Raw genomic sequence first — 144179 nt, forward strand, 5'->3', positions numbered from 1 at the left:
TTGCCTAGGGACTTCATTTGGACAACATTTGGCAATTTTCACAATATTTTCAGATTTTCAAATAGTTGTATCTTGGCCAGATATCCTAACAAACCATACATCAATGGAAAACTTATTTACTCCGCTTTCAGGTGATGATGCATCTCGATAAAATAAAAATGACCTATATGACTGGTTTTGTTGTCCAGAGTCACTTTTATTGTGTCCTCACACACGCACACACACACTCAGCATTTCTAATATTGTACTCCGATCATAAATTGGTGCTAGATAAAACAAGTCATTTTGGTTATTGATTTATACACGTTTTCTATTTGACATGCTCCAGTTTCTGCTGGATTTGTCATGTCAGTGTTTACAAGCAGCAGTTCCAAAAAGCTCCACCAGAGGTGATCAAATATCAGAGGCACCGACGGTAACTTCCCCCTCTTATCTCCTCCCACTGCTTCCACCACCACAGGCTGATTCACAGTCGATGTAAAACCCTCGCTGATTGGCTGACGCCCGGCACGGCCATCTTGTTTGATGAGCTCTCTAACTTCACGTTTTGCGTTCAGTACGCTCGTGTTACAGTTCACGAGTAACATTTTAAGGACCTGACATGGATCTTTGCTAAAAAGTCAACTTGAGGACCCAAAACGGGCGTCCAAGTTAGTCCAAACCTGTGAATTCAACTTCGTCCAATCACAGAGGACGTAACACATATGCAAACTTACGTTTATCATTATCCTACGTCAGCAGCGCTGGAACCGCTGAGGTCGCCCAGCCGCGATATTAACTACGCCAAAAACTTCGCTATTGTATCTCTCCGTAAATGATCGCGCTGTCAACGCGGGATTTGACTTCGTTTGGGTAAGTTCGTTTATTTGTTTCCTCTCCTAGTCTAAAGATAATGTAGATGGTTACAGAGTGCGACAGTGCTGAAACTCGGGTGGCTGTCAGTCCTGATGAGAGAGAGAGAGAGCGAGAGAGCGAGAGAGAGAGAGAGAGAGACTGAAGGGAATCCCAGTCTGGATGAAACAAACACTCGTAGCACCTGAGCTCAGGTAGACTGTCACGACATGAGCTCCACGTGAAAGGTACGACATGGACAGCACCGTGTTTCCAGCAAACGGTGGTTCTGAACTAACAGCAACCGAGCGCACCTCAGAAAGTAGAGCCAATGCCGTCTCCGGACGAACGTGACAGGAAAATAACAGTTTGTATCTCAAGGATTATCATGTTCCTTCGCTGTCGTGACCGAACATGAAGAGGACGCGCGTTTAAAGTTGGAAATGCTGTGCTCGCAGGGCTGAAGCGCTCGTGCCTGGTGATGTTCTGGAAGGTACAGCTGAAGGATATTTCATCTATACATTACTGGAGTGTAGTTTTAAACCGGTAAGCTATGGAGACTGGTAGGATTACACTCTTGATCACTGGAAGATGGTATTAAGTAATATTAAGTCATAGACATGCTGAGGTTTCTGACCCACACATAGTTAGCCACTTTAACTACTTTGAGAGCTTGTAAAGTGAAAAAATTCAAATAATGACATGTCATTGACTCTCAGATCAGGATGGAAAAATGTGTATGTTAAAAAAATAATATATATAATAATAATAATAATAATAATAATAATAATAATTTGCTTTCAGCCTGATGGTAATTTTTTCTTTGATATTCTTTTATGAAAAAATACACTTAAATAACATGCATTTAATTCATTAAAAAGTTTTGTAGGAAAATGTGCAAAGTAGTTTTTTATTTCTTTTTAAAGAGAGGTTGAAGAGTCTTGATGGGCAACAGGTCCAAAATGGTAAACAATTTTATTATATAAAATTATTATGTTTAAAACCTAATAATACATCATCAAAATAAATCATTGGACTTTTTTTTCTTCTCCAGTATAAACCTAGGTGACAAAGAAAAAAACCCTTCTAAATGTGAAATAACCCCGTATGTATTTGTGTTGAATATGACCATTTTCATGTCCATTTACAGAAAATCTGCTAGTAACACTGTACTTTATCGTTTGTGGGACCTGCAGAACTCAGTTAGCTGATCTTCTGTTCAACAGTGTGTTTGTTTCTGCCATGTGTAGCCTAGGTAAACCTACACATGGCAAACCTATCTATATACAGCTCTCAGTAGTTATATAGACTGCAGCGATCATTTGCCCTAATGCTCTGCTTTCCTGGGGAACCCAACAGGTTTTCTTCAGAAACGCATGGCATCTGTTTCACTGGACCTCTAGTTTATAATCTGCAAACACACATTGTTAGTTTCAGCTCTGTATACAGATCTGTATGTGATAGACTGTGTGCAGGTGTGTACGACACCAGACTGTGTGTATATTAGTTCTGCCCATAGATTCAGACTACAGTTTGAGGATGTAAAGTCTGGCCAGGGAAGATGCTGGGACTCCAGAGAATGGTACTTGCATTTAGCTTTCAAAATGTGCCTTGAGTGCATTGAAACGGGCTGTTCACACAGAACGTGTACAACAACTTTTTTTTTACGTTTCTACTTTTGTCTTGACACGGCGAGTCAAATGTAGTGCCTGTGACGTCTGTCTATTGCGGTTTACATAAAAACAATAAAAAAAAAACAGATGGAAACAAAAAAAAAAGCATCCTGTGTGAATGACCCCTAAGTCACTTTGGATGAAAGTGTATGTAAGTGCATTGCTCACATGAAAGGGAACATTCAATGCTGAATTTTATGTAAATGGTGTGTTTTTTTGTAATTAAGTGCAAGGCGTGATGTGCAATGAACCAGAATCAAATTCTGTGAGCAGGAAGTGTTGGAGTTAGAGATGCACTTCGGCTCCAAAAACAATAAATACCTCAACACCCATCTCTATCTAAAGTGCTGTTGAACTTCTATTAGGAAGCAAAATGTCGCTCCGTGATGAGTCAATGGAAGCTCCAGCAGGGACAGGATCATTTGAGCCCACATACATTTTCCTCTGCTTGAAAAATCATCTGTGAGCATCATGAGTCATGATGAAATAGAAGATAAATGAAGTACTTTTCCATTAGATCAAGAGAAAATCTTGTTCAGGCAGCTTTACATTAATTCATTTATACATATCATCTGAGAACTGTAACTGGTATATTGCGGGTGGCTTTTACAGAATGTTTATTTAATGTAATTTCGGACTATTTTTATTATCGTGGTATTCCCTGCGTCTTTTTGTGCAGCAGCAAGCAGTGGTTTCTTTCGGCTTCTCTTTGTAAGGAGTGGCTTTCATCATTCCTCAATGGAAGCAGGTTCATTATTTGTCCACTGTTATGTAAGATCTTATGTTTGGTCCAGCTTTATATTTAGAAGCATGCTAAAAATAGATAAAGGTTTGTTGAAAAAGACCACGATCATCTTGAATTGCATCTACAAGACCTGAATGGCTATGAACTGTAATTGCCATCATCAATTTGTTTTGCATGCAGATTAAGGTTAATCCTTAATAAAAGTAGTTTTAGGAGTAGACTCGTTCTTATGCTGGAAGATATATATTTTTTATTATTGTCGGGGATGGGTTGTTTCTTCAAATATATATATTTATATTTAGCCAATATTGGGTATTTAATGGACTCTTTTTAATTTTAATTTAAGCTTTTAGTGTGTTATTTTTTAATTCATGTAAACATTGCAATTCATCGTTTGTAAGCCATAGGGGGGAAAATAGCAGCTTAATCATATTAGTCAATAATTGTAATGAACAGACCAATCGTGTACTGTTTTTAAAGAGTCCTCATGGCACAAGATGTTAAAGCTTGCTGTTGTTCCACTTTAGACGTGGAAGACGTTGAAACTTCACTCGCCACCTGTTGTGTTGGTTAAAGCATGGCTGTGCTGTGGGAAAATGAATCTCTTAAAAAAAAAAGAGCCTACTTAATTAGGGGTGGTCCAGGATCAGCTTTACTCGTCCAGAAAAAACCCTGACCCTAGTCAAAACCAGCTCTGAAACTGGTCTTGGGTCTCTGGCACCTGGCAACCCCTACCTGCTCTTTAGATGAGTCACATTCTAGCATATATGACTTGGCTTCTGTCACAGGGTAGTTTCACAAAGGAAATACGTTGCAGTCCAAGACAAGCAGCACTGACACCCAACTATGCCTCATCTTGTTGAAGTCATGCACTCTCATTTGCACGAAAAAAAGCAAGCGGATTAGATTTGTAAATCACATCATTGACTCATATTAGTGACTCTTTCATTAACCAGGCATGTAAGACTTGTTGCAGAAATGCAGATCAGATTGGATATTTCAGTTTACTCTTTGAAAGAGGCTTGTGTAAGATCGAATCTGTGAAGAGTGTGTGTTGGGGGAGGGGTCGCAGTGTTGTTCAGTAGTAGGAAGTTGCACGTGTTTTTGCTTGTATAGATGGTGCATGGCTAATGGCCTGAGACGGTAGGAATCTTATCAGCGTGTCTTTCAGCTGTGGACTGATGCAGTTTCTGGAAGACACCCCTGGCGTCTCTTCTCAAGAGAAATGTTTTTGGCCTGATGCTTATCCTTGGAAGCCAGTTGATATAATCCTCACAGCCAAACAGGATGATCAAAACTGGTAGGCTATCTGGGCTTGGATAGGTTGGCAATGAGTGTTTACATAAATCTGTTTTGGGTCTGTCGTGTCTGTGCTGCAATGTTTCATGAGAGCCACCGGTAAACCATTGCTGAAGCTGTAGGGCTGCCTTATTATTAGTATTATTATTATTTTTAAATCATTTATTTTTCATTGATATTGTTATGACAGATGTGAATCCCGATCAATAAAATGTATATTAAAATACCTATGTTTTATGTCATTGCATACAGTTTTCTTAATGTAGTGTATGCACCCAAAATGAAATGAGAACTGTATTGTTTTGCAATTTTATACAGTATACCATTTAAAGTATTGGGCTTTAAAAAAAAGTCTTATTCTATACCAATATCAAGGCTGCATTATTTGATAAAAAAAAAATATATTTAACAGTGATATTACGAATAATTATGCACCACTCTCCATCCAAATAGAAAAGCTGCTGTTGGTTAATGCTAAGTTGACGAAAGCACTTGTGGCTTGATTGGACCCTTGTCGTGTCAGAAATTGATAAGACCTTCAGTTTCATGGACGTCACCATCTTTGATTTTACTTTGGTCACTGTCACTATGGTTACTAGTAAGGAATACAGGCTTGACTCCCATTGCACGTTCATACAGACAGTATTCTGAACACAACTGTAAGCTGCCGTGCGAACGGGAGATTTCCAGACTCACACCTGTAAAGAAAGTGCGGTTGTCAATCCCAGAAACTGGCAGTGTGAACATAGTCCTAGAAATCCTATTATAATAACTGAGGCTGACACTCACTGCATGTTTACACAGTCTCATTGTTTGAGCCCTGCAGTTCAGCGCAAGTCAGCCTACTGTCCACACGCACTGAATATTAGGCTTTACTCTATGTATGTTACAAAGTGGTGAATTCTAGCTAATTCTAAATGATCACTGATCATTTTCACTTTGGTTTGAAACATTGTAAATTTAAAACCACAGTCGAATGCAGTAAATGGAATCAACATTTCAGAATTGCTTAAAGCAGCTGGGATCATACTGTATTTTTTTTTTTTCAGTTAATTATGCAGCCCTTATACTTAAGACTTCAAAAATCTTAAAGGAACAGTGAAACGCAGAAAGCTGGTCCCACTTAGAGTATAGTCTGATATCATATCAGCTACATCGAGATGAGTTAACATGACCGTAAGCCTTAATTACATTGTGCCTGCCCAAATGCTTCCTGGTTTGAGACAGGTGTACAACTTGCAAAACAGTACACTAAAGCCAGGCCTAGATAATGGGAGGTGCCCTGTAATTTTGAACACTGGTGACAGATGCAGTTATGGCTGCGTATGATTCAAAATCCTCACAGAGCTGTTAGTTTGCTGTTGATATGAGATAAGGCTCATGTTGGAGTTGTTTTTCTTCTTTGAATGCTACAGCCTTCATGTGTGTTCTTTATTAAAGTTAAGTTAAAATCAATATAAATACAGTCCATTTCAAATGATCTTGTAGTCTAGATGTGGAGCAACAACTTTAGTTTAAGTGTTCTGCTTCTGGTTCTGCTTCTGTCTCTAGTGATTCAATAGGTAGGCCTAGTCTTTGTTAGTGTGTTAGTTGAAATAATTGTAGGTTTAATAGAAGTAGAAAAGGTTGAAACCACAGAGTGGTATTATAGTAATGGACTGTGTCTACTAGGTTTCTGTTCACTGCCATTTTGTTTATCAGTGTGTGTTGTGAGTCATCAGGTCGTGACTGACCTCCTCTACAGCCGGTGTTGGTCAGGACAGCCTGTTTCTCTCTCACCCTTTCTGTCCGGCTGTGTGTGTGTGCGTGCATGCGTGCGTGAAATGGAATGAGCTGTATGTGTGTCCCACACAGCTCGAGTCGCTCCTGTCGCTGTCCTCCTGACCAGGCTTTGGCAAAGAATAATGCGGTTCCCACTGACTCTCTCTTATCCATAGCTGAGGGAAGTCTGAGGGGAGTGTGAAGCACCTGGTTTTTGTCTGGTGCTGATAGCTCTTCAGCTGCTGTGCTTGTAGTAATGCCTGTTTTTGAGCTCCACTAATGGTGGCAAATGTTCCCCAGACATTCCTTCCCTTTCACCTCTCTCAAGCCTCAGGGTGTTCTGGAAGAGTTTATTGCCAGAGTCTGACTTAAGGAGATGGGCATGTTAGAGGAGCATCAATGCGTTATTGTATTTGGTAATGGAGTGATGTAACATCGGGTTTGTATGTATGACATCACATCCTCAGCGCTCCTCCTTTTCACTGTGCTGCTGAGTTTATCCTGCATGCAATTATATTTTGGCAAGTTATTCTCAGCTTCTTATAAGGAAAGGTTAAAGGTCCCCTGGAGTGCCTTGAAACAAGCAGCATTATTCTGGTGACATAATTTCAACTGAAACAGGAAGAGAGGGCAGGACATATCGAGCTGCCCCTCTCCCTTTTTTAAGTAGCCAATAGTGTTTTGATGTCTGCTCGGACCAGATACGTTGAGCTCGGTAAAGCCGCAATTGACAGCCACAGTCTCATAGAACATCCCGTAGATTCAATATGAAACTCTTAATAAAACTTAATAGTAGGGCTGCACGATATTTGGAAAAAATGACATTACGATGACATTGTAATATTTTATTTTTCTGCGATGTATATTGCGATATGAAATCTAATAATTTTTTTTTCTTACAAAAAAAATGGGGTGAGCACACTTACATTCTCTTTTTAAATGATTTAAACATCGATACCATCGTGTCAATTGATTAATTTGCGTGAGGGAGAGAGACCAAGACAGCGCTCGTGTTGTTTGAAGACGGTGAGCCTGCCGCGTGCTCTCTCTCTCTCTCTCTCTCTCTCTCTCTCTCTCTCTCTCTCTCTCTCTCTCTCTCTCTCTCTCTCTCACGCGCGCACTCTCTCTCGCGCTCTCTTTCTCTCTGCCCTGTCAAAACTTTCACTCTATGATGGTTAAGCAGTGCAATTAATCTGTGAATCACATTCGTCAAGGGCCGGGGAGCTGCTGGCCCATACAGTTAATGAATAACTGATCAACTACGACAGCCTACATCACACATCCTTCGATGTGACTATCGTGGATTCGTACATCGCAATATCTATGCTTAAATGACACATCGTGCAGTGTTCATAATCATGCTGAGGTGGTGTAGTTGTAAAAGTTTTTATTAAATGCTGACTTGCGCAAATGATCCGCTCCGTGTGATCGCGTCTCTGGACCGGAACCAAAGTTTGGATGTGCGCTGCTGCAGTTTGTATGAGACCACATGAAACCAGACCTCATTTGCACCAATCTAAAGCATATTTACACTCTCTGAATCGTTCCCTATCGCCTACACTGTGCACTATGAGGCATTCACTGTACTACAAAATACTACACTGTGAACAAGTGAATGATCTCAGCCAGCGCTTCAGCATCCATAGTTATAGTAAAAGGGGCGGGCGCTTGGGATTATAGTGAACATTTGATTGGTCGGAAGATTTGATGAGAAGATGAAGTATGATGTGATGTCAAAAAAATAAAAAAAATAACCGTTTTGGCAGAAGAGATGAACTGCAAACTTTGAATGCTTACATCTTCTATATTGAATTTTGTCACTGTTTTGGGGCATACTGCCCTATACTGTATATAACCTTAAGACTAACATATTGATGTTAGTCTTGAACACCCAACAAACTTTACTTTTGATTTCATGGGGACTTTAAATAGAACACCATTTGAAACAATCAATCGTCCTACTTGGAAACTCTGACTTTGCTAAGATGTGGGCGTATGACGTATGATTGTTGTGAAACCTAAGGAGAAAAAAAAAAAACGATAACATTGGCAATTTGTTTCTGCGTATGTCATCTAATGAAATGCCAATATGTTGTTTGATTCTTTGAAGATGTCAGATATCAATTTGACTTTGCTTAGAATTGTGATATTTCACTTATACACATTTAAACAAGCTTATTTTAATGTGTTGAAAACAGGGTTGTACATAGTTGAGGTACTAACAGGATCAAGCCTACTAAATTTTAAGAAAGGCTTGTTTTGAAAGTCTTGAGGTTTTATAGGCCATTTACACAGTCCGACTTATTGACAAGGGTAGAACAACACTTAATTTTTCCAGAATGTAGGTGTTGCCAATTGAATGTAAATTCACACTTGAAATTGATTTGAAGCCATTTCTCAAATACTGAATTGTGCCAGTCCTGCTTGATACTGAACTCCATGTTCTATATTAAAGAGATAATTCGCCCCAAAAAAGAAAAGTCTATCATTAATCACTCACATTCATGTCGTTCCAAACCTGTAAGACTTCATCTTCAGAACACAAATTAAGATATGTTTGAAATCCCAAAACTTTCTGACCCTGCATAGTACGTAATGCAACTACCACGTTCAAGGCCCAGAAAGGTAGTAAGGACAAGTAGTACATAGAACAGCATGCATTGTGGTACTCTTGTGAACGCGTGTTACAAAAATAACAAAAAAGTTATTTTTGTTTTCTTTGAGCACAAAATGTATTCTTATAGCTTCATAACATTACAGTTGAACTACTGATGTCCTTACTACCTTTCAGGGCCTTGAACATATCCATTGCATTGCTGCTTATGCAGGGTCAAAAAGCTTTCAGATTTTACCAAAAAAACATTGTTTTTAGATTCGTAAAACATGTTTTGCATATCTAAAGTAATGTGTTATTTTGTTTCTCTTTTTCTAGACTGTATGCCTTCTTGGTGATGGACACACAGCGGTTCAACAAACTGTGACCGTCTCTAGCTCCCTATTGCTTTCAGCAGTCCTGTCATAGGGGCCGCTGAGGGGGCAGATACCTTATGCACTGAACTCAAACAATGACCGACCCCATCATGGACTTCTTTGATGACTCTAGCATATTTGGGGGAGGGCTTGACAGCTTAGTCCAGGATGATCCAGGGTTTACTCCTGGTTCTGTGTCCTTGGATGATGAACTTCACCTGGGTCCTAGTTTGGAGCCTCTTCAGGTGGATGCAGGGTCCAGATCTACTACCATCCAACATGGGATACCCTACAACCAACCTGTGAGGCATTTTGACACTATGAAGGCACAGACCTCAATGGAACAGTCCTTTCCTGGTCCAGAAGGTGGCAACAACGGAAGAACATTTTTGCCACAGCAGCAATCATTTCAAGGGCATACTATGAACCAAGTGCCCCAGACCAATGGACTGTTTCTTCACAACAGCCCCATGTGGGGAAACCATGATCAAAAAGGGAATAACTACCATCAGCACAATCAAAACCATCAACAAATTCATCATCAACATCTTCAACACAAACAATTTCAGCAGCAACAACAGTTTCAGCAACATCAAGCTCAGCATCAGCAGTACAGTCATCAACATCTTCAGCATAGACCGCACAGCCTCAATCAACACCCAGTTTCAAACCAGCTGCAGGTCCCTCACCAACAAATAGCCCATCAAAGCTTGCATCATGTTGTCAAGACCTATCAGGAACCTACTGGTTTTTACTATGAGAGCAACGTCCCTCAAAATCATTCCCAGCACGGCCACCATAACTCGCTCAGTGTAGAGGGTAGTCCCTTTCACTCTACGGTTGAGGCCTCAATTATGCCTGTGTCTTCTCAACTACACAGTGGCTTTCAAATAGCCCAGGGGGTCCAAGATTTTACTACAGGTCCGAGGTTGGAAGATAATGGACTGGCCTTTCCTGTCCAGTCTTCCCCTGCAACCCATTCTTTCCCAGCTGACTCAGTTAGCCATGCTTCATCCTATCCTACTGCCCATTATACTCTGACTGATCAGCCTCCCCCTATAGCTAATTCAACCCAGTCTTACTCCTCTGCCCCAGTCTCTATGACAACCTCTTCAATGGCCATCCCATCGTCAGCTTCAGACCTTCTGGATACTGGTTGTCCTTTCCTGTCTAATTCTGGAATGGAACATCAGCAGCAACGAGTCCAAATACCAGGCAGTACGGCACAACGGTGTCCCTTAAATAGTTCCAAATCAAACCAGGATACCTTCAGCTCTTCTAAGGTGTTCCCAGATGGTCTAAACTCATTCACTGCAGACTTTCCATTCTCTACGGCAGAGCGAAGGAACCATGTTGCGGCTGGACCTTTGGTTACAAACCAGAGCAGCAGTAATGGGTTTCAGGCACTGGAGGAGGTCTTGCTTGGAGAGCAACACAGTCACAGACTTGACCTGGGTGATGCTCCTGACCTTTTAGCGGATGAGCTGTTGCCTCAGTTGGAGGCACTAGACCAAGACGAGAACTCCAATCACTCTTGGGTAAATATAGAACTAGAGTATGAACAAGAAGAGGATGTCAAGTACGATAAAGGCATGGAGGATGTGCAAATGGTTTACAATGCACAGGTGAGGAAATCTGTTCTCAGATCTTTTCCAAAGGTGTCTTATATTGTTTGATGGCATTAAAAGTTCAGTTCTGGGATGTTGGAGTGAGTCAGAGATGTTGTTGGGCATTGTCTTCCAAAATTGTCATCGGACGATGTCTACATTGAAACATCATGATGGATGGAGACATTAGGGGCAGGAGGGGGTGGGGTTAGTGGTGTGCCCATGAAACAAATAAAGGGTTCTACGGAGCCACTAAAAGGTTAGCCTATGTTAGCGGTACTCTGCTGCATTACAGTACATGAAAGTTCACTTAACACATACACAGAGTAAGGAGAAATGTCTGATAGGACGATGGCGAATGATTTGCAGATCCTGAGTACCAATGACAAACATCTATTCCTATCAAATGTGTGGTAAGTACTGACGCTCCATAGTATAGAGTCCTTGTGATTGTGAATCACGAAAGTGAAAGTAAAATCAGAGCGCGCAATCGAAAGCGGTTTCAATAGCGTGATGTCTGTCAGCCATCGGCATCGTCTATTGGCCCAACCCTAGTCAGAGATTACAGCTTTGAGCCCATAGTTTCAGTGATCAGCTCCGAAGAGCTTATTTTGAAGGGAAGTGAATGCTCTGCAACAGAGTTTTTGTGGTTTTTGTTGGTTTATCTTCATTGGGAAATATACAAGTTCATGACATGGATGAGAGATAAATGAAATGACCGCTGGAATGTGGCCAAGCAGACAACAGACTACTTTGACAACAGGATTTATTGTAGTCTTCAACTGTACTGAAAGAGAAAGGACAAGACAGACAGGCTCCATTAAATTATTCACAGCTCCTCCTGTCCAAGGCATGCAGACAGGTACTGTAGCAGCTGATTAGGAGTTGCAATAGTGTCTAGGACTTACTGGGGCTAAGCGTACTTAAGGCTATAACAGGATGTGGGTCAGGCCAATCGTGGGATAGCGGGAGGTGCACTCCGGCTGGCTAGAGTGGGTCTGGCTTGTGGTTTTTCTGTCTGCGTGTGTTGATGTGAGATTAGTGTTTGTGTGTGAGTGCAGGCAGAAGGGAGATGTTGATAATAAGGTTTCCTGAGGGAAATGGAGAACCAGAGAGAGAAAGAGAGAAAAGAGCGGGAGTGCTGTCTAGTCTGTGATTGCAAGCAGCAGGCAGTGCTTTCAGCAGTACAGCCTGAGAGTGTCAACTCTTTCTCTTTCGCTCTCTGTCTCTCTCTCTCTTGTGATTCAGAAGCATCAGTCTTTCCCCTCAGCTCTTTGCTGCTGACACAGGGAGATGAGGCTCAGTGATTCAGCTGCCACACACACACACACACACACACACACACACAAACATGCATATTGTAAACTTTTTCCACTAGATCTGCAGGGCACATGGAGTGCTCTCGTTGTAAGACATGTGTGCACAAATACACCTAACCAAATACAGATTCTGATTTGCCAGTGCTCCTGTTTTTCCACAAGGAAAAATGCAAACGAGAGTCTCCTCTTTGTTTGTCAATAGAGAGTTTAGTTGTAGTATATTTTACCAAATTGATTGTTGGCCGATAGGATAATTATTTTGCTGTATTGTCAATGTTGGATATATGTAGAGACTAGTATTGTATGTTTAATTGTGCATAAACATTTCCCATTTTAAGTTAGATTCCCTTTGCCCTCAACCCTTACTTAAAGTAATCTTTAAAAAGGTTAATAACACAATTACATGAGATCTTTAACAGAAAGATGAATATTGAGTTGTGATTTATATTTTATGTTTTAATTTATTTATTTAGATAAAATATTATTGACTTTGGCCATTTATTGGTTATTGCTCAATGCTCACAACATGAAAATAAATATCGGATTGGCCCCGAATTGAAGTAGCCTTTTGGTGCATCAATCTATTGGTGTAGATTATAATACAAGCCAACGAGGCTTTGTGCAGATATTGAAAGCCAAATCAGATGAGATGGATTGTTATGTTTTCCTTCAGCCAATCTGTCTGTCCTCACAGATCCTTAATTAAAGCAGAGGCAGGATGTGGATCAGAGTTCATATCGTGTGACTTCCTGTAGTGAGTGTGTTTGTGTTGCAGTGTCTGTCTGCATTTATGTGTGTGTGTGTGTGTGTCAGAGAGAGAGAGAGAGAGGAGCCATTCATGTGCACTGGGCTGTGGAAAGCCAACAGATGTATAATGCGAGGCAGTCCCAGGGTAAAAGGGAGAGATGCACTCGACCTTCTCTCTCCCTGAGGGTCACGTGGGCGAGTTTGTGCTTTAATGTTCTGAGTCTTTCTAAGCCTCTAGACCATGAGAGGTTGGTGTTTCAATACTGGAGCTTGAGTACACATATAGTTCACTTTAGCTGCAGTAGAGTGCAATGGCTTTTTTGTATGGTTTACTTGGGTTAAATGTTTATAGAAAGTACAAGATCATGGTAGAACGTGTTTAGACGGAAAGTTCCCAAGTATGTAACTTTATTCAGTCACGCTACTGCAAAGATATCACTCCGTCATGTAGCCTAATGCATGTAAAGGCCAAATCACTGAGGGTTTATGAGGCGGGTGGAGCCCCCGGTTATAGAATAAAACCCGTTAGACTCATTCAATGACAACAAAACCTACACGTGTCTGTACTTTTACACAGGTATTTTCCTTAGGTTACGTCTGTTATGTTAGAAAAAGGGGCATTTGGAAATGTCATATCATATTTTCTCATTCTGATGAAGCCTTCTTGTGATATAAATCAATATGAAATAATTTTGTGTAAGCTGCTCTGTCGATCGTTAAAGAAATAAACTGCCATTTGATATGACCGTTTAAGAATCAGTGTAGTTAATATGTGAAAAAAGGTTTGGAATGAGTGGCAGGGGAGAGCAGCGGTGGTCACAGTGTTACAGCGTGGTGTGATAGCGTGAGGGCCCAAGAGAGCGAGCGAGACCGGCTGACGGCATGAACAGAGCCCCTTTGTGCTGCTGCTTTGTGCAGAATGAACATTCAGCAACATAGATGCAAATACCAATCCACATCACTCACATTCACACACAAACCCCCTAACCTACTGTCTGGATGGGATCCATATAATAGATCTGTTTTTAAAGGGGTTATAACATTTCATATATTTTTTTTTTATAGGCTACATTTTCTGTCTTCTTTCACACTCTTTTTTTATGCGGTACTTTTATCATGTATCTAAATAGCTTCTTTACATGTGAAATGAGTAATAACTTCTAAGAATTGCAGGTTTGTTGTTGTCCAATCAAGGTTTAGCAGGTTAGCATAGCCCATTTAGCCCCTGCTGGTAGCTACACAGTATGGCTGCGTAGAGTATCTTTCTCCACTGATGGCAAAAAATAAAAAAAAAATAGTTTATTTCCAGTGCAGAATGATTCAAGCTGTTGTGATGCTGCTTAGTTTTCTGTTTTTCAGCTATATTCACTGTTTGCGTCTGTGTGGAGAGAAACAATTGTTTTAATGCAAGAGTGAAAATGGTGAAAAGTTTTTATTCGTATTTTTTATAGCACCTTTAACAACACAGATTGTGTGAAAGCAGCTTTACAGTATCAAAATAGGAAAATAGCTTGTCAAAGCAAAAGGACAATAGTCTGATCATAAATAGACAATAGTAAACACTCAATTTTCATTTAAAGGCAGTTCATCATTGAATTCAGTGATGTCATCGCCCAGGTCATGCCGCGTTTCCACCGCAGGAACTCTGCCCAGGAACTAGGGACTTTGGCCTGGTACTCGGTGTTTTTCCACCGGAGGAACCAGGAACTAAATAAAGTTCCGGGTAAAAAAAATGCCCCTCAGAAAATTCCTGCTGGCGAGGTGGTACTTTTTCAAAGCTCCGGAACTTTCGGGGGTGGAACTTGGGCATTAAAAATTCTGATTGGTTAAGTTCATGCAGCATTGTGATTTCCACCACCATTTATTCGTATCATTTTCAAAATATTACTGTTATTGTGTCATGAAATGTAATTTTAAAAGTATTTCAGGCGAGAATGTAGTTGTTTAAAACTCAAATCTGTGGTTTATTTATAAAGACAGCGCTTATTCAAAAATGTGTTTCGCAGATCTCAGAGACGGCGAGCTCCACGCGATCAGAGCGAGTGCAGTCCTCATGTATCCGCCGAGAGCAGCCTCACCTCGGCTAGACCTTCTGATAGGTGCTGCTGGCTTTGATGTCTCTTTAGTGGTTAAACATAAAATACAATTTGTTTTGGGTAAATCTAACATGTTATCTTTGGTCTGTATTCAATTTATCTATGTTAAAATGAAAATAAAAAAGGCAATTTTATATAATATTTTGTTTCATTGTAATGGCTGTATATATACACATATCCCTGAACTAAGTACATTTCTGCAGCTGTTATTATGTTTAGATGAAAACGAAAGGAGGCAGTGGTATTTGATATCCTATTTCTTTTTATTGTAAATATACAGAGAGGAAAATTGAAGTAGTCAAGGCGAGCTGACTGAAGTTATAATGTACGCTGCTGTTTGCAGATTTACCGGATTCGCATCATCGCGGACATCACACTCCCGATTCGAATGCACAAAGTCTGAACTACCGAGGATGCACGTCCAAAATCAGCGTACTTTGTATTGAGAAACGCGCGCAGACCTACGTCACCAGTCTATTCGCATAATCTTCCCAGTACTTTACAACGCGGTGGAAATGCAGAAAGCAACAGGTCTGGGGGGAAAAAGTTTCTGGGGAAAAATGTTCCTGGTACAAATGTTCAGGGGAATTTCGGTGGAAACGTGGCATCAGTTCAGTTTAAATAGTGTCTGTGCAATCAAGACGATGATATAGCTGAAAATGAAGTGTCCCCAACTAAACAAGCCAGAGGCAACAGCTGCAGGGAACCAAAACTCCAACGGTGACACAATGAAAGAAAAAACCTTGGTAAAACCCAGGCTCAGTCGGGGGTCCAGTTCTCCTCCAGCCAGGTGAAACCAGCAATTCAAGCAATCCTGGTCTCTGCTGACATTCAGGGGTGTAGAGATCCTCTCTAGGTGCTGATCCACCATCTGGTCTGGATGCGTACTGGATCTGGTGGCTAAGGTGACCTCTGAATAAAAACAAAACAGACTAATATTAGCGTAGATGAAATTCTTCTTGTGTGATATTGGAAGTGTTCCCAGTTCTGGTTGACCTAATTATTGCAGCCTAATAATCCTTCAAGAGATATGAATATTATAAATGTGTTAGTGTGTTATGTGTAAACCAGGTTAAAGAGACGTGTCTGTAATCTAGATTTATACTGACAGAGTTTGTCTGCCTCCCAAACAACACTAGGTAGATTATTCCAGAGTTTGGGGCTAAATAAGAAAAGGATCTGCCACCACAGTTGATTTTGATGTTCTAGGTGTTATCAAATTGCAAAGAGTTTTGAGAGTGCAGCGGAAGTGGAGAACTATAATAAGATAGTTGCTTGCTCAAGTACTGAGGTGCTAAACCATTCCGGGCTTTATAAATAATAAGCAATATTATAAAATCTATACAGTGTTTAATAGGGAGCCAGTGCAGTGTTGACAGAACCGGGCTAATATGGTCATACTTCCTGGTTCTAATAAGAATTTTGGATCGGCTGGAGTTTGTTTATTAAATGTTCCGAATAACCAGGTAGACACGTTTGTCTCCCCCTCCCCAATAACCGATGTTGCGTGAAGTATGTGAATATATCTGTGTGCATGTGTTTGTGCTTTTGCTTGCAGGCTTCCTACCATGTGCCGCGTGAATGCACTGTATGAGTAAAACCGGTCTGTGTGTGTGTGTGCGCATCTCCCTCTTTGTGTGAGTGCATGCCTGTGTGTGGCCAACTTGCTTTGTTGCTTCCTGACCCTGCATCTGTGAGGTTTATATAACTGGGCCGGTCTGTCAGGCAGAGCCTCCAACCAGCAATGTAACCTGACACCTGATCACCTCCCGCTGTACGTCTGCGTCTGAGTGCTTGTGCCCCCCATCTGTGTGTAGAAGTGTCTCGTACCCATTTTCCTCCACCTAATTCAGTTCGGTAAACGTGCATTTGTTTAAATTGTCTGCCACTAGCTGACTTTGAAAGACGGACATTCCCTTATTGAACCAGTCTGACAGCTCTGTTTCTCCCTAGAGCACTGATCTAAGGTCAGCATCGAATGACGGGTGACGTCAGATTCACTGATCTGGGGAGGGACATGAGGGGTTAAAGGTAAACAGGAAGTGTTTCTGGTAGCATTTCTATAGATAGGCGGTCTTTGCTGTGCAGCGGAAGGGGAGGGAGGACAGGAAAGGAAGAGGGAGGACATTGAGAGAGGGAGGGGTTAGTCAAGTTATAAGAAAAAAAAAAGCATGTGGGAAGTTTGCCAGGCCAAACTACACAGTAGGTCTCAATCTCAAGCCCTCTTTTACTTTGTTGTTCTCACTTTGCATGTGCTTGTAAGTGTGTGGACCTTGGACTTTGGGATCAGAAACTGTGTGTGTGAGAGTGTGTGTTTGTCTGAGCTAGCCGGCCATTTTCTCAGCTCACGCGAGGGTGGGGGGTTTAGAGGAATGTCAGGAGTTCAGGGCGATGACACTGTCTGATCGTCTGTTGGATCTTTTTAACCCTTTACACGCACGCACAGCACACGCAAGGAGATTCACAGGTGTGGGATGTCATCTTTGAGCTGGAAAATGCTTGTCTAGAGCTTTAGTGGTTGCAATTTAGAGGAGAAGAGTTTGATTTGGTTACTGTTTGTTTATTAGTTTTTGGCCTGGAGATGGTCGTTGGCTTCTGATTGGCTGGAGGTCAGGGCTGCAGGTTTCTGATTGGTCAGTAGATAAACAGGAGCCTCAGGTAAATGTCATGGCTGTTCATCTGTTGAGCGACCGTTGCCTGGTTTGTTTACTGAAAGAAAATATCTTTTGTTTCACAACCTTGTTCTCATTAAACATCCAAATTTCTGATGTATCTGAGAGAAATTAAATGCATTTCTTTTAATCATTTACACATTTTTTGCTCACTTTCATTAAATTACTGTAAAAAAAAAAAAAAAAAAAAAACAAAGCTTAACAGTATAAGCGGTATATCATGAAATTTTGGATGAATAAATCAAAAGTCAGGCTACACAATATGATCAAATCGCAATTTATGGACTGGTGTCTATTTTTGCACTTTTGTGCAAAAAGACTTCTGTTTAATTATGGAATTATTAATTTATGGATCATCGTTTTCATTTGATTACATTTTAAAAGATTGATCGGATTGTTGTATGTCTTTATTTGGTTACCTCTGTTTCAGAAAACCCCCCACAATTTCTGAAAAAAAAAAAATTTAAACATTTCATAGGCTCTACTATTGTAAAAATCGTAATAGATAATTTAATGTTAATGTTTTATGAATTCACTATATTAGACACTCGTTTGATATGCTTTTATTAAAATAAAATTTGAGGGAAAATAAAATTGTATGCATGTTTTAGATACATGGGGGGGGGGTTCCTTGGTCACATGCAAGAGTGCCAAGCGTACAGGTTTCTCCTCTGTATTTGTGTGTGTGTAATGTGATTTGCATTTTTGTGAATGGTGTTCAGTGTATTTGAGCGATGTTTGCATGTGTGTCTGACGGCATGTTTTGTGTTCTCGGTCACTCCTGTCTGTCCCTTTTGCCCTAAATAATGAAAGAAGCATAAAGGTCTAGTGGAGGTTTCCCGCTGTGTGCTCGTTTTCTCTTTCCCCTGCATACAGTATCTCTCTCTTCCTTGGTTCCTCATGGCCTCATAGCTGTCTGTCTGTCTGTCTGTTGTTCTATCTGTCATTCTGTTTATCATTATCTAATATTTTGAACACACACTGAAGGAAATTGTCTGCTATTGTCAGATATTGATCATAAAATAGTTCAACATTGTGCAATAAATTGGTGATTTCTTTTCTGGCATAACCCTGGAGTGAGCATAGAGTGGAGTAGACTGAGACTGGGGGTTGATGGTAATCCTCTGAGACAGATTAGGTCACCCAATCAAACTGTGAACCTGTACAACCCACACACATGAGCACTGGATTCCAGTGTACGTTATGTTGCAGTCTTCAGCTGATGTTATAATTAGTGTAACCTTAAAAGGATGGTTAACCCAAAAGTGAAAATTCCATCATTTACTCACCCTTGTGTTGTTACTAATGAATATAGATATACATATACTGTATGTGTTTGCACATGCCTGCATCATTGTACCACAATACTGAATTTATATGCTCATTTGTGAGTGTGTGTGCATTGTGTTTTGTGGTGTATGTGTGTGTTTTAGAAGAGTTTGGTGTGTTCTGTATGGGTCATTAATAGCCGTCGTGTTTAATGGGTTCAGGAAACCAATGCTACACATCAGGCCTTCCCTCATTAATCCTCTCTCTCTCCTTCTATCCCTCTAGCTCTATCTGCTGTACTCCACATTAGTCTGCAGTCTAGTCCTAATTATGGACTCTAAACTCTCTCTCTGGTCCTGACAGTGTAATTCATTTTCACCTAAGCAGGACACAGATTTTAGGTTGTGGGCAGGGATATCATTACAGTGTTCGACTGTAAGATCTCTAGATGAAAGTGAGAAAACTTGTGTGTGTGAAAGTGTGAGATTTAATAAGGTTTTGAAGAAAGCGAGTTTTTGTTGAGAAACTGTTAAACATGCAGAGGGTGTTCATTATCAATAGCTAAAGGAACTGGCTGTAAATCTGTACGTTTTTCTTGACTGTGAAAGTTGTCTCCGGGACGCTGGGGTTTTGTGGGTGTTTGTTAGGGTGTTGTTATGTAAATGCCAAGGTGTTCGGAGTATTTTTAGCATATTATTGCTACCTGTGTTTGAGGTAATAATGGGTACCAAAACCCCATATTAAATGGTCCCCGGGGCTAAATTATGAAATGATTGGATGAACATTATATGGTCCTGAGACTTTCACAGAAGATAGACCACTTTAATTATTGACTGCTATCAGGATGTGACGAAACCTTAGCTTAAATTAGTGACGGTCGTGGTGAGAAATTAGTAAGTCCTACAAATAAATAAAATAATGTAGGGCTGGATGATTATTTGAAAATAAATTGAAACTGAAATTAAGAACCTCTATCAAAGGTAGTTTTAATTCTATTAATACTTGCCTGTTAAAAAACATACTACCGTGTGTGTAGTCGGCGCTATACGGACGTGACTGTTGCACTCGCGTGTTTTGCAGTGTCTCGCGCTTTTGATTACACTAGCAGGTTTGCATTGTAACCTTTGTGTTTGACGGCACCTTATTGGAGTAGCTCTGCGCTGCACTTCATTTTTTTATAAAACCATTACTGTGCGTCTTGCAGTTTTAAACACAAAGACGTTTTCTGTGTGAATGGCCAGGAATAACCTAAAGTAAATATCCATGTTGAGGCACGTATAGAATCAAAATGCATCCGCCATAAATCAATAAACGGCAATAGCCACTGGATGGAAAATAATGAAATGATTTTAATAACTAAACCATATTGTGGATGAAAATAATAAGAGAAAAATAAAATTGGTGGTTATAATGGTGTTTAATAATGAATCAATGATTTTGAAAAGGTAACAAATGAATAATGCCTCTGTTTTATATGGCCGCATTGCTGTTGGAGCTGCATGCGCTGTAGCTGTTTTTATAAAGATATTTATATGACCGTCTCAGTTATAGTTATTAATGTAGTGCATTGCTGTTCAAGCTGCGCTCTGAAGCTGAAGAGCTGAATGAACACCGGTTAACTGTAGTGCTTAGAATCTATCAACATATTGTTTTTGTGTTGTTTTTTAGGGAAAAAAATACAAATGTTTATTAATAACAGCAATCTGTTGAGCTGTTTGCACCTTTCTGCATGCACTGATTAGATAATGAAATTGGAGTCTTCATGTGACTGCTTGGATATCTGGAATAGTTACAGGCACTAAGGACTAAGGAATTGGGATGCTGTAGCTCATACCTTTTTACAAGGAGCACAATTTGTAAAGATTGCACTGTACAGATCAAGAAGTTCACATTCATTTCAGTGTGTTTCTTACATGGTGGCTTAAGCATTTGCCACACACAGGCTTGAAATATCCTTGAAAATATCCACCTAATATAGGAGGTCTGAAAGTGGGCGGGTTTGGAGGAATAGAGCGCTCTCTCTCTCTCTCTCTTTCTCTCTCTCTCTCTCATGCAGAGCTGAACTCCTCCCAATATCTTGGTGCTGCTATTTCATCTTATTTACATATTAACCGTTTGGTTGCCATAGTGTAGAGGTGGTTTGTGCCATGTTTCCTCCTTACAGTATACAAGCACACTTTTATTTGCTTTCTCGTCACTCATAATGTTCTTCATCTTCTAGGTTATTCTCTCGTGAAGGTATATTCATGTACAAATATGAGTGACACAGACAAAACTAGTAACAAATGAAAAAAAAAAAATCGATATAACCTTGTCAGAAAGCTTTTACAAATGTAGAAATATCGTTTTGATACTACAACCTCTTTTTCACAACTTGCGAGCATATTTAAAGTGTGTGTGTATTTGGTATTCCCTACATTTTGGGGACCCCTCAAGTCTAGTTATACTAGTAAATTTTGACATTTTTTGGTCCCCGCGAGGAAACATAAATCATACAGAACATAAATCATACAGAATGATTTTATTTTCTTAATTTTCTTTAATTTAAATATCTAAAATAGCAGAACGTTTTGTGTGACGGGGCAGATTTAGGGGTAGGGGTAGGATAAGGGGATATAAGGATATAAGGAGATGATCATATAAAGTGTGTATTGAGGTTTTTGAGTTGTTTCCACCAGTCCAAACTTCAAGGCCTTGTTATCTCTGTCTTTTTCCCCCCTCTGTCTCTTTTGTTATCTCTCTCTCTCGGTCACACTTAGCCTGTTTGTACTGCGCAAACCATTTTATTGTTGCTAGCATACTCCCGGAAGAGGAACGTGCACATGCACCAACAGACACAGCTACACTATGTGCCATCTAGTGAGAAGAGTGTTTTAGTTGACTTTCAGTTCACATGTATTGTCTTGCCTTATTTTAACCAAAAGTGCAAAAGTTGCTCTTACTCCAGTCTCCAGGCTTGGTCGAACCACAGCTAATCTCTCTGCTACTCCGTAAAATTCTTAAGCTAAGATGTTTTAATGCGTGATTTCAGTAGCTAGTCATAACACCCAAGTGGTTCTATGCCTGACGTATTATTTGGGGTGTCATAAATGCACGTTTTTCCTCTGTGTTTTTTCCTCTCCTCTGACACTTGTTTTCATTTTTGCTGCATGTGTATGTGTGGGCTCAAGAGGTTTGTTGCAGTGCACGTGCACAGTTGCACATGGCCAATGTGTCACACTTAGGGAAAGTCAGGGCATGACCTCATTTCCCCTTGAGTATCTGTTGTCACTTCCTGTGAGTCTATCCAGGCAGCAGCACATGCCACCTGCCCCCTCTTCTGTATGTGTGTTTATGTGCGAACCTGAAAATTGAATTGCTGACATGATTCTGAAATATTTCAAATTAGAATTGTGATTTATTTTACTTGTTTAGGTCAAAACAATGCTGTTTTGACACAAAATAGCTGTTGAATATATGTGTAGGTGTATTCGTTTCCTTAAACACTAGCTGTTGTGCATTTTGTGCCTGGCAAGTAGAGAAATTCAGTATTTTTGGGGTTAAGTTGTGAAAGTTAATGTAATAACAGCTAGCACCCTCTGCTGGACCTCCTGCTTCACAATGAGCTAAAGAGAGAGCGAGAGAGTGAGTGAGCAAGGGAGAGAGAGAGAGAGAAAAACGAGTCCGGATTTTAACGACATCTCTAATATTCATGCTGATGCGTTTTGCTGCTTTGTGCTTTCATTTCTCTCCGCTTCGTCCGTGTCTCCTGCTCGCCGCACACACCCCAGCCTGAGAGAGGGGAGGGGAATGAGGGAAAAGGAAGGAAAAAAAAACAAGTGGAAATAAGGAAAACAAGCTACAGAGTGTCCAACTTAGCCAGTACAAAAAACCTTTTGTGTTAGCAATCCTACCTTCGTCTGGGATGTGAAAGGAGGAAGAGGAACGAGAAGTCTTGACGGTCTGTACGCACTTGTGTGTGTACACAGAAGAGACAAGAAAACGACGGCCGGGAGAGATCGAGCACAGTTGTTCTCGGACGAACGGACGGTCGGAGGGAATCGATGAGAACGAGTCAGTGAGAGAGGGAGGGAAAAGAATAGACGAGCTCAGCTGAGTGCAGCAGAATGAGAGAATCCCGGACCAGCGTGGCTGCTTCGTCTGTCTCTTCCTCATTCCCTCGTTTTCCGTGAAGTGCAGCTCCATGCAGCCCGGCCAGGGGAGGAGGTGAACAGGGCTTCTTCAGCCACGGACTTGCCGGGGCAGGGAGGGAGAGAGGGAAAGTGAGCGAGCAAGAGAGAGAGAGAGAGAGAAGGGAGGAGGGAGGGAGCAAGCAAGAGAGAGAGAGAGAGAGAGAGAGAAAAAAACGGCGAAAGGGCTTTTGTTGGCGGTTGGAGAGAGGGAAGAGGGGGGAAAGAAGAAAAGAAAAAACATGTCTACGGTGAACAGGCCGAGAGGACGGGTGAGTGAGTGAGTGAGCGAGCAAGCGCGTGTGTGTTTGTGTGTGGGGGGTGGAGAGAGGTGGAGGTGGAGGAGGAGGAGGGAAGGGTGGGGGAGGGGGCCGGCAGGAACTGAACAGCTACAGGCTCATGCGGCAGGCTACACAATCGCCGCCATCTTGTGCTAACTGCTTTTCTCCATTTCTTATTCTTTCGCTTGTGTGCTACCAGGGAGAGTGCTGTGTTATCTAGCTCTTGACTGGGTGTCCTCTGTCTCTGTCGGTTCTTCTTCCTGTTTCATTGCTTTCATTCACCGAGGCGCAGTAAAATGTGCCACATGTGTGCAGGAGGCATTGTGTTGCAGTGCCGCGTGCACGTTTCTGCTTCAACATAGTTTTATTCTAAGCAGAGACGGTGATGACCTGAGCGTGGAGAGGGATTGAAATCGCTGTGGCGCTGGCAGCCTGTAATTTCAGTTATTTATAGATGTGTTACATAGCTGCAGTGCTCACGGCTTGCTGCATTTTCCCCTCTCTCTCTCTCTCTCCCGCTCACGTCATATTCTCTCTATTACTCATTTTCTCACATATGCTCTCCCGCCTTCCCCCTATAGCTTTTCTCCATTTCTCCATTCCTGCTGATTTACCCTTTCACGCCTCGAATGGATTAGTGTGAATATTTCACGAGAGCTCGCTCTGCTCTCCGGCTCATGTTTAGCCACCAAACGAGTTAGTGTTTATAACCCACCCCCACTCTCTTTTCTTTTGTTTCACTCTTTCCAGATAATTCCTTTTATTTAGCCGTCAGGAAAGCGCAGGCCGGTTGATCCGATTTTATGTCTCTCTCTTTTTTTTTTTGAGTCAACAAAGCTTTATTGGCAAGACTGGAACATTGCTCTGGCCATGTGTCATATTTATAACGAGCGAGCGTGCAACGTAAAACCCAATAAAGTAAAAGATAAGATCTCTTTGTTCTTCTTTATGGGTTTAAACTCACTTTAGCTGCTTTCCGAGTGAAAAAGAGAGCAAGAAATGGAGAAAACCGGGAGATTGCATGTCAGCGAAACAGGCATGAATAATAAAAGTTGGCATGTCTCGGCCTGCTATATGATCGTGCTGTGAATTATACATGACTGTCTTTTTATTTCATGGGGTGAGGGGTGGATAATGTGAATAGACAGGCTCTCAGGTTGAAGATTTTATCTCTTGAACTTTAATCAGTGTGTGATGTCATTCTGATGAACTGTGACTTATTAACGCCCCATACCTTGTTTACTAATGGTATCTCTGATGTTTAGAGGATTAAACCAGTAATAAAATGATGAATACATGTGTGTGCAACCCCAGTGGTGTGCAGCTTTTCCCTGTACAGTAAGCCAAACCATTCCTTTATCTTCCCCTATAGCTGGTTGGCCACGTGAATGGATAGCAGAGAGTATTATGAAACCCAGCATTAGGAACATTGATGATGCAGCAGTTCAAAGATGGAGGATTTCCCATGTTGTCATCCAGTATGTGTGGGTGGACTCAGGCATACCGTGCTGCACTGCTTGAGCAACAATCAGATGAGATGTGATCTCCGAGGATTTTTATCTTGGACCTCTTACATTTAGTCTGCTGGCGAGGTCATGCAGTAACTAGTGTGCTCATTAAATTTTCAACCAGTAGAGTTGAGCTGGGTAAAGAATGGACCATAACACTTGAGCGGAGTTGATGTAAGCAAAATTATCTCTACAACCTGACAGGCTTCATTGAAATAGGTGTCATGAGAAATCACATCTGTCTCGGTATCAGCCCTAGACTACTTACTGTAACTGCAAAAAAGAATCATGGGAGTAAAATGTTTAAGACAATCAGTAAGCTAGCTAGTTAGAAATGTTCTTTGCTTGTCAACAAAATACGTAATACATTTTTTTCCCACCGGGCAAAATGGTTGGCAAAATTCCTAATTTAACCTGCCACTCAAATTTTTTCCCCATTTCAAATAAATTGTATAATTGACTGTGATTTGGGGGGAAAAAAATGCACAAAGACCGATTTAAATGGAGCCAAAAAGCATTTATTTTTGCACGAACAGAATCTCTGGTCTCTTTTGTTCAGCTGTAATTAAAATCAGCATGAAATGAAAATCAATTTTTTGAATGAACGTAGTGATCTTATTATATTAACCATTCATCCATGCAGAAATTGTTCTTTTAATAATTTGATCTTCCGGTGTAAAGACAGACTTCTCCCGGCATATATATATATATATATATATATATATATATATATATATATATATATATATATATATATATATATATATATATATATATATATCGGTAACCATGTGTGAATGCTTATTTGTGCTTTTAACTGAACTTATGACTGGGGGTGATGCTTAAGATATAGTTGGCCATTCAGGGTTTCTTAAAAAAAAAAAAAAAAAAAAAAAAATATTAGTAATACATAATAGTAATTATTATTAAAAGATAAAACCACTGCCAATTCTGCTACAGTACTAACAATATACAATGCACTAGAATTGATGAGATGCTAGGATCATGGATATTAAACACATTGTCAGCATTGCCTCAAACTGATTTGTTGAAATCAAAACAGGGATGGTGATAGATGAGCTTCAGCCCACGATATTGCCATTTGCTCATAAGCTCCACCTATCTTCTGCTTGTTTTTAAAAGCTGAATAATTCCAAATGAACTCCGTTATTTTGACAGGGAGGTACAACAAAGAATATAGTTTACATGTATCATGTCGATTCAGCGTGCTATGCAAGACTCTCGCTCTTTATGTGTTAGAAACACAGCGCTCTCAGCAAAGCAGTGGCATCCATTGAGATTAACAGAAAAAAACTCAGTCAGTGTCCAGCAAGTGAAAATATATATGTAACGATATGTAACATCATTTAGTCGCCCAGAGTAAAATTTTGTTGCGTATGCGAGTGATTTACTTCGCAGTGTAGGGTTGTCCCTGTTGATGCATGATGGACTCCTCTGAACATTTAATCCACCTAAATGGAGTCCCTTTTCTTAAAATCAATTGCAAGCTCACATTCCTGTATTTAATTATCAAAACAAATTAATAACTCCAAGTCCTCGCACCTGTTTAAAAAAAAATAAAAAATTGATAATTAATTTCACTTGAATGTGCATCACAAAACAGAAAAAAATAACAATCTGCATGTATCAGTCTATACTTGCATTACATTATGAATTTAACATGTTAAATTTCCCTTTACACCGTTGTCTTTTTTTAAAGCGTTAGTTCACCCCCCCCCCCCCCCCCAAAAAAAAATGTAACAAAAATTGCCTGTTATTTACTCGAGCCATAGGTGTATATGATTTTCTTCTTTCAGATGAATCTGATCTGAATTATATAAAAAATTGTCCTGGCTGTTCCAAGCTCTATCATTGCAGTGGGTGGGTGTTTCTGTTCAACAGTCCAAAAAACGTTAAATAAAGTGTATGCATCCATAATAAAATTTGCCTCACACGGCTCCGGAGCGTGAATAAAGGCTTCCTGTAGCAAAAAACTGCCAATATTTTTTGTAAGAAAAATATCTATATTTCAAACATAATAAACGCTTATTTTCTTTTCGCAATTTGTCATATGCAGAAGCAGTTCTGGAAGATGCAGAAGATGTCGGCATTGCATGATTAGTGACAAACGCAGAGGGAAAACTAAACAAAATGGCGGTCACGAATTAGAAGTACAAATCGAGGATTTGTAAAGAAAAATGTCAGAGGATTTTGATATAAGCCAAGAGGAGACTGGTTTTCCCTTACTAAAGTAAGGAAACTTTGCTTCTTTTGCGCCTGTAAACAAGGCATATCTCAGAGGCGTGCGTGCAGCACATACTGTACATATGTCATCCGCCAGAACAGCTTCTGCATACGACAATCAGTAAAAATGAGAGAAAAGTGATTATTACGTTTGAAATATGGAAGGTTTTTCTTACAAAAACACATGCAATCGCTACAGGTGGCCTTCATTCACACCCCAGAGCTATGTGGGGCCTGTTTTATTATGGATGTGTGTGCTTTATTTAACGTGTTTTGGACTGTTAAAGAGAAACACCCACCCACTGCAATAGTAATGCTTGGAATAGCCAGGACAATTTTTAAACTAACTCCGATTGGATTCATCTAAAAGGTGAAAGTCATATACACCTAGGATTCCTTGAGGGTGAGTAAAACAGGCTAATTTTCATTTTTGGGTGAACTAACTCTTTTAGCCCAGTTTAGATTGGACTCTAATGATAACAACAAATAGTAGGCACATTTTCTTAAAAATTTTGACAAAAACTTTGCTTTTGCAATGCACATTATAAGCGAACCACCATAGATGAGCAAAATTAGTCGCCACTGTGTATGAAACTACCAGCATTTGGCTGGGAGAGTCTGCTAACTTCATACCCCGCCTGTGAATGATTTTGCACATTCTGGGTTGTTGGCATCTCTTTGGAGGTCTGTGTGTTAGAGTGAGGTTTTAGTGCATGAAGTTAGCTTACAGATCCTTTTTACTAATATGTGCAGGGTAACTGTTTCACTGTACTGACTTTGTCCCCCTTAAAAAGAAGCCTATTAAAGTATTTACATCCACTTGAGTCCAAGTTTTCTAGGTCATGACTAGAGGAGTAATTGCTGTTGAATTGAAGCTCATCGTTATTTTTCTTGTCCAATAGCGCTCTTACATTGACCATCAGACTAGTCTACATGGCGTCATGGTATCTTAAATAGTGTATTGTTCATCATGGGTTCAGCATATGGAATTACCGAATCCTGAAATAGAAGCCTGTTTATTGGCTTCCTGTACAGTCCTGGCTACACAACAACTGTAGATGAAGCCGGTCCTATGGAGAACATTGATATCTTGTTTGGGTGTTAATATCTTTCTTTTTCTCTTTTCTCACAGCCTCCTAAGAACACTAATGGTCCCAGCAGCCAACCGCGGGTACTCAGCCCACCAGTGAAGAGCAGCTCCTCTTCTTCCTCTTCATCATCCTCATACATATCCGTGTCAGAGAAGCGGGCACAGAAGCGACAGCAGCAGCAGCAGCAACAGCAGATGGAGGCGTCCCTTTCGGACGATAAACAACAGAAGGCCAATCTAATCATCTCAGAGGCCATCGCCAAAGCACGAGAGAGGGGAGAGAAAAATATTCCACGCGTCATGAGTCCAGAAAGCTTCCCGTCTTCTTCGTCGCAACACCGCAGTCACAGGGCCCGTTCTTCCAAGTCCAGAGGCAAGGATAAGAGTTCCAAGAAGGCCCGGATTGTGACGTCATCCAAGTCCAAACAAAAGGCTCAAATTGGGTAAGACCGCTGTAGCATTCTTAGGAAAAGTGTTGTACAGCTGTTTCTGTCCTGATCCGTGATGACATCTGTTTATCCAAGAGCTTCTCTGTGACTTCACCTGCATATTGTTAGCCATGCAGCTAATCATGCAGCCATGCAGCTAGACTTAACATGTGTTTGTCTATTAAGTTTAAATCTGATGATGGGTTCTCATAGATCGTGAGGATCATTGACTGCTATGGTAAGCTGCTACTTCCAGCTAAAAGCATTTAAAGAAACAATAAGCTAGAAGAGACAATATTGTGATAATATTCAAGAGTAAAGGCCATCATTAGAAATGAAGTTTCACATTTTTAAGAGTAAATGTGGACATTCAAGTATAGCAGAAATGCATCAACTTTTCACTATAAGGAGCCTTAAATGATAGAGAATATATTTCCGTGCAAAAATTTGATCTCAGCCAATTCTTTTTCCTTATTTCACTTTAATGCACATTGTGACTTATGTAAAAGAATAGCAAATTCACCTTAGGCTAGCACATGAACTTGTATGCAAATGTTGAGAGTTTATGTGCATATCAAGCGTTTCCTGTCAGGTTTTCTTAAGTGCAACTTTTGCCAACAATAGTCTCTGACAAGTAAAAAAATAACTTTTTTTTTTGTTTGAGTTTTTTATAAGAAACTGTAGCACTGCAAATATGGCAAGCACAGCAAAATGCTCTGTAAAACAGTAACTCCATTCAGGAAGTATTAAGGTGTCAGCGTTTTTTTTATTTTTATATTTACAGATACATTTTCAATCATTCACATCCGGATGATTCTGTCGTCCACTGTTAGGAAGTCTTTGGATCTAGAAATGTGCTCAGAGTATGCAGGAAGTGTTCACTTTTTAACAAGTTACAGAACATTTTAGCAAACATTTTGAACCAAGGACCACTTTTAATAACCCCAAACGGTTTGCTGTTGTGAAAAACTCTGCCCTAGCAGTTCTCTCCAGGAACATTGGAGATTTGAGTACTGAAGAGTAATATGGGGACAATTTTACAGTCATATTTTTGATGATCCAATTTTTTTACGCCAAATCACCTCAATATAATGCAAAGAACTACCTTTCTATACAAGGTTTTCGAAAAATAAGTGTTAATACGTTTTTCTTTTTTTTTTTTTTTCTTTTTTTTTTCTTATCTGAAAAGTAATATTCAAAATGATTTCAATAATAAATACTGATCAAAAACATTTTTTTTTTCTCTGAGAATTAAAATACCCCCTGAGACCTTCTGGGGGTCCCTGGACCTTAGTTTGAAAATTAAGTTTGAAAGGGAAAATGATCAGCCTTTTTTGTAATCCACAAACATGGCAAAGGAACAAACGTACACTAAACAGTAATCTGGTGTTCTCCCATTTTTGTTGTGGTTAATGATTACTTCATGTGCTTTATGTGCCTTCATATGACGTCTAACAGCAGTGCTCACATGGAGAGGCTATTCTGGCGAAGGTGAATAGATCAGAAGTTTGAATCAAACGTGCAGAGCTTTATGACATCATGACGTCATCTGATCTGCATTAATGGAGGACAGAATGGGAGATTGTGATATGAGATTTCTAGGTCATGTGTAGGCCTCTGCAAACTTTATGCCACTAAATATTATCTCAAGCTCTACGATTCCGTCTAGATGCTGCTTTTTTTCTTAGTAAGGCTGTGTGCTCTCTTATGGTCCATTGGTGAGATTACGAAGCTAGCATGAAAATGTTTAACATTCCCTCTGTGCTTGTAAAAGCAGTGTGTTGAATTTCTTCAGTAACTTGTTCGTGGTGCTTAATGGATTAGCAGTCTGACTGACCCAAATACTTCAGCAGTAAAGGCAAGACAAACAGGACATGTGTATGTTCAGACTCAATTCCTCACTGGGTGATTTCTTTTCTTGTTTAACACCGTTTATTGTCTCATGTTGTATGGATTGCAAAATTTACCACATCTGACAAGGAAGCAGACGTTGATGGCTTTCAAATGTTGGTCTGCAGATAGTCCAGAATGAGAAGGACATGTTTGCATATTGATATGGTAATAGGCTAAGTGGTCTCCTTCCCCCTGTAAAGTACTCAAAGTTACCTGTCTGGTTTGGCAAGCTTTTATTGAGGGCGTTTTGCTGTGTTAGTGTTGCATTACTCTGCTGACCCTCTAATGTACTGTACGCTGTCGCCGCTCTGCTATAAGAGGCTGGTATTTATTAACGGTTGAGTGTTTTGTTATAGCTAGTGGTTTCATGACCAAACGCAAAGACCATGAATGAAACCATGTTGGGAATAACAAGTTTTGTTAGTGTTGTTGTTGATGATAAGTTGTTATTTGACTATCAGGAAGACGTATAAACCTTATCCCAAATGCTGGATTAGGGGCTTCTTAAAATATTAGAATTTTTGCTCAATAAACTGCTAATTTGCTGCTTATTTATAGTTAGTAAGGTAGTTGTTAAGTTTAGGTATTGATTAGGGAGGTAGAATACGGTCATGCAGAATATGTGCTTTATTCGTACTAATAAACAGCCAATATGTTTATAATAGCCATGCTAATAAGCAACTAGGTAATAGTGCGTACTGGTCCCTATACTAAAGTGTAACCGCAAGGTCATAGCTTGCAGAATTATTTATATGCTCAGTGCTTCTGTGCTGTAAGACTGAAAATTGCTTTTTAATTAAAAATAAGTAGGCCTACTTTTGCAAGATATGACATTGTACAGGAAAGCGTTCTGTCCTTTTCTTCTTTTTGTTTTTACATTTTATTATAGAAAATTATTCTAAATATCTTTAAATAAAGGTTCAGTGTGACAGCATCCAGCTTTAATGATGGCAATTCAAAACCTTATCAAGAAAAAATATTAAATAAAAACAATTAGTTTCTGGAAACTTGGATTAAAGAAAAAGATGTTTTCCAATTATAAATATCATATATTAGTGCTAAATTTTATACACTTTATACTGTGGTGATAGCAGTCATATTTTAATAAATGTCAATCACAGCAAAAAAATATTAACATAATATTTATTATTATTATATATGTTAATAATGAGTTCGAGAATCATTAAAATGGCTTAAAAATAAAGGGAGAGTATATCAGTATTGCTTTGTCCTGTTGTGGGACACTTCAAGATTAGTTTTGTACTTCATTTTCTCACAATTTCCTTACACTATGCTGCACAGGGATCAAAATCAAATTCTCCCTTGAATATTTTCTCTGCCATATTTTTTTCTTTTTATCCACCACATAGCTCCTGCCTGCTCTCTCTGGTGAAGATGAAACATTATGTTGCATGTATCGTGGTGTAGTAGACTGATGCTGAGATCGCTTCAATTCAGATGTCACAAAGAATAGGACTGCCACCAAAAATTTTAGAATCCCTAAAATGACAATGGGACACTCTACTGTCTCTTGGACTTCTTGAACAAGCCACAAGATCACAAGTCCACATCAAGTGTGTAATTTGGGACATGGCCATTGGAAATTGGCTAATCTGCAGTGAGCTGTTTGCTTAACTGCTGCCTCACAAGTCTCAAATGTCACTCAAGTCACGTGTAATGTGGAAAGTTTGAGGTTATAGTTAAGGTAGCAAATATATAAAAAAGTGTGTATGCGATGCACTCAAGTAGTCTATGAGAGACTCCCTTCTTGATAATCAGTGGACAGTTGCAACAACCCCCCCCCCAAGTCAGGAAATTCCTTATCGAGAATAACAAGGATGTACCGATACCACTTTTTTTTTTTCAGAACTAGAACGATACCAATACTTTCATTTTTGGTACTCGCCAATACCGGTACCTTTATTTTCACAGCTTTTGTCTTATTTTTTATTTATTAATTTTTTATACAAATATTGAGTACGGAGACAAAATGAGGAGAAGAAGAATCATCATGTTAGTTGGTTTCATTTAGCAAACAGTTATTTCCACACTTAATTATACCTGTTAAAATGTATTGTTTAAGCATTTATTACTTTCACTATTCATTTTAATCGCTTCATTGCAGCAGCTCAATACTGTAATCATTAAACATTTTTTTTCTAATATAATACAGGAAACTACTCGTTATACAAGTGCGCAAATACTAATTTGGTGATGTCATTTGTGTCACGCACACTGTACTCGGACCCTCGTGTATAAATAAAAAACCATAACTCCTAAAGTGAGCTAAACATGCGCAGCGCGTACACATTTGCATTGGTGCAGAATGAGAGAGACACTTATAGCCTAGTGCATTTCACACAGTCTAGTTTCACTTTTGCTTTAATCATTTATGCTTGACATTTAAAATAAATGTTGTTTATGGTGAATGCCCCTATATTTTTTTTGTATGTTTTATATTTATTTTCGATTTGGTTTTAAATAGGGATGCACGATAATATCGGCACAATATCGGTATCGGCCGATAAAAGCTTAAAATGACCATTATCGGTATCGGCCGATATGAATATTTCTGCCGATGAGCCAAACCGATATTCTCCAAGTGAAATAATTGACCTGTTTTTCAGATGTGAATGTCTGTCTACATTTGTAAAATAATAAATTTATGGTAGAATCAGTACAGAAGAGATACATGGATTTCTCTTCAGTAAAATTAAAGTTTAAATATATCAGTATATATTTGTATATATATCGATATCGGTATCGGCATCGGCCAAAATTATTTTGAAAATATCGGCATATCGAATATCGGCCAAAATCCAATATCGTGCATCCCTAGTTTTAAACCAAATGCATGCGCTAATGGAGCGAACACAGCAATCAAGGTCATGCAACAGAAGTGTGTGCTCGCTCTCTCTCTCTCTCTCTCTCGCTCTCCTTACTGTCAAATAATTTTAGTAACTTGTGCACTCTTTTGCTTGCTTGCTTTTGACACATCCGTCCGAACTACAAACTTTCCAGTGATGTCTGTGAGATATTCACTCGACAAGCTTGTTCAGCTATATGTATTGTTACATATACTTACATGTATGGAGCATTTTTACGAGAACAAGTATAGGAGCGCAACATGGTGCCCGATTCTGATACCAGTGTCAGTATTGGTGCATCCCTAGAGAATAACCATACCTGTTACTACTATGGGTTTTCCTCATAGGTTTTCTTATCTGAAAAGATTTGTTGTAACTGGGGGCTGGATATTGATTTTCAAATCACTGTAGAGACATGGAGGCAGAGGTGGGCCTTTAGATCTTGCTTTCATAAATAGCAGGGATGGTGTCTTTGAGTCTGCAGTGGAGAGCAAAGCCAAAAACCTACTGACCCGCTTTGCACCAAACTGCACACTACAGCCAACAGCTGCCATTAAAGCAGACCATGTGATCTCAGAGATTGAGATAGAGACTGCAGCCAGTCACACACACTCATATTTATAACAGTACAGTCTGCCAGGCACGTTATGGCTGTGTTGATACAGCCATGTATCAGACTTTCCCCTTTCCTGCTATTGATATTTTTTATGTATTTGTGTGACCATTCATTAAGTACAGAAGAATCAGGTTGTTAAAAGTACAAACTTATTTTCCTTAGTGCGGTCAGAGATGCAGTGCTGGGCAAAAGTGAAGCAGAGCATGCAAGACGGATTGAGATTATGTTATGTATATGAAAAGTGTTGTGTTGTGAGGTGCAAAGCGTGTGATGGATACTGGATGTTTATTTAGACATTATATTGAACATAAAATAAATGGTGGGTTTCTCATCGCAGGGCTGATTTTAAACTAATTTTGTGTGTGTGTATGTACAACCATGTGTTTGTAGGAGCTTTTATGGAAAAGACTGAGTATGTGCGTATATGTAGCCTAGGTTACAGCCCTGAAATATTAATGCAGCCTTCTGCGTCTGCCTCCAAAGACTTTCCACACTCATCCATTGAGCATGTGTGCATGCATTTAAATGTGTTTGCCTCTGATTCATACAGCCTTTAAATACTGATGCATGATAAAGTAAGAGAAACAAACACACACACACACACAGTCTCCAGTTGTCAAACATACAGCGGCAACTACAGTCAATAAGATGATATATGTAATATATTATACATAATATATAAATGCATATTTATTTTTTGCTATTTTGTATGTGTTTTGATGGTTTTTGTTTGTTGGTGAGTTGACTTTGAGCCGTTATAAAACCTTTTAAACAACATGATTTAAATTCACGATCAATTCCTAAACATTGACCAGGTGGGATTTGTGATTGTTGGTTTTGGTTAGGAGCGTAACGATTCACTTGTTTTCTCGATGCATTGATAACAAACCCTGACGATTCATATGCATCAATCTTGAAACATGATTTTTGAATTTTTTGAATTTGTGAATCGCCAACCTCGGACAATGATCGTTTCAAAACACTAAGAATCGAATAAATCGCGATTTCTATAGCGATTCAATGCTTTCAAAATATATACACATTAAATTACTACACGCACAAATTAATGGAGACCTTGAACCGTGTTCGTGCCTCTAATCTGTCCTACACGTGCTCCACTGTTTACCACCCGAGACTTTCACTCTGCATCTCACCGACGGCGTTACCGGAGCAGTCGAAAGCTGTGTATTTATTGCATGGACGGGGGATAAAACGTAAGTGTCTAAATCATACGCACAGTTCCATTGAATGATAAATGTGTCTAAACAATGCGGATCAACCGAATGTGCAAAGGAAACTGTTAAAATAACCACAGCATTACTGATGACCTTGAAATAATAGCACAATGTTTAGCATGTGTGTTGCGTGTGTTGCTTTAGCAAACAGACATCTGGAGCGTTTTCTTTCAGAATCATCATTCGCTGATGGAGAAGAAAAGTTAAATAACTAGCCTACTATAGCATTTTATTTTGTGAAAATGAGATAAAGAAGTTCACACTGAAAGAGAAGCGATCTCGCTCTCTTAGACGTGCCAGGCTTTATCTGCAGCTAAACTGAATAAAAGTGGAATGAAGTGATGAAACGTAAAAAAAAACAAAAAAAACACAATAAATAAAATCTATGAATGATGCCGTGCTAATTGACATATCATTTATTATAGTACAGAAACTATATTTTCTAGTAACAGTATATTTTTCTACCTTACTCTGTGCAGAAAATTAAAAGAATTGCTAATTAAATGTATCCTAGTATATAAAACAATCATAAAATTGCCATTAGGAAAAAAATATCGATTGCGAATGAGTGATTATTGTCCAGCAGTGAATTAGATCTCTTACAGCTAATTAAAAGTAATCAAAAAAAGAGAATTCCTTGTAAAAAAAACATAAAATAAAAATTATGATAATACATAGGCTACATACATAAAATGATTGTATTGTACACTGAAATGATGCTACGCCCCTGGTGTGACAAAATGTTAGCTTTCACTTTTCAAAAAACAACTAGATAAGTGCATTGTCTTATAGAAAATCTACCTGTCTGTCTGTCTTTATATTTTTTTTATGTTATCATACTTATTTTATAAAATGACAAAGTTTGTGGTTGATTGTGGACCCTGTGTGTGTGCTTGTGTGTGTGTTTGTGTTGTTGGGTCCCTTGAAAGAGGAGAGCAAAAGAAAGATGTTTAGTGTGTTAAACTGGCTTAGCTCACATGCTTTCACAGGTTAGCTCAGTCCAGCTCTGTCCGTACACACACCCCGCACAGTAAAGACCAGCTCTCAGTCTCATTTCACAGCTGCTGAGTGGAGCTGGTGTGTCACTCACAGGATACAACATCACTGCTTCCACCCACGCCACCAGCTCCACTCTGATCAGGTCGCTAGGCAACCAGGAAGTCACGTTGTCCCGGAGACTAGTGAAGTGTAACATCATCCACAGAGCGAGAGTGAAAGAGCGAGTGATGCACACAGCTGATGTCCTGACGATCATTTCCTCTTTATGTGTGTCTGCCACTGAGGAGATGGCAAACGTCTGACTGTTTTAAGTGTCCAGCGTGAAAGATGGAATTTTGTGAAATCGTTTGACTGTTTATTGTTTGCACTGGATATTTTCATGTGTGCTGAAGATTTGGTTTTATTACATGACATTTACAATGGAGTTAAGAGAAACCAGTGTTTGGTTTTATTTATATACTAAGATTATTTATTATTTAATTTAATTTAATTGAGCTTTTATTTTTATATTTTCAGGTTTTATATAATCATCAATATCATATATATATTTTAGTTTTCTACATAGATTTTATTTTTCAGTTTTAGTGATTTACTTAATCACCAAAATAACTTTAACAGAACTTTCAAACCTATCTAGCCTATAACAGCACTGCTCCCCCATCCCCCCCCCCTCGACATACACATGACCGGAAGGAGCCAAAGCGGTCGACTGTGGCATAATAAAAGCTCCGCTGCTTTTGAGCCGTGTGTCATGCTGGTTCAGCGGCCTCGTTTCACTTCGGCGTGTTTCAGCCTCACTGTGATTCATTCTACTACGTTAATAAATCATTTGCTCATCCATGAACATGATTTTTTCCTGGGTCCCATTGGATTGATGAAGAGAACTCCCATGATTCCACACTCAGCCACGGTGTCATCAAACCTCTTTGTTTGTATCGAATATGTGCCCTCTAGTGGCAAACAATTTACATTTTGTGCCATTAAATGTTAGTAAATCATTAGTAAATCGATTCTTTTGATCTATCGGTTGGATTGATCCAATCAACAAAGTGGTCATTTGGTTTGTTTCCATAAAATGTTTTGAATAATACTGGTTTCTTCGGATTGAAATCCAGTGGGTACCGGTGTTAAAATAAGTCTCTCTGTTTGTTCTTCTCTTTGACAGGAAAATCATTATAAAGCTTGGAAAGAAGAAGCGAAAGAAGACTGATTCCTCTGAAGAGCTTTCTGATGATGACAGACCAACTCGACGATCCTCTAAAGATGATGATTCGGTGAGCTTTGGGTTTTTTATCTATTCTTGATATGTCTGCATGAACCTTTCGTGCTGTTTTATATAATCATCAAGCAAGAAAAGCATTTGAAAGTAATCATTTCTGGAGCAGGTGGTACAAATTGTATGCACTTTGTTGCTGGCTATTCTTTAAACTGCATAATGCCATAGTGATTCCTGCAGCATGTGTTCAGTATGTTAAGTCCAAGAGCTAAAGAGACTGAGATGACTGCTGTTCCCTCAAATGAATTCCATCTCTTTCTTCTGAAATGACTAACCTCTCATTCCCCCATCCATGATATACCCCGCTCTACCCTTCCAGATATAATTATCCTCTTTAAATACCCCTGTGTTAATTAAAGCACTGTTCTTTTGATGACTCAGTTGGGCTGTCGGAGCTTTTTTTGGGAAACACTGGGGTCTTGTGGCAGGGCGGGTGGGTCTTTATTTGGTCATCCTGAGATATTCTCATCCTCTCCATTTACTTTAACTCCTACACATTTAGGTCATGTTATATTTGGGAGGACAGACAGCCTCTCTCTCTTTCTCTTCTCTCTCTCTCTCTCTCTCTCTCTCTCTCTCTCTCTCTCTCTCTCTCTCTGTGTGCTGTACTAATTTATTAAAGGCCCCCTGATAGGCACCTCTGATTTGCTGAGTGAATAATAAAATTGTGCATGTGCAGGGGTTCTCCTCCTCTCTTGGTCATCTAAAGTGACATTTACATGGCTCAAGAAGCCCCCTGGAGTAAATTTATGACAACTGTAATATGGTTTTTGCTAATTATTTAAAATTCAGTTGATAATTTCTTTATTTATTTGGAAATGCTGTCATTTGTGTAAAATGTATGCATTTATATATACATTCCTGAATGCATATATATTATACACACTATTCAAAAGAGGGGAATGACTTGAAAAAAAAACAACAACTTCAATTTATTCAGCATTAATGCATGCATACTTTACAATAAACCTGCATCTGTTTTATCAAATAAAGGGGCTTAAATGAGCATTAGAGACTTGAAAAAAAGTTCAAACATATGCTCACTTTTGTTTGTGCGTCTACAGAAGCGTCGTTCGAACCGGAAGGTCAAGAGGAAGAAGTATGAGGATGATGGTGAGGCTCGATTTTCTGATGAAGAGATGAAGGTCATCGTAAAAGCCAAGAAGACCAACTCCAGTGCTCAAAAACAGCCTTCGGTGCAACTGTTTGTGGTGTGTACATTAAATCTCACTGCAGTTAGCAGCACACATAATTGTTTCTTATGATGTGTCCCAGCATGCTCGAGCAGCTCTCTGATCTGGATTATAATGTGCTATGTTTAGAATCCTTTTATGTGTGTGTGAGAGAGAGAGAAGTTGTGTGTGCATTTAAGTATATGTTGTGGTAGGAAGAGTCTCTGATCTGGTTTATGTTGGTTTATAGGAGAACCCGACTGAGGAAGATGCTGCTGTGGTTGATAAAATCATGGCATCTCGTGTGGTGAAAAACGAGGTAAGAATCTCTGTGTTTTATCTTTAGATCTCATTCAGTTTTATTCTGGAAATTATAGCCATGTCTGAACTTCTTGTGAAGTTTTGTGATCACATTTTGTCAAGTAGGAGAAAAACAGCAGACATTTTAGTCGTTCTGAAATACGCTGGAATTTGAATCTTGAAACAAATGTGACATTTCTAGCAAAATGCTCATAGTTTTCATCTGTATTAAACTTTAATATGTGTGCTAATCTGTTTTTTAATTTAGCAAATGCTTCTATCCCAAACGAGTTATTTGTGTAAATGTGTAAAAATGTTGCTTTTATTGGGAAAAATGTATTATTTAATCATGCTACTTTTGAATTTTTTTTATTATTATTATTTTTTTAATTCAACAGGTTTCTCCTGGGGTGATGGTAGAAACTGAAGAGTATTTTGTCAAGTACAAAAACTAGTAAGTCAATTAGGCAAGGGTTTTATCAGCTTTAACAGTTTTCTTTCTTCGATTTCAAGCTGTAAAAAATTCTGTTTTTCATATTGCTAATAACCAGGAGCAGCTCAGAGAGCAATTTAGCGTGTGTAAGGAGCATTCAGTAATTATGTAAATGTATGTGTGTTTGTGTGTGTGTGTGTGTGTTGTAGCTCGTATCTTCACTGTGAGTGGGCGACAGAGCAGCATTTAGAGAAAGACAAGAGGATCCAGCAGAAAATCAAGCGCTTCAAGATCAAACAGGCGCAGAGAGCACACTTCTTTGCTGATGTAAGAGTGCCCATGTTTGTTTGTAACTTGAGTCTTTTCACAAAAAAAAAAAGAAAAAAGAAAGAAAGAAAATAGTAGGACGCTTTTCAGGTGAAATGTGTGATTTTATTTATTCATAATAATCACTTGGGAGATTCATTTTAAATTATTAGTTATGTGTATGTGTGTGTTTAAGATGGAGGAGGAACCGTTCAATCCCGACTATGTAGAAGTGGACCGAGTTCTTGAGGTCTCGTACTGTGAGGACAAGGACTCCGGAGAGGTAGCCATTGCTCTGAATTGTGTGTTTGTGTGTGCGGTTAGCAGTCTGTGTAGTTCATGAAGGGATGCTCTCTCTTTGTTTATTATTTTGTGCAAGTCTTAAAACCTTCTTTTTGTGTGCACGTGTAGCCGGTGGTGTATTACCTGGTGAAGTGGTGCTCATTGCCATATGAGGACAGCACATGGGAGCTGAATGAAGATGTAGACCAGACAAAGATTGAAGAGTTCAAAAAGCTGCAGGCAGCGAAACCACACACCAACAGAGTGGTGAGACCATCTCCCTCATGCTCCCTCTTATACCAGTTTATTTTAGTTTGGTTTACTTTAGTTTGGTTTACTTTAGTTTACTACCATTCAAACATGTTCTTTTCAATTAATAATTTCATCTAACTAGTATCCATTAGCATTTATATTCTAAATAAATGCTGTTCTTCTTAACTTCCTTTTCATCAAATATATTAATCATACTAAAAAATCATTACGGTTTCCACAAAAATGTTAAGCAACACAGTTGTTTCAACATTGATAAAAACAAAGAATGAAACGACATAAACAGCAGGTCAGAATATAAGAATACTGAAGGACTGGAGTAATGTTTGCATTTTAAAATACATTAAAGTAGCAATATTACTGTACTTTTGATCAAATAAATGTAGTCCTGGAGAGCATAGGATAATATTATTTAAATGATGTATTCACCATATATTCCTCTTTCTCAATGTAATTGCCTCTGAGCTTCAGGGACCTGAAACGGCTCTTTAACATGTGCCAAAACTGGATATATAATACTCACTTCTCCATCATTTCATGAATTCCTGTTGCTATAATCACTAGAAATTGTACACAAACTTCCCTTATAGGAAGTGTCTATAATTTATATAGAAAAAAAGATGTTTGCGCTACAAAGTATTTAAATACGCATGCCGAATTGATTCAACAAAGCAAACAGTGGCTAACCATATTGCAGTTTGCAAGTTTTTCTACTTGAATACCATTTTCTGAATTTGGTGTGCTCTCTCTTAGGAGCGTCCACCGGCGAGTCACTGGAAGAAGCGGGAGCAATCCCGAGAGTATTGTAATGGAAACTGTCTCAGGGATTACCAGCTAGAGGGGGTCAACTGGCTTCTCTTCAACTGGTATAACAGGTCAGTAAACATTCAGCCCTGACACCTTCCTCTTTATCCTTCCTCATATATGTCTGTAAAACTACTGAGTGGAATCTGTGAGCTAATGTCCGCATGGCTTTTCTTACATACTTTGCGTCCTTGTTCTTTTGCTTGCTTTTTTATGTATAGATACTATAGATAGTTGAATGGCAGATAGACGAGAGAGAGAGAGCTGTGTGTGTGTTGAGTGTTGTGGAAATCTCATTTTCTATTCAGACTTCAGGCAGCATTGAGAGCATCAATGAGATAATGAATGAATGAATGAAATAACTTTAAATTCCAGCGGCTCAATCTGGCTGATGCTTTTGTACAAAAGCAACTTACAAACCTAATTTGAACGTCGTTTAAGTGTTACTATAAAATATTAGCTCAATTTGCAGGCATTTCTGTGATTTGTCCTTGCTCTGGTTATGCTGGCGCTCATATATTGTGTGTGGCTGTGTGTGCAGTAGCACTACATTTCAACAGGCATTGTGTCAAGAAGGACTAACTTTGTGATTTTTGCTATTTTATTTCCATTTAGGTTTAGTCTTGTGTGTGCGATTATCAAAATAACAAACTCTGATGTCCCTCCGTCTCAATTTGCAGGCGTAACTGTATTCTGGCGGATGAGATGGGTCTGGGAAAGACCATCCAGTCCATCACGTTTCTGGATGAGATCTGTCGCACAGGGATCAAGGGGCCTTTCCTCATCATCGCCCCTCTCTCTACCATCGCTAACTGGGAGAGAGAATTCAGAACCTGGACGAAACTCAATGTCATCGTGTACCATGGCAGTGTGGTCAGCCGACAGATGCTCCAGCAGTATGAGATGTACTTCAGAGACGCTCAGGTGAGATTTCACACACACACACACACACACACACACAGCAGAGGAAGGTCAGCCTCGCATTGATCTAGACCTCTTAACTGTAATTCAAGGCTGTTGAATTGGTTACCTTTTAGTATCATGTTTTGTAAAGGAGAAAGTTAGAAGGAAAAAAGCAAGCCACAACTCAATTATGGTTATTTCCTTTTCAAAGCTAAATGTAATTGTAAAGTTGGCAGAGGGTATCTCTGAGAAAGTCCATAAAGCGAAGCGTGAAATGCAAGAAATCTAACATCACTGTTATGGCTGGGTGGTTTTTCAGCATATGCAGTACCTTGTAATGGTAGACAATCATAGACTGTATAAAAACATGGACATAGTGTCCGTGACGTCACCTGTAGACTCCTGACGTGTGTTTTTGAAGCCTAAAGTGAGCAGAGCAGGCGGTCTTCATCTTGGCAGCGCGTCATCGTGCGACTCTCCCGGACAATCAAAAATGGCGGGAGCTAGTTGCTGAAGCCACGCCCCCCAGCGCGACAGCGGTGACAGCAGTGGCCATGCCCTTAATTATGCAGAACTTTAAGTCTTAATATAATTTAAACGGATGAGTTATAAAAAATTTCACCCCCCTCACAGTTGTCATAAAGGGCAAAATTAGCTATTTAGACCAAAGTCATTTTTTGCACCAGGCTGTAAACATGTTTTTTTCTGCTGTAAAGTTGGGCATTTTAACATGGGGAGTCTATGGGACTGACTCTCTTCTGCAGCCAGCCTCAAGTGGCCAGTCGATTTATTGCAGTTTTAGTCACTTCCTTATTGGCCTCACGAGAGAGAGCGGGAGGTTGGTGCTCGTAGACAATGTGTGAACTGGTATGAAATCTGATATCCCCTCTGCCACAGTACCCGCTAATGCCACAGTGGATATATTTGCATAACTACCAGTGAAGATTGAGTAATATGATGAAGAAATAATAGATGGAGAAAAACAGCATTGCAACATGTTGCATATAGAATTCAATTGTTGTGTCAGCTTTCTTTATATTGGCATTTTCATAACTGATACTGATATTCAAAAAATAATAATAACATTTAGTTTTAATTTAAGTTGTAATGCATAGTATTTTTTTTTTTTAGTTTGCATCATTCCATTTTATAAAATCAGTTTTACCAAGTGATTTGCAATCCTACATGTTCTGAAAAAAAGAGGAGCAAAAAATTACCTTTCGTTTATTGAAAGGTTATTTTTATAGTCAGTGTATGGTTTTTAATTCATTGTATTATCAAAAAAATAGGCATAATTAATATAATTTAGGATTTTTTTAATGTATAAAATGTGTGAAATGCATTTTTGTTGAATTTCCTGCAAAAATACCCATATCATTTTATATACTGTTATGATGAAATAAAAATTCCCATGCTGTTATATATATTTTTGTCAAAGCACTTAAACCTAAAGACTGTATAATGGTGTACCATGCAAAACTGCAGGGAACACACAAAAACTGTAAAATGTTTGCACTTGGCACTTATTATCTCTCTTTCTCTCTTACAGGGTCGTGTGATAAGAGGTGCTTACCGGTTTCAGGCGGTCATTACAACATTTGAGATGATATTGGGAGGCTGTCCAGAACTTAACGCAATAGACTGGCGCTGTGTCATCATTGATGAAGCCCATCGGCTTAAAAATAAGAACTGCAAGCTACTGGAGGGCTTCAAACTTATGAGTCTGGTATAAATAAGACATTGTTATAGTTCTATTAAAAACTTATCACAGTTGTCTTTTCTTTTCCTATGTTTTTAACTTGATATCTGTTGACATCTTAGGAACATAAGGTTTTGTTGACGGGCACTCCACTACAAAACACAGTAGAGGAACTCTTTAGTCTGCTGCACTTCCTGGAGCCGAACCGCTTCCCTTCTGAAAGCACCTTCATGCAGGAATTCGGAGACCTCAAGACTGAGGAGCAGGTGCTGTATTTGGATATACGAACTGTTTAAATTCATATATGTTCTGAATATATTAACTCTTCTTCATATGAATATTTTTGTGCGTGTAGGTCCAGAAACTCCAGGCCATCCTGAAACCGATGATGCTGCGTCGTCTAAAGGAAGACGTGGAGAAGAAGTTGGCTCCTAAAGAGGAGACCATCATTGAAGTGGAGCTCACCAACATCCAGAAGAAGTACTACCGCGCCATCCTGGAGAAGAACTTCTCATTCCTGGCTAAGGGAGCTGGCCAAGCCAACGTCCCAAACCTGCTCAACACCATGATGGAACTGCGGAAATGCTGCAACCATCCCTACCTCATCAAAGGTACAACCATTCAAACCCCAGCTGCTGCCGAAACCAACGAGCCCACATCAGACAAGGTCCTAAGAAGTCTGTCGCTTTCTCTTCTCTTCTAGGGGCTGAAGAGAAGATCTTAGAGGACTTCAAGGAGGTGTATAGCCCCGCAGCCGTAGATTTCCACCTGCAGGCTATGATTCAGTCTGCAGGTAAACTCGTTCTCATTGACAAGCTGCTTCCCAAGATGAAGGCCGGTGGACACAAAGTGCTCATCTTTTCTCAGATGGTGCGCTGCCTGGACATCCTGGAAGACTACCTCATCCAGAGAAGGTGAGAATCGAGAACAGCAACATCCTAAAGGTGTATTTCATTGCTGTAATACAGCTCTCGCCATGTTCCTGCTGAGTTCATGGGGTTTAACTGCAAACTGTGATGTCCCGCTCTACTATATTTGTTTAAGATACATTACAGTGTATATATGCCGTTTTAACAAGCAATCTAATCTGCTTTTTTGGCAGAAGTTCAATGCCACATTTTGTGTTCGCATGTTCCTTATCTCTCTGACCCTTTATACAGAGCTCTGCTGTTGATCCCCATTGCATCACCGATATCACATGATCGTTTTATGCAGTGGCTAGGAGTAGTTTCTTTCCTAAGAAAAAAAAAAGAAGTCTCATTCATGTTTCTCTCGTCTAGCAGTGTGTACAGTGTAGTGTTTGTTAAGTAAGTGGTGTGTATGTTGGCTGATGCAGTTAGGGTGCTGCAGGACACAGACACTCCAGGGAACTCACATCAGGCACACAGTCCCAGAGGCACAGCTCTGCCCTAAGTGGGTCAGAGAAAGCAGGAAGTAACATGGAAAAATATGTGACTAAAAAAAGAGAGGAAGAGATAAAAGACATGAGTGAAAAACGAAACAGAAAAAATGAGTGAAACGATGATAGAAAGAGTTTTAGGAGTGAGCTAGGGATGTACTAATGCAGCATTGCCCTTGGGTAATCGACATTATGCCACAGATGCTGATTCAGCTTTATTTGCTTTACATGTAACCGTCTTTGATTTTTCCGTACATTTTTGCCATATGTTCATAAACTGACAGTCACAACTGATAAGCTACTACTAAATACTGTAGAAACTTAATTTTCTGTAAAGTTGCTTTGCAACGATTTCTATCGTAAAAAGCGCTGCACAAATAAAATTGACTTGAATGTAACCCAGAAAATTCTCATTTAGTTGAATGAATGATATTAAAACAATGTATTGTAATGTAAATTTGTATAGGTGAAACTGTTTTGATGGTAGATTATATGCATATACAGTACTTCCATTCAGAAGTCAATACGATTTTTATTTATTTATTTTTTTCTAGAAAGAAAGAAATTAATACTTCAGCAAGGATGCATTAAATTGATCCATAATGGCAGTAGAGATATTTATGGTTATGTTACAAAAGATTTATGTTTCAAATAAAAAAAAATAAAAAAAAAAATATATATATATAGCATTTTTTTTTATTCTATTTTTGATCAAATAAATGCAACCTCGTTGACCATAAGAGATTTTTTTTAAAACATTAAAAACTGACCACAAACTGGTGAGTAGTAGTGTATGTGTGATGTCTGTTCACTGACTGTGTGGAAGTGCTCGATAAAGTACATCGATCTGTAGTTTCTAAGTCAAACTGACCTTTTTCAGATACCTCTATGAGCGGATAGACGGCCGTGTACGTGGGAACCTCCGTCAAGCAGCGATAGACCGTTTCAGTAAACCAGACTCGGATCGATTCGTCTTCCTGCTGTGTACTCGAGCAGGTGGGCTCGGTATTAACCTCACAGCTGCTGACACCTGTATCATCTTTGACTCTGACTGGAACCCTCAGAACGACCTGCAGGTACACACACACACACACACATAAACGTCATAGTCAAATTGTAGAAGTTCCAATTGGCTTATTTTCCTTTTTTCTTCTTGTTTTATCCACAGGCTCAGGCTCGCTGCCACAGGATTGGTCAGAATAAAGCAGTAAAAGTATATCGACTAATCACACGTAACTCATATGAGCGAGAGATGTTCGATAGAGCCAGTCTAAAGCTGGGACTGGATAAAGCTGTGCTTCAGAGCATGAGCGGGCGAGACAACAGTCTAGGAGGAGGAGGGGTAAGTCATCGAATGTTACCTATTAACCAGGGTTCTTTTTCTCCAGCTCTCAGTACATTGTTGTTCTCTACATGGAGATTTGTGTGGTGTTGATGGATATTTCTTTGTACTGGTGTAATGTATTTTGTCTGGTTTCATTCACTGTCCCTCTCTCTCGGTCTTGTTTAGCAGATGCAGCAGCAGCTCTCTAAGAAGGAGATTGAAGATCTTCTGCGGCGTGGAGCTTATGGTGCCATCATGGATGAGGAAGATGAGGGGGCTAAATTTTGTGAAGAAGACATTGACCAAATCCTGCAACGCAGAACCAAGACCATCACTATTGAATCTGAGGGTCGGGGCTCCACCTTCGCCAAGGTCAGCTTCTCTCTTTCATCTTGTATTTATTGTATCTGCTCCCTGTGGTTTCTGTCAAAATATCCACCTGAAAATGCTTGAAAATGAAGAAACTAAGAAATTAGCATTATAATTCTACAGTTTTTATAATTAAATACTATATTTTATAGTGCAAAAGTATTATTGCAATAGTAATATATCTAAATAAAATGGAATAACAAAAAGAAGCTTTAAGGGGTTCCTTGTAGTTTGTAGTTGTAGTTTTGGAATGATGTTTGAAAATTAAGGAATTAAGCAATATTAGTACTATAATTTTACAGTTGTGGAAATATATTTTTGAAAGTGTTTACTTTGTTTACTGAAAAAGGTTTGGCTCAGCCAATTTTTTCAATAATTGCAGCCATGATTCTTCTGTGTATTTGTGCTTATGCCTTATGTATCTGACATGCAAGGGTCATTTTAGAGACATTACATTATTTAACGTTGTTCTCATTTTTTTATTTTTTATTTTTTGCTGTGTTCACAGGCCAGTTTTGTTGCTTCAGGGAACAGAACAGACATCTCTCTGGATGACCCCAACTTCTGGGACAAGTGGGCTAAGAAAGCAGAGATTGACATGGATACAGTCAATGGCAGAGTAAGTTATTCACAAACTCTGCCATCAAAGTTTAACAGTGTAGCAGAGAAGCCCACATCCTCCTGACTGACTCTCCTGTGCCAGGATGACTTTGAGAACTGCCTAGACATCTGTGTTAATAAAAAAAAAAAAGTTATCATCTCCTTTGTCTTTCAGTGGCTGATGGGAAAACCCCCATAAATTAGATTTTAAGGAGAGAGGCATTGCTGTAAGAGATGACAGGATGCTTGCTAACATGATTGTATTTACTGTAATGTACTCTCTGAAATAACTCAATCAGTGTTTTCTGTGGGCTTCTTCTGTATTTTAGTTGTAAGAGCTGCACTTGAAAGCAAACATCAGTTTTAGTGAATGCGGTTGGCCTTATTTAAATGCATAGCACTGCTCTCAGTAAAGGTGGGTCAGTGGTTCTGTTTTAACTGTTGTTATTTGATGTGGTTTTTCTACAGAACAGTCTGGTGATCGACACCCCTCGTGTCAGGAAACAGACCCGGCCGTTCAGCGCTACTAAGGACGAGCTGGCCGAGCTCTCTGAAGGGGAGAGTAGTGGAGATGACAAACCCAAACTCCGGCGGCCGCATGACCGCCTCAACAGCTATGGCCGCACAGAGTGCTTCCGAGTGGAGAAAAATCTGTTGGTGTACGGGTGAGTGATGGCTAGTGCTCTACCAATATAGGTTTTGTTATATGCTAGCATATACACTACTATTTAAAAGTTTGGAGTTAGTTAGTAAGATGTTTATTTTTGAAAGATGTTTCTTGACCAAACGCTTGTGCAGCCTAATATTTTTTTTTTTTTTTTCAGGATTCTTTGCTAAATGAAATGTTTAAAAGAACAGCATTCATTTGAAATAGTAACATTTTAAATGACTTCACTATCACTTTTGTTCAATTGAATATGTCTAAAAGTTAATTCTATTGTGCATATATATACATATAATACACTATATAAACCTTATACCAAGGGCCAGTTTAACTCAACAGGGCAAATTAGCGCAAGAGCGCAATTTCAAAACAGCGCTGATGGGAGGGGATTTTTCTGCCAGTTATTTACTAACAATGTGCAAATTAAAGAACATATGCGCAACATATCATTTACATATCGACCAACGCAATATACCAAGCACAGTGTAAATTAGCCACTAATAGTAGTTGCAAATAAACAAATAAAGAACAACGGCACAGTAAAAAGGCAAATAAAAAATAATATGATTTGACAAAAGATTATTTTCATGTTTTTCTTGCATTCCAAATAAATTACGTGTGGAAAAACTACGTGCTCTCTCATCTCTGTGGCACCTCCTGTTAGCAACAAATTGCAACCAATTCAAGAGCATAATAGTTTAAGACATATTTTTGGAAGGCTTTAAATAAAGGCGCAAATACCAGTAATTCGACGAGTAAAATGCGTTGGGTGATTCATTTGAATACTGTCCTCCCATAAGTTTTGCGTCTCAAAGGGAAACTCCTAGAAATGCATATTCAATAAGGTCAGGTGCAAAAATAACTGTGTCCATGCCTTTTCAGCGCTAATTGTTCTCTGCGGGTCTTTAGTAAACCAGACAGTACAATTTTAACTCCAGAAGACGGTTTGCGCTCACGCAGGCTGTTAGTAAAACTGGCCCCAAATAGGCAAATATAAGTGAGATTCTTCTCAGTCCGATTTCTTGACACTGATGATGAAATGATGGACCACTGAATTTGTTTCTGTGGTCGTAGGTGGGGCCGCTGGAAGGACATCCTGGCTCATGGGCGCTTTAAGCGTCAGCTGACCGAGCGTGACGTGGAGTGTATATGCAGAGCACTCCTGGCATACTGCCTCGTTCATTACCGTGGAGATGATAAAATCAAGAGCTTCATGTGGGATCTGATCGCTCCCACAGAGGACGGCAGGACCAAGGAACTTCAGAACCATTTGGGTATGAGGACTACATTTCAGTTAACTTCTGCCTTTTGATCTTGTCAGGATTCATTTCTGTTTAAAAAGCATGTGACATTTTATTAGATTTAAAAAAAAAACATTTTTATGTGACTTGTGCAGGTTTGTCAGCTCCAGTGCCACGAGGCAGAAAAGGAAAGAAGATGAAGACTCAGTCTAGCTCATTTGATATCCAGAAGGCAGAGTGGATACGAAAACACAACCCAGAACACATGTTGTCTGATGATGGGTACAAGAAACACCTGAAACACCATTGCAACAAGTTAGTATTGCATCACAAGCACAATATACGCTTCTGTTTGATGTAAAAAAAAAAAAAAAAAAGAACTGAGGCCTGTTAAGTCAACCAGTGTTGCATTTACTTGATCATAAATGCATTAAAAACGGTAATATTGTAAAAGATTACTACAATTTAAAGTAACTAAAGTTTTCTATTTTAATACAAAAGTTTATTTCACAATAAGTTCTATATTCCTGTAATGGCAAAGTTGAATTTTCAGTAGCCGTTAGTCCAGTCTTCAGTGTGACACAATCCTACAAAAAAATAAATAAATAGAATGTACTGATTTGGTGCTCAAGATATTAACTTTCTTGCTATTATTGGTTTTTGAAAACATAATTTTTAAAAGAATTCTCAATTATCAGAATTCAGTTCGAAAGAACAATATTTATTTGCTCCCCCCCCCCCCCCCATAATAAATGGGTTTATTGTTACTTCTTAAAATAAAATATGAATTTATGTGTAATGACAAAGTGAACAGAAGTTATTTGTTTGCTGTTTTTGTTAGCAGTATTAATATTGCTGTAAGCAATTTTTTTTAATTATGTAAAAAGAGATAAACCAAGAAAATGCCTTTTTTAGTAAAAATGCAGCCTGTTGTGCAGCTCACCAATAACATTAAGCCGTAAAGCAGCAGTTACACCCACTTTCAACCACATAGCCACTCGGCTACATGTGGATGCCTCATGAGATGGAAATCTGCCGCTCTGGAGGAAGTGTGTGATGCAATGATAAAGGGGGAATCTCCCATTTTAGCCCTGTGAACTTTTTGTGGTACGGCCCACCCTCACACACTTGTTTAGGGGTTTTTCTCTTAGGCAATGGAAGATGAGAGGTGCTTTCAGGTCACGCTCTTCAGTTCTTGACACTTACGTTGTCAAACTCACAATCAAATCTGGCTGGCTGTTCCCACTCTTTGTCTGTTTGTTTGTCACAAACGCCCAACAGTTCTTGCATTAGTAAGCAGCATCATGTCATGCTATAAAACCGACTGTGAATGTGCTTTGATAAACGATCCAGGGGCCTCTACCATTGGAGAACGTTCCCTATTGTTTAGAAAGCTGTCCTGTTACACACACACACACACACACACACACACATAGGTGATGACCTGGAACAGCTTTCAGCTTTGTATGTGTCTGCATTTTTTCTTCAGGGCAGAAATGCCACTAATGTAAGGGTGAAAGTGTGAGTTTAAGTCATTTCACATGAAGATCATAACATGGACAGATGTGATTAAGCTTGAAAGCAAAGGTCTTAAAGTCATTTATATATGTATTTATATAGTATTTTTTTATTTTTGAACATTAACTTTTTTTTTAACTTTGAACATTGCCTACATTTAATTTCATGCATGCTCTCTGAAGCAACTTTCATTAAAAAAAAGAAAAAAAAAAAAGAAAAAGCTGTGTGTTAGCACTCATTAACACCAGCCATATGGCAGTGCATTTTACATCAGATTGTACACATAAGCTCATTTACAGTCCTGTTCAATAGCTTGGGGACGATTTTTTAAAAGAGGTCTCTTGCTTACCAAGACTACATTTATTTGATCAAAACCACATATAAGTTATGTTGTGAAATATTATTACAATTAAAAATGCATGTTATATTTCAGCATTACAATACAATAGTACACTTTGATCTCAATCTCTCTGTCTCTATCTGGCAGGGTGCTGTTGAGGGTTAGAATGCTGTACTATTTGAAACAAGAGGTGATTGGAGTGCAGTGCCAAAAAGTGCTGGATGGGGCAGATGCCAGGTAAGCATTGCCATGGACCCTCTCACCTTATCACTTTCACTAGTCTGAGAAACCAGCACATCTGAGGAGTGTGTTCTGCATGTATTGTACCAATAGTGGGAGGAGTAGCAGTACCAGTATTTTAATAATCATTTTAGTATTTTAAATGATTATTATTATTTTTTATTTTTTTACATGCTGGTAATATGCATTTATGATTAAAGCCTTTAAAACTGATCAAATCCTGATAATATAAAGACATGTACTTGTGTATCATAGATCCCTTTGCATATTAGGATTATAAATAGGTCCTCATTGAACTCCTCTAGTATTAGTCAGTTTAAGCCAGTTTGTTTAGGAAGAGGAACATTAAAGCGCCATCTGCTGTATTGCTGAGGAAACTTCAAGAGTGTACACATATCATTTTAATTCCTGTCTTTAAAGGAGTAGTTCACCAGAGAAAAAATTACAATATCAGACTTTTTAATTGTGGTCTGTTCCAAAATCTAAACCTGAAATAAGCTTAGACAAGATGTTTAGCATGTTACTGCAAGCAATGGCTGAAATGTTTGTTTTGCTGTCTCGCAGTGAGATCGAGATCTGGGTTCCTGAGCCGGATCATTCAGAGATGCCTGCTCTGTGGTGGGACATGCTCTCAGACAAATGTCTGCTGTTAGGAGTCTTTAAGCACGGTGAGTCCGATACGCTCTGCTGCGCTTCAGGCTTTCTGTGTAGTTACACACTTTTATCTAATGGATGTTTGTATGTGTTCTAGGTTATGAGAAGTACAACACTATTCGTGCAGATCCAGCACTGTGTTTCTTAGAAAAGGTTGGGCGGCCAGACGACAAGGCCATCGCTGCGGAACAAAGAGGAAATGACTTTATGGATGGGTAAGAGATACAAACATGTGCTCCATTCAAACAGATAGAGGAAGTCTTTAATCAGTTTCTGCCTGCAGCAACTCTCTGAGGTGTTTATAACTGTGTTTGTCTGTGTGTGCGTGTTATCTGTGTGTGCAGAGATGTGGACGACCCTGAGTATAAGCCTGCTCCAGCTTTGCTGAAGGATGATATGGAGGTATGCAAGAGGAGAAGAGAGAACTGGGCCTGATAAGATTGTAACACACACACACAAGCTCAAAGAATATCAATTAGAGTGACTTCAGGAATGGGCAAATTTTAGAATGGGTTGCTTTTTTCAGTTCATGGGTTGGAGTTTGAATTGAATAGGCCACAGCTCCATACTATGTTCAACTGCAATGACACGAAAAGGAATGTAGTTTCAAGAAACATACACAAAGTTCAACACATTTTGTGACTAAATAGCTGCCTATTTTTTCCCTGCTATGTAGAATACTTGGAATACTGTAAAATACTAGGTGTGTGTGTGTGTATGTATTTCCAGTAGTTATTATCACTTATAAATCAACGACAGGAACTTGCATTTAATTTTCAATATATGTTCCTGGAAATACCTTGTATTTCCTGTGTGCTACCTCAAATCAAATTTTATTAAGATTCAAGAATTTAAAAGGGCATTGTTTTTTTAATGGTGAACTAAGACTTAACATGTGCTCTTACTTCTAGGATGATGCTTCTTCCCCAGGAGACCTGGTCATCACTGATACAGGCGGAGGTACTGACAAACTACAGTGTTATATAGTTTTATATATATTGATATGAAGTTATTGTTAGTCTTTAGCAGTGTGTTTGTGTGTTGGTGCAGAAGGAGGATCTGTATTAGATGGTGGTGGTGGGACTTTGGGTGCTGGATCAGGGATGTACTGGCCCTCACCCTCCGCGCTGACGGCTCGACTGCGGCGTCTGATCACTGCTTCTCAGCGCTTCACCAAGAGCAAACAGATACTTCAGATCCACCAGACACAGCAGGCCATGACCCCTGCCCCCTACCCTCTGCCCCCCACGATCAGCGACACACTCAATCCCAAAATTGCTGCTAAGATTGAAAGACAACAACGGTGAGAGACTTAACGCCGGCTGTGATACACTACACTAACTTTTGCCCTTCGATTTGAAGTGTGGAGGAGGAAATCAGAGCCAGTCTGTAGATTTTTGGCCGTTGTAGTTGATAGATTTCACCGAAAATCTTGTAGTGTATGATGGTTACAGTCTCTCATTTGTAGGCTTTAGGCTTTGATTCCATCCAGACATGTTTGATATTTTGAGCTGATTTTAGAATATTGTTTTATTTTAATTTGTGTCTCCTAGCAATGAGGTGCTTGTGCCAGTTTGTTGTTGTTTTCAGAAAAGTCTGGTGATGTGTGATCCTCAGTCATTTAGTGTTTTCTTTGTAACCATTTAAAAAGTCTGCAAGTGTATGATTACAACAGGATTGTTGTAGTATAATGTAGGTCAGTTATTTTTTTTTAATGAATTTATCATTTATCCTTTTCTCAATAGGTGGACGCGGAGAGAGGAGGCGGATTTCTATCGTGTGGTTTCAACATTTGGGGTTGTGTTTGATCCAGATTTGGGCTGCTTTGATTGGACCAAGTTCAGAGCCATGGCTCGACTGCACAAGAAAACAGACGAGAGTCTACACAAGTACCTTTGTGCCTTTATTGCCATGTGCAGGAGGGTCTGCCGCCTGCCTGCTATAGAGGGAGGTCAGTGCCACAAACATCTATCAATGCACAGCTTATACTCAACTTGGTTTTCTGACTGTCTGCCAATACATTATCTTGTACTCATTCATCATCAGTTTTTGTCTGCTCTCCCTTCAGATATGATGGACTCCTCTCTTGCTATACAACCAATCACAGAGGAGCGTGCCTCCCGTACCTTATACAGAGTGGAGTTGCTGCGGAAGATAAGAGAACAGGTGTTGCGTCACCCGCAGCTTTATGAGCGTCTCGCACTGTGCCAGCCAGGACCCGATCTTCCAGTGTGGTGGGAAACAGGATCCCACGATCGGGATCTTCTGCTTGGGGCAGCCAAACACGGAGTCAGCCGAACAGACTACCATATCCTCCGTGACCCGGAGCTCTGCTTTATGGCAGCACAGAGAAACTACAGCCAGAACAAGGGAACTGCAGCACAAGTGCAAGCCCAGAATCAGGCGCCTTCACTGGGACAGTGTCACATCCCAACCCCCCTCCAGCATTTTCAGACTAAAGAGGCTTCTGCTTCACCACTCCCAAACCAAACTGAGCTGAAGGAAGAGCCCCTGTCAGAGGGAGAGGAAGAGAGTGGAGAGCAAAATCCCAAGACGGAGACACCCTCTATCAGACCACCCACACCTTCAGGAGTGGATGAGAAAGATGACATCCCCAAAGTGGGAGAGAACGAGAGCCGGATGGTGGCGGCCAGAACAAAACCACTCACGCCGAACTCAGTAACTCGAAAACAGAAGAAGCTGAGTAAGCGGAGCCGCAGGGAGGCCAGGAGGGGGTCGGGATCTGACTCGGACTCTGATGGCTCCTCATCCAGCTCTTCGTCAAGTTCTTCATCAAGATCTTCTTCCTCATCCTCATCTTCGTCACGGTCTGGAAGCAGTTCCTCGACTTCGTCTTCCTCCTGTTCTTCAGGCTCTTCGTCTTCATCATCATCATCATCCTCGTCTTCAGAAGACAGTGACAGCGAGGAGGTACCAAAGAACGGTGAGTAGTTATCTGATTAACTTCAATAGTAAGTTGTAGTCTTTCTACAGTAACTGTAAAACTTTTTTTAACACACTAGTAAGTTAAGCATGTTTGTTTGTGTGTTAATTTATTTTATAGAAATTAATACTTTTATTTAGGGCCCAGTTAAAAGTGATAGTAAAGAGATTTATAATGTTATAAAAGATTTTAGTTTCAAGTAAATGTTGTTCTTTTTATTTTTTCTGTTTATCAACTATTTAGAAGCACAACATGTTTATTTGAATGATTTCTGAAGCGTCATGTGACACTGAATACTGGAGTTATAGCTGCTGAAAATTCAGCTTTGCAATTACAGGAATAAATAACTACAAAAATATCCAAATAAAAAAATGGTTAATTGGAGTTGTATTTTTTTTTTTTTACTCTATTTTTAATCAAATAAACTCAACATTGGTCAGCCCTTCTTTCAAACACATTAAAAACCTTACCAACCTCAAACTTTTGAATAATAATGTATAGTGAACAGTGTACAGTAGGCCTATATGGTAGTGTTCACATATATATATATATATATATATGTATGTATGTATGTATGTATATATATATATGTGTGTGTGTGTGTGTGTGTATATATATATATATATATATATATATATATATATATATATATATATATGTATATGTTTGACTGCATGTGTGTGTCAGTTCAAAAGTGATTTTAAGCGGTTTTCCCTTGGATAGAAGGCAGCACCAGTAACAGCATTCAGCTGACTCACTAATGCATTAATCAGTTGTGAGGGTCATGAGTTTAAAGCATGCACAGAGACTATTTTAAGAGAGAAATGCTTCATTCAATATGTGTATCATCAGTGTGGTTTAAAATGGGAAACAGCTTGTGTAGTGCATACTGCAGTTTGCAGTCTATATGCTGTATACTGCCTGCCATTTCCTAAAAAAATGTCATGTTAAGCTTCTTTTTATAAGTTTTTTATGTAACATACTACAAAGTCATGTATGTCCACATTATATTAGATGTTTAAATTCAGCCAGAGGAGTTCTGTTGTCCTCATCTTAAGAATAAATATCTGTTTGATGTCTTGTCTGTCAATCTAGTCAAGAAAGAGATTGATATTGCTTCTGGTTCATTCAACACACTTTGAAATGGAAGTCAAGTTGAGATCATGTAGTAGGTCTGATCTGCATTTTGTAAAACGTGAAGTGGATAATGTTTAAAGTGTGTTTGATCAGTATAACATTGTTGCCTCTGTCTGTATTCCGGTAGCGTCCGCAGTGCCTGGTGTTAAAGGCTTTGACGAAGACAGCGTTGCCTCTCTCAACACTACACAAGATGACATGCAGGACAGTCATGTGACCAACGGTATCTCTAACCCTCCCCACCCTTTCCAGGGAGGTTATATGCTTGCTGCCTCCTACTGGCCAAAGGTGAGCAGTCCAGACTAACATCTTGTGCCAATTCCTCTTCTCTGGTCTCACGCAGTCAGTTTTGTACCTTAGTTGTGGCTCTGTCACTGTAAGAACAGTATTGTTTCATTCATTAAAAACGTATAAAGGTTTGGATACATTAATCTGTTTTTTCTCTACCCCACCACAATCATACTGTTCCACCTTAAAGTACAGTACTTGCTTGTAATGTCCTTACATTAATACTGTCCACGCGTTGCAGGACCGTGTCATGATAAACCGGTTGGACAGTATATGTCAGGCAGTGTTGAAGGGGAAATGGCCAGGGGTTCGTCGCGCATACGAAGGCAATGCAGTGACTTCTTTCTACACCACCAAACTCCTGGACAACACAACCCCGCTCACAGAAGACCCTTCAGCCTCCCCTCAGGGTTCAAAGGTGAAGAAGCATGTTGCAGACAGAGAAAAGGAGTTCTCAGTCAAAATCAATGACGTATGTTATTTTACGTTCTCCCCCACAAATGCCGATCTGCAGTGTCATTGCAGCGCTTGGCATGTTTTGTTTGTTTTTATTGTTTGGTCTTCCCCCTTTTCCTCCAGTATTTGTTTGTTCCTTTCTTCCTTTCGTTTGATTTTGCTTTGAAAATTTTGCAGCTTCAGTTTAATTTTTAGTTTACATTCTCTTCTCAGCGTTTTTTCTTTCTATATCTCTCTGGAGACCAACGGTATATTCCTGTGACTCTTGCTGGGATCTAATCAAATCTATTACACTGAAGTTGCCACATTCGCACATTTAAACTAAACCCAGTGCACAAAATCAGTCTTAAGGCCCTATTACAGCAAGCACGATAACGATAAAGATATACAGCACAGCATAAATGAATACACCCCCTCTGAATAAATATAAAAGATGTATTTTATTAATGATCACTAATATAACTGACATATATAAAATATGAAACATATGTATATATGTGTGTATATATATATATATATATATATATATATATATATATATATATATATATATATGCTGATATTTTCTGTAAGATAAGTATTTAGTTTTAATTAAGGATGCAGAAATGAGTACACCCTAGATTTAATTCAGAAAATGTATTAATAATAATATTCTAGTATTTAGTATGTCCTCCAGAACTTAAAGTATACAGCTCTGACCCTTCTTGGCACTAAGTGTACAAGTTCATGATAAATGTTCACTTCTGTCCTGTTTAACTCCTGGAGGACGACCTCCTTAAATGCTCTGGTCTTTAATGGGGAGTTTTGCTCAGCACAGCTGCTTAAGAGCATTAGGCTTGAGTGAAATACATGTCCACTGAAGGATTTTCACCTTGGGAGAACTATATATCCATTGTCATGCTGGGAAAATTCCCAATAATGCATGGAATGAGGGGAGGGTAGCATCTTCTGTTTCAAGTGTTTGTATTACATCACACAGTAGTGTGTGACTTCATGCCAGCATTGATAAAGCACAACTCTCTCACACCTTCAGCACTCATTCATCTCTGTATAAAAGCTTTACTACCACTGAAAGTCACTGTGGGTACCAAGCACTTCTCACTGTACTCCTCATCCGACAAAACCAGAACATGCTGGAAGCTTTTGGATCCGAAATGATTGTGGATTCCCAGAAATCTCTATTTTGTGAATATGGGCCTTGGAAGAGGTTAAATGAGTTTATTTTGCTTTGCTACAGTAGGTAATTCTAATGGTGACCACAACCATGCATGTCACTTCTGCAGGCTGCGTCATACTCTGTGAGATAAAGTCTCACTCTTTTCATAGCTTTTGTCGGCTCTAAGACACTTGCATGTTATTTCTTCTGATCTTTTTCTAGGAAAAATTCACTCATCACTAAATGAAAACTTAAAGTGAAGACCTGAGTATTTCAGGAGCCTTATCATAAGTCCATTGTTTTTAAATTTCAGTGCTACTTTCTGCTATATTTTCACTTTTTTTTTTTTTTTTTTTTTTTGGAGGATGTACTTTTTTTTTTTTTGCAACACATTTTGCTGAATAATTTTGTAATTCTTCTTTGTTAATTTATCAAGCAGGCTTGTTGGAACATTATATCTCCAAAGAACCCTAACATGTCTTCTAAGTAAATACTCATTTATGCTGTGCATTGTAGTTCTAAAAATAGTTCTCAATATAGAGTCCGCACCACACTATAACGATAAAGGCACAGATAAACTATATAATTGGAATCACTTTAAGGACCATTTTTTTTCCATCTGATGAAGGATAAAAATATTGACAGCCGATCAGAATCCATCTTGCTGTAATGAGCTCGAGAATTTAAAGCGGCAGATGTGCATGCGCTTAAATAAACAGACGATATCGTTCGCTGGTGTGGACGCCAATATCGTTATCGTTCTTGGTGTGATCGGGCCTTTAGCCTCTATCCTTTGCTTTAAAGGTGAAGTGTGTAATACATTAATTATTTATTAATTACATTACTAAACTTTATTTTAATGTTTTACAGTAGTACTGTTGTACTATATTTTTACCAAATAAAATTATTTGTGGGTGAGCATTAGAGACATTTACATTTCCTTTTTTCTAGATAAACAAGTAATATTTCTTATTAGCTGAGCTAATGTTGCTAATATCTTACTGGACAGGATGCTCAAACAGATAGAGCAATGTTTTGATAAAACCCTAACTTGTGAGAATCAACCTATGAACTTATTTTTTGCATATTAAACTGAGAATGGACAGTAGTGGAAGTATTTGTGCACCAAAAACAATACACACATCACCTTTAAGCTCTATGACTTCACTGTGTTTCTGTGTTACCTCAACCGACTAAAGACCGTTTGCTTAAAAAAATTTCTCTGTATAAATCATGTCATTTATGAACCGTGTATGAGGGTTTTTATTTGTAAAAACTGTTCTCGTAGTTCTTCGCTGGTCTCAAACCAGCTTCATAGGTGTCATAGGGACCTGCCTTATTAGCAGCGTGTCTTTAACCTCTGACCATTGGCCTGTGTCCTGCAGCAGGAGGGCAGCCTTAAACTGACCTTCCAAAAGCAAGGTTTTCCTCTGAAGCGCCCCCTGGAGGGAGAGGAGGGACCTCTTGCCCAGCAGCAGTACTTAGCCCGGCTTCAAGAGTTACAGAACGCATCTGACACCAGCCTGGCAGACTACACCAAAACACAGAACAACTATCCACAAGGTAATCTTCAAGCATATATGTGACTCTGGACCACAAAAACCATTCAGAAGTAGCACAGGGATATTTGTAGCAAGAGCCAACAATAAATTGTATGGGTCAAAATTATAAAAAAAAAAATTGTATGCCAAAAATCATTAGGATATTAAGTAAAGATCATATTTCCTACCGTAAATATATAAAAACTAATTTTTTTATTAGTAATATGCATTGCTAAGGACTTAATTTGTACAACTAAAGGTGATTTTCTCGATATTTAGATTTTTTTACACACTCAGATTCCAGATTTTCAGATAGTTGTTTCTCAGCCAAATATTGTCCGATCCTAATAAACCATACATCAATGGAAAGATTTCAGAAAAGCTTCTCATGATGTATAAATCGCAATTTAAAATTGACCCTTATGACTGGTTTTGTGGCGCAGAGTCACATACTGTATGTTCAACCATTTATCTGCTTTACCCACCAACCACACCACACTGTATGCATTATACAGCACTGAATGACACTAAAAGTGCATGTTCTTTGTGCTGCTGAAGTACTGCCAGAGCAAATGCGACTGAATGGAGTAATGGACGGACAGCCTGTAATAAAGAAGAGAAGAGGGCGGCGGAAGAATGTAGAGGGCATGGACCTGCTGTTCATGAACAGAAACAGACCTCCTCTGATGGCAGACCAGGTTTGACTTCGCTTATGACCTTTTTTTATGTATATATTCAGAAATCAAGAAAGTTGGCATGCTTCAGTATCAATAAGGTGATTGCATGACCTATATTTGCAGAGTCCTGCTGGCTGGAGTAGCAGTGTGGCCAGTACATCCGCTCCCCCTGGGTTGAGCACACCTCAGGGGCCCAGCACCCTTGATACGGAATGCCGTGTTCCCGTCATCAGTCTCAAAGATGGGACACGACTAGCCGGAGAAGACGCTCCAAAGCGGAAAGATCTTGACCAGTGGCTTAAAGAGCACCCAGGCTTCGTAGCAGATGTAGGAGCCTTTATTCCTGTAAATAGCAGATTTTAAATTATTTTATGGATAAAAAAGAATAAAAAATTATATTCTTATGTATTCAATAAAATATGTATGTACGTTTCTGATCATACCTCTATTGCAGACCGCAAACAAGCTGCAGTTTCAAGATGGCAGACCAAAACAGAAGAGACATCGCTGCAGAAACCCAAACAAAATTGACATCAACAGCCTAACTGGAGAAGAGCGAGTACAGATCATCAACAGGCGAAATGCTCGCAAGGTCAGTTTGTGATTGTAATAGTTTTACTGTACTGATACTGTGTGTTGAGGGTTGTTTGTAATGCTTGTTTTATATTTCTTTGCTCCAGATTGGTGGTGCATTTGCTCCTCCGCTGAAAGATTTAAGCCGGTTCCTGCAGGAGAATCCAGAGTATGGTGTCCCACCAGAGTGGGCTGACGTTGTTAAACAGTCTGTGAGTAAAAAGAGAAACCTTATTCATTCCAAATATACCAGATTAACAGAAATAAATCAGCCCGACATGATGATGTGTTAGTGCTATACATTATGATAATATTGAAAACAGTCCGGCACCAGGGTCACACTGGCAACCACCAATCAGAAAGAAGACAGCTGCACAATGTGTAGTTATTGCTGCCACACAAAATCATGTTGAAGGACATTCTGCCCACACCCGTTTGAGGGAGCTTGCCAGTGTGGGAGTTTTTTGGTTTTCATAAAAAAGAAGTGGTGTTGACACCCCAGCCTGCTAGAAGTGCTGTTTAAGCAAGCAAGCAAGTTCTTTTTGCACAGTTATGGTTACAACCTCTCTGTCCGCCTCCACACACTCGTATTTTGAGTGATTCATTGTCTGAAAAAATAGAAAGCACAAAAAGAACAAAGTTCAAGATGAATTCGACTAATAGCAATAATAGCTTACAATAGTTAGTATATAGTTATCAATAATAGTGTTGTTATGAATTCTTTTGGCTACAGTAATTGTGTATTAAATGAGAAATGAGAGCTCTAAAATATGATTCTAATTTTACCCTTATGTATCAATTAAAATATTATGGGTGTTTTCTCCTACCTGTATAACAGATGCGTTTGTGTTTCCAGGGTTACCTTCCTGAAAGTATGTTTGACCGCATCCTGACCGGCCCCATTGTTCCTGAAGAAGTGAGCCGGCGAGGACGACGTCCCAAAAACGCTTTGGCTAAAGCAACCACCATGACCAATGCCAGTGCCAACGCCGCCCTGGGGCTCAACCCACTCCTGACCAACGGCCTCCTCGCCGGGCTGGACCTGCCTAGTCTCCAAGCTCTTCAGCACAACCTCCAGAGCCTCCAGTCTCTCCAACTCACCACCGGCCTCATGGGACTGCCTCACGACCCTACCAACATGGCCACCATGTTTCCAATGATGCTGTCCGGAATGACCGGGCTGCCGAACCTCCTCGGGATGAGCGGTATCCTCGGACAACAGGACGCGGCAGGTGTGGCTTTGACGAGCGACGAGGACGGGAAAAAGAAGAGCGGTGGAGAGGCCGCCACACACAAAGGGTCGGCTGAGACTTTGAGTCCGGATGGCAAAGCTGAAAGGACAGAGGGTCAAAGCTCCAAAGCCACCACCTCAACAGCCGCCAACTCCAATCAAACAAGTGCTTCTGCTTCAGGCCACCCACTGGCCCTCAACCCCCTTCTCCTCTCTAGTATGCTCTACCCAGGGATGCTTCTTACGCCAGGCCTTAACCTGCCTGTGGCCAACCAGCCGCAAGCTGCAAACACTCAGCCAACCCCACCACTGCAACCTGCTGCCTCTGAAGCCACGGCGCAGCTGCCCGGCCGCTCGGAGGACAAAGACAGCGATGAGGGGGAGGAGCCCGACGAAAAGAAGGATACCAGTGGTCCAGAGGGCTCGGCGAAGGCGGAGTCATCCTCCTCCGAGTCCGACAGCTCCTCCGAGTCATCCGAGGATTCCGATTCCAGCGACGAAGACTGAGTCTTTATACATGTATAAATAAATATTATATATTTATATACATCTCTTAGAAATGTATACATATAAACACATATAGGAATTATCCTGCATTTACTACATCATGTTTTTTGTTTCCATGTAAATATAACTAAAGTGTTGTGTACTAAAGAGAAAAAAAAAAAGGAAAACGGAGATCCTAGAGAAACTGAAATGAGATTTCGGTGTTTGTTTAGGTACAATGTCGTTTCGAAGAGACGTTTTGCATGTGGAAAAAACGAAACAAAACAAACAAAAAAAAAAAAACCTTTGTGAAATTGTATTACACCATGATGTACAATTGCAACAGACAAGAAGCAAAAACTAAAAGGCATTATTGTTATAGCTATGTCAGGATTTAATTTTATTAAAGAGATGAGGACGCTGTTGCTCATTGCAGAGCTGTATAATTAATATATTTTGTTTTGGGAGAAAGAACACATCGACTGTTTGGGTTTCATTTGTAAATACTTGAGCAGGATCCTGAACACATAGACTTCACAGAGCATAGCTACAGATTCACAGCAATAACACACAGGCAGCTTATGAATGTCACTGAAGCTGTAGAGACCCTACGTTCGTTCGTTCATTCATCCATCACACAAGTTCTTGTTCCTTCACTTCTCTTGTAATCTGTGCATCTGTTTACTGGCCCGGACTCTCTGCTTCCTGCCCAAGGTCTGTTCTTCTTTTACTTTTTCTTTTTTTTTATCCCTTTCTTTCTTTCAAATTCTCTTCATACAGCTATTTTACCCAAAGATTTGAGTTTTGTACATGGGAACATGTAATCCATCTTGCCAACATGCTGTACGGTGATATCTACAGTGAACCAGACATTCTTTAGAGACACATTTCTCACAATGCCCCAAATCAAAGGAAAAACATAACCATTCAGTTTCAAACCACTTCCTTCACATTCATATATTCATGTTTCTTTTAGCGTTCAGACAGCACTGTGTGTGCGTGTGTGTGTGTGTGTGTGTGTGTGTGATGTTCTGTGAATATGAACACTGTTGCCTCAATTTGCATGAAACTCTATGTGTCCACGGTCCTGTCGGCCTCACGTGCAAACCCCCTGGTGATAAACAGCAGTGCACATATGCTCTCTTTTCCACAGACTGCTACAGTATTGTCAGATTAGCTCATCACATTTGTAATCCGCGTGAGAGTATTGAGAGGAATTCAAGTATTTGCAGTAGTATTTCAGTTACTTTATCAGTGCACATGAATTGATAGTAGGGTTGGTGAATCTTACAAAGGTCAAAAAAGTCACAAGGTCCTTTAGTCTGTCAAAACGCAGATCCACATAGTCGTCTCGCTGCTGTTAGATGTAAATGGCTGATCTAGAAGTGTCCTTATGCCATACTTCAGCGTCTGTCCCTCATAATCCGATTCGTCGCAATCCAGCACCTCGGCCAACACGATGAACCTCATTGGCGTTTTGAATCAGGACGTGTATGCGATTCGTTTATCGGTTACGTGTGCTGATGTGCTTGTTCTAGACTGTTAGGCTCATTCGTCTCTGCTGCGTCACGTTTGTTCATATTCAGGTCCGGCTACTGAAGTTTTACATTTGTGATGCAAATTTCTTACTTCGGGATGCACTGCACAATGCAACTCTTTGCCTGTCTCACTAGTGAACACCGTTATAATAATGGGTCTTTCCAAGCATGTTTGATTTCGTTGATCATGGTTTCACACAGATGCCCTCTCTCTTATCTCTCTCAGTGTAACGTTGCCTCATTAGATGTTCTGAATGCCGTCTCCTCTCCAGTGTGGCATCAGATCTTCCTCTTTCCAGATAGTTTGTGCTGAGCCACGCACTTTGAAACTGTGTACAGGTATTGCTGCTTTCCTCTTCTTCCCAAAACCGCACATGAACCCTATCTAGTTCCTCTTTTTATGACATCCGCAGCGTTAGCATCTCATTTAACCGAGCGATGTTCTGAGAAGAATTACAGGTTTGACAGAATTGGACATTTATGTTGATTTTCCTTTTCTTTTCTTTTTTCATCGTATGCACATTAATTGAATATTTTGGTTGTATTTCATGTTGCGTTATGAACCACTGGACTACTAACCAGAATCAGGGCAAGACTTGCCATTGTGGCACAAAGACAATGACATCCACCATGCAACAGCAAATGAAATAGAAATACACTACTGCAAATGAACATTTGTTTTCAATTATGTGAATGATTGAATTGACAGACAGACTCTTTTTTTTTCATGGTTTATTTTGTTTCATATTCTAAATATTTTGAAATTAAAGCCCCTCTTTTTTTGGCTAAAATGTGTTTTCAGATACTTGCAAGTTGTGGCCTGTGTAGTCAGTTAATGCTTCTTGTAGTGCAGGAGTCATGTCTTAAAAAGTTTGTAACTTATTGAATTACTTTCTATGAAGTTCTATAGAAGAAATTGAGGTTTAATTATTTTTATTAAACATATTCTGACTCTACAGAAAAATCGTGTCTCATGTGAAATTTGTCAAATGTATTTGTTTGTTTTGAGCTGAAGCACCAGTTATTAAAATCTAAAACTGTCTAAAATCTAAAAATGTTTTTATTATTATTAATGTGTGATGATAAACTGAGTTTGTTTGATTGCGGTTGGAATTTTAATGTGTTTTAAGGGGTTGATATTGTCAGTGGAGTGCACAAATGTCACTTGTGGGTTGAAAAACACACTTGTGGGTAACAACACGCCGCACAGAATGTGACAATATGATCTGTGTGCTTGCAGTGATGGACTAATAATGTTATATAATGATTGAGAAGTAGAGTTCTTACATAAGATTAAATTCCTCCTATTCAGAAATGTGACCTGATCAGAAGTAAAATGCTGGCTGACTAGATGTACAGTAATACTGCACTAATAACTGAAAAACAATATATATTCTTTGACTTTTCATCAAGAAAAATACAAATTATTACAGGGCTTGGATAAAATAAGGTTAACTGTTATTGTAGGGGTTAATTTTTTTTTTTTTAGCTACAGTAAAAAACTGAAAAACCGTGTTCTCTGGGTTGTATATCATTGTAGCATACGTTTTCAAGCCGTATGTGAAATGGGTGACTTCTCAGACTTCTGAAAGGAACAAATGATGGAAGCCTGTCTACCAGGAGCATCTGTAACCTCCTCAACAGCCCAATGCTTTTAGTGTTTTGAGAACAACACAAAGCTTGGCTGGAATTCATCAGAGAAGAAGAATAGGGTGAAACATGAGAGTGAATGATAGAGACATTAAACACTAAGGAGGATTGCATCCAAACAGCACAAAAGTACCACTACACCAAAAGTGTGACAGCAAAGCTCAATATATACCTGGAAGATCCTGTTTGCACAAAAACTGATCTCAGAGAACTTTTGTTGAGAAAAGTATAAGTATATACTAAAAGGATAAACTAGAAGGCAGTGATGTGTGTTGTGAGATTTAAAGTGCCCCATTATGGACTTTTGTAAATGACCTTTCGTGTGACGCAGCTCTTAAGTGAATGAAAACCTCCTGTAAAGTTTTAAATCTGAAAGTGCACCGTGTATAAAGTTATTGGCTCTAAAAAGGAGTCGACTCTGACTGAAACCAGTCGTTTTAAAATGAATCCCAAGACGTTTCATGTTGATGTCAACATGAAACATTAGCATATTTCCTGCCCACCTGTTGGTCTTTTCACTTTTGATCTTGCATGCATGTCAACCTGTTGTTGGGGACTGTCAAAATCAGAATATGAACCTTTCATAACCCATAAACGCTGCACTTTAAGCATGTTGACATTTGGCTACTTCCAAGTTTATGAAACAAAGAAAATGAATGAGTGAACACGAGTGGTCCTGCTATCAGCACAATAGTTTCTCTATCCCCCAGCATGTTTGTAATCTGGAATACAATCCCATCAGAAGACCACAGCCCTGCCTGATGTTACACACCTGTATTCACACAATGCGGATATACTCAACTATTCAACCATACGAGAAATCATAAGTTGTTGATTAGGCTGCTACAGACAATTGAGGCATTGTCATTATACACTATATAAACTATACTTGTTTCATTTTTCCCATTCGCTCTTTTATACCAGATCAATCATATCTGATAACACAATGTAAATATATATAAATATACACACACACACACACACACACACACACACATACAGTATTGTTCAAAATAATAGCAGTACAATGTGACTAACCAGAATAATCAAGGTTTTTAGTATATTTTTTTATTGCTACGTGGCAAACAAGTTACCAGTAGGTTCAGTAGATTGTCAGAAAACAAACAAGACCCAGCATTCATGATATGCACGCTCTTAAGGCTGTGCAATTGGGCAATTAGTTGAAAGGGGTGTGTTCAAAAAAATAGCAGTGTCTACCTTTGACTGTACAAACTCAAAACTATTTTGTACAAATTTTTTTTTTTTTCTGGGATTTAGCAATCCTGTGAATCACTAAACTAATATTTCGTTTTATGACCACAGTTTTTTAAAACTGCTTGACATCTGTGTGGCATGGAGTCAACCAACTTGTGGCACCTCTCAGCTGTTATTCCACTCCATGATTCTTTAACAACATTCCACAATTCATTCACATTTCTTGGTTTTGCTTCAGAAACAGCATTTTTGATATCACCCCACAAGTTCTCAATTGGATTAAGGTCTGGAGATTGGGCTGGCCACTCCATAACATTAATTTTGTTGGTTTGGAACCAAGACTTTGCCCGTTTACTAGTGTGTTTTGGGTCATTATCTTGTTGAAACAACCATTTCAAGGGCATGTCCTCTTCAGCATAGGGCAACATGACCTCTTCAAGTATTTAAACATATGCAAACTGATCCATGATCCATGGTATGCGATAAATAGGCCCAACACCATAGTAGGAGAAACATGCCCATATCATGATGCTTGCACCTCCATGCTACACTGTCTTCACTGTGTACTGTGGCTTGAATTCAGAGTTTGGGGGTCGTCTCACAAACTGCCTGTGGCCCTTGGACCCAAAAAGAACAATTTTACTCTCATCAGTCCACAAAATGTTCCTCCATTTCTCTTTAGGCCAGTTGATGTGTTCTTTGGCAAATTGTAACCTCTTCTGCACATGCCTTTTTTTTAACAGAGGGACTTTGCGGGGGATTCTTGAAAATAGATTAGCTTCACACAGACGTCTTCTAACTGTCACAGTACTTACAGGTAACTCCAGACTGTCTTTGATCATCCTGGAGGTGATCATTGGCTGAGCCTTTGCCATTCTGGTTATTCTTCTATCCATTTCGATGGTTGTCTTCCGTTTTCTTCCATGTCTCTCTGGTTTTGCTCTCCATTTTAAGGCATTGGAGATCATTTTAGCTGAACAGCCTATAATTTTTTGCACCTCTTTATAGGTTTTCCCCTCTCTAAACAACTTTTTAATCAAAGTACGCTGTTCTTCTGAACAATGTCTTGAACGACCCATTTTCCTCAGCTTTCAAATGCATGTTCAACAAGTGTTGGCTTCATCCTTAAATAGGGGCCACCTGATTCACACCTGTTTCTTCACAAAATTGATGACCTCAGTGATTGAATGCCACACTGCTATTTTTTTGAACACACCCCTTTCAACTAATTCAACTAATTGCCCAATTGCACAGCCTTAAGAGCGTGCATATCATGAATGCTGGGTCTCATTTGTTTTCTGAGAATCTACTGAACCTACTGGTAACTTGTTTGCCACGTAGCAATAAAAAAATATACGAAAAACCTTGATTATTCTGGTTAGTCACATTGTACTGCTATTATTTTGAACAATACTGTACATACTGGTTGCATGTTGCCAGAAAAAAAAAAAAAAAAAACACTAATATTACTCTAATAGTTGGCAGAAAGTAATCTGCATTTTCCAGATACATCAAATACATTATCAAATATTACCAGATATAATATTTTAATCATTTGCTTTGTTTTCAATATAGTAACAATATAAAACACATACTACCCTATACATCATTTAAAAGTTCGGGGTCAGTAAGATTTTCTTTGTTTAATTTGATTTATTTATTTGAATTTTTAAATAACATACCAAAATATCATTACTATTTAAAGTAATTGTTTCCATTTTTATATATTTTAAAAAGTATTTTATTCCTGTGATGACAAAGATGAATTTTCATTACTTCAGTGTTCAGTGTCACAAGATTCGTCAGAAATCATTCTAATATTTGGAGCTAAAGAAACCTTTCTCATTATTATCAGTGTCAACAGATGTGCTGATTAATATTATGCAAAAAGAAAAAAAAGAATAATTAATAAAAAGTTCATTTTATTTTAAATTTTAATTTAGTGATGATATATGGCTATTTAATGTCACTTTTAGTCAATTTAATGCATCCTAGGTGAGTAAAATAGTAAGTGATTAATTAATTAAACTTTTTAAACAGGAAGTGCTACAAGCTGGAAAATGAATCAGTGGGTCAGTGCTGTCATGTGCCGCCCGTGTAGATAATGCTTTGACCCTGTGGACAGAGATTAATGAAAGAGGCTTACTCTGCATGTTCAACCTGTCATTTATTACTACAGACAGACTCATGACTGACAGAGCGGCCCTGCTCTGTTTATCTGTAACCATGTCTTGACACGCCATCGGGTTAAATGTCAACTCACGTTGCCTGGCAGGTGAAACACACAAAGTCTGCAACAATCTGAATCAACAAAACCTTGCTAACTGTGAGCATGCTGCATGTTGGCAGTACATGCACCAATGCCAACAGGAAGTTCAGTGTGTTGTTATAGAAATCAGAGCCCTGACTTCCACAACAGTGTCATAGGAATCGTACTTAGGCAGGAGATTTCACTGATGCATTTCTAAAGAGCACATTACTGCCTTTGGACAACATCTGCTTATACTGAGATCCTTTGCTAACTTTTCTGAAATCTCTATAGAGGAATCTCTGGATTGTATTATGGGGTGCAACACAAGTAAAGGTATTCAAGTCAAAGATCCATCCAAAAAACCTAAAGACAGACCCAAATCTGCCGACTCAGTCGACAAAGAAGAAGAGGACCATGTCAGTGAAGTGTCAGACACAGAGAATAATGAAGTGGAGACAGAAGACAGCTGACAATGTCAACTTTCTGGTGCTCAAGCTTTCATTGTAAGTGTCAGGAAACTATTTCTCATATCAGCTTATATTATAATATTGCATATTAGTTTTTTTTTTATCTGCTCCAGTGAGAGACATGCATCAGAAACTGTTGTGATGGTATTTGATCTTATGTTTTTTTTGTTTTTTTTTTCTGTTAGTTGCGGTTTCTATTTGGTCCAGCTGTGATCGGCTGAAGTTTCCAGGAGAGTGCGAGGAAATCTGCACCAGCCTGTTTCTTTACATGATGTCTTTATATATACAGTATATATGTTCTCATCTCGTCACGTCATCTCTGTCCATCATAACTTCTTCAATACCTTCTTTCTGTATGTATTTTTGGTTCTTTGTATGACCAGACTGTTGAGGAAAGTGCCAAAGGATAAAAATTCATTGTTATTGTGATATTAGCAGATATTTTCTTATATTATTAGCATATTCTATTCTTTAACAATGTAAATAAATATTCTTAGGAAAATGAAAAATGCATTATTTATTTTGCACAAAATAATCGTGCTTTATTTTTTTACCATTATGATAATTCAGTTTATATAAAGTCAAAAGGCATGAGTGCTTGTAATATCTTCCAAGACCAGCAGATGCCCCTCTGTCTCTTTACAGTTTTTAATTTTTTTTTTTCAGCTGCTTACACACAACATCTTCACTTGTCACACAATTTCCGAAAGCTGATAATCACCAAAAGCTGACTAACACCAGAAGCACACACCAATTCTGTAAAACCGTACACTAATTCTCGAAATTTGACTCCGTTTTCAGTTTGCAACACTTTTTGCAAAGCACATCACACTTTTCTTTGTTACACAAATATCTAATATTTGCTTTTGAGATTTGTTTAATATTTTGAATGCAGTGCTTCATTTTGCAAGAGATTTTACACATTTAGCTTTTTCTGTGTGCAATTATTAGATTTGTGTGTAAAGTTATTAAATAAAAAGAGGCAAGGTTTCGTAAGCAGTTGAAAAACACTGTAAAGTAAAATATGGTTCATTGATACGTTTGATAAAAACTGAACCTTTGTGAGACCACGTATGATGAGAATTTTTAAAGTTATTAACAAAATAAATAAACAACTACTGTAAATTAATTAATGAAAAACCTGCTACGTGTTTAGTACTGGGTTAATACTACTAAATAATTAAATAGAAATGTAAAACAACAAGTGCAAATAAACAAGTAATATTAACAAAACGAACAAATAAAACAACAAATAAATAATATGTCAGAAGTTCATAGTAATAATAATAAAAAAAGAAATTAATATAATGCCAAGTAAAGAAAGAAAGTCAACAAATTAAAGATGTTACGTAGTAGCTATATTAAATGAACAAGTAATAAAGGACAATAATGTGTTATGACGAGCCTTCTTTGCAAAGTTGTTTAAAAGACGTTTGTCAGAGTGGGGACTTTCCATTGACATTTACTATTTCCAAACTAAGCAAATTGTGTTTTCACCCCCTGGCTGACACTAAACAATGTATAGTTATATATATATATATATATATATATATATATATATATATATATATATATATATATATATATATATATATATATATATATATATATATAATATTACATAATTTAAACTGCTTTCAAAATGTTTTCCTCGTGGGGTGGTTTTACTGCAGCACTACATTCGGATCCTACGATGCAGACACCGGCCTGCACACTACGCATACAGCTAGGCAACGCTAGGGGGCACAAGTGCTCTATAGCGGAAGGACGTTTTCTCCAGCTTCCACCCCTCGCTGAGAGCATTCAATGTGAAATGTATGTTTTAGGATTATTAGCACAGAGTGGGTTGAGCTCATAGAAAAGCTATTCTGTAAAGCCCAGTTTCACACTCTCATCAGAAAGACAGCAGGAAATTGCTGCAAAATATTATTATTACACAAATGGATACTGTGAATGAATAAAATGTTTGAGAAGATAAATGAAAAGCGTTTTTAAAGAAAATGTAGCACCTAATAGCTTTTTAATTTCACATGATGCGTGAAAAGAAGGACTTTGAGTATTTCTCCTGCCGTTTCCTCTTAGTATTGATGAGAGCAAACACACCTGCAGCGAGCCGGTGTCTTATCATCTCTTTATCAGTTAATTAATATGACTGCTTCAAATGCCCATTATCTCTGTGGTTACATTAAACCAAATGATCCACTGATGTTAACGAAATGTTATGCTAATACACACACTCCTCTGTGGGAGCCTAGTGCAGCCATTGATTGACATCAATTTAATTTAATTGTTGTCACAGACAATTGGCTGGAGAAATATTGCTTCACTGAGTAATTCTGTATGCAGTGTGACCAGCATCTGGATCTGAGATGATTCAATTTACACCTCTGAAAAATGAAATCAATTATTTCCTAAAATATCACATTTTTCATATCAGTTTAATAAGGCAAGATGGTCTTGGAGGAATGAGGATACTGGGATGTTTTGGGAGGTTAGAGACATGCTATTCTCTCTTTTCAATTATTTCATATACACTCAGTAGCCACTTGATTAGACATGTACATTGGCTTGTTGATGCAAATTATTGAACTGCATTAAATGTGGCAGCATGCATCACAAGCATGCAGATGATGCATGCAGATGGGCAGGAGAAACCAAACATCAGAACAAGGAAGAGCATCCGCAGATGGGATTTTCACACGCAAAAGTCATACATAATGAAACAGATTCCAAAACCAAAAGCAAAATGATCACCATTCTTGAAGCAGAAAGCCTTTGTTAATGAGAAAGGCATGAGAAATAGATTAAAAGAGTAAAAGATTAGAAAATGTCGTCTGGTTTGATAAATCTCACATTTGGATTTCATGATTATGTATTTCTGTAGGCCAGCCTTGAAGTTTGCATCACCCTCAACACACACCCAATAAGATTATTTTTTCATTGGTTCTTGGATCATTACAGAAAATAAGCTTTGTGACCAACAAACGTCATGATTCTTACATGTCTTGTTCATTATGATAATCTCGACCCTGACAGCCTTTGTAGTCCCATTTAGCCACTCGTTAGCATGTATTTAAGCATGTTTTTACCACAGACCTTGATCAGGCATTTAAATTCCAAGTGCTAAAATGCTGACTCATTTCCGGGTTTTGGCCTACGAAAATACCTCATCACTGCAGTGCTCTATGGTTTTTTATCGGTGATATTTTCTAGACTTTTTCTTCAAAACCTTGTCTAAATGCCACGGCCTATGCTAGTACTGCTTCCCATGTGCGTCCATTTCCCACACAGTCCTCCTCAAATGACAACTTGTATCAGGACAACTCACCCCTCACAATGCACACGTCATTCCAGACTCGTCACACAACGACACCTCAATGAGTTCAGTGTGCTCAAACGGCCTCCACAGTCACCAGATTTCAATCCAGCAGAGAGATGCAGTCTCTTCCTTATCCAGCACCATGTTGTCATGATCCTGCCCTTGTGTCCTTGATTTTTCCTAGTCTTGAGGCAGGATCATGACAGACCCTTGTTTTGTGTACAAGCGCATGGCCTTGTCTTTGGGCCATGTGCTTGTGTTGTCTCGTTCCCTTGCCCCGCCCCCCTTGTTATCCTAGTCGTGTCGTGATTGCCCTATCTGTGTCACCTGTCGTGTCTTAATTGTTCCCCCTATTTAGATCTCCTAGTGTGCTCTGTCTTGCGTCGGTTCATTGTGTTACTTATGTGTTTCTCAGATGTGTTCCACACTTGTGACTGTGATTGTATCCTGTATCCTGTATACCGTGAGTGTTTGTTTATAGTTAGTGTTTAGTGTCTTTATCTGGTCAGCCCTGTCTTGTTTGGTTTTAGTCCTTACCCTAGGTATTGTTTTCCCCCTCGTGGGTTTTTGTTTTCCCTTTTTGTAATAAACCCTTTGTTTGAGAATCCCTGTCTGCACCTGAGTTCCTCCCTTACCAAGATCCTGACAGAATGAACCGACCACAAAGGAACTCAGCAGACAGGAGGCAATGCTGGATGGCATCAGCCAGCCAGCGAGATTGTTTTGAGGGCTCTCGCCTTGTGGTGTTCCGGGGGACCAGGGGAGGTCGTTCCGGAGCGAGCGGGCGAGAGGAGGAGCCCCAGAGGTCCCCACCTACCCAGCTGCTGGCGATCCCGGAGGGTCGTGTCCTGGCCGTGGCAACCCTGGGGGGTCAGGCAGGCCCCTCCCAGAGTCCTGAGGTGCCCTCCTCAGCCAGCAGTCTCCCCATGAAACGAGGGAGACGGTTTTCATGGGAGTCGGCTTCAGAGTCTTCGGCGTCCGAGTCTGCCCTGTCCGAGACCAAACTCCCCCAACCCGCCTCTGACCCAGCTGTAGCCTCTGCACCGCGCCCGAGGAGGAAGAGGAAGAAGAAGGGGCCTGCCGGTCCTGTGACCCTGTCTCCTCCCGAGTCAGCAGCGGTGAGCGTGCCCGTGCCAGCAGCGGTGAGCGCTGGCGTGCCCGTGCCAGCAGCGGAGAGAGCTGGCGTGCCCGAGCCAGCAGCGGTGAGCGTGCCCGAGCCAGCAGCGGTGAGCGTGCCCGAGCCAGCAGCGGTGGGCGTGCCCGAGCCAGCAGCAGTGAGCGTGCCCGAGCCGGCAAAGAAGAGAGCTGCAGTCGTGAGAGCGGAGGAGAGAGCCGCGGCCGACTCTGCAGCAAAGACTCTTGTACAGTCGGTCTCATCCCATAAGGAGCTGCCTATTGTCCTAGCTGCTAAAGCATTTTCTGATTATTTGTCCCGTCTTGTCCAAATTTTAGAAATCCCCGTCAGTCCTGTCTTGTCCCCTGACCCTGTCCCCAGAAGTCCCAAATGTCCAGCCGTTGTCTCCCCGTGTCCTGTTGATGTGGCCCCGTGTCCTGTTGATGTGGCCCCGTGTCCTGTTGATGTTGTCCCCCCGTGTCCTGTTGATGTTGTCCCCCCGTGTCCAGTAGATGTTGTCCCCCCGTGTCCAGTAGATGTTGTCCCCCCGTGTCCAGTAGATGTTGTTCCCCCGTGTCCAGCTGTCGTCTCCCCGCGTCCTGTAAGTCTTGCCCCGCGTCCCGTAAGTCTTGCCCCGCGTCCCGTAAGTGTTGCCCCGCGTCCCTTGTCTGCTCCTGTCATGTCCCCTGTCAGTTGTCCTGAGACCCCTCCCCGCCCCTCACCACCCAGACCTGCCCGTACCCCCCGTCGTCAGCCTTCGTCCTGTCCTCCTAAGATTCCTACCCCACCCCCCCGCCCTGGTCTGTCCCCCATGAACTTTGTGGTCCCGCCCCCTCCCCTTCCCTGTTTGTTTTTTTTGTTATGTCACCCTAACCCTGCCATTGTGTTTTCATGTTTGCCTTTGTTATTATTAGTCATGTCTTGTTGGTTTGTGTCTGTGTCCCAGTCTGTCATGTCCCGTGTTTGATGTTCCCTTGAGGAGCGTCTGGAAGCCGCTCCTTAAGGGAGGGGTTCTGTCATGATCCTGCCCTTGTGTCCTTGATTTTTCCTAGTCTTGAGGCAGGATCATGACAGACCCTTGTTTTGTGTACAAGCGCATGGCCTTGTCTTTGGGCCATGTGCTTGTGTTGTCTCGTTCCCTTGCCCCGCCCCCCTTGTTATCCTAGTCGTGTCGTGATTGCCCTATCTGTGTCACCTGTCGTGTCTTAATTGTTCCCCCTATTTAGATCTCCTAGTGTGCTCTGTCTTGCGTCGGTTCATTGTGTTACTTATGTGTTTCTCAGATGTGTTCCACACTTGTGACTGTGATTGTATCCTGTATCCTGTATACCGTGAGTGTTTGTTTATAGTTAGTGTTTAGTGTCTTTATCTGGTCAGCCCTGTCTTGTTTGGTTTTAGTCCTTACCCTAGGTATTGTTTTCCCCCTCGTGGGTTTTTGTTTTCCCTTTTTGTATTTAATAAACCCTTTTGTGTTGAATCCTGTCTGCACTTGAGTTCCTCCCTTGCAAACCCTGACACATGTTGAATCTGTAACTTTAAGAATTGAAGATTTAAATATGTGATGATAAACTGTCCACTGAGTGTATACACATACATTTACTTAGCTCATTAAGACTGTAAAGTTCCATCAAACTTCACATTAATAATAATTATAATTCCTCGCATACAGTGTGTTTATGGCAGAGCTAGTTGTGTATGATTGATCTGTATCCTGCTTCAAGGTGAGTGGGACAAAGAAGCTGTACGTATGTGTATGAGCATCATGTGTGTGTTGACTGTACATGTGTGCTGAGTGTGTGCTGTGTGATCTGCTATGTCTCAAGGTGAATGAGAGTGAAAGCAGCTCTCTGGCAGCTGCAGTGTAATTATGTGAAAGCTGCTGGTGTGTGTATATAAAATGCCTGCCTGGCAGGTGTAGCCATTCATCTCCCAGATGAGTTTTTTATTTTTTTATTTTCTTCTTCTTCTTCTTTTTTTTTCGGAGCTGAGGCAGAGAGAAGTCTTTTCAGTGAAAATGGAGAAAAATGGGAAAACATATTCTAAATGTCATTCATTCAGCCACCATGTCACTCTGACCTTAAAATATCATCTATCCCTTGTTGTAAATGTGGACAAGAGAATCCTGTAAAATACCACATTTTGATAAGAGATGAAGCTCGCATAAAGGGTGTGTGTATGTGTGTGTGTGTGCTGGGCCATCAGTGACGGGGTGAAAGGGTGGCACTGATTCCGGAGGCTCACAGCTTCAGGGGGCCACATCAATTCCTGCATTACTCATGTAGTGACAATGCATTCTGCGTCAGTAGAAATGAACGAATACACAAATCATGCACTGTGTGCGATGGTTATTATAGTAAATTAAAGCTAAAACCATAAAAACATTCTTGATACTTGAAACAAAATAAAATTAACTGATATGTATTTTAACTTGATGTACGAAAATAACTATAGATAAATATAGACATGAATAAAATTAATGGCATGAATAAACAGTACAAACTCCAAGATATCTTTCAAGAAACCTACCTGCAAAGCTATAGCATAAAAACTATATGCAAGTGCACCTAGAGCAAATGTTGCTTTAAACACAAAGGATGGTCACACCAAATGTTGATTTCATGTAACTGCTAGAAGTTAATTGATATAGAAAATCAATTTATGACATTATTTTTGACAGCAACCTCATTTTGCAGCCCTTTTACACATACCTAAAACAAACAGTAATGTAGCTTTGCAGGATGGCTTCTTGAAGCAGAATAAAACAGACATACAAATAAATAAACAATAATAAGAACAAGACCAAAGACATTGGAGGGACAGTATAGAGTTCATAAGGGTTGGCATTAGATTGGCTACCAATAAAGTGATTTTGATCCAGAGGTGCAGTCTTTGTTAGGTTATATGGTCTCCCCATTAGTCAGTTTTGCTTGTTTGTTTATTTATTATTTATAGAAGTTATAAATGAATGAATGTTGTCTGTCTTTTGTGTACTTGTCTGGTAAGCGGATACGTTATGTGAGAAGTGCGGATTGCTTTACAGCAGCAACAAATGCACATGTACAGCTACCCAATGTATAGCCTACATAAATATACCACTATATCAATGGTATATTTATGACAATTAATTGCACTCATTAACTGGGGCACTCCAAAGTCGTAAAACCCCAAAACTACACAACGTTGCTCATTCTTGTCTAAGTTTTTTGTATTTTACTATTTTTATCTATTTATTCATCCTAAACAATCTCTCAATTCCCTGGATAACACATTGCAAGAGCTGGCTTAATAGGCTACGTGTCCTCTCTACCATGATGCTACTCAGATACATTTAAACTGTAGCCTAAAAGACTTGCCTCCCTGCATCCACTGATCATAATGCTTTATTTTGTCTGTTAACTAATGAAAGCATTCAAAAATGTTGTCGTACAGACTTGTAGATGGCGCTTTTTAGCACTTGTGCTAAAACTACGCTACATAAATCAAGCAAATTATACATAATCAAACTCCTCAGAAATACTGTGGGCACTTCTAGCTCATTTTAAAATATGATATTGAGAAGTAAATGTCTTGTTAAGATATTTATTGTAAAATAAATCTACAGATGCAAATAGATAATGTGCAACAAAATAATCACTTAAATGTATATTTTGGATGTTTTCTTTCGACTAGTCTGAGAGATGACATGTTTAAAGAAGCAAAACAGCCCAAAATCTCAAATTTAGCTAATGCATGAATAATATTAAAACTCTCATTGAAGTTTGTTATTTGATTTTCATTAGATTTTCTGCCACATATAACATTAGTTATGGGTGTGCATGGTCCCTTTTTTTCCAAACCAAGGCTGCAGGTTTGCAGTTGTTAAAATAACCAATGTACAAATCTGTGAAAACTAGTTTTCCTTCTTTCATGTATAAATACAGTACACTGTTATAAAAACAGCAGGCCATTACACTGTGTCAGCAGCTTGTCTGCAAATTTGCCAGCACTGATGTTAGCCTTAATGCAATTTCTGAGTTTGCTGACAAATGAAACGCTTTTAAGTTGTTTGGTGTGGTATTGTGGTGCTGTGTTGTTATTATGCAGAGCTTGAGATGTGGAATGTATACAAAATGTGAAGGCCAACTGAGTGAAAATGATTTAGCGTATGTAGTCATCCAGAGTATTGATTCAAAAAAAACATAATTAGATTTTTTTTTAAACAATGAGGGGTCCGTAAAAAATTACAATGGAGGCCTTGAGTTATTAGCTCCAGTTCTGTGAGTGTGTGTTTCTGTGTTATGTTTAGCGGTATCTGGGTGTGTGTGTGTATAGTATTTGTGCCAGTTTTGGTACATTGAAGGCCACGGCATGTCACTGTGTCTCCCTTGCGTAAGCCTCTCAGAGCTCATATAACAGTATCGAATCACTCTCTCACACCCCTCAATCTTTCTCTCAGTTGTAATTTCAGTACAATAGTTACATGAGTCATGGAAACAGCATGCATTTCCTAGAACAAGTAATTTTGTAATTATAGGGTGAATATAGTTGTCAGGGATACATTGTTACACCTCATCAACACAAAAACAGATGGATCTCTGTTTGATTGTTTTATTGAGCCATAAACCCTACTGATGTTGTTCATTTACATTATTATGCCATCAGAGCTCATTTCTGTATTCACCACATACTCTATCCCATGCATACTAGCCATTAGCCAAACTGTTCCTAAAACGTAAAGAATGGTTCCATTTATATTTCCATTTGAGCTTGGTTTGGAACCTCTCTTCGCCCAAAGTTCTTATCATGCTGGTAGAAGGCGTTTAGTTATGTTGCCCCTCGCGATTGGTCACCCGTTTGTTGTTTGGCAAAAATTTTCTATCTGTAACTGGCCAAGTTTGCAATTTGAGCGAAGTCAATTAAAATACCTGACCATCCTCAATGACACGGTCGCTATTTACATCTCATACCTTATGTAAACACTTGTGTTACCAAAGCAATGACTTATGCGTTTGTATTACAAGATCTGTTATTAGTCCCCACAGTGAAAAATGAAACCGTAACTGTAGCGTCTAGGCCAGATCGGCAGGGAACTGGATGGTTAAGCAACAAGAACGATTTGGCCAGTTTGGAAAAGTGGTTATTACTTTCATAGCATTTTCATTTACATGCACATTTATGCATTTGGGAGATGTTTTTATCCAAAGCCACTTGACATGTTTTCAAGATGCACGTTTTATGTGTTCTGCAGTTCTTGCTTTCCCTGGGAATTGAACCTATGACCTTGGCGTTGCAAACGCCATGCTTTAATGTTTGAGCTCATTAACAAATTCTCATTGGAAGGTAAACTGTATTTCACTTTAAAATGAAAAATTGTACTCACTGTCATTTTGCTCCAAAATCTGTAAGACTGTTCTACATCCCTAATCCTCCCAAACTACCTACCTACTTAAACTACCTTACTAACTATTAATAAGCAGTAAATTGGTAGTTCACTGAGGCAAATGTCATAGTAAATGGTTTATTAATAGCGATGATTGGACCTTAAAACAAAGTGTGAATATGACACAACAATTGTGTTCAGCAGCAGAAAGGATGTCATACAAGTTTGGAATTTAATGAGGGTGAATAAATGATGACCGGATGTTCATTTTGGGTGAACTTCTATATCATTTCCAGGCTGTGTACTTGCTTGTCAATGTGCATGATTCTGTAGGCACTTGAATATGAATTTTGCATTGGCAGAGCCTCATCTGAGAGGAATGCCATTAATGTGTGTGTTGGTGAGTGGGTGGGTGAGCATCTGCGTGTAGAAGTAATATAGACCTCTCTGCTCTACTGGAGAGGACAGAGACAGCGCAAGCGAGAGATGGAAAGAGCACTCCACAACATCATTAGTGCTTTTTCATATTTACATTTTTAATGTAGAGGAACAACATTCATGTTCTCGTCTCAAAGAAATCAAGTACTTGTCCTGCAGGCCAGTTAGTCACAAGCAATTACGCTAAATGATGCAAAAGCCAGAATATTGTGGGGTTAAATTGCTTGTGGAGAGGCTTTTGACATGTGACTGTCTCTCTCGTCTCTTTGAGAATAGGTGCATTTCAGGGGGAGGGAGAACCATTAGAGTCCAATCATAAATAACTCTCTCTGTCCTCTGTTTGAGATGAGAGAGGAAGAGAGCAGAGGCCAAACTACCTGTGATTGAATTTGAGGGCATTTTAGTTTGGACTCGAGTCAGATTTCCATTATGTCGAACAGTCCTAGTGTATCATATAGCCATGCAATAGCACACCCACCTGTTAAATATCAGATTACTCCGAAACAAATGGCATCAGTTAGCACAAGGCATTTAAGATCCTTTCAGTGCTGCAGCTGAAACACTGTCCAAAATTACTCATACTGTACCATTGTAACCTTACAATAGGATTACATCCTTTAAAACCCTTTACTTCGCATGTAGCTCCACAGAGGTGGAAGTGGGTTAGAAATGGTCAATCCAGCAGAATGATGACAGGACTATACTGTATGTTATTAACCAGAGCAGTCAAAGAGCCAAGATATTATAACAAGGGAAAATCAACCCAGATGCTCTCTTTCTCCCTCTCTCTCCCTCTCTCTCCCTCTCCCTTTCTCTCCCTCTTTCTTGGCTGTCATGGTTGTCATAATATAGCCTCACTAATGCAATACAAGAAGAAGCAGGAAAGATTTACAAAAAAAAAAAAAGAAAAGAAAAGAAAAAAAAAAGATTTTTTTAAAGCTTTTGAAAACAGTCTTTTATGCTCACCAAAGTAACATTTATTTGTTCAAAATAGTGATATTATGATAAACTATTAGAATACAAAATAACTGTTTTCTGTTTTAATATATCTTATTAAAGTTTAATTTATTCCTGTGATGCAAAGATTAATTTTTAACAGCAGTTCCTCCAGTACATGATCCTTTAGAAATCATTCTAATATGCTGATTTAGTGATTAGATGAAAATTATGCATTCTTATTAACAATTGTGTGGGAATTGTAATACATTAATTCAGGCTTCTTTGATGAACAGAAAAACAGCATTTATTTGAAATATACATTTTTTGTAACATTATAAATGATTCTTTTCATCTCTCTAATGTCTGTTTAATCATTCAGTGTTAACATTTTCTTTGTTGGTTTAATATTTGATTTAAGTTTCTTTGAGGGATAAGTCTTTTCTAACATTGAATCATAATAGGAAATCACATAGATGATCATTCTCTCTTGCTCTTGTTTGTCTCATTGTGTTTCTTTTTTTTTTGCAGCTAGAGGATGCTTTACATTTTTATCTCACCATTGATTAACTCTCCAATTTCCAATATGGGGAAAAGCGAGGAGTGTTGTAACAGCATGAGCTACAACAGCATCAGTTTAACCAATTAGAAATGAGCTACGGGGTGCATTCACTATCATACATGACCACCATACTCTTGAGGTGACAGAAGAAATTGAAGATGAAAAGTAAATGGGAGACTTATGTGTTAGAAAAAGATCTAGAAATATCTCTGAGCAGATGGTGAGGGTTATAACACATTTTGAGAATGGTGAGAATGACTAACTGTTTCCTGCATGTTTTTAATTAAAAATATTTAAGACAAGGCAGATTGCATAACCATTAATTTGAGCAATCATTAATTATTTAGGTTGTCACCATAAACAAATGTGCAAAAAATAAAATGATAATCCATATTTTGTTGTTAACTCCCCCAGTACAGTAGTACTGCTTGTATTTTGCGAGTTTAGAAGTGTTGATTTCTAATCTACATAAATTCTAAGCAGATAAGTATGTGATTGTGAAGCTATCAAAATTACACATTCTGCAGTGAAAATGAACACTGACAGTTACAGATGTTGAAACTAAATAATTCCAACATTCCCCAGTCTCCTCGCAGATATGAAATAAAAAGAAGCCATTTCTTTTTTCAAGTGTGCCTGAAAGTTTTTACATTTTTACCTTTTTATTTCTGTATATTACAAAATGAACCACAGTTATCAGAGTACAATCAAACGTTTGTGATAAATTACAACTTAGTTCAAAATATTGTCCTGAGATTTAGGGTAAACCCTATTTTTTTTTGGTTTTAATATGCCTTATCAGTGGTCAGTCTGTGTCGGATCCCATTAGAAATCAGACAGCTTCCCATGTTGAGCCCAAGCTGTTCACCAGTAGAATGCTGACATTGATATCTTAATAAATATTGAGATTAATGAGCAGCAGCACTGATCTTAGGCAGGATTGGTGAGATAAAGAACAGACCAGTCAAATTCAGTCAATAGGCAGAACCATGTGACGGCAAATGTCAGACAAATAAAAAAGGTTATTTTATTGATTGATACACTGAATATATATCAAGCATGGAAAAACAGAATGAAATCGTACACAAAATGGTATAAATATGTATTTGTATCTGAGCTTATGGGTATATGTGAATCTAAATAGTTCAATTGGAGGTGGTACTATGTATGTTTAAATAGATCAGGTATTGATGTAGCTAAAACATAGTTAATGAGAACATGTTGCTCTGACAGTACTTTAATTTTATAGTATGTAGTTCATCTGATTTCCCTCTGGATCTGAGAACTGACAGTGGGGAACATCTGCTCATTACACACACACACACACACACACACACACACACGCACACACAGTTCAGTGTAACACTGCAGTGCAGATGAAGTGTGTGTTTGTGTGTGAGAGAGAGAGAGAGAGAGAGAGAGAGTGAACAAGCTCCATTCAGATATCTTGCTCATTCTGTAGAGTGTTGACCCTGAGGCCTTGACAGTTCAAAAACCCATTAAATGTGTAGCTGTTGCCAGAACTGAAATGAGAAGCCAGAGGCTATTCTGGATAAGGTAAAGTGAGAAAGAAAACACAGTTAGGAATATGTCATAATACAACACTAGAGGTGATGCTGCATCAGCTGCTGTTTAATACATCATGAATCTAATGAAGGCAGTGCTTTGTATTAATCAGCCACAGCAATGATATCCATCAAGTACATTGTGTCCTTAAAACCAGGAAAAAAATATACTTTTCTTTGAGCTTGTTTTGATGAAATGTGATTGCGTAGTTTGCCTGCTGGCCATGAGCACAGACGAAACATTAAAGAGAGACTGGAGAAATCTATTCACCACTCATTATTCACAGTAATACATATTTCCCCCATCTGCGGCACAATTGCATTTGCAGTGTATATTATCTTTTTGATTGTGTTCATTGATAGCTCTATCTCCACAGCTTCATTTGTTATCTGTGTTTTGTGTGGAGCTGTGAGCGTTCTGTACGTTCTGCTCGGGAGCGGTGCACAAGTCATTTGGAGCATCATGTCAGTTCTGCTGTGCTTTAAATGAGATGGAGAGACTGCGTGAGTTAGTAGTAATGGAAGAGGGAGGCAATAGACTGTGAAATAAAAACCAATGCATTTCAATACCAGGCTCATTGTGACCTTTTCCACAAAATCACCAAACAAACTCGGTCTGGATAACTATTCAGGTGGAATCGCCCACTTACAGACACACAGCTCTTTTGTTTCTCAGACAGTCTGCAGTATCTGTTCTGTTCTGTTTTTGTTCTGTTTGGTTGTTCAGGGCTGCATTTCTTAAATTCATAGTTATCTTAAGTAGATTATAAAAAAACACCAGTACCAATTGGGTTTATGTTGCTTTTGGGACACAGCCATTTGATGTTTCTGTTCTGTTTTGTACTGTTCTTTTTTTATTCCATTCCAATAGCCCTTGAACTCTACAGCACAGCTTTTTATCTGACTGTTCATGGAATAGTGTTCCTCAGAAGCTCTTTTCAAAATCTCAGTGGATGCAGAATGTTCTAAGCCCAAGACACACTACACAATTTTCGGCTTCCCAGATGAAAGATGGGCATGGTGAAGCAATCATGGTTGATTTTCATCATAAGGGCTCCTAATCGGTGGACTTGTGTCATATAGTTTGAGAGGTTCAAAGATGGCCGTTGTCATGGTCTTGCGACCAAAGGTAGCCTACAAAAATTTTCTGACAGAAATTGAGGATGATCATCACAGAGTATTTTTGGTACTATGACACACGATTACTGACCTAAAACATAACTGCTTACCTCAAACATATATTCCTTCCTCTTTCTCACAAAAATGCATAAACACTACAACTGCCAGAATGTGATTCATCATACTCTTACCACCGCATGCTGTGGACGTTTTATTTTTCACCAATTTATACTTATATTTCAACATGTAAGTTATCTCTGTGTATTAGGGAAAGTCAACATTATTGACAATAATAATGTTCGGTTCTGTGATCAGTAGTAAATCTACAGCATGTGCATTCAGATGGAGCAGCATTTATTACACAGAGCCGTATAATAATAATCTAAAAATAATAATTTAATAAAATAAATTCTTCTGTGAGATGATGTGGCAATGTCTTATTACACAGAATAAGACCGCATTATTATATACTTTGTTATAATGAAAATTCTAATAATTACAATAAGAATTCATGATAAGATGAATCATATATTGTCATAGTCCTGTGTTTATTAGTTACACTGAATCAATGAAATCAGTTAAATCTTTTTATTCAGCTACCGCTGTTTGGATTTCCTGGATTTCTCCTGGCCATTGAGGTGGTCCATCCTCTCGTTGCAGAGTCGGGGTCCTTCAGCCGATACTTCACTGTTCGGAGGAAGGATGAGGTGTTGTGTCCTTTTTTTAGATTTGCATTTTTTGAACCGCTCAGTCAGGGGACTGAAGTTCAGCACACTTGCACAGACCAAGTCAGAGGACTGGTGTGCCATGATCTATCAAAAAGATGCACTTATCTCCATCCTTCCTCATCAGAAGTTCCTGAGGTTTGCTTTTGGGGGCAAAAGCCTACCAATACAGTTCTTCCTCTGGCCTTGCACTCTCACCCAATACTTTCACAACTTAACCACATCGACAATTGGTTGATATTAGCTCAATCAGAGCGGATGGCGGTTCAGCATCAAGGTGTCATTCTCACTAACATGAAAGAGCTGGGGTTTAGACTTAACGCCAAGAAAAGTGTGCTTTCCCCAGTAGTAAAGAATCACTTATCTGGGCATAGTGTGGGATCCAACCACGATGCAGGCACATATGTCACCTGCTCGATCGAGTCGATCCTCACTGCAGTCGCGAGAGTGAGAGAAGGCCGGTCACTCTCTGTAAAGTCTCGGAGTTCTCTGGGTCTGATGGCAGCTGCGTCCAATGTGAATACTATTGGCCTGCTATATATGAGACCCCTACAGTGGTGGCTCAAGACCAAGGGGTTCTCACCGAGGGGAAATCTGCTCTGCATGTTAAAGGTCATGGGGTGGTGCCTACATGCCTTGGACATGTGGAGGAAGCCTTGGTTCTTGTCTCAGGGTCCGGTTCCGGGACCTCCTTTTCACCGCGTAATGCTAGTGATGGATGCATCCCTCAATGGCTGAGGTGCGGTCATGAGTGGCCACCCTGCCCGCGGTCTGTGGAGTGGCCACCATCCGACATGGCATATCTTCTGCCTGAGGATGCTGGCCATGCTTCGAGCGCTACTTTACTTTCTCCCAGGCCTAAGAGGTCACCATGTGTTGCTGTGCACCTACAACACAGCAGTGGTCTCTTACATCAACCACCAAGGAGCTTTGCGCTGACGCCATTATACAAACTAGCATACCAGATCCTTGTATGGTCCCAGGGCAATCTCCTCTTGCTGAGAGCAGTCCACATTCCTGGGAATCTTAATACGGGAGCAGACATCTTGTTAAGGCAGGGGCCGAGGCCCGGGGAATGGCGGCTTCAAACCGAGATGATGAAGCAGAGTTGGAGAGTTTTGGCCAAGCTCGGGTGGATCTGTTTGCTACTCGAGAGACATCGCACTTTCCCCTCTGGCTCCCTCTGACTCATCCAGCTAATCTGGGGCTGGCCGCCATAGTACAGATGTGGCCGAGGCTTCATCTGTATGTTTTTTCCCCGATTGCTCTGCTCCTGGGAGCTCTGGAGAGAGTGCCCCAGGATGGAGTCTGGCTGCTCTCAGTAGCCCCATTCTGGCCAGGCCGGGTATGGTTCTTGGGCCTGATTTCTCTTTTTGACAACAATCCATGCGAGGTTGCCGTCAGGAGAGATCTCCTCTCGCATGCAGAGCGTGTGCCCCCGCATGGAGTTTGGTGGCTGTAGGTGTGGTCTCTGAGGAGGCACAACTCTTAGATTCCGGTCTCTCAACCGAGGTTGTTGAGACCATTATCCAATCCAGAGCACCCTCAATGAGGAAACTGTACACCTTGAAGTGGAAACTTTTCACTTCTTGGTACGGAGACTGCCAGCTAAACCAAGTAACTGCCTGATGGGTACAGTGGAGTTCCTGCAGGCCCTTCTCTCCGCAGGGTTGACCCACTCCACCCTGAAGGTCTACGTGGCGGCCATGGCTTCCTACTGTGCCCCTCTTGGTGGCCAGTCAGTGGGTAGACGCCCTCTGGTTACATGTTTCCTCCATGGTGCGCTGAGGCTGAGGCCTCCGGCCATTAGAAGCTTATGCTGAGCGGTGATCAGGATGCTATCCTAAGCCTTGAGTCCTCTGATCTCCCCTCTCTTGGGGGTCAAGACTCACTTCTCCTGAAGTTTGGTCATTGGACGGGTTGTCCCCAATTACTGTCAGGCTCCTGTCTACTTCTGTTGCTTTAGCTGTGCTCTTCCACACTAGGTGCCACAGTGCCACACTTCCGGCATCTCTGGCCGATGCTTGCTTCATCCTTTGAGGCTAAATGCTGGCTTCGCCGCTCATATAAGCTTCCTGGTCTCTGACGTCACACGCCTATGACGTCTCGCCCATCCATTGGACTGATTACACATGTAATTCAAAGCAGTCATGCTGGAGGCGTTCCCAAAAGTGTTCTCAAATGCAGCATCTCATTCTCTCGAGGAACCATGGTTACATACGTAACCTTGGACAATCTGATTGGCTTGCTTAGTCTGGGAGCTGAAAAGACAAAGAAACAGCTCTTTCTAATCAGCCCCATGTCCTAACGGGTCAGTAATTAATAGATTAGCCTGTGCAGGCAGACACATTGTAGCTGGTTTGCTCTAGTAGGAGCACTCTAGGGATAAATGTATGAGGCTTTCCTGAGGTCTAAATATCAAAATAATATATAATTCTTATATATACCATCTCAGTCTCCTCGTTCCTCAATGCAGTGCTGAAAGACTTAAATTATAAGATGCTAAAGACTAATGATGTTTTTACTTAGTGTTTACTTAGAAGTGTAATAGTAAGGAGTCAAAACTCAAGACTAATGATTCAAACTAGTTTTAAATATAATTTTTTTTTATTACATTAAAATCAAATAATGTTATTGTCTTCTGAGTGTACTACATCATGAGCTGTCATTTGTTATCAGTTATCATTTGTGTCTCTGGGGCATTGGGGATCTTTCGACAAGCCCTGATGTCAGATGTGGTTTTGAGGGTCGGGCAAACATTGGGCAGACATCCACTCTCTGCTTGCGATCTTCTGATATGGTGGTCCTGTCCGGAGCGGTTTGATCACACTGACCTGATTAGTGCCCTTGACCAGAAGGACCCTTGTCATCAAGACTCTCGTAGATTGAGTGGGTCTGTATGTGTGCAGAAGTCAGTCTGTGGCCCCACGGGCTCAGAGACAACATTACCCCCGTCTTCTCAGATAAAATCATAGAGCATAAACCATGTGTTGATGCTCAGGAGAAACAAGGACAACGGCACATGAGCATAATGCAAACAGATATAACAGAATACATACAGCAGTGCAACATGAGCAAACAACACACCTGTTATGTCTGTTACAGTATGCGGAGTCTCTTCGCCGTTCAGTCTCCATCCCTGATGACTCCATGGCAACAAGCTGGACTAAATCCAGTGCATGTGTGTGTGTGTGTGTGCGTTTGTGATGAAGTCAGAATGTCTGAGGTCTGTAATGAGAGATAATGTGTTTATATTTGTGTAATGTTGTACTGATTGCATTCTCACTGGACCCCGGCTAAATGAGAGCATCTCTTCTGCTCTGCTCACTGGCTCAAAATAATTACACAGTGAATTATTACATTACGACTCACTTTGTTACGACTGAAATTATTCCCATCCAGATATGCAGAGCAATTTGATGATCCTTGATGGCTTTTTGTTATGTTTAATTTTGTAATTCGGATCATTATTATCTCAGCATTTGACATCTGACTGCTCTTTGACTGTTATATACGTTTGTGTGTTTGTTTGCTTATTTATTTGTTTGTTTTTATATTTATATTTATTTTAAAATATGTGATGCAATGATTGTTCATGTAGCCCGTGTTGTGTGTGTGTGTTTTTTTTTTTTTTTTTGTCTGTTTCTATCATAGTGGATTTGTATAGTATTGTTCTTCAGTATTGTGATCTCGTTGTGTAGGCCTACTGTAGTTTTGAAAAAAAGGTTTGTTGTGATACAAAGTGTGGCGTTGCTACAGATGAGCTATGGTGTATGACGACAGCCAGACTGTGAAAAGGAACATTATCTGGAAAAATTGTGTTCTATTCTGATTCATTTGTGGGCACTTCTCTTCAAGATTTTGTGTTTTGAGAAAAGTCTCTTATACTCACAAAGGCTGCATTTATTTGATCATAAAAAAAAAAATAATAATAAAAAATAAAAGATACTATATATATATATATATATATATATATATATATATATATATATATATATATATATATATATATATATATATAGTAAAACAGTAATATTAAACTATTACATTTGTTATTCCTGATTGTAGCAACCAAGATATAAAAAAGAAGAAAAAAAGCATATTTGCATGCCTTGTAAAATGCTATGAATGTCAATATACAGCTTCTACAATGAGAAAGAAGTATTGCAGATGAGCAAATAACATCCATCATCCAGACTAAAATGAGCTTATCGCATAAATATCGTGCTGAAGTTATTGGTGTATCAGAACATTTTACCTTCTATATATGGTAAGAAAATTGTGAACTGTAGGGAACATAAATCTTGCTGTCAAAATCATGCAGTAAACAAATTTTTACAGTAAACAGTGGAGAGGTTCCCGATAATCAGTTGTCAGTGTGCAAACTTCTTTGTCATGTATTCCCCTAACATTAATCTGTTATACACTACAATTTGGTATTTCTCTGTCTTTTAAAAACATCTTTGGCCTCATAATTCACCTGAAATGTTCCTTTTTAAGGGTTTTATATGGCCTTGGGTTAATATGCTTATTCATCAGCTATCTAGAGGGGTAAATCAGACTGTGTCCATTATTAGAGCTGTCAGAGAGCTTTGTGATTGAAGTATGGCTACATGCTGTGATAACTAGTGTAGAATGCTAATGCTAGCTCTCAGCTAGAGCTGCATTGGTTGGGATAGACTGGTTGAAAGACTGGCTGTGTGCGCTGAAAAAGGTATGCCAGAGAGATTCTTTTCTGTAACAATGTCTGGAGAAATAAGCTTCAGAGGATGAGGAGTTATATAAGGGATGTTCTGATAGTGATTTTTGATGTATGAATTTGAGCTTAAAGCTTTTCATATAATGCAGTTTGTTTACTTTAAAATGTTGAGCCACAGATTTGCCTCAGAATTGCCTCAGATCGCCTCTTCACACTGAAGAATTATTATCAGTAATATTCAACCTTATTTTTCAAAGGCTGCATAAACTACCATATTCAGCACATTCCCTTGCTGCAGGGGATTTAAAACCATTTAATGTCAAATATTATGATCTCCTTGTGTTGGCCCATCTTCCGAAAATATAAAAAGGCAGTTAAATATTCATATATTCATATTATATATTCATGTATTAGGTCTTATTTATACTGTCAGATAAAACTAAGCGTGATATTATGTTTTTGTTCCCTATATTAAATAGTTGGATTGTATTTTGTTATTGTATTGAAGCCAAAGCAATTTATCAGCAATATATATATATATATATATATATATATATATATATATATATATATATATATATATATATATAAAAAAAATATATATATACATATATATATATATATATATATATATATATATATATATATATATATATATATATATATATATATATATATATATATATATATATATATATATATATATATATTGGCAGTGGACCTTTTTCCCTCCCCTCTACTAGAGTATTTAACATAAAATCCTCACTGAGCAGCTAAAGGCGACTGGTGTGAAAAACTGCCCTTAAATGATACAACAAATTAGAAATAAGTTTTTCTTTTTCATAAAGCTATAAGCAGATTTGGTTTTAATGTCTTACTGTTAGAAACTATTGCTGTCATTAGCTACAATGAAGTAACCTGATTGTGATCTATTACATTGACCAATATTTAAAACGTGATTTAAAACGTTTAATATTCAGTAAATAGGCTGTTAAAACTGTTGTGCTATATCTTAATCTAATTTTGTCTTGCCTAAAAATATATTTTGCCTTAGAAATTTTTCTGTGGACCACTTACTGCTCCCTAACAGGTCAGGGGTGAGGACTGTTGGACATCCCGATATGTGGCAAAATTTGGAAGACAGTGATTACAGTTATTATAAGGTGGAAATATTAGCTACTAATTTTTGATTGAGTTCAAATCCTACTTGCTGATTGGGTGCAGAGCAGGATCCATTGCATTTTCTACTGGAAATCATCTCAGTTTAGACAAACTGGGTGAAAAGCGAGAGAGGAAAGCAGGGGGGCAGTGGTCTGGGGAAACAGAAAGGTACATTCTGCTGTGCGCGATAATGAATGCTTTGTCAGGAAGAATCCATCAATGGTCACTAGGGGGAGGGAAACGTCAGGAAAAGTTATGGTTTGTTGGTTTTTTAACTCGCGTGGTCTGCTATAGCAAAGTAGGCCTAATTCAGGAACAAAAACTGTCATGTTGTTGTACTTCATCTATTTGTAAAGCTGCCCGGCAGAATAGAGAGAAATATGGCATTGCGACACGATTCACAATAAATTTAGGCCGTTTTAAAGACAAGTACCGCAACATTGCAGAGCTTACCTACATGCATAAATACAGACACATGCCTATGCTGAGACTGCGATCTGTTCGATTGATCACATAGGTTTCTCTGAAGAAGAGAGTTTAGACGTGAATGTTGACACAATTTCCAGGCCTGTACTGATCTTTTGCTTTCGATTTCTTTTTGTTGTTGTTGGCATCTCTTACAGTGTCTCGTATTAACCTCTTTAGCTGTTGGAGCATGGCAACTCCTGACACTCCTCATATTTACTACAGACAAAGCTGTAACTGTCAGTCTTTCTCTTTCTCATTCTCCTCCTCTCTCGTACCCCTAGGCTATCATTCTTTATGTGTGTAGTTGTGTTAGCATTTGGAGAGCTCTCATCCCTTTAGCTGTTTTCTTGTTTAGCTAGCCTACTTTCTCCTGCTATGTAAACCCAAGAAATTCCTCATGAAGTTCACAGGGGTCATTGGTGCTGTTTAGCCTGGGGAAGAAAAAGACGAAAGAAATAACAGAGTGAAAATTTTCACTGCAGCTTTTCAGATTAGAGGACAAATACATGGAGAGAGGAAAAGAAATCAAACCCTGGCAGGCTGAGTCTAACCTGTCATGCCATAAGAATGCTCTGTTGACTTGTCTGAGTAGGTCTGGGCAACGGCGCGGCGCTAACAAGCATGGCCATAGCCAGGATTTGAAAATTATTGAGGTTAGGCAGTGGGGGGTTGGGTTGGTGCATGTTTGTGAAAGATGTTTTCTCTGTTTTTCAATCGTAACCTATTTCTTGCATTAAAAAGTTGTTAATACTTTACTTTATTTAAGGGTGGATAATTTTATCAGTTATTTATTTTACAATAACTTTGTCTAGTGCTCTTTGGAAAGTTTATAGCATGAGATAAAGAATGAGATAGAATAGACTTCTTCATGGCTAGTTTTTGCATATTTCATTTAATTCTGTAACCTACTTGATCTACAGATCTGTGTGTACTAGTGTAACATGCTACTGCTTTTGACAGCATTGATAACGTTTATGATGGATAATATCATGATAATTTTTTCGTTTCCCCTACGGAATGTCATAAGTTAGCAAAAACATGCCAATGGGCTTTTTTTATTTGCTGTCAATTAAGTGCCTGCGATGAAGTGTTGCCAGATATTGCTACTAAAACAAACAAAAAAATAAATAAAATACAACAAAATTGTTTCAATATTTTGCTAATAAGATAAAGATATCGCTGACTCTAAACTGTAACTTCCTAATTTTTTAACTTTCTTATGTGTTATTAAGTGGAAAAGAAAAGTCAAAAAACACTTATAATAGCTGGATCTGGCAAGGTTGCACTCGCGCCCTCTCAGTACTCTCTGAAGCCTTGTTCTCTTCACTCTGCCAGCGTCACGCGGCGATCATTTTCATACTAGGCATGCTAAACATTATTGCAAACTGTCTAAACTTAATTATACATGTCATGCAGACATTCATAGGAGGAGTTTAACAGCAAATTAGTCATTCAGAGAACAAATTTTATATTTGAACATGAAAAACTTACAGAAGTCTGGAACTCGGTGGCCTCATAGCTGGCTATGGGCCTGCTAACAAGACTATCTTGCTGCGAGAGGAGAGGGGAAGAGAGAGAACTATGGAGTAATTGTTCCCAGGAATGAAACTGATTTACACTCAGCGATGTGTGAAATGACACTGGCAGATGACACGGCTGTAGTGTTGTTTCACAACATAAGAACACAGCACTATTTTAAAAGCACTCATCAACACCATAACTGAGAGAAACAGCTTCTTTTATGTTATCAGTCAAAAGAAAATTAGACTGCCAGCTGTATCTGTTATTATAGTACAGAATTGATTTATAGCTATAGCTGAAAGTGGAGAAAAAACGGTGTGTCTGTGTGAACGTGATTGTGTGAAAGTGTGTAACCCTCATGTTTGGGGTCTGAGAGACCCTGAGGCTATTTAATAGCTCTGAAACATACTTAACATTCCGGTTGTTTCTTGATAATGTGTCGTCATCTTAACTATTTTAAAACAAAATTTCATCTTGCTGCCATGCTTCAACCTTTCTTTGTGAACAATGTAACTTTATGTTTGGGTTCCAAAAGTGTGTATTGATCTTTACTTGATAATATTCTCTGCTAATATACATAACGTAGAGATGCACTTCTGCACATTAAGAAACAAACAAAAAAATCCTGATCTGCAAGGACATTATGGATCAAGTGGTCTTTAACTCTAAAACACAACACAAAACACAGTGCAAAACGTAATTCAAAGTACCCTTTTCAATCCCAGGAAAAATTGCTTCAAATGAATACAGTACATTGTCTGCTACTTCTAATGAATTTTCTTATCTTCTTCTTGTCTTCTTTTTATTACATATTTTGATTTCTTTTGACCTCTGAATGGAAATGTTAATCGAATATACATAACTCAGTAACACGTCTGTTTTGTGGTAAATAGATTTTTGTGAGAGGTCAAGTTTGAAATTACACATGCATCTCTGCAGTCTCACAGACTCCAAATACAGAAACATTACAGAACATGGGGGGTTAAGTTTTTTAAAGGAAGTTTTTGTGTAGTACTTTTTTATGTATTTGTCATCTATTTATCTACATGTATTTGCATGTATGTTTTGTGGTATGGTATGTGTGGTGGTTAAGTGTAAGTAACTGGAAGTTTGCTGGTTAAGGCCCTGTAAGGAGAGAGCCATGAGCTATCACCATTGTGCCTTGAGCAAGTCCAGGGGGATTGTCCAGTCGCTTTGGATAGACACATCTGCTAAATGACTAATTATTAGTGCACAAGAGAGGAGAGTCATTAACATGACATAAACAAATCTAGAAGAGAGAGCATTTGAATCTTGTGTAGGTGGGGAATGTATGCTGACAAACACATCTGTTGTGTGAAATTGAATCTAATTCTAAATCTAATTTTATTTGAGATAAAGTAGCATATAAGTGATTTTTAGAACTCAAGGGGCCAGATTTACTAAACAGGGCAATTTAGTGTTAATGCACAATTCCATAAAAGTGCTGATGGGAGGGGGAAATTCTGCAGGTGATTTATTGACAATGCTCAAATTAAAGAACAAAGATGCAGCCAGAATATTTCCATAATGACCAGCACAATCTACCTAGAACAGTGCAAATTACCATCCTGCTTTAAGACATGCTTTTTTTGAGCGTTAAATAATGGCGCAAAAAATTTAATTTGATGAACACAGACTTTAGTAAATCATGTTGCATGATTCGTTTTAATATTCTCCTCCCATAAATTATGTGTCTGAAAGGGAAGTTTCTACAAATGCATATTCAATTAGGTCAGGTGCAAAAATAACTATTCACTCCTTTTCAGCTCTAATTCTTCATTGCGTGTCTTTAGTAAATCTTAATATTTTTACACCAAAAGATGGTTTACACTGATGCAAGCTGTTAGTTAATCTGGCCCAAGAAAAAAAAAAAAAAAAAAAACGTTCCTGACACTGAGCAACAAAAAGTAATTCTGAATTTTCACAGCCTCAATGACTGGTTTTGGCAAAGAAAAAAAAACATTATGTTTGAACCTCAGAGGTAGAAATAATAACAATATGTAAGATACTGCAGAATAGTATTGGCTGAGTCTGCCTATTGTAAGAGAGACAGAAAAAGACAGATAGATGATTGTCTTCTGCTGATCTTTCAGGCCTCAGCTCTCAAATGACTGATGACATTTCAGTTTGTGGAAGGCTCCTGGGTGGGTGCATAAATAATAGTGACTGGTAACTCCTAATAATAAACTGTGGTTTTCAGTGTTGATCACACGTATCAGTTCATGCTTAATTCTGCAGTGAAAGAGAAAGGAGTGTGCATGAAGCACTAACAGTTGCATGTGTGTATCATGCTTTACACAGAACATAGCTGTGGTTTGCTCTCATCAGTGAAGCACGAGATGAGATCCACTGCTCAGTCTCCTCTGGAGGTCTCTGGTGCTTTATCTGACTCATCAGAGCAAGCTTAACTTTGACTTTAAGGGACTAATTCACTCAAAAATCACATCATTTTGTCTGTGGAACACAAAATATATTTTAATGATGACAAATTAAAAAAAAAAGTTCACTCACCGAAAGTGACTGTTGCAGAACTCAATTTCCAGTCCAGATTTCACTACAAACTCTTTTCCTCGCACACAACTTAACAAAGGAAGCTGTTCAGCTACATGTATCCCATGAGGCTTTGCTACAGTTTTCTGTTGAAAATGAGTTGCATAAGGAATTAAAAACGGGGGTTAATTAGGAGAAACCTCCTAATCACAGTCACTAATCTGAGTGACTTGAATGCACCACTATCTTAAGAGCGAGAGAGGATGCAGAAAGGAAGAAGTGTACAGCTTGATAGGAACGCTGCTTAAGTTTGTAAGGCTTATCAAATCGCTGACAGAGCTTTAATTATTCAGTACAGCCTAAATGACGAAATGAAAGTCGCAGGAACAATACTATTTAAAAGTGACTTTATTAATGCAAACGCCAGCTGAACAGTCATTGTGTGATAAAAGTCTAAATTAAATAACTCATTAATGGAGACATTACTATGCTGACCCTCAGTGTCTAAAGTCTGTGGGTAATTTTATTAATTATCAAATGCACGTATTGCATGACCAGTTCGTTAGAGTCCCATCTTAATTGCTGCTTGTATAAACACTTTAATTTATCTATTAACTGGTATGTTTGAACACATGCACCTGTTTTATTTGTAAATAACAAATTTATTGTTTGTGTTTATTCAGCTTTGACTCAAGTTGCTTGAACTTGTAAGAAGATTTGAAGCTCAGAGGTCACCAAATCATGGTTTACTTTTAATATTGTTGAGTTTGTGTGAGGTTTATTTTTAGATGTAGAGTTGGGGTTGGAGTTTAGCAAATATAGTGATACTACATGGGTTGATCGGGGTAATTGTACTTGAAACATACACGTACTGTATTTTACGTAGCCTCTGAGGGACAATGCTAAATGAAAAACATGATCTATAGACAAAATAAGAAAAATTTACAAATCATCTCCCTGTTCAAAGTTTACACTTCCCAACTCTTACTGCATTGTGTTGCCGCCATTAGCATTACTACATGTTTCTACCCTTTATAATTTTTGTGCATCACTGGAATGCATTACTTTAGCATTACTAAGGTTTCTACCCTTTATAATTTTTGTGCATCACTGGAATAACTTACATAAATTATAAAAGTGGATCTCAAAATCATCCAGTCATTGTTGAAAAGAGGTCAAATATGCATAAGATGTTTTTCCCCCCTGAAGGGATAGACAAACAAGGAACTCATGAACAACTTTCACAACATAACACACTATTAAGATTCAAGAGTAAAGTTTTGAATGTGATCATTTTTATAACTTCAGTTATTATTTTGTCTTGTGGAGTACATGTTATTATCTGTTATTTCTGTAAAATTATCATTTTGCATAAACCAAGTTTGCATTTATTTAATAATAATAAATAAATAAAAAAGACCCAGAGCAGAGGTCAGCAATTTATGTTGCAGTGCCCAGGGATCAGTTGGGGGTTCAGTGCCTTGCTTAAGGGCACCTCAGTCGCGGTATTGCCAGCCCGAGACTCGAACCCACAACCCTAGGGTTAGGAGTCAAACTCTCTAACCAGTAGGTCATGACTTCCCCACTTTTTTTTTTCTCGAGCTCTGTAATATTGTGAAATATTACAGAGAATTTAAAATACAGAGATTTTAAAATAGCTTCTTTTCTTAATACATTTTAAAATGTTATAAATTCCTGTGATTTCAAAGCTCAAAGCTGAATTTTCAGCAGTCATTACTCCAGTCTTCAGTGTCACATGACCTTTCTGAATTTTGTATACGCTGATCTGGTGCTCAAAACGGTTGTGGTGCTTAATATTTTTTTGTAGAAATGGCGATATTTTTTTTTTTCTTTACTGGGAGCAAAACATTTATAAATTTCATCAGTTTAAAGTCCATGAAATGTCTCCTTTTGGATTGCCAAGTAAGTTTGTGTGTGTGTGTGTGTGTGTGTGTATCATGGTGTGTTTGTGTTTATATTCAAGCACACATTTGGCCTCAGGATATGCTTCTCTCTGGTTGTCAGTATTCATCTCTTTTAGATCAGGACTGAAATACATTGATATCAGTGGCTTCTGTGTGTGTGTGTGTGTGTGTGTGTGTGTGTGTGTGTGTGTGTGTGTGTGTGTGTGTGTGGTGCAGTGATTTTCATCAGTGTGTTAGCTTTGGCCCTCAAATGCCATTAAAACAAAAACAAAAAAAACTTCAAAAACCTTAATCAGATCAGATTCATCTCTGCAATAATGCACAACAGGCACATTGTCATTTAGAGGAAAAGATGATTCAAATGCTCAAATTATGATGTGAGGACTGGAAAAAATATTTGTATTATAGATTGAGTCTGTGGGGAAGTTTTGTGCCAATGCTGACTGCCTCACTCTTGCTTCAGTGGGTAATGGGCTTGAATTTACATTTTACTCCTGTTCTGCTTTCCCTGTTTTCTCATTGTGTTGCTTTCTTAGTGACCTTGATTTGTTCTTTCTTCAGTGTGATAATCGTGAAATATTGTTTTATCTTGTATTAGATCTCTATGTTTTTTTTGTTTTGTTTTTTTGTCCCTTATTTGACCCATAATCCTAGTTTAATTAAGATCCGGGATTATAGTGACAGCCTCAGTGCACTTTTGTATCTGAACGCTAGGCTGATATGAAACCAGACTCTGGGGACTGTTCTGGTGTGAGAATACATATTTACATTGGCTATATATTAATAAAGCATACATTTTTTAAGACAAAAATCTCGCTGTTGAAAAGTCACATGCAACTTCTGTGTTGTGTTCAAGGTGACGTGAGTGATTCTTGAATCTAAATGATGAACAAGACAGTCAAAAGGAATTTCATGGGGCAACAGAATGAAATCATAAATCTGGAAGCCTGTTTTGATCTACTCTGTTCTCCCCGAGCGCCTCGTGCTCAGAATAGCTAATGTTTGCTCTTCTGGAGTTCGCCTGAAGGGGGCACTAGAGTGTTTTGTGAATGAGGCTGAGCCTGTGTGCAGTAGTTCAGTTACTGAGCCAATTTATTAAGACAAGGAGAGAGAGAACCAGAGAGTGGGAGTAAATAAATGGAACTGCCCCCGTTGCTCCAAGCCAAACATCAAAGTAATCAAGGAAAACAAGTTTTTTTTTTTTTTTTTTTTTTATGGAATGGATCCAGTTAGAATATTACTGCTCCATTGGATTCGTGCATGAGTAGAGAGATGGTGCTTCTAACTGGCCTCCTCCATTAATGCTAATAAGCTCTTCTTCGTGTTCACAGTATACTGTACATGTGATGGACAGAAGACTTCACTTTCAGACAATTTAAGTCAGGTCAGACTTGATGTGTAGCTGCAGTGTCCAATGACATACAGGCCGAAGAGCTTTTAATTTTAAAAAGAGAGACCATTAGAGATATGCATTAGATATTAATATATCATTCATATTTGGTTTGTTTGTCATCACATCATGCCTTATATTCATTTGGCATCAGGCTAAATTACATTCATTCCACATTGGGTATAAATACAGTGAAATTAAACAAGTAGCAGAAGGAAATGATTCAGCCTTTTTCAGGTGTGCTACTTTAATTCCCTTTTTGACTCGCTCACTCACTCTTTACAGCATTTCCTCTCTGTTACTCATTTATTTGTTCTTTCTCTTATAATAGTGTTATTATTCTCGTTCTATTGCTCTCTTCCTCATAGGTATGTGGTGAATGTCACAGTATAACTCGAATGACCCCAGTGGGACTATACCGCATTCTACAGTCTTTAGGAAGCCAAAGATGCTTGCTTTATTTCTAATTCACAGTAGATTTTTATATTTTGCTTTTCTTCTTTTGTCTTTGGTGGAAATTAAGTCTTACCTGAGAAATCCCATTTCTAAAGCGAACTGTCAGTCAGACAAATTGGTGATCTAGAGTATTTTAGGATCACTGAGTAAGTTCAATTGACGTGGAGATAAGTGAGTGATTGAGCAGAGAGTCTATAGTTCTTCAGCATCTTGAGTGTATCAGTAAGAATCATTACTTTTTGATGATTACCATTTTTTTAGACAGTTTCGGACTTTATACAGTATATGTTACTGTTAAACTTAATGTTATCACAATTTCCTGGTTAAATATTACATAAAAAAGATAACATATAATTCTATTTTGTATTTTATTAATATTATATCAATATTTTTTTATTCTGATTATACATTTTATAGTGTTTTTATGCATTATTATGTTTATTCCAAATAAAGGCGGTAACAATTTGAACAATATTTGGGAAACATTTTACAATAATGTTTCATTAGTTAACTACTGTACTTCAGTTAAAATGAACTAAGAATAAACAATAGCCTACCTCTACAGCATTTATTAATCTTAGTAAATATGAATTTGATGTTCAGCTGTTCTTTGTAATAGTAAACTTATTTTGGTTAATCGTCATAAAAGCTCTGTAGACATGATGATGAATGAAATGAATACCAAGACATGAGTATCTTTAATTTCATCATGCTGAATGTGTGCTGAAAACTAAAACAGTCATCACGTCTTCAGACCATTTCAAGTTTTATTTTGACGTAACACAAAGTAGTGGTATCTAAGTGGGAAAGTTGTTTACTTACTTTATTATTAGACAATGACACCATCATTTTCTTCGATCAAGCTGAGAGCTCACATGAAAAAAGAGGCGGGGTTATCGTATGAACCAATCACATTCAATCATAACAGATCATATCCAATTATATCGCAATGGAGACATTGCCTCCCCCATTCATTCTCAATTACAACCTAGAGAAGTCACTGCACACTAAGGGGTCTCTGTTGTAAAAGTCAATGGACTTAAGGGAGACAAGCCTCTGCTGTAACTTCACCTGCGGATGTCGATGTTAGACAGTGTTACTTAATAAAAACAAGTGACTTTTATACTTTTAATGCCATATTTAGTAATATTTGCAATTTATGTTTGTAATATTGATTATTTTGTCATCCAATTTTTTGAGGAGACTCTGCCTCGGAGGGAACAGCCCTGACAGATAGACACATACAACATTTATACTTTCATATATATCTTTAAACAGATCTTTAATCAGATCTTTAATTGCCTCTCAGGGGAATTGCTACATACTCACAGTCATCAATCTGTGTTTTTCTGTCTTCTGCCATTGCCCTTTATTATTATTTTAATAAACCACTCACTCTAGATTAGTGGCATCATTTCAGAAACCAGCCATTACATAAATCCAGTGCTCAGCAAGTCACGGACACACAGTGTCATGTGTTTGACCATATGTGGTGATTGTATGTTATTACCTCCTGGATTTTAGCATCCACTAAAATGCACAGAAACGCAGAAATAAATGAATGTCTAAAACAGATATGTTGTAGCTGTTAAATATCCAATCATGAATCTGTGAAAAATTCGTAACGTGAGATTTTTCAGGGCGAAACTGGAAGGTTAAATTTCCAAATGGTGTAACCTGGCAACAGAGTGCTTCTATCGGACTGAATTATGGACCATTTGATTGTGTCTCATCAGTACACTCTTTTCTGCCCTGTTTTAATTCAGCATCTGCCATTTTACCATAATTTACTGAATCGCCGCTATTGGCCCATTTAGGACCTGGAAAGGGGATGGAAGGAGGTTACTGCAAAAATATATGTTGTCAGTCACAGTTTGAGGACATCAGATTCTGCACAACCTGTATTGCTGCGATAAAGTTCACAGATGTGTTTATAAATATATAATACCAATTCTAAAGTAATGTTTGGTTTTGAGGGTAATTTTAGGATCGGTAATGATGCCTGAAATAACATTATGATATATCAAATGCACCATTTATACCATGTCAGTTATCAGGTTTGGTTTTTATCATTTTGTCTTAGTTAATTTATATCACTTGAAATTGGAAATGTATCTGTTGATATTGGAAATTTAATTGTGCGTGCATATTTCAAATTTTTTTTCTAACATTACAAAGTTAATATTCTGTACTTGAATATACACTGAATATATGCATATGTATTATTATTATTTTTTTAATGTGGTATATATCAGAATTGTAATATTGTTGCAGTCATACCATAAAATTTAGTGAAATATAAATGTTAGGTACACTTTGAGGAGCAAACCATTTATTGTTCATTTTGGAACAAATTGATTACACCAGTAGTTTAGGCATAGATTTCACACCATGCCACCAACACCCCCTTTTTTTTGATAATGAAACTCACTTCATGTTATACCTTTAAAAGTCTTGGCAGTTGAACTGCGATGTTCTTTGAAAAGCGATTCTCCATTGAAACTCTTCCTCGGTCGTAGTGATAACTATGTCTGCAAAACCTGCAACAGAGAAAATTTGTCATAACTCCTGGTGAAGGTGATTCATATCGCAGGGGTCTTTCAAACATTGTGTCTGACACTGGGGAAATTACACCTCTTTCATCATCACGTTAAGAACTCTTCACAGCTGAGAAGGTGGGCTGATGTGACTTAACATAATTTGAATAATGCCATTCATAGAAATACTCAGATCGATGAATTATTAATGAGGTCTGGAACAACAGCACATCCAAACACTGTCTATTTTCTTTCTCTCTCTCTTCTATCTTTTCTCAGTTTCTTTTTGTCGTTCTTTCTGTTTTTCTCTCTGCTGGGAATGCTTGTGATTCTTGGTACTGCTATTGCTTTTTTTTATTCATATGAACTTAAAGCCTTTGCTATAGCAGAACTGTAAATAATCTGAACACGTAAGCCTTATGTAGTCTCTTTCCTTTTTAGACGGAGTATTGAGATTAGTTGGTGTTCAGGAAAGTTTCAGATTGTTTTTAAAAAACTAAATCAATAATTTAGCTGTGTAAAAGAGATTTGCTGGGTTGCATTTTGCATGTGATCTGTGTTGTTAATAATTGATGCAGTCGTGAAGGGTACAATCTGTTAATACAAGATTGGGCTCTACTAGTGTGATCGAAGAAGTCAAATTTAGCTTCTAACATCTGTGTATTTCTGGCTCGGTAGCAGCAGGGGTTAAACCATCACAGCTTTCACACTGATCCCAAAATCCGCAACAGTGTGGAGGTGAAATATCCATATCAAAATATTTGTCCCGTTCTGTTACTCTGACCAGCCACATTTCACAAACACCATTAAATATCAGTCTCGGCTGAACTCTAAAAAATTCCCAATGTTGTACATGTCTCAACTTATGACACACTTATGAGTGCGTTCAGGCAGGAGTGGATTTAGTGATTTTGGGGCCCTAGGCAAGGACAGGAGTGTGGTCTTTCCTTCTCAAATCAATTTATTTTACTTGGGGTTTCTCTCTTCATTGTACAGCTTGCACAGAAGTGTTCTTGTTCACTGTTGTTAATTTGGTTGGAGACAGTGAACGGTTCTATTATGGTGTTTGGTACAGGCCTGATTGTCTTCAGGGGTCCCTAGGCAGCTCTCTACCTTTGTCTGCTGTTAAATCTCCCCTTGTGTTTAGAATCTTGAAGAAAAATCTATTATCCTGTAGAACTATACTTGCCGCACAACTAAGCACATTTAGAAAAGCTCTGTATGTAGGTTTTTAGGTTATTTAGATTATTAGATTTTCAAAACATTTAGTAGTGTTGATCGTTACTGAAAGTTCATTTATATGTGCTCATTGTTACATTTACCTTTCATTTAACAACTTTCTTAAAGACTCTCATGTCATTCCAAAACTTTATGACTTTTATTCTGGGATATTCATTGGAAAAATGTATTTTTTTTTAACCTTAAACTGCTTGATTAATGGCATTTTTCAAAGTACCTTTTGTGTTCCGCAGAAGAATAAAGTCATACAGGTTTGGAACGACATGATTTTTTTAGGGCAAATTGTCCCTTTAAATATAATCTTTAGTAAAACTCAATACTCAAATGTATATCCATTATGCTGAACATTCATAGTATTGTGATGCTTAAATTCACATGCAATTATTTTAGTTCCCTATCTGTCGGTCACTACGAGTTATGTCGGACGACTTACAGAACCGGAAAGGAGGACAAAATGGCTACAAGCAATAAGTTGTGAGGATGATCAAGGGAAGTTGTGGAATCCGAAGACTAAGCATGTGTATGTGTGCAGTCGGCATTTCATCACAGGCAGGCCACATTAACATTGTGTTCATTATTAACGCTGTCAAAACTGTGTAAGGTTGTTTCAGAAAGTGGCATGCATATATAATTAGCCTTATCATTCTACCTTAAGCAAAACTATGTAGCCTAGTGTTGAACCTAAACTTGCATGAAAACGCATCTGCTAAGAGGTGCAGTCTACGTGATACGCAGGTAGAAAAGGCCAAGGATTTCCATATACCCACTTAAAAAAGCATGAAGATACGTAACAACTTAGTTTTGTGTCCGAACTTTCATTCATAAATTCACCCCGTCTGTGTTTGCGAAGCGACACGGAACGAATCGTGGAATCCGGTCAAAAATGGAACTTGCCATACAAAGCAGAAATTCACAGAATTTTGCTATTTTTGAATGAATAAATCTAAAGTAGGGCTGTGCAATGAATCAAATATCAATATGGACTAGTGTATATGAATATTAAAGTTAAAAGACACTACAATTGTTCTACTCGTCTCTGGGAATGAGCGCTCAATATGAGCATTTTTGTCAATCAAATACACACAATGTTCGCTGTGTTTTCCGCCCCCAACAATGACTAGATGCCGACTGTATGCATATCCGTTGGCACGAGGAGTGGCTCAGGTATGTTAAATCCACTAGACAATTTTCATTGGCGTTTTCTCTTAAACTCAGAGATGATTGGCCTCCCAAGTGAGACCCCGTATGTCGTTCGACATAACGTCTCCATTGCCTTCATCAGGGAACGAGGGTTATGTACGTAACCAAGACATTTCTAATGTTTCATTTTTATTTTGTTTCGATAAAATAGAACTTTAATATCAGTCATTTATTGATTATTGGCTATAACATAAGAAGTAATTTTAAGATGCAAGTAATAAGTAATTTAATGTAATTTAAGCTCTTTTAAATATGAATAGTTCATGAATATTACCCCCATATTCAATCAACTTATTTCAAATATAAACATACACTTCTATGCAAAACTGACCTTTACTGATAAATGAAATCATGTCTGATGACAACTGAACAGATCCATGAGAAACACTAGAGATGAAAATACAATCACTGCTTTGCTCAAGTTTGAGTCCGATGCACCTATAGGTAGTTTACGTAGGGTGCTTAGCCTTGCGCTCTCATGTAACGGGGGGTAAGCAGTCTCTTCACTAGGCTAGTATCCTCTGAGATAACACTACCAATTAGTCTGCGGTTTCCTGACATTCAGCCTTCAAAGCTGAGAGGCAGGAGCTTTTATTCCTAAACATCAAAGACTATTATTCTTTCTTTTCTCTCTTCAAATCAACATCTAGCCCCAGGATCTAGCACCATCCCCCTCTGCACCCCTCCCTTATGCTGGGAGGAGCGGGGCTTTGACTCCGATCAGAACACAAGCAGCAATGGAAGCCTAAGAAAACAAGAGGAGCTGTTGCTCATACAGAGATGCCAAATTGTTTATTGTCTTTCCTTTAAGTCTCCCTCCCTCTTCATTCTCACAGCCCAAGACAGTCTCACTGTCTTTACAGAAGCTGATTATTGTGTAATAGCTGCAGAAATGCACGTATCTAAAAAAGCAACACATCTCTCTCTCTCTCTCTCTCTCTCTCTCTTTCTTGCTCTCTCTGGGTGGAGAATACACAGCCGTATGGAAGCTGTGTGCTATGAGATTTAAAAATGTATAACCCACGTGCACAGTTGTGAAAAATATTTTAAATATAAGAGCTCCTGTTCCCAATTGAGATGGAGAGCTGTGCCTACCATATGAAAGAAAGAAATATGTTATAAAATGGGCAAAGAAAACTCGGAGCACAGCAAAGCAATATTTCTCTCACATTATTTATTACATGCACATGACACATCATAAGAGCCTTTCAATTCCTCCCTGGAAAACAATCCTGCATCCTGTTCTTATCACTTCCTTGCTTCTCCCTTTTGAATATTTCTGATATGTATTTCTTCTATTTTGCACACAACGTAGACAGCAAAGCAACTTTGCATAAATATAATGACCTTAATAATAATAATAATAATACTTATTACTATTAAGATGATTATTGGCTATAATCAGTGTTGGGGTCAACATTACAACTAATGCAAGTTACGTAATCAGACACATTTTTTCAAGTAACTAGTAAAGTAACGCATTACATCATTGCTCGCATTACGCTTTAACTTCATTTTTTATATTTCTGAATAGTGTTGAACCTTCCTCTCCTGCATACAGACGCGAATTACTTTTCCTTCAGCATGAGGTTTATTCATAACACTTTTTGGTGTGAAAGGGCTTTTACATTTGCTATACATAGAACTTCTTATATTTAAAACAATCAAGCACTGCTCATATTAAAAAAATGTTAGTTAATTATTATTTTCTATGTGTGTGTGTGTGTGTGTGTGTGTATGTGTGGTAGTTCTAGTGTGTGTCTTACATTGTTGGACGTTTCCTATCTTTTATTGTATTGCAATAAAATAATAATTAAAAATGTTCTACCAGCTAAATAAAAGTAAATCTGTAATTTTGCACCATAATATGGTAACAGAAATGGAAACCACTCCAAATCTGGCCCAGCAACAAAGCCTGTAAATTTTCTCCCAGAGTTTCTGTTTGATTTAAGGCTGAAATTGATTGCATTTGTTTAAGGCTTGCATGGCTTATCAAAGCATTCTACTGACAGAATTAAAGATGTTACAGGCGTTGTGTTGTAGCTGGACTACAAGATGCAGCGATACAGCGTCCTTCATCAGTTCGCACAGCATTTTAAGCTGAGCTGGCAGGCTTATCAAAGACAGGCTATAGGGTTGGTACAGTAGGGAGGGAAAGTCAATAGATCAACAGCTTAACTTGCTCTTGTTGGAGTTACACTGAACTCTGTTTCCTGTTTGGCTGCTGGGATTTTTCGAAGTTTATTCCAGACACTTGATAGAGTGCAGGCCCATATGCTGCTACACTGATCACAGAGCTGATACTCTCACACCAGGCAGATGTTGACTGTGACTTGTCTATAAAGGGAAATGCCTACAGCTGCTGCTGAATAAACAGAAGATTGAACTTCTTTCATTGATTCTTAATTCAATAATTAACACTCAATTATGACAATATATAGTTTATCTGAGTAATTATAATTTTAATTAATATAAAGTATATTTATAATGCAATGCCTTTATCACTGCTTAGAATACTATGAAATATGTCGTGTGCCTTATTCTGTGTTAGAAGCCACATATCTCACAGAAGGATTCATTTCAAACGCTCTACTGATGTAATGGAGTGAGTTTGGAGTAAAAACATGTTATTAAATGTGGTATTTTCTCATGTTTTCAGGTGAAGCAGTATATACACAGAGCCGTAGTTCACTGAGAAGCTTCGCAAACTGCTTTCATTTTTTTGCGAACAATTTCTTAGATTTCATAATAGCGCTTATAATATAGTTTGCTGATTTATTTATTTATTTTCGTAACTTTTCAGTAAACTATGGCTCTGTGTAGTAAATGCTGCGCCATCTGAAAACACATGATGATGATTTACTGATGATTATAGAACCGGCTTTACTAACAAAATGCACATGACGTTCGTATTCGATTAATTGTGCAGCCCTAACCGAAAGACCAAACCTGCATAATGGCACCAATCTGAAGGTCAACTATTGATAATCTCTCTCGCAACCTTTCAGATGTGCATCATCAATGTCACACGCAGAATGGTGACCTATGACATGAGGTGAAAAGGCCTATAGCGATTGTTCAGATTTGGGATCCATGATGCATAAAACTGTCATGCAAATATAGAAAATACATAAACATCGTCTTTGCTAAACAAAAAAGATTGAGTTATTTTTTATAGAGGTAGATTGGATTTAATGGATTAACAGACAAATTAACAAATTAATGGACTAATTATGAATAAATTCATAACAAAAAAATATTATTATATTATATTATATTATATTATATTATATTATATTATATTATATTATATTATGTTATAATAAAATGTTATATTAACAACATTTACAATTCAAATGCAACTGTAACATCTCTGTTTTGAACACAATCTCACTATCTATTCAACATTTAGTATTTCAGCCAGTAACCCCTTATAAGCCTCAAAGGGCAAAATCTTCAGTCCTATATGTTCTGATTAAATCTGATGATAAACTACTCTAAGTCATATTGAAGACCAGTGGATGTTTGACATTTTTGGCTAAGGTCAAGCTTTGCTCTTTCTCTCTTATAACACGGAGATTCTTTCTTGTTAGGCAAATTTTTCTGTGCCCAGGTTTCCACCCGCTAATGGTGGGGGTCACCCAAAGAACATCATGTTGTACTCTGTGTGAATACAAATGCACTTCTATTGTGCTCTTAAAGGGACAGGGCACTTATTCTCTGGCAGAGGGGCTAATTAAAGGAATGGCCATTAACCTAGTTCAGCAATGAAATTTGATTAGAGAAACACACACACACAAACAAAAGAACGTAGACACTGTTTTTCCCTTATTCATGTCCATTGTTAACCTAAATTGTGATGAAAAGCCTGTTTGCCTATGTGTGTGTGTGTGTGTGTGTGTGTGTGTGTGTATGCATGTATGAGCAGTGGGAGTTGTCTATGAGAACAGATGACATGGTTGTGGTGTTGCTGCTCTTTTATATTATCTCTCCGGGGCATTTACAGCCCTGGATAGCTAAACATGTTAAACATGTTAATTAAACAAATAATGTACACAGTAAATCATAATCATGTGTGAATTCAAGTGAATATGTTAGGTTTAACACAGGTGCTCATGATACTTATTATTTGTGTACAGATTACACACACTGGTTTGTTTAAACAGTATCATGCAACATATTTTCCCATTCTCATTTTTTAACACATTTATTGTACAGTATCACTGATGTGTCTTCATTTTCTACAAGGCATGTTTTTCACCTTCATGTTGTTACAGACATGTATGACTTACTTTCCTCTATCTGAACATCAAAAAGAAGACAGTTTTTTGATCCAGATGGACTTCATAGATATTTGTATTTATTTATTTTTTATTTTTCATTACTATGGAAGTCAATGGGGACCAGCAACTGAATTTTCATCTTTGAGTGAACTACAGTATCCCTTGAATAGTTAATGAAACTCTGCTGTGATACATAAACGCCATAAGATTGTGTGACAACTGCAAATTAGCACTATGAATAGGAGGAAGGTTTTCAATGATAGCCTTGTAGCTTATAAAGAACAATTAGCCTCTTTAGACTTAATTACAGATGAATGATGCAAACAGAAAGAGGTAGAGAAAAGAGACAGGTGTAATCGCTTGTAAGTGGAAAAAACGACAGAAAAAGGAGAAAAGACATTTCAGTGCCTGACTATCACCATGACTACAAACTCATGTTCCCTGCAGTCTTTCTGCAGTATGTCATTAAATAAATGTCATTTAGCGCATAGGGTATGTCATTTAAAAGCCTTAATTCCATCTTCATGCAGTCATTCAAATATGATGATGCCAGGAACTAAGCAGGCTAATTAACCGTGATTGCAATTACATTTTGGACACAAATATTAACAGTTACTTTTTATAGATTTGCTCCGCCAACACAAACAGTGTTTCATTTCTAAAGTAATCTGTGTTTTCACATGCTATGTAAAAGGGAAATATACATATTCAGATACAACTCTTGACTTTTTCATTCCTGAATGAGTCAGCTGAAAGACTGATTCAATGACTCTTAAAATACTGTCATAGCATGCTACTAAAGTACATACTAAGCATACTACTATTGACAGGCAATGACAATCTTCCTTGTCAAAGTCAAAGAATTTTTTTTAACAGTCTCCTTTAATTAATCAAAATTAAATCGCAAAGGCAATAAATCACAATTAGGCAGAAGCTAATTTCCATCTTTCAGTGAAGCACGGCTATGTGATCGGTAGATCTCCATCCAAAAGCCAGAGGGCGCTCTCGCGCTGAGACTCCAAAATACACATTGCAGAAGAAACCCAGGAAATGACTATCGCTGCTGCTGAATAAACAGAAGATTTAACTGCTTTCATTGATTTAATGTGACTAATAAACACAAGACTATGGCAGTATATGGTTTATCTGAGTTCTTATTATTATAATTTCCATCATGATAAAGTATATCTGTAATTTAATGCTAATCGACACTACTGCACCCCAAAATGAACATATTGAAAATAAATCTTTGTCTTCGGAACACATCTTGACATATTTAGGATTTTAACCCGGGAGGCTCGTGACTGTCCCATTGAATGTCAAGTAAATGACCCTGTTAAGATCTAGAAAAGTGTGAAAGACAAAAAATGGTGCTACAGTGATACACAGAGGATACACAGAGGGGTATTCAACAAATTGTTGAAAAGAGTTGTTATTTTTGTTTTCTTCGCATACAAAAGGATTCTAATCACTTTAACAATGTTACAGTCAAACCACTGATAGCAGATGGACTATTCTGACGATGTCTTCCATACTTTTCTGGACTTTGACAGTTTAAGTTACTTGGCAGTGAATAGGACAGTCACAAGCCTCCCGGGTTACATCCAAAATATCTGAAATTGTATTCCGAAGATGACCAAAGCTTTTACGGGTTTAGAACGACATGGGGGTAAGTTATTAATTTAAATATTTTCATTTTAGGGTGGAGTAACCCTTTAATATTGTTTGTACACATATCTAAGATGGCAAGGGGCCTTGCCACTGCGGCTGTATCCAGAAGAATTCACGGCTCAGCTTCTACTGACAGTAATATTAAGTGCGGCAGCTGTGGCAATATGGAATATAAATGAGCTTATTTTACAGTGCAGAGTCGTGGAAAGCGACGCACAGACTTCTTACTCTGCAATAAATCATTCGTATTCAGACAGCTGTGTGCTCTTAGGGCATTGTTTAATACTATCTGCATTGGTGGAAGGAAAGTAAATTGGTTTACAATGCACAAAAATGTGCTGTAGCTGAACACAGAAATGTGATGGAGAGAGATGCAATACATTTGACTTATTAACAATAATGAACTTGAGAATTGGAAAACACGTGTGCTGACAAGGGATTTATGATAAAGAAAATACAGTGAAAGAGACTGAGGGAGAGTGAGAGAGAGTTAAAAGAAGAGGAAGATGGGGGAGGGGGGTTAGAAAAAGAATGGAAAAAGGGGGTGTAATGGAAAAGGGGAGAAATCCCAGGCAAGCAGTAAATGGTCAAGTGTGATTTTTCTGGAATGGCATTCTAGTCCCTTCTTGGTACCTCAATAAAATAACACTGAAATACAATCTACATGCCAGAGGTTCTTAGGGCTACAAATGAATAATTTCTTTAGGCAGATGATGAAAGTCAATTTCGGGGGGCTTTTCTTTCCTCCCTGAATACTGATGTTGCATGAAGAGGAAGAATGCAACTCTGTTATCACATATATGTACCCAGAAAACCATTTTCTACAGCTTGTAGTTGTGTTTTTTTAGATTAAATGCATTTGTAGATAATGTATTGATCTAACAGTGATTTGTACAGCATTTACTTCTCTAGGTTAATGCTTATTCATAATATAGGACATTAATTCATGTTTGTGTGTACTACATTCATGTTAATTCATACAACTTGAAATGTCAACATTATATGTACTTTATTTATTTGTTTATTCATTTTAGTTATTTTTCTGCTTATTTAGCCCACAAGATGAGCAGCATGTTACATTAATGATGCTAGCAGCACCAAGGTCATGAGTTTGATTTTCAAAGATTGGATCTATAAGAGATATTGCTTGAATGGATTGCAGAATCTTATCTCACTATTTATTCACCCCCGTGTCTTTCCAGCCTGTAAGACTTAATTCTGTGGAACACAAAAGAAGATATATTCAAGAGCATTGGTAACCAAACAGTTTTCATTATAGAGGTTTGGAACGACTTACAGGTAACTGAATAATGACAGATATTTGTATTTTTAATGAACCTTAAGAGAAGGACACTGATTAGTTAAATCTTTCTTTTATTTCCCTCGTCTGTACGTCCTGTCCCTGTTTTGCTTTACTCAATTGGTCTTATCTGCTGTAGCTATTTAAACATAAATGTATGTGTGAACTCTCTTTCTATGACACATTTGCAGTTGTATAGAAGGGACTTTGTCATCACTAAGTAGTAGAAAAAATTATATAAACAGGACAATATTCAGAACTACACGGGACAAATGTTGAGTAATGAAGCTGAACAGATGTTATCATGTTTTATCACTCAGTTCTGTTGTGTCCTGATCTCAAACACTCTACATTCAGTGTGGACTATGTTCAAATTGTGTGGAAGATACTTAGGAAAATGATCCCAAATTCATCTTTGTTTGTTTAGCAGCTGGTTTAGTGTGTCAAGGCCAAGCATTCCAAGTAATCTACATCAATTTATTGTGAGACAAAAATATATATATATATATTTATTTTTTTTTATTTTTTTTTTTTTTTTTTTGTAAAGCATGTGATTAAAAGTGATGAAGAGTTTAAAAATAATAAGTCTCAAGTCTTGTCTTTTTATATCATAGGTTAAAACATACTGTAACTACCACTGGAACACTCAATAAAAAGAAAGAGGTGGAGAGAGAAAGAAAGAGAAAAAAAATCACATATATCAGAAGTGTGAGATTAAATTTGCACCATCAGACATGTGTGATATAGAAGTTGGCATAAAAGTAACTGTCTCCCTGAGGAAAGGGAGCCAATATCATTAAGATTTACACAGCAGGGTGCTGTGGCTCACCTCTCTTCTCCCTAAGAACACACTGCTGTAAATAAGCAGGAAAAACACATTTAGAGGAGACAGGGGAATGAATTCTGTATTACAAGTAGAAATGTGCTAATTTTTACAAAAGCTGCAAGGAGAATGTTAAACAGAAATGACAAACTCCATTCAGAAGCTATATAAGTGGATTTAGCTTTTCATGTCACTTTCATGTCTCTTTAGTCAACAACAACATGGAGACAATGAGTTTAATTTAACTATTAAAGGGATAGTGAACCCTAAAATTGACAATTTGGTCAACATTTACTCATGTTGTTTGAACCTGTATGATTTTTGCCTTTGCAAAACACATAGGAAGACATTTTGAAGATTTGTTTATTAAATACAATGAAAAAGAAAAAAAAAATAATATATATATATATATATATATATATATATATATCCATTTTACAGTGCATATAATGTATAATAAAATGAGCAAAAACAAAAAAAAAAAACTAGATAATGGTAAAATACAAATAATGCCTTGTGAAAAGAATGAGATCTGGTTCAAAAACTTTATCCTGTATTGTTGGATTCAATACTAATTAAATCTTCATATAAGGGCAGATTTCTATGAAAGATCAATGTAAAAATTGTTTAATCTCTCAAACAAAGGAAGCCGTCAGTGCAGCTGGAAGCTATAACTCGTGGCAAAGAAATAAGACTGTTAATTTAGCCAGCAATAAAAACCAAAGGGCTTAGAGAAACGGATTTTTTCCAGGACATTAATCATGAAAATTTAATGGATATCAAATATTTAATACAGTGGAATGTACAACTTGTATTACTATGGCTCTCCTCAAATCGATCATGTCGGGAAAATCCATAATTAAAATTATGCTAGCGGGAGCAAATCATTAACATTCGGCTTTTCTCTTTCCTCGGGAAGAATGAAATGTACCAGCGCCTGCTGATGTATAGCCTATTACAGAAAAGGATAAATGATTACTCTCCTTATAAAAATGACTACTTAATTATATTGGAGTTATTGAAAGTGTGTAATATATCTTGAGATACTGAATGCAGCATTCGCTATAAAAAAAAAAAGTTAATTATGGCTGGGAGCTTGTAATAATGTTCTTACCTACCAAATTCAATTTGGCTGTACTAAAAGAGTAGCCACAGCATTTTTTATTTTTTATTTTAGTAAAAACCCTCTTGTTTGAGTTGGATTGCTTGCTTTTGACATTTTAAACTTGTTAATCCTCTTGTGCTATATGCAAGAACATTTCCATGAGTAATTAATTTGTCAAATCTTTAAAGAGCCGGTAAATTAGAAACCTTTTGAAATGATCTAGCCTTCACTTAGTTTTAATATTGCATGTAACCACTTCATCTTCCTATCTGCAGGATGGTTTAGCTTCTTAGCAGATACCAAAAAGTAAGTTTCAGCAATTCACTGCTGTGCATATTTATTACAGGTTGGAAAGAGCACAAGCGCATAAAAGGAAAATCAAGGTTTGGTTCCCCTGGTGAATTTCTTCTGTTCTCTGCTCTTATGGTCTAACACAAAGGCACCAGATGCTCCAGGTGTACCCTGTGAAAGTGTATTAGCAGCTGGCATGCTGATACCTGTATACTGCACAAAGAACCAAGATTTATTTATTTATTGGTAGGCCTATATATGTAAAAAAAAAAAAAAAAAAATCTCTCTATATATATATATATATATATATATATATATATATATATATACATGGTAGCAACATTATAGGTTTTACGGTTTTAACTTAAATTTACAGTTAAATACTGTAATTTCATTAACTGACATAATGTTCATATACCAACAAATACTGAAATCTGTTTGAAGAAAAACTTATTGATTTTTTATTTATGTTGAAAACAACTCTTTTTTTTTTTGCACTGTGAAATGTACATACATGCCCCAAACCAATCTTGTCATTAATATTTTATCAAAATATAATTACAGTTGTTGTTGTTGTTTTTTTTAATGTTTTTTTTTTTTGAATCGCTAGAACCCATTTCTTAACACAGTGAGCACAAGAACAATTGTATGATTTCTGTTCTCTATCAGACACAAAAACCACCAAAATTATTTGTACTTACAGGCCAATTTTTATATTTAAATCCTTTTTTTCTGCAATAATACCACAGAGCTATATGAAATACTGTATCCTGAACCTACACAGTTTAATTTTGTACAGACATGTAAACATGGACATTGTAAAATGCAGCAGTGAATTCTAAACAGTAAAGAGCTGTCTTGTTTTGAAAATAAATTTTACAGAAGAAAATAATGTGTGATGCTACCTGTTGTTAGTGGGGTTTTTTAGGTTATGGTTTTAAGAGTGTCATAATATGTTTGATCTGCCTTTGCGAGTGTCATGGAAGAATAACATGATTAGAGACATGAAGTGTTTTGGTAGTTTTTGTGCACTTTGGATGTGCAATTTACTGCTGTGCCAAGCAGAAAGTTATGAGAACTTTGTAAAGAATTTTGAAATGTATTGAGAAGCATGTATTAGGAATTCTTAAAACTATTTTAAAATAACACCTGATCTATAAAAATAAATAAATAAATAAAGTTCAGTAAACATCTTATTTCATACCATTGGGTTCAATACAGTACAAGTAGAGTTTCTCACTGACTTTCAGGAAAGGTGGCACAGAGAAGGAGAATGAGGGATGCTGCCACCTTTAAACACCAGCAGTGACTACGTGTACCCATGTGTTATCTCAATATACAGTAGAGGTGACTTACCTTGAAAATTCCCATTCAGCGTTCCTCCTGCTTTGATGCAGTTGAGCTCTGATAGGAACCAAAACACTTCAAACAGAGTGTTGACTCCAGGGGAGAAGCATGTTGTGTCCTTATGTGACTGATCATTATTTTAACTAATTTGTAATACACTACTTCTGTGTGTGTATGTGTGTGTGTGTGTGTGTGTGTGTGTGTGTGTGTGTGTGTTGTTTAAGCTTCTAAAGCACTAGAACAGGTTCAGTTGTTTTCAAAGAAACATTGCAGAACTAGTGGCGGGTCTATTGTACTTGCACTGCAAGGCTTAATGCACATATCCACTTTGATATGTCATATTAACTATTTACATCATATTAAATATAATATATTAATAAAATAAATATACACAGTACACACACATATATTATGCAAACACAGACTTTTATTTTAGATACGATCAATCTGACAGCACTAGTACTTACTGTAGGAGCATAAAAATACTAAAAAAATAAAAAAATAAAATCTAATAATGAATGGGTTATATACGGAAATCAAATTAAAAACATTCTCTTTATCATCTGTGAAGCTGATATCACTTCAGTACAAGCTGACTGACTGAGTGAAAAGTCCTGCTACAAAAAATAAATCAAAATAAAATAAAAATACTATCGGTGCTGTGAAAAGGATGGTAGCATTATGTTTTCAAAATTTAATTATCAACAGGAGTCATGGTACTTTAGACAAGACTAGTTTCAAACCATAAAAATGTTGAAGGTTAAGGTTAGTTGAAGTTTGTGAGTGTATAAGCATCAAGGCATTCATGTATATGGCATAGTAATGGCTGTTTCTCTTGCTGCTTGCTGAATAGGAAGCCTGAAAATATCAGAACTGAAAAATAGCTTGTATTAATATGTAAAGTAATTAACATAGACCAAAAGTATATTTTCTTTATTTCTTTATTGGCTTAATGGTCGGTTACAGATTACATTATAAACCGAAGACATTTCAGCTGGTACTGGTAATGGTGAAATTAGCCAGACAAGCCCAGCGTCTGTTTTGAGGTGTTTGTGTTTGCTCTTACTGATACATCTGTGAGAATGCCATAGTTAAGACAAACAGCAAAGAACCTGGGCCTATTCATTAGGATTCCAGAACCAATATTATATTAATCTATTGCATGAAATTACTAAATTATCCTAAGGTATTTTCCAAGACCATAACTTTTGTTTTATGTAATGAGGGAGTTTTCCAAACCAGATGTAAAAGATTAATTATGACATGACATCATAGCAACATCATAATATATTAAGACATGAGAGGATCTGTCAGTTCTTATGGAGCCAGTTATGTTCATTCAATCCTGAGGAATCCGGTTTCCCAGAACTCCTGCTAAATTAACAGTCTTATTTCTTTGAAATGAGTTATAGTTTCCAGCTGCACTGACGTTTGCCTTTGTTTGAGAGATTTTATATAGAGTTTTTCACAGAACTCAACTATTGTATGAAGTAGCGTGGTTGGGTTTTTGCAAAGTCATTCAGTGGAATCATTAAAGGTTCCAAACTTAATGTTTTAATAATATTACACTAATAATAATATTTTATTACCAGCAACAGTGATATTATGTATTAATTATTCATTATAATACAACATTAGTAACATAAGTATCATTTTTATTTTTTCAGTTTATAGGTTTATTGTATGTGTTGTACAGTCAAAATGTCTTTATGTCAGTGAAATCATAAACAGAATGAGGTAAAGTATCATAAGCACCTGGTCAAGAAATAAGTTTGGGGTTATTTTTTATAACTCACAAAGTTTGGATCTTAAGCTGAAATCAAATATTTCTTATCTTAACTGTATCTAATGTCTGAACGGACCCCTCTGCTCGTGTCTGCAGATGGATGTCGGGCTCTGCATGGTGTACTCAACACCCTGGCATCTCTCATTCTGCGGTTTGCTGGCTAAATATTTTATATGTTTACCTTATGCTCCCCATGCAGTGAGAGTGGGTGTATGGCTGGCTGTGCGAGCTGAGAGAAGAGATACTGTTCTGTCAGTCAAACACAAATCTCCCACCCTTGTATCAATAATGAACTGATACTAAATGCCCTTTAGACAGAGCTAAAGTTAGGTGTCGTACAGAGTGTGTTTGCTTGTTGTCTATGCTGTCCTGTGGAGAATCACTCCATGATGGAGATCCGTAGGTCTGTGTTCCTCTCTCTCTCTCTCTCTTCGTCTCTTCAGCTCATGCAGTAATGCACAGCTGTGTGTAATTGATTACATATTTTGGCTGGCTCTCATGATCTAATTAGGCTTGTAATCTTCCATACAGTGTGTGCATGAATCATATAAACGGTATATTTATGATGGTGATTAGAGCTCAAGAAAGTGGCATTATTTTCTCTCTTTTAGTACACTTGCCTCTTTCGAACCGTCACTGGGTAAGTTTCATTGTTATTTACTCCAAAACACATCAATCATAGTTGACAGCTTTGTGTTGAGCAAAGCATCTAATTGTGTCTTCAGGTGGCACATCGTGTCATCAGCGAATGACGCAAAATGCTCATTTCAAACCGTACGTCCTAGACCTGCAAGCTCACTCACTCAATGTAGGCCACAGAGCTGTAATTGCTCTATAAAACAAAAGTAATACTCAATAAAGCAGAAAACACTTCAGCCATTTACTGCATAAAACTGAAGGATTACTGTCAGGACAGCAGGTAAACATGCTGTTAATTTCTATTGTACAGTCCCAGTGGCAGAGTAACAGCTCTGGGCTCATGAGATAAAAGCTCTCAGCTATTTAATTAATGTGAGCAGATAAATGAAAGTATATGTTCGTCAATAAAAAATAATTACATGTAAGCTGTTCACAAGAAGACACCTGTAGGCTAATGTGAGGACTAGAAGTAGATTCTATGTGCTTCTTTTTTGTGTGTGTGTGTGTTTCTCATATATACACATGTACTGTACTGACTATAAGGCTGTGTTCTCCTGATTTCTATCTGCATTGAACTTCTGGCATGATGCAGAGACCTAAGAGGTAATTAAGTTTGAGATGTTGTTCTCTCTCGACACAGCTGACTCAGTGAGAGAATAACAAGATGGCACAACCGCCAGTTGCCTCTAACTTATGGTCTGTCTTCTCATTCAGGGAAAACCATGATTCAGTCTGTCAGCATGACCAATGCTGAGATTCAGTTTTTAACTTGCTTTGAACAATTCAGGTTTTGTTGTGAAAAATTATTTTTAGGAAATGTCCTAGTTGTAATTGTTAATGATTTAGAGCAGGGGTGTCAAACACAAATCCTGGAGGGCTGGAGCCCTGCAGAGTTTTGCTACAACCCAGTTCCAACACACATACTATGTAGTTTTCAAATAAGCCTGAAGGACTTGATTAGTTGGATCAGGTGTGTTTAATTAGGGCTTTGGCCCTCCAGGAATAGAGTTTGACACCCCTGATTTAGAGCATTGAGTCTTCGAGGATTATCTAGCTTTTGTGTAAAAACATTTTATTTTAGTCAGGCATTTCAGCTACTTTCTAGCACAAATTTGCCCATCAGTGGTTTAAACCCAGCTGCAGCAAAGCTTTGCCACATAATTACACAGTTCTGTTCACAAGCCCTTTGCTTCTTTTGTTAGTGTATATTGTTGTTAGTCCAGTGTGCCTTTGCAGAAATCATGTTTGTTATTAGGTCATTAAAAAGGGCTTGAAAATGACTTCCAACTGCATCTCAAATTTAATCGCTGCCTCAAGTTTTTTTTTATTCCTAAATGCTTTGAATACATTTACTGATGAAGAATTTCAAGCTGAAACACACTGACAGTGTTAAATGGATAGAAACAAAGATATTATAGTGATATAATTTTTTTTTACAGTGTATATACATTTATTTCACCAAATAAGCTATTAAAGTTGGCAGAATACAGATTATTTTATAGAGAATGATTTGTCCATGCATGTTTAAATTATTTGGACATTTTTTTTTGTATCAAGTGTCAAGGACATCCTTGTGTGTGTGTGCATCATTACAGTCTGTAAAAAAGGGTTCATATGTGTATCTCTTCTCACAAGACTGCAATCACTAGCAATCAGAAGACTTCCAGTTAATCAAGTATCTAGAAGGATCTACTCTATGAACAATGCATTAAATTACATTAAATAAAGACAAAAATAAATAAAGGGGAATAACCAATGACATTTGAGATAACAACTAAAACAGCAAGCCCCGCCCCACGACTGACAAAATTGAAATTGTTCGAGCAAACAGAGGTGAGAAGATCGAGCGCGAGGATGTGGGGAATGACCATGCATGCGCAAGGGCTTGAATTGCGTGCAGAGGACATTTTGACAATTTTAACCAATTAATACAATCAGTTAAACAGTTTAAAAAGTCATTTATTTATTTATTTATTTTGAGTAATTTATCAAAATATTTAAAAAGCATGCAGCCAACCTTAAAAAGTGGATCCTCATGTTCTGCTGTTTGCTGCTTTTTGCACATGTAAAATTAATTCCCGGGAAAGAGTTGTTAGTATTTGTAACGGGTCACAGATACTTAGCTATCCTGTCTAATTTAATTCAGTTTTTATTTAAAATAATCTTGTCCGTTAACGGTTAATAATTGGTTGTCAGTTAGGAAAAATAACGAAAATAAACATCCCTCCCTGTTTGCTTTCATTATTTTACAAAAACACAATGTTTTGTTGTTATTGAGAGTGCACACAAATATATATAGAGTCTTTACAGATTTGAAAGATGTATTACTCTTATTTGTATGACCAAAAATGACCAGTATTTTAAGAGCAAGTGAGCACACTGGCGCATTCATCTGTCCTGCAGTGAGCAGATGATATATTTCGGATGATTAGTCACATTTGAGGTCGATGAATGAAAGGCAAAGCATTTGGATGTCCTGCCTGATGTACTATATTACCACATTTAACGATCTGTCCGCCGCGAACTGTGTGACTTCTCCTGTGGATTATTATAATATTTTTTTCTCTCATAATTTTGGTCAACTAAGTCTCTTCTGGTAGATAACAATCAGTCGACTATTAGGGGGTAGCCCTACTTTGGGCAAATGTGTATTTTTTGTAGAAGTTATTTCAGGCGACTTCCATTGTTTGTTGTTTCACTTCTGGGCACAAAAACTATTTTACAATAAAAAAGCAACATTCAGTGATGTAACACACAACTGTAACATAAATAAATAAATTGCTGCTAAATATATTCATGGGATTTGTTCTGTTTCCTCTACATTATTGAGCATACCCTGCATTTGAAGGTTTCAATTTGTAAGTGCAGTGGTTTAAATGGAATACTGTAGCAATGTGTTTGGCTGTTTCATGAGAGATGTAGTATTAGAGCTGAGGCCCCAATCTATTGAAGGGCCAGTGCTGCTGTATCTCAACAATCGAGTTAGCTCAGTGCAATTGCTGTCCATTCAAAGGCTGAGAAATTGAGTTTCAAGCTTGAAGCATTGCCCTGTAGGAGGGGGTGGAAGGAAGGTAGAGTGAGACAGAAATGAAGAAAAGACAAACATAAAACCGTACAAACTATTGACCAGAGACAAAGTGCATGTACATGCTCTCCAGAAAACAGCATCACATCTTATACATGAGCTTTCTAATAAAAAACCTTGAGCCTGAAGTTTACTTTAAGAAAAAACCTGGGTGTTTAATTTCTTCTAAACATTATTTGATCCAAAGAAGCACAATCTATGATAATGTTGTCATGTTTTATTGCTGATTTTAACAGTTATTTGTTTCAGCTTACTCCTCATTCAATGCAACAATAAAAAATATTTAATGCTGGGCAACGATTAAATATTTTAATCGCGATTAATCGTATGATTTTCTGCGATTAATCACGATTAAACGCAACATGCGCAAAATTCAATAATGAAATCAAAAGTAGCGTATTGTGTAATTTTATTCTTTCAAAGTTCTGCTGTATGAACAAAAGTTCAATAACATTTGGTTTGTCAAAACTTTAAACGAATAAAGTGCTTTTTTACAGCAGTTAAAAGTTAGTAGCAGTTAACATTTCTTGTAAATCTTAACTTAAACATTAATGTAATCAAATTACATATAACATTAACGTATAAATAAAACATTAATGTTTTGTTTAGTTTGCAAAAAAAAAAAAAAAAAAAAAAAAAAAAAAAATTATATATATATATATATATATATATATATATATATATATATATATATATATATAAATATGTTATGTCCAGGACCTCGATCATAACATTTTAACTGGCCCCTTCCGAGCAACAACATCAATCTCCTTTAAGACACTGAGAATCTCAGTCTAAAAAAAAAAAAAAAAAAAAAAAAAAAAAAAACACTTTCAGTGATGCAGGTTGAGTGGACAAAATTAACTGCATTTATCGATTTGTTTGGGCGGGTGAATTGCTGGCATCAATGGTGTGCATTGCATTTAAGTTATACTTCAGACTCGAAGTGCTCCGATGATAAGAAAATTCAGCTTTGCAGTGGTTACAAATAGCTTTAGTTCTATCAACTCCACTGTGTGGAAGAGGTTTAAAATAAAAATGTAAATTTAAGATTTCGTTACCTGTTTCCATTTTTCTGTCCGCACCTGATATTTTCTGTTTCACGTTGTAGCTCTCTTAGGCACAAAACAAATGCTTTCATTGGTTGAGACGCGTGATGACGCTCATCCCAAGCAGCCGCAGTAGCCTACTGATAAACATCCCATCCCTCCTGTGACCCATGGTTTGTGTTGTATTCGGTTGTATTATTACAGTCTATCTATGTGTATTCAAACGCAGTGAGCAACGGACTTTCAAAATAAAAGTACATTAAGGCGCGATAAATTAATTGTCGGTGTTAATTAATTAATGCATTAATGCGATAAAAACGCGTTAACTTGCCCAGCCCTAATATATATATATATATTTTAGGGGTGTAACGGTTCACAAAATTCACGGTTCGGTTCGATACGATTCACTGGTGTCACGGTTCGGTTCGGTTCGGTTTTAGATACAGCAAAAAGAAAACATTGGCAGATAAATTTCCTTGATTTAAAAAAAAATATATATTTATTAAAACTAACAAAGTATGTTTTTTGTTTTTTAATACATTGAACAATGATGGAGCTATTCTTTACCCATCTTCTATGGTGTTTTCTTAGCAGCATACTGTATAAAACAAAAACAGGTCCTTATAAAAAAAAATGAAAATGTTATATTGTTGTAGTAGTTATGAACAAATACAAAGATGTAACTTTTTATATGGAATTCTATAACTCTAAGCACAAATGCTATTTTGGGGATTTCCGTTTTTCATTTTCCTACCTAATTTTGAATGCCTGCCTATACTAATGCTACAGTGTAAGCTCAGAAAGTTTGGTATAATTTCAAAGGAAACCCTTTGAAATTACATAAAACACTGTTGAAATTGATAAAAATGACAATATTATGTTATAATAAATAGGGAAAAAAACAAGGCGCTTTTTTATTTTATTTGTGTAAACTGAAGTTTGAAATGGTATAACTCAGGCATTGAAGGGGCTGGCAACTTCAGACCAATGTCTTGTGATTCTTCCAACTGTCAGCTATTAGAGGAAAACAGAAATTTCTTTCTATCCTAATCTATGCAAAAGTTATTCTATTCCAACTGAAGGAAGGAATAATACCATTTTTGTATAAAATTTTTGTCTAAATAAGTATGAAGTCATCTTTTGCACACTTGCAGTATGGAATAATGTGATCTCTGTATATTATTTGACAGAAAACACTCAGAAGTTACATAAAAAGCTGCTGTTTGTGACAAATAGTATTATTTATGTTGTTTCACATATGATGAACCATCTCAATACAATGTGCTTTTTTTGTGTGTGGGTTTTCTGAACAGTCTTTGAAAGAGAATAAATCATATTGCGCAATAGCGACATGCATAGAATTATTAAAATATCTGGTCTATCACAATCTAAAATAGAATCCACAATCTCCAGCTTCATATCGTTTCATTTATGTCTATTCTGCATCGTGTAGAGATTGAGAGACCTCGCCTGTCTCTTTCATATTTCATATTTAGATTTTTTATCAGCGTGTATTTTGGTTTCGGTTTCTATACAGCGTAAACAAGCTCCCCGAAGCTTTTGCGCGAACTTCGGAGCGTCAACAAACTAATTTATGTTTATTCCCCCAGTACTGTACGGATTACTGTACATTCACTGAGATGCGGTCGAACACTGCACAGTTATGAAAATAAACATATTAGCTTATTGCTAGCGAAGCTTCCAAGCCTCAGAATAAAGAATCAAATGTATGAAAGCGAGTAGCACGCGTATAGGCTTACCAGATGCGCGTCCTGACCTCTCCACGGCGAAGTTGGCCACCCATAACTTGTTTTATGAATATTATGCATTATAAATCCGGAGATTCGGCCATTTGTAGTTTTTCCTCGCGTGTCCTTTGTTTAGAAGCAGCCAAAGACTCAGTTTCCCAGAGACCATTGCGTCTCCACGAGCGGAAAAGAGTGGGCAGTCGCTGTCCAGTTCCAGCACCCCCGCGGTGCTGAATTCACACCTTCGATTGGAGGGAACGACTTGTGAATGACAGCAATTAGGACAAATAGCGCTTCACAAAAGAGGTCAGACGTCTATAGCAGAAGAAAGGCATTTAGACCCGTCTATATGACTTGAAGATCTTTTCAATAATACAGCCCTTGGAGCGCTTTTGCGCACTTGTACAAAACGCTTTATATCTCAGCAATGGAAGCACGCAGAAACGTAAAAATGGTCTTGTTTGAAAGAAGAGATTCTAATCTAAAAGATTATATCAAGTATATAGGTATGCGTGGCTGTTTGCGGCTGACTGAAGCGGTGCAAAATGTATAAATAATAAGGTGAGAAATTTTACATCGCGATTCTGTTGAAGATCATTCAATCTGTGATTGTCACACAATAAAATGATCTACATCATCAGATTCCTGAGAATGAGAGCTTTCTTGTGATATATGACTTGACTGTTTTGTGAAAAATATTTTAAATACACATTCTTACGAAAACGTATTCGCAATCGTTAGATGGAAATTTATGGGGGGGGGGAAATATATTTCTTAGCTTAATTTGACTACTTTATGTATCATAAAACCCCAATTAATGGTATTCTTTGTAAAGAAAACACTCTAAGCTTTCAAATGAACCCATTTTTGGGCAAATGCCATATAAGGAAGGATATGCAAATGAGACACAAACATCTGGCATGCTATTTTCGGACCCGGTACCGGGTCTGCAGAGTTTAAGAGGATTTATATTGAGTGTGTTTTTACTTAATTGGTTCTCTATAGGAACAAAGCAGGAATTACGGTCTGGCTGAAATAGGCTCGTGAAGGAATATTGTAACGGGGCTCAATTACGCATGTTCTTAAAACCTGCATTTTCCACTACAGAGTAGATAAGGCGCTCGCTCACTCAGTACGCGCTGAAGGCTCGTTGCAAAATGGCTAAAGGGTCTTTCACATAGGACGCGATATGCACGCCACTGGACCCTGGGCTCAGCGTTGCCCTTCAGATACAACGCGATTTGCGCTGCACTATATATATATATATATATATATATATATATATATATATATATATATATATATATATATATATATAGTGAGGTCCATACCAGCTAAGATTTTGGAATCCTTAGTTGTCTGAAACAAAGAAGACGACAGCCAGAAGGTGCGCAGTAATGTGCTCATGCTTATAATGGGGAGGGAGGGTTGCGAGCCGTTGAGCATACTTACTGAGCAGTAGTGCCACGTATAAATATGTCCTGTGTCTAATAGGAGAGTGGTAGCAATTGGAGCGATTTGACAGCTGACTGCATCAGCTGTTCACAGCATTGCCTCCGTGGCCTGACTGAACTAACGCTGTGCTCGATTTGTTAAGTGTTAATGGAGAACATCTCAAAAACTACATGACATTGTATTCAAGCGGTGTCACAGGCTTTGGTAAAGTTTACTATGGAAACTAGTACCTATAAGTAAGTATTAGTATATGTACACACAATAACACACTACTACTACACACACAAACACAGTTTGAATAACAACAACTTCTTATATTTTATCTCACCTGCGTTATTCTGATACACACATACACAATTTGAGTCTGTGACCCAGTGTATTTGCATGAAATATCATGGTAGGATGCGTGAGATCCTACCACTGATATTTCATGCAAATACACTGGGTCACAGACTCAAATTGTGTATGTGTGTATCAGAATAACGCAGTTGAGATAAAATATAAGAAGTTGTTGTTATTCAAACTGTGTTTGTGTGTGTTGTGCATAATGTGAAATAATGGTTATATGTGTGTGTGTATATATGGTGTGATAACAAAAGATATGAGGAGAATGTTGGAACAGCACTTTTCAAGGTTTTTGTTCTTTTAGAGGAGAGGGACGTATAAATCTCCAAAATAGATGCATTTAAAATATGTAGCAGTCAGTAGCAATGGGAATAAGAGACTTCTACTGAGAGAATAATAAGAGACAACCACTGTGCAAAACGATGACTAGGAACAAGAATGCTGAACTCTTTTCTTTCTTTCTACAGTCTTTCTATTACAAATACACTGGTCGACTCATTATTATATTGTTTACATCACTCCTTAAGGACAAAAAGTAACATGCAATTATAACAGAAAGATATAAGCTGATGATTGTTATGACTCACAATTTTGAAAAAGTTATACCCAATATAATGAACATATAAAAATCATATCTTAGTATTAATAAATAGAATTTTTTTTCAGATTAATTAATACATTAGATATAATTAATTAACAATGAGCAACAGCATAGTTTTTATTAATCTAAGTTTAATATAAACGTAAATATTAATGCTAAAAATATAATGTTGTTCAATTTTGCTTGTTCATAATACATTTTAATAATGTTAACTTTTTCAACAATGATACAAATTATTTTTTTTTTGTCTGTAAAAATAATCAACATTTAATGTAGATTAATACATACTGCTTAATATTGTTAATTATTAGTTGAGACAATAATTAATGTTTACAGTGATATCATTAATTAAAGGAGTCATGAACTTAGAAATTTAAATTCACCTATGATATAAAAAATCATTATGCTATAAAAAGTTTCTCATTAGTCTAAAAACAGCTTATATTGAAGCCGATCTGCTGAAAGGACAGCTTGTGGAATGTACCACTTTATGATGTAATAGTGTGGATAAACACTGCCTCTGCAGAAGAAGAATATTACTGCTTCTACATCACTGCCTATTTAGCCCCGCCCACTGATTTGTGCACATAGTAGGTACATTATTTTAGGTTTATTTTTAATGTAGTGCCAGACTGTGTCAGTACAAAAACAGAACAGAAAATAGTCTATTACTTCAAAATTATTTAATTACTAATTCATTAATTAATAATTATTATTTGTTTGATGTAACAATCTTGCTAACATTAAAAGTGGACCTCAGAGAACAGTACAAAATTATAAAAAAGCAGTTCATGACCCTTTTAATCTTAACAAACTGAACCTCATAACATGTGTCCAAAAACAAAATTTGTAAAAGATTTCATAGTAACAATAACCGTATTATCTGTGGTGTTTTGAAGACTTTGGTTACCATGGTAATATGTGTGAGGGTTCTTGTATGCAGTGACGTTATGACAGATGGAATCTAAACAAGGTTTAATAAAACCCAAGATTGCTATTCAGATAAATGATGTGACTGTTTGTCCATAATAAAGAAGTTGAGTTGAGTTGATTGCTGTTAATGTAACAGTAGCTGAGCAATACATAAGTACATGAAGACAGGTGTATTACTGAGATAAAGGAGTGCAGGCTATCTAGGTCTGTTAGCAGCTGTGTTTGTCTTGTGTACCAAACAAAAAAAAGACTGTCATAGCCATGGTGATTGATGCTTATTCTCTGAAATAGTTAGCAGCATTTACATGGCTCCCTGGTGCCGATGTGTGCTAACTACAAAAACAGACCTGCTGTCTTTTTTTGGTCTCTCTCTCTTATTAAGCTGTTGTTTTATGAAATGCTGTTAACACACAAACCCACTTGAAGGATGGATGATCAGCATTGGATTTATATGGAGTGCTTGTTTCAGGATTACATTGATTGCACAATGTGGAAACTAAGAGCTAAAAAGAGGTGTTTGAATTTTTAGTGCACAGGCATACATAAGAATAGCTTTGACACTGAGTATGTGAAGTGGGCTGTTCATATAGATAAGAGCAGGTTCACTGTGTTCATATGCAGTGTTTTCATTGCAGCTACTCCTAACTTCAAATATAATGTTTTTTTAAAGCAATACCACTGATCTCTTTCAAGCAACAATGGGTGTTTGTTCTCCTGATTGCAAGGCTGGCAAACAGGAGCCACATAATTTGGTGTTAGTTAGCAAAAGGAAAACTGCACAGAATTACAATTATAATGAAAATACTTGGCAATAAATTGAAATGCAGGCATTAACAAAGAACAAGGCATAGTCATATCCTCCAGTCATCAAACATATATAGTGCCAACACCACTGTTGTTAATATGTTATAATATTTATAATTTTTATATTAGCTTAAAAAAATCAGTTTTAGTTTTCATTTTACTTTTAGTTTTAGTGTTTGTGTTTTGAGCATTAAAAGAAAAATCTATTTATCTTTATTTTTCCGTTAGAGAGTGTGTTTTTCCATCCGATTCATATTTTACTTCAGTTCAGAAAAAACTATTTTTAGTTATAGTAACAACACTTTACAGTTCAATCACATTTAATCCATTTTGTATTATGAACAACTATTTAGGCATTATTAGTAGTAGTATAGTATAATATAATATAGTTTAGTAGTATAACATAGCCTTTACTGATTTTCCTTTGTCCCTCATGAATAGCAGCCACTCATAATGAGTCAGAAGAACAATCTGGATATTATATTTTTGTACATTTTTGTTTTTTTATTGAAACAGTATCTGAGGTACTGTAATAACAGAGCTAATAACTGCACACACACACACACACACACACATATATATATATATATATATATATATATATATATATATATATATATATATATATATATATCTGTATGTATATGTATTATATAAGTATTTATGTGCATGCTGACAGCTCTGTGAGGTGGTGGTCAGCCTCAGCGCTTCTTGCAGCTAGAGTTAATCAGTGTGTGTGTTGATTTGAGAAGCAATGAAGTGCCTATTCTATTCAAACACTGAATAATGGGGTTGCCAGGTTCATGTCTTTGGGTTCAGAAAACAAATTCTCCCCCCACCTCCTCTTCTGTCCTCTATTCCCTTTCCCCCTCCCTCATTCTGTCCCATCCCCCAGTCTATTCTACGCTCTTTTCATCAGCCATTTCCATTCCAAGCACAAGCAGCATTTTTATGCACCGATGAACAGAAGAAGTACCATTCATTTCATTTCTGTTGTCCTTTACTTGAAACAGAGGAAAAGAGATGAAAAATGGGGCTTGATATCTGAAAACACACAATTAATAATCATAACATAATGACTAGCACTGAAAAAAAAAAAAAAAATAGGATACATTAATGATGGATTGAATGGTAGTAATCCTCAGTACTCTGTGATTAGTAATGTCTAAGGCTGTGTAAAAGTGGATTGTAGTGCTTTTCAAATCTACTCCTGGAGGGCCACCATTCTGCAGAGTTTTGCTCCAAACCTAATCAAACACAACGGATCAAGCTAATCAGGGAGCTCTGTAATTCCTGCAGAAAGTGATCCGTTAGCATCACCATTCATCTCAATGGCAGTTGCTCGGTTGCTGCAGGAAGTTTGCCATTTGAAATCTTGACAATTTTGATCATGAGACCACTTCTCTTTTTTTTTTTTACCCAATCACATGAGCCGTAAAATACTGGGGAGCAGTGGCGCTACAAAATGATGTCATGGTCTGGTGGGCTTTCAATTGTTTGAGGGCCATGGGCTAAAAATAAATGTTGTTAAATCACGTCCAATCATGTCAAATTTAAATAGTTTCCCATACAATTTCTATAAATGCGAAATTTTCAGATTGAATAATATTTTCTACATTTTAACACAAAAAAATAGACAAGTTAAAAGAAAATGATAAATTAGATATGTGTGATATAGATATATTTGGTGAAATTTAGCATTATATCTCTGCAGTTAATGGGTGCCGTCAGAATAAGAGTACAAACATCTAATAAAAACATTACAATAATCCACAAGTTATCAAATGATGTCTTGTGAAGTAAAAAGCTGTGTGAAAGAAATCCATCATTAAGATGTTTTTTAACTTTAAACTATTGCTTCTGGCCAAAATACAAGTCTATAGTAATGCCAAATTTCTCCAAATCTGAATGTGATTAAATGTTCCTTTTTGGGTGAACTACTCCTTTAGTAGCAAGCAAAGTAAATATCCATGGGCAGAACTGTTACTGTTAACTACAAATAAACCTGAAGGGCATGTATTTTATTTTCCACTTTTTTCTTGTATTTTCTGTAGAACCATTCAACCGTATATATATAATATACTGTGGTATAAGCTATTTCAGATGAACCTGTCTCTAATGACACACACACACACACACGCACGCACACAAAAACACATAACAAACTGCAGTTAGTCGCTGACATATGTCAACTTATAGTTCCTGTCTTAGTGGGCGGCTGTTGGCACCTTGAGGTATTGCTGGATTGTGGTAAATATGTGATATAAATGTGCATGACTATTTTTCTCAGCTCTCAGTAAATGCTGTGGTTCTTGCTCCAGGCAGTAAAATAACACAATAAGCCACAAGAGGCCTTACATTACTGTGATTTTACCATGGACACAACGTGAATCACAATCTCATCCAATCATATTTAAGAGTTGGAACTATGCATTATATAAGAGCATTAATACTATGATGTTCACCAGCATGCTGAGCTAATACGAGTCATGCTAAATCAAGCACAGTTAGTAGCAGAAATGCCTGTTATTCCTATTCCTGTGGTTGCAGGTCTTACAGAATAAAGAATATTTATTCAATTCAATTCAGCATAGAATGCTGAAATGTGCTTAAAGTTTTGTACAGTTGTGTTTTTGATACATCAATACATGTATAAAATGTTATGAAAATAGTGTTTATGCAAGAAAAAAAGGACACAAGCTATGGTGACTGAACTAGTCGGAAAGATAAAGAATCTGGTCCATTTGACTGGTCCAGTATTGTACAATAGATGAAAAGAGAGAGGGGATGAATGTAATTATCGTTTATTTTAAGGCATTTCCATTTATAGTGGATTCAGACTGTAAGCGCTGCTCTGTCTTTCTGACTCCAGGTGTCTGCCTCAGGAGTAATCAGTATGCATTAAATCTCATCTGCTTTTTGCAATGTTATTGATGTGAGATGAATAAAAAGACAGACGTATCCTTTAATAATCACTCTGATTCAAAACTGAAAAGAGCAGATACAAAGCCATTTTAATTTTAATCAGCACACATTTATCTGTCCTATTCTTTCCATCTCCAATTTGTGAAATGAGTCGAGTCTAACAGATAAATAGCATCTTCATACTGCATGATTGAAACACAAGCTTCTCTGACACGACTAAACCTGTGTGACGAGCTGTTGAGAGTCCAGCGTCAATGAAACATGGCAGATGGGCTCACCACCTTGCTGTCCTTTATGGGAATGAATTCTGTATGAACTTCTGTCAAATAGTACAAGAGGGAACAGTTCTGTGATTAATAAAGCAGTTGAATTGAATTGTAAAAGAAATTAGGTTTTGAAGACACATAATCTGCTCCAGTTTCTTTTGTTCAACATGGGCTTTTGGCTCCTGTTTCTTTCTCTGTCTTTGCAGAACTGGAGTGCATTTGAAGCGTTTGAAGTTTACAGGCTGCATGATGAGAAACCTAAAGTGGTTTTTCAGTAAACATATGTTTTTCCCCCCCAGCATGTTACTGTTTTATAATTCATACATGGGAATGGATATTTCATAGATTTCTTCAGATATATACAGGCTGTCCATTTCTGCCTTAGAATAAAAAAATGGCATACATCTCAAATAGCAACTATTATGTTCAAGGCGATTGAACTGCTGATGTCACATGGACTATTTGAACAATGTCTTAATACTTTTCTGGACGCTGAACGTGTTTGTTTAGTTGCTGTCTATGAGAGGGTTGGAAAGCTAAAAAAATATATTAATTTGTGTTCCGAAGATGAATGGAGGACTTACTGGTTTGGAACGACATGAGGGTGAATAATTATTGACAGAACATTATTGACAACATTTTTGGGACAAACTGTCTCTTTAATTTCTTTAGTTAAACTATCTTACATTCAGCTGTTTTTCTCTCTACCCCAAGGCGGAAACAGGCTTCCATAAATGTTTTGGGTAATTTTACCATATTCAAAGTCATTGCACTAAGAATTTTCCTTAAATGTAAAACAAAATCAGTCGATTTAATGCCTCCTAACATTATAAATGAAAAGACACTGCACAGGCATAATTTACATATCTTAAAGATGCTGCATTCATAGATTTGACACTGATGGACTGACATGTTATGTATTCAGCATTAAAACCCTTGAATGAACAAAGCACTGTTCTCATGTTCTGTATGTCCTCACAACAGGCTTAAACATACAGAAAAGGCCATTCATTCTGTAACTTTCTCTTTATGGAGGACAACTAACACTCCTCTGTGCATAGATTACATTCTACATACAATTCAATTGAAAAATCAGGCATGAAAAACCTTTTTTTAGTATGTCTAATATATTTAAACTGACAAGCTTCTCCCATATTCAGGCAGTTGAACCCCTGAACCAATACAAGTGTGATCGGTTTTGTGCAAAAACACTACAATATCTATCGGGTTTTAGACCACAAGCGACTACAACAGATCTCAGAGAGCCACAGTGGTTTGATGCTGTTGGAACTGTAGAAAATGAAACCAAAGTTGTGGTTTGGTTTACCGGCAGTGCCAATGACTAAATGAGTTGCCATTCACAAAAGTTGAATTGATCCCAACCTAAGCAGGCTTTGGGCTTGTTGTTTCTCATTCATGTAAAAAACCACAAGAGCGGTGCATAACCGAAAAGCTTTCTCCTTCTTTGCACACAAACCCAACCAACACCTCACCTCTCGTAGCTGGCATCGGCGTGTCAGAGAATGTAATAGTGAATAAGTTTAATTTTAAAGAAATATATCATTGCTGCAGTGCAGAAACAGAGCAGGCAAATGATTTGGTTTTCTTAATGTTGAGTGTTGGCTTGTTTCCAGAGGCTGCATACTGTATAAGAGGCCTGCTCGAGCCGGCACTTTCACAGTGAGTGTTTAGAATCTGCTGACTGCGAAGCAACATAGAATGTTCTGGTTCTGGTCCTACAGCTGTGTTTAACTGTCTGCTGGTCTGTCAGCTCTCTTCTCAGAGGAGCAATCTGTTTGCTGTAGCAGCTCTTGGCAACCAAGAAATGGAATCAGTCAGTTAGCCTTGAAATGAGATTTGTGTTAACTTTCTCACATTTCTTCCTGTTAATGAGGGTATTGGTTGTACTGTGGCCAAGTTATATGTTTATAATAGTCTTGCTTTAATAATTCATTACAATGACTCAACTGAGAACTTTTGAGATGGCTTGAGAGGGGTTTTAGTGTACTTCAGTCATTATTAATTATGTTTCATTACATTGCAGATGTTCATTTGCTTTGCTTTTATTTTTTCTCTTTCAAGCCATCACAGAGTCAAATTTAAAAGTGGGATACTGTGGAAAGTTGGTGGTGTAAAACCATAAGCCTCTTACATTAGCTTGTTTTGTTTGTGATAATAACATCTCACAACGTGATTACTTGCACTAAAAATTAGGATGTTTTTGTGTTTGCCCTGGAAAAACAAGAAACTCTCTCTCTCTCTCTCTCTCTCTCTCTCCTTTTTACCCACAACCCCATAATTGAATTTACTTCTTGCACATTTAAATGCAGAAATAAATGGAGAGGAAATGGTGTCAGAGGCACAAAGAGGGGAGCAGCGTTGCTCTTGTAGAGACTGTAAATGTAGAGCGGTAGGAATGAATCACCCTAATGACTCAGCTGACATCTCCTCTCAATATTATGACTTTTGAAAACTTCTCTAGAAGATTGATTGTATAACGCTCACTCTATTTACTGCATGGAACAGAGCACCTCTTTCCTCAAGTCTTTTGGAAACAGAAAAAAGAGTGAGAGATGGAGCATTCATCTTTAAGTGGATGGATGCTTAAAAGCATGACCCATGTTTTAAAACGTAGAAAACTGTCGTGAGTTCACCCGTGTTAATGGGAGAATACGTGACTCATGCTATTGTTGAATATGTGTGTGTGTTGCCTGAAATCAAACACCTGTCTGGAATTGTTGAATGTGTGATGAGGAGAGTGATGTCAAATAACAGATGTTTATCAGTTTCTACTCAAACAACCTAAGGAAAATGAATGAGTCTCATAGTGCTGTGAACATAAGTGGAAGAGTTAATGCATAACTCCCATTAACACAGCGGCTTTCTCTTTTTTTATTCAGTTTTATTATTACACATTAAATATTGGGTCCGCAGCAGCTGCAAGTGTTTAGAATCAGTTCACAGGGACCCTAATAAACAGACATAAACATAAACGACCAGCTCTCATCAAATCTTTATTTAATAAATATAATATAGAATTTAACATTTTCAACGTGCATGTTTTTTTCTGTTTAGGCATGAGTCGACATACACATAATAAATATGTTGTTTATATCAAACTCTTAAAATGTAAAGTTGAGAAAGATGTTTTTTTTTTTTTTTGATAGGAATATACATTAAAATAGAAAACATTTTAAGTGTAGTTATACTTTATTTTTTTTTGTTTACATTATTACTGTTTTTACTAGATTTTTGCCGCAATAGTAGTGAGTTTAAACCTTTAAACAGAACTGCATGTATTGTATTTTTCTTAACAAATGTTAGTTAAAAAGACTTTAATCCACAATATGTCACATAACTCCATCATCCCAGTCAGAACCTAGTCACTTACTGTTCATGATCTGTATTCATCAGTTACTGAGTGATACTGAGAGGGCTATGTTTTCATAGCTGTGCAATTTGGTTCAAGGAATTTCAATCTAAACATGTGATCTTCAGATAAACAGGATGAAGATTATACTCTTTTATGCTTAACGCTAATGGAAGTTTGTGTATGTAATGTTTCTGTTTACGATTAGCCAGCGGCTAACTGTCATTCGTTTACATAACTTAATTTCAACTTTATTTTAAGGGTCTTTTAAAAAAAAGAAAATTAAAAAAAAAACATGTGACTATAATATTAGTGCTCTTTAATATCTGTGAAAGTGCTGGCCATTATGTAGCAGAGCAAAATCAATAACATAAAGGTTAGTTTAAAGACTATGTAAAGGTCAGAGAAACAAAAGATACCCAGCCAGTAGTTTCTAATTTGTCACAGCTTTTTTGGGGTTGTGCTACATTATGCTAATTATAGCCTGGCAGCATCGGTAGATGAGTCGCATGTGTGAAGCTAGATAAAAATGCTCTTATATCTGGGGCGCTGTGCTTTTTAAAGCATGCATTGTTTTTTACCTGACAGTTCATTGTTATTTTTTGCTACAGAATGCTGTGTGAATAATTTATTATACATATATTTGAAAAGATAGCACTGGAATGTGTTCTGCATATCACTGCCTTTAAGTGGGTACAGAAAATAGTGGGCTTATGATTAATAGATCTTTTGCATTTGAAATCATTTAACAAAACATTTAAACTCGGTAGATGACTTAAGTGTTAAAGACGAATTGGCCATTTTTGTTTGCTTCATAAGTACATAAAGCAGAATAATATGTTGTTTACAATGCATATTCCAACCCACTGAGGTGAATTATAGATGCAAACTTTGACCTTGGTGCTGTGACCTGCTGTCTGGGTTATTGAGCAGAACTAGTACTCAAATTGTTTGCCTAAGAATTGATATAAATGCACAGTCACGCAGACGATAGTCACTGGAACAGAGCTGTTTTCAGTGGTCTTAGAAGTCCCATTACTCCGTATTTATCCGCACACATAAGTCTGGGCAGGGAATCCACTGGAATAATACATGTGATTCTAATGATAATTGGTTCGAAGAGAGAAAGAAAATGTAATTCAAACAGATCTCTGCTATAATTTCATGCATGGGGGAGATCAAAGCCTTGGAAAGTTATTCAGATACAGTTGTCTCAGACAGCTGCCTGATAATCACATTTCAGCAGTTGTCAAAGGAAGGACTCTGATGGGGCTCAGCCTAGAGTCAGGTCATTATTAGATCCCCATTGTGCTAAATGTTATTTATTGCTGTCAGAGAGCATTAATGTTTAATGTTTAATTCAGCAGTGGAAAATGGGCAGCTCAAGCAGTCACAGTCTGATAGGACAAAAGAGCTGACTGCACCAATGCCAAACTGGAGGGAGGGAGAAGAAAAGGGAATGGTAGAGATTCAAACATATGGCAAGGGAGTGAAAGAGAGAGAGAGTGGTAGAGGTGAAGATGAATGGATAATCGCTTAGATAATGGTTTTAATTTACATGTGTTGTAAAGGGTAATGATGTAATATAATGTTTATCTTGTCTGAAGAGTTTAATTTCCATTGGCCTGACCCAATACTCCATGACACAATGCATTATAAGACATCTCAAATGGGCCTTATAAACAACACAGCAGCTGTGCGCATGCATTAGTCTGTGTGTGTGTATGTGTGTGTGTGTGTGTTTAATTGTAAAAGGTGGAGAGAGTCCATGATGCATGATTAATTCATTAAGATGGGTTTTGGCCAGCAACGCTCTCCATGGTTAAAGGAGATTTGATGTTTCAACTCCTTATTCTTCATCCCCACTTCCAGCATGTTTGTTTTTAAATGCCTAATCTGTTTCTTTCCCAAATTCTTCTCATTATTGTCTAAGAATAAAATGAGACAGGTTTAAAAGGAGCTTTTGTGTGGCAGTGAGAGAGAGGAAGACAGCATCCTGCTACTGAAACACACTGCTGATGTAAAAAGGCTCTGATGTTTGTCTTTTAGCCTGTGTAAAGCTCATTCATTATGTAAGAACACATTTATATTCAAGCCGTAGACCTTGAGACCTGAAACCCTCAAAACACACACACACACACACACACGCACACACACACACACACACACACACACACACACACACACACACACACACACACACACACACACACACACAGTAAGATGTGCTTATAAATGCAGCCATTTATATTTGCTTGTTCACCTTGCACTCCCCTCCTCACCTCATCCTTTAGCTCTTCTGATGAAACAAAAATCAGCAGACTTTAAAGGATGCGCATTACACCTTTCATCTCCCGAGCTCAAAGAAAGCCACAGAAAAGACTATTCTAAATGTGCTGAATTAATATTATAACCGCTTTAGTCCTGCGATCCCTCCCACAGTTTGCTTTGATAATAAAATTGATCCTTTTGGCGAGCTGTATGCACGTGACCTTACTCTTACGATGAAAGGTATTTCAATGTGGAATCCGGTGTGCAGCGTAATATCGTCAGAACAAGCGTGTACCTTGCTGCATGCGCTTCCAATGCTTCAACAGTCCTCTCAGTGCTGTTTTTTTTTTTTAACTCTCATAGAGGCCGTGCTGCTAAAACATGTCAAAGCAGTCAAACTGTCATCACTCAACAACATTGTCACGTTTAAATTTTTCATACACTTGATTTCAAAAGCATGTGTGCAGTACTACAGCAGGAGCCATTGCTGTGAGTAATAGTTTTACAGAGACAGAGAGGAAAGCAAAAAGGAGTCCGAGCAACCAATGTATACCAGTGTGTGATAAAAGTGCTTGACATCATCTTAGCAGTGCTGGCCATTTGTAACCAGGTTACCATCTATCTTTCATCAGTAATTGAGAACATGTAGCCACAGCCTAGAGTGTATCAACAATATAAAATGTTGTTAGCCTTCCATCAAGTCAGTGCAGACAAGAATAAATAGCTGTCATCAGAAAGGGAGAGAGAGACCATGTGCTGAGTTTTACTGTGTGTGAGAGATTGAGTGGCTTAGTTCATTATCACTGCTGTGTGTGTGTGTGTGTGTGTGTGTGTACTCACCTTCATATATTCATCTGCATGCAAAAACAAGCAAAAGGTCATAGATATGATAGACAAATCCTGTTTGCATAAATATACTGGTGAACTGATATTTGCAATTGACGTGACAGTAAATAGTAATATAGAATTAAATATATGGATTAAACCATTATGTTTACTGTACAGTATTTGTGTTTAAACGTGTATTTATACATCCGGCATTCCTTTTGCTTTGTAGCACATTTGTTCTTGGTGCTTTAAAATCACATGAATATTTTGATTAGCCCTGGGCTTAAAGGGTTAGTTCACCCAAAAATGTTAATTCTGTCATTAAAGCTGTTGTAGGTAACTTTTGACGCTCTAGCGGTTAATAAACAGAACTGCTTGCGTCTTGCGGAAGAACATCGTAGCCGGAGCTACTTCTCTCTGTTTATGTCTATGAAGAATCACAAAGGTACTGGGTTACTCCGCCGCGGTACCCCCGAAGCAATCTAAAATAGTCAGAATATAAACACTTATTATAGGTCTACCCTAGTGATTCAGGACAAGATAAAAACACGGTTTGGAAAATGGATTCATGGTGTACTCGCTTATTATATACATTTTTCTACATTTTGAACACAAACAAAATTACGGACCGCAGCTCTGATTGGTTGTTTTTTACCGGGAGCGCATTACTTTCTGCAAATGGCAATAGGACCACTGGGAGGAGCCAGAGGAGCTTGATTTTTTTCACAGATTATCTGTCTCATATTCTACTGTCAGGACATAATGACAGGTTTAACAAATATGTAAAAAATATATTTTTACAAAAGTTCCCTACTGCAGCTTTAATTACTCTCCTTCACGTTGTTCCAAACCTGAAAGACCTTCATTCATCTTCAAAACACAAATAAAGATATTTTGATGAAATCTGAGAGCTTTCTTACCCTCCATAGAAAAACAATGGAACTACCACATTCAAGGTCCGGAAAGGTAGTAAGGACATTGTTTAAAAAGTCTGTGTGCCATCAGAGGTTCAACTGTTCAACTTGTGCACAAAGAAGATAACAATAATGACTTCATTCAACAATTTCCTTTCTTCTGTATCAGTCTTCAACATGTGTTCACAACAGGACAACAATAAATGCATGTGCATTCCTCTGCTTATAAATAAGCCGCAGCACATCCGGATTTGACATAAGAATTTGTTGTGGTACTCTTGTGAACATATATCCAAGACTGTCACAGAAGCGAAGAAAATTGTTAAATAAAGCTGTTGTTTATGTTTTCTTTGCACGCAAAAAATATTCTCATACCTAATATAACAGTTGAACCACTAATGTCACATGGACTATTTTAATGATGTCGTTACTAACTTTCTGGGCATTGAACGTGGAAGTTGTGTCGGTGACTATACAGGGTTTGAAAGCAGTCAGATTTCAACCAAAATATATTAATTTGTTTTACAAAGATGCAAGAGGTCTGACAGGTTTGGGATGACAAGAGTGTGAGTAATTAATTACAGAATAAAATTTTTGGGTGAGCTATCCCTTTAATTACACTATGATACAAATGTAAAATCGAGATAAATAACTATAGAATAAAACTAACCAAAAAGCAGTAATATTTGATTGGACTGCCTGCATGTTATGTGGCCATTAATTGACATGAGTAAACCATGAAGATTTTACAGGTTGATAAATTAGTGAAATATTAAAGGGTTAGCTCACCCAACAATTTAAATTAGACGGTGTTTTACTTACCTTTGTTATATTAAAAATTGTCCTGGCTATCCCAGTTCTATCATTGTAGTGGGCGGGTGTTACAGTTAAACAGTCCATGTCGTCAAATAAAGCACGCACATTCTTAATAAACATGCCTCACACGGCTCCGGTGGGGAATAAAAAAATGTACGAAAAAATATCCATATTTCATACGTAATAAACACTTTTCTCTTCCTTCCGGTATCTGTCATAGGCGGAAGCCATCTGGCAGATGACACAGCACGTATGTACAGCGTACATGCCTCTGAGATATGCTAGTCTCACAAGTTTGTTTATAGGAGCAAAGGAAGCAAAGTTTCTTTAATTTAGCAAAGGAAAACCAATCTCCTCTTAGTTTATATCGAAATAATCAGTTTTGATTTGCAAATCCTTGGTTTTGATATCGGAATTGAGAGCAAAGTGTTTATTACATTTGAAATATGGATATTGTTCTTACAAAAACACATGGATTCACTACAGGAGGCCTTTATTCTCCCCCCGGAGCCATGTGCAGCACATTTTATTATGGATGCGTGCCCTTTTTTATGACTTGTGGACTGTTCAACTGCAACACCCACTGACTGCAGCAATAGCCAGGACAATTTTTAATATAAGTCACATACACCTAGGATGCCTCGTGGGTGAGTAAAACACAAGCTTTTTTTTTTTTTTTTTTTTTTTTTTTGGGCGAACTTACCCTTTAATTAAACATTTCAGCAGAATTTACAGAAATAGTTTGGTTCAGATGGTTTTAGCTGCTTGAGAATGCTTATCATAGACAATTATGCTACATGCGTTTAAGGGGAAGTTCAGAGGTCAAGGGTTATGTCTTGCCTCCCCTACAGGGCACCTGGGTCACAAGATCTTATAAAAATCCCAAATGAACCATTGTCTGATTAAATGATTGCTGTATTACAAACAATACCAAATGGTAAGGACTCTTTTAATGACTCTTTAAAGGATGTAGTGAAGAAAAGAAAGAGAGAAAGGATGTGTTCGAGAGGCAGCATAACAGACTTTGTTAGTGTATGCCTGTGTGTGTGTGTGTGTGTGTGAGAGAGAGAGAGAGAGAGAGTGTGTGTTTGGTGTGTATGTTGAATGATCACTCAACTCTGCTTGTGTGTGCTCTAATTACACTGCAGATTAGAGAAGGCAAATTAAACTGCTCAGTGCCACTGGCAGTAATGACTACAGGCAAATGATTGTAATTATGAACAGATTGCTTTACTGTCGATAATTAAAACAACAACACAACTTACTTTATGACTGCCTGCCAATGGCTCTCTGACACAGTTGATGTAGACTGTGTTCTTCAGTCTGACTATATATCTCTAATTTATACCACAATATTTGTTTTATGTCAGTGGTATTATTTACTCTTTAACACCTGTACTTTCTCCTGCTATATCATTCTTCAGCCCTGACCATCCTGCGGTTTCCAATCACTTCCTCTGAACCTCATGTAGAACAGGAGGCCTATCTTTATCCTCCTGATTATGAGACTATTTATTATAAACAAAAGATAATCAAATGTTGATTTGAGTTTAAATAATTTTATCATGTGAGAAGTGCCCGGTCATATAAGATATTTGCAAGCAAAGCAAATCACATAAAATTAACTATATAGCGAACATCCACTTACTAATGATATAGTCAGACTTCCTACACTCTCAAACTGATCAAATGGTGTGTGTGTGTGTGTGTGTGTGTTTGCATATATACACTGAAAAAAAATTATAAATGCAATGCTTTTGTTTTTGCCCCCATTTTTCATTAGCTGAACTCAAAGATCTAAGACTTTTTTTTACTATGTACACAAAAGGCCTATTTCTCTCAAATATTGCTCACAAATCTGTCTAAATCTGTGTTAGTGCGCACTTCTCCTTTGTCGAGATAATCCATCCGAAAACCAATCAGTATCTGGTGTGATGGTGATCAGTAGCTTGTGTGATTCTATAGAGGTGCTCACAACTGCTGATGATCAGTTAATCAAATGAATTTTATTAGCAGTGCCTGACTGCTATTTACCATCTTAACTCCTATGTTGGGTGTCCTAACTTTGTCACACATGAATTCTCCATTTTGGCTTTATATTAGTTAAATAAATAATGACACAGTGCAGTGTCATGTGTTGTTGTTTATTATGTCCTGATACAGAGAACTATGGAATTCAATAGGGTGCCCTAACTTAATCACATGATTAAATATCTGTAGCCCTTTTCTCAACACTTTTACTCTAAATGCTTGTACAAATAAATTGCAGAGCCTCGTGTATTTCTGAGTTGTGATGTTATTACTTACTAGCCATGTTTGTGATCCCACACCTGCTGTGAGAGAGGCTTTTATATGATGTAGCACTCAGCAACGGCAACATCTTTCCTGAGTGCGCTCATTACTGACAGTCCTATAAATGTCTCCATCATTTCATCATGTGTTTTTCTTTATTAGGAGCTGGCTAAATAAAACTGTGCCTGTAAGTATATAGATTTGGTTCAAAGCCATTATTATTAGTGTCACTCAGAACGGGGTTGGTACAGTTTCAGATTCTCTTGATATGCATGTGGGTATACAGCAAAAACGTATGATGCCAAACACTAATGATTCAAAACAAAGGAAGAAAACATTTAAATTGTCATTGTAATCACAAAGAAAATCAGTGCGAATGTTTGTGGTTAGTCAATAACAAAAATAACGACTCTCTTATTGCCATTCCTCTCACTTTTGTGTTCCAATAAGACAGGTTTCACAGGATAACAGATGGTAACTCATTTTACTTTAGTCCCCTGAGCTGCATGTGTGTGTGTGTGTGTGTCTGTGTCTGTGTCTGTGTGTGTGTGTGTGTGTGTGTAAAGAGAGACAGTGAGTATATGTGAGACAGATTTGACTCATACATGCCACAGGACTGCTGCTGTTCTCCTCTTCTACTGTCCCTCATCTGCAGTAGAAAATGAAAGCGTGATGAAATGTAATATCATCCCCCTTGGGTAACTCAAGGGAGACAAGCAAGCAGAACACAATATATATAATGGATATTACTGCAGTTAAACACACACACACACACACACACACACAGCACAGGATGCTCCAAAATAAACACACAGTTGCTTGCATGAAAACACAAACAGATACACACACACTGTGTTACTGTCAGAGCAAGATTAACATTAACCGCAGTTACCTTTTTTTCTGTTATGTCCATGAAATTCACTTATATTTACCATCAGTCTCATTTTCCATCTTCCTAATGGATTTCAATAACAAGCCTTGAACTTCAGAGCCTCTGAAAGTACCGCACAGAGCCATGACAAACCCAAATCACTGGATAACATCTATTATTCATTATCTAAGCCATGTAGAAATAAATTGCTTTTCTTCCAGTCAAGGTTGACTGGGAGAGATGAGGGAGGGGGGCTGCCAGGGTGGAGGGAGAGAAAGAAGGAGCAGACGAGGAAGAAAAATTGTGTCTCTGTGTGTGTGTGTGTGTGTGTGTGTGTGTGTAATTGTGCCTGTGTTTGTGTGTACATTGCACTGAGGACACATTGGATCTGTCAGGGTCTTTGTTATAATGTCAAGCTATAGCTGTAAAAGACTCTTAGCTTTTAGCACTAGTGCTAGCAATATTTCTCTGTTCAAAGGAGAGCTTGTGTGTGTGTGTGTGTGATACTTTAACAGAGATATGATGAATGCTTTCAGTGACCTACTAATGGATACTATAAAAGAACAAACACTCAAAAACTACTCATCATCTGGATATATGTGTACCATTCTGATATTTCTCATTATTTGCATATACCTCAAGCATATTTCACTACTCACTATTATTTATGAAAATACATATTACATATTTTTACATATATTAATGGTGGTCATAAAAAATGCTTGAGGTATTGTATATACCCATCTTTTAAGGATAACTCTTAATATAAAAGTATTATATATTACATATAAAATGTTATTTATACATATGTATATTAATGGTATGCATTAAAAGCAATACAGTATGTACACACACACACACATATATATATATATATATATAGGCCATATTTTAGTACAATAATTAAAATGAATGATCCTTATAAAAGTTTACATATTTATACAGTACATATGTTTATATATATATATATTTATATATATATATATATATATATATATATATATATATATATATATATATATATATATATGATTATGTAAATGCACTATTGTCCATTGTCAGGTGATGGGTGTCCTAGTCTTTTCTTGCACCTCGCGGCTATAAATAAAGGCTCATGGATATGAATTTGGCTGCCATTGCTAATGTATTTAAACAGATGGAAGCACACCTACACTGCATTACTCAACTGCTCTTTTGTTCTCTCAAATATTTATAGCACACACTGCTGGTCAGGATCATCTGAATTAATATAATATAATATAATAAAGTGAGATGAAACTTTGTACCTTGAGGTTAAACACGTTTTGAAGTCACACATGCTAGTGATGATTCATGAAATAATGTTGTATGTTTGCATGTACGTTTCATTGACGTGGAAGTGGTAACTGGTAATTGTGAAATGTATAAAGAAATCTAGTTCTCTGGATATATACACAAACACAGACTCCTACACACTGTATGTACATAACAGCTTTTATAATAATGTGTAAATTAATAACAAGACTATCTAGTTCAACACAATATCTGCAACTCACTTGTGAATATTTCCACATCTCTGATTTGTCTGTGAACAAAAGTGTTTGTGAAGGAGTTTGTGTGTGTGTGTGTGTGTGTGTGTGTGTGTCTGCTCCTGCTTCCCTCATGTTATAGGTTGCTATGGATACAGCTTTTGACAGGCCCTTGTCAAATGCTTAGTTCGATACTCTGTGTCCACAGAGAGCAGTTTCTTTGATCACAGTTCAGAGCCAAGGGATCTTAAAAACCAGGGCAAGGGACGATACTTTGAAGACAAAAGTAAAGAGAAAAATTCATTGGTTGACACTGTTTGGAATGTCTTTTAGTGTGTTTCCCCTTAGGTACTACATCCATAATGAATATAAGTTCACAGATAAAACAATCACTGACAAGATTGAATCAGTAAGTTATGAGTCAATCAAACATTGTGCTTTTAATGTAAAATCCTCCATTAGTCATTAATTATGCATCCAATAGTCATTCCATTATGCATATATGGTTGTTAACGTTTATATGGGCACTTAGATGTTCAGCTGGATTGAATGAAAAAAAAAAAAAAAAAACCTGGCTATGCATTCTGTACTAGACTAACTGAGACTTGTCAATGCACTTGTATACTGTTGTTGTTCTCTTTTTGACCTGACTGCTTCTATTGTTCTCATTTGTAAGTCGCTTTGGATAAAAGCGTCTGCTAAATGATTAAATGTAAATTGTTAAATGGAATGCAAAAAGTAAAAGTAATAATAATAATAATTAAAAGAAATTACTTCTACGACTTTATTTTAAAACATGCTGGAGTGAGAGAGAGTAAAGACAGTCCTATTAATCCGATTAGATAATGTCTATGACATGGCTGGCTGAGTTGTTTGATTATTGATT

General features: G+C 37.9%; 1 protein-coding gene and 1 long non-coding RNA gene across 14 annotated transcripts; one reads left to right on the forward strand and one right to left on the reverse strand.

Moving 5' to 3' along the window:
- Positions 1 to 562: 562 nt before the first annotated feature.
- Positions 563 to 65195, forward strand: LOC127962580 (chromodomain-helicase-DNA-binding protein 9). Of its 13 annotated transcripts, none has more exons than XM_052562201.1 (39): positions 563 to 852; positions 9242 to 10904; positions 28324 to 28724; positions 37485 to 37593; positions 38660 to 38806; positions 39018 to 39086; positions 39466 to 39521; positions 39710 to 39827; positions 40003 to 40089; positions 40218 to 40355; positions 41112 to 41233; positions 41843 to 42086; positions 43615 to 43791; positions 43887 to 44030; positions 44120 to 44375; positions 44468 to 44678; positions 46044 to 46239; positions 46332 to 46505; positions 46674 to 46859; positions 47365 to 47475; positions 47925 to 48121; positions 49195 to 49394; positions 49517 to 49676; positions 51367 to 51456; positions 52024 to 52127; positions 52211 to 52328; positions 52458 to 52515; positions 53025 to 53073; positions 53143 to 53416; positions 53859 to 54064; positions 54182 to 55057; positions 56322 to 56482; positions 56724 to 56900; positions 59480 to 59657; positions 60194 to 60333; positions 60436 to 60639; positions 60767 to 60904; positions 60993 to 61097; positions 61742 to 65195. In XM_052562201.1, the coding sequence occupies exons 2-39, from the start codon at positions 9375 to 9377 to the stop codon at positions 62621 to 62623; spliced, it is 8793 nt and encodes a 2930-aa protein (XP_052418161.1). In that variant the 5' UTR covers positions 563 to 852; positions 9242 to 9374; the 3' UTR covers positions 62624 to 65195. The 13 variants fall into 13 exon arrangements, with proteins under 13 accessions (XP_052418161.1, XP_052418152.1, XP_052418156.1 ...); XM_052562192.1 differs by having other exon boundaries at positions 564 to 852; positions 56724 to 56954; positions 60436 to 60657; XM_052562196.1 differs by having other exon boundaries at positions 564 to 852; positions 56724 to 56954.
- LOC127962582 (uncharacterized) lies at positions 21496 to 23032 on the reverse strand. The gene is made up of 2 exons (XR_008154608.1): positions 22883 to 23032; positions 21496 to 22760 (listed from the first exon to the last, which is right to left on the reverse strand). It is a non-coding gene; the product is annotated as an uncharacterized LOC127962582 (long non-coding RNA).
- Positions 65196 to 144179: the final 78984 nt, after the last annotated feature.

The sequence above is a fragment of the Carassius gibelio genome, chromosome B7 (genome assembly GCF_023724105.1).
Source record: "Carassius gibelio isolate Cgi1373 ecotype wild population from Czech Republic chromosome B7, carGib1.2-hapl.c, whole genome shotgun sequence".
NCBI classification, from domain to species: Eukaryota; Metazoa; Chordata; class Actinopteri; order Cypriniformes; family Cyprinidae; genus Carassius; species Carassius gibelio.

What these genes read in the sequence shown, in the direction of transcription:
- LOC127962580 (XM_052562192.1), top strand. Translation starts at nt 9,375, where the DNA reads ATGACCGACCCCATCATGGACTTCTTTGATGACTCTAGCATATTTGGG. An exon ending in CTCGTGTGGTGAAAAACGAG is followed by an intron (nt 39,087 to 39,465) that starts GTAAGAATCTCT and finishes TTAATTCAACAG; the next exon opens with GTTTCTCCTGGGGTGATGGT. An exon ending in TTTGTCAAGTACAAAAACTA is followed by an intron (nt 39,522 to 39,709) that starts GTAAGTCAATTA and finishes TGTGTGTTGTAG; the next exon opens with CTCGTATCTTCACTGTGAGT.